The sequence below is a fragment of the Nilaparvata lugens genome, chromosome 4, assembly GCF_014356525.2.
Source record: "Nilaparvata lugens isolate BPH chromosome 4, ASM1435652v1, whole genome shotgun sequence".
In the NCBI taxonomy this organism is placed as follows: domain Eukaryota; kingdom Metazoa; phylum Arthropoda; class Insecta; order Hemiptera; family Delphacidae; genus Nilaparvata; species Nilaparvata lugens.
The window spans coordinates 57,568,436-57,695,340 of NC_052507.1; the positions used below are offsets into that span (position 1 = coordinate 57,568,436).

At 34.7% G+C, this 126,905-nt stretch overlaps 5 protein-coding genes and 2 long non-coding RNA genes across 9 annotated transcripts in view; 3 read left to right on the top strand and 4 right to left on the bottom strand.

Annotated features, from left to right (window-relative positions):
• Positions 1-6,479, top strand: part of LOC111050295 (mediator of RNA polymerase II transcription subunit 28) — a 16,019-nt gene extending 9,540 nt beyond the window's left edge. The window contains exons 4-5 of the mRNA XM_039425956.1: positions 1,026-1,173; positions 5,053-6,479. Coding sequence (XP_039281890.1) covers positions 1,026-1,173; positions 5,053-5,126 — 222 coding nt within the window. The 3' untranslated portion in view covers positions 5,127-6,479. The remainder of the gene's footprint in view (positions 1-1,025; positions 1,174-5,052) is intronic.
• An 11,435-nt stretch (positions 6,480-17,914) lies between these two features.
• LOC120350877 lies at positions 17,915-19,040 on the bottom strand. Its single transcript, XR_005571074.1, has 2 exons — positions 18,706-19,040; positions 17,915-18,219 (listed from the first exon to the last, which is right to left on the bottom strand). It is a non-coding gene; the product is annotated as an uncharacterized LOC120350877 (long non-coding RNA).
• A 24,530-nt stretch (positions 19,041-43,570) lies between these two features.
• On the bottom strand, positions 43,571-47,151 carry LOC120351082. Its single transcript, XM_039427040.1, has 8 exons — positions 47,026-47,151; positions 46,444-46,611; positions 45,936-46,142; positions 45,706-45,825; positions 45,422-45,596; positions 44,442-44,679; positions 43,678-43,864; positions 43,571-43,582 (listed from the first exon to the last, which is right to left on the bottom strand). Exons 1-8 carry the CDS (start codon positions 47,026-47,028, stop codon positions 43,571-43,573), a joined length of 1,110 nt encoding a protein of 369 aa, XP_039282974.1. The 5' UTR covers positions 47,029-47,151.
• An 18,564-nt stretch (positions 47,152-65,715) lies between these two features.
• Positions 65,716-68,901, top strand: LOC120350878. The gene is made up of 2 exons (XR_005571075.1): positions 65,716-65,862; positions 68,558-68,901. It is a non-coding gene; the product is annotated as an uncharacterized LOC120350878 (long non-coding RNA).
• LOC111050304 (stAR-related lipid transfer protein 7, mitochondrial) lies at positions 65,989-85,748 on the bottom strand. The gene is made up of 8 exons (XM_022336601.2): positions 85,034-85,748; positions 84,609-84,721; positions 82,200-82,289; positions 80,531-80,691; positions 77,109-77,291; positions 75,849-75,933; positions 74,606-74,863; positions 65,989-66,785 (listed from the first exon to the last, which is right to left on the bottom strand). Exons 1-7 carry the CDS (start codon positions 85,537-85,539, stop codon positions 74,613-74,615), a joined length of 1,389 nt encoding a protein of 462 aa, XP_022192293.1. The 5' UTR covers positions 85,540-85,748; the 3' UTR covers positions 65,989-66,785; positions 74,606-74,612.
• On the top strand, positions 85,730-100,978 carry LOC111050303 (gastrula zinc finger protein XlCGF67.1). 3 transcript variants are annotated; one of them, XM_022336599.2, is made up of 4 exons: positions 85,730-85,988; positions 92,678-92,758; positions 94,155-94,250; positions 98,695-100,978. In XM_022336599.2, the coding sequence occupies exons 2-4, from the start codon at positions 92,717-92,719 to the stop codon at positions 99,094-99,096; spliced, it is 540 nt and encodes a 179-aa protein (XP_022192291.1). In that variant the 5' UTR covers positions 85,730-85,988; positions 92,678-92,716; the 3' UTR covers positions 99,097-100,978. The 3 variants fall into 3 exon arrangements, with proteins under 3 accessions (XP_022192291.1, XP_039281894.1, XP_039281895.1); XM_039425960.1 differs by having other exon boundaries at positions 85,970-86,146; XM_039425961.1 differs by lacking the exon at positions 85,730-85,988 and adding an exon at positions 86,106-86,128.
• A 286-nt stretch (positions 100,979-101,264) lies between these two features.
• On the bottom strand, positions 101,265-121,046 carry LOC111050302 (two pore potassium channel protein sup-9). The gene is made up of 7 exons (XM_022336598.2): positions 120,709-121,046; positions 118,263-118,474; positions 114,134-114,289; positions 112,562-112,905; positions 111,599-111,717; positions 109,830-109,983; positions 101,265-104,234 (listed from the first exon to the last, which is right to left on the bottom strand). Exons 2-7 carry the CDS (start codon positions 118,387-118,389, stop codon positions 104,127-104,129), a joined length of 1,008 nt encoding a protein of 335 aa, XP_022192290.2. The 5' UTR covers positions 118,390-118,474; positions 120,709-121,046; the 3' UTR covers positions 101,265-104,126.
• Positions 121,047-126,905: the final 5,859 nt, after the last annotated feature.

Below are 126,905 nucleotides of genomic sequence, written 5' to 3' on the forward strand. Positions count from 1 at the left end.
GTAAGGTGTGTCATCTATGTGAATGCTGTTACTATTCTTGTCAATCTCCCTGTTAGCCTACTTGTATATACATACTCTGAAATATTTCTATTCTTGATATTGTGTTATCTATCTTATTATGTACACTGTATTTTATTTTTATTTTGACGAGCTTATACATTGTAAAAAATGTCAGGCAGAATAAAGAATTTGAATTTGAATTCACAAGGTACAAGACTTTCATGATCATCCAGTAACCGATATGATCATGTTACTCTCTCCAAGCAGGCTGGCAACTCAACGCAAACAAGAAACACTTCGAAAAAGTCAGATTCTATTCTATCTTACTAGTTGACTGTAACTTTATTATCCAAATATTATTTTTATGAGTTTTAAAATCTCTTGGTGATTTGGAACCGATCTAAAGCTGTAGGTTCATCATTTGTACGGTTAGCCAAGCAAGAGCGTAGGGCGCATTTTGGCATCTACTTCAGCAAAAACCAAAACTAGCAAAACTTGCTCAACTAATAAATGACTGTAATCATTAATACTATACCATCTAAAGCTGTAGGTACACTATTTTGTCATCATCTGTATAATTAATTACGCAAAAGCCTACAACGCATTTGGGCATCAACATAAGAAGAACTTGTTTAACTAATAAATGACTAGAATCGTTAATAAATGATTTGGATCGTTGACAGTTCACAATACTTAAGTCAATACTACCCATAACGACTAATCGTCTTTCTGCTGATCCAATAAAAAGTTCTAGTTGAATATCAAGCAGAATATCCAGATTATTGGTATAATCGCCCTGAAGTTTAAACAACTGGTTTAATCAGTCTTATGATTATTTATTCATTATTTATCTTATAATTTGTATATCGTATATGGCAGTACATTCAATTTAATTCCTCTACAGGTTATTTTTTAATCTCATTCTATTATACAATTCCTACGTTTCAAGTAGCAATACATAAACTGATCTTATGCTAATTTTATATTGGCGGCAAAAAAGCTAACCTCGCATTGTGTGACTTCAGGTGCCACCAGGCATGGGGGGTGGGCCGATGGGGATGTCGAGTCAGCAGCAGCAGCAACAGCAGCAGATGTTCATGCAGCAGCAGGCGGCTGCGGGGAGGGGAGGGGGAGGTCCGGGTGGGCCAGGGGGACCGGGGGGTATGTTGCAAGGTAAGCACACTCTTATCAATAATCGGAAATTGGATTCATTCCTCATCCACATACACACACAAGATGCAATATAAAGCTGCGTACAGACTTTCGCTCTGCTCCGCAACCGAACATCACTCGAGCAGAGCGATTGATGATCGACCGGGGAGCAAGAGTGGAACGCGAGAACAGCTAACATCTCCCGTAACGTTCATGATCGGTGCGAGTGAAGTGCGGGGGCGGAGCGATTGCGGTGCGTGCGCGGAGCGGGTTGGAGGCGCGTATATCTGTGCGCAGCTTTAGAATACAAATATACAAATGTATGCATGCGAATAAAAAAACATGCAATCATAATTTACTAATCAAGAACTGTTGTGCAAAAATAGGATGACGATTGAAAGGTTTTCCAACTATTTATCTATATAATTTGATTGTATGGTAAGAGATGTTGTGATATTTCTTCATAATTGAAATAAGAAGACGTTGATGTTGTCAATACAATTATATTTGTTCTTATTAAATTCAAATTGCTGTAATGGCACATCTCATGGATGTTTGATTTTTAACAAATATAGTGGTATTGACAACATCAACGTCTTATTTTTCCAACTATTTTTTTATTTATTAATGAAGACGATGGGTTGTTGCCCATTTTGCCTCTAACAATACAATTTTCAATAAAAAGAAGATAATAAATATAACAATAAAAGAAATATGCAGCTAATTATAAAAATAAAATAAGGTGAATTTTAATAGAAGAAATGTACAGTTATATAATGAAAATAAAGTAACTGAATTCAATATGAAAGATGTACAATAATACCGTAGTAAAGTATAATATTAATAGTCAGTAGTATATTAAATAAAGACTATGAACCGTTTTTGAAAACCTTTATTAACAACATGTTTCAACATATTATGAAAAGTAAAGAGAAGGTAGTTATGATAGGATGGGATAAAAGAAGGTACCTAATGATGCAAAAAACTATAGGGCCAGGTGGTAGAAAATAATTTGATATATTTGTAGTTTTACTCTTCTCTACTGGAGAGGTTACAAAACCAAGTCCCGGAGATAAGTACATCTTTTACATATAATCATCGTGGTCGAATCATCCAACGCAACCACTGCTACACGAATTAATTTACCAGTCTAGTATTCGATGTTCTTGAATTACTTCAAGAATGATTCGACCAACAATGCAATAACCTCATTCAATCGCTGTTTAATTCAATGGGAATACGTGCAACCGGGCCTAGAAGCTGTTAGTACTTATGTTCATCAATATCTGAATAATTTCTTTTCAAACCTTGAATAACAGGCTAGAAACATTCACATAGTTACCCACTATTACTAAAAATTACTGCTAAAAATATTGCATCCCCATGGCTGTTTTTTTTTATGTGAAGTCTCATCTTGGCTGAACTATTCTAGCCTCTCGACTGTTATATTCCAGCCGGTAGCGACATTACAACGTGTCCATCCGAAAACACGAATGATGGTGACATGGAAGTTATGCCCAATCAATTCTTCTAATTTTTCCTGGAGCAAGGGGGGGGGAAGAATAGGTTCATTGTTCAATATTGTAAAATATTTTTGGAATGATGTACGATATCAATCATCAGATATTAATGATTATTTTGATAGTTGGAAAGAATCTTTGGGTATTTATGATGTGATACTCTTACAGCTTAGTTTTGTTTTCCTGTATCGTGTGTGGAATTGATGAATTGAATTTGAAAATGGCCGCTATGATAAATTAAATAAGCTACGAAATTATTAAAATTACATTCGCTTACCAAATTGTCATAATACAATAACTCAACTAGTATTGAACATTTTTTTAAACCTCCAAAATATGGTTTGCAGTATTGGATTATGTCAATCTCCTTACAGGTGCGGATCCAGGACCCTGACGGGGGGGGGGGCAATTGGGGTGGTCGTCCAGGGGACCCCCCCGTTCGACTTCCCCCTAAGTTTGTAATTGAAAACAGCATTTGAGAGCTTTATTTGTTGAAATTGATTCGATTTTTGAATTTGTTCATTTAAATGCCAAGGTAACGATACTTATTTCTGCAACTACAGTAGTAGTCCAGTCACTATATACATTGGTGCTAGCATTTTATATTGTAGTTCTGATTTTTTAATATATTGTTTGGATACATTGGAGAAGTCCAGAACCAAGTATTTCATGGAAAATTCAATTTGTTTGTTAAGTAGATAGAGAGTGGCCCAAAACATCGTATTTCCGGTTCATTTTCAAGTTTTTAGTTTCTCGCCAAATCCTGTAAAATGATCCTTGTATTTTGGAAAACACCCAAGTTTCAGCTTCAATCATCATCAGCATCTCTATTGTCATCACATTCAGATTTCGCACCATGAAGTTCATTAGATCATGTCCTATGAGAATCACCCGTTAGATGCTCTTAATTTAGTAGAGAGGCGCGCATAAGGACACCTCAAGAATAAACTTTTTCCGATCTCATTCTTCTCGGCACGTCAAGGCGGTTCAAAATCATGCATCATAAGTGAAATTCGATTAGAAAATAGAAAATTCATCCTTGAGTGTACTTTAACCAGTATTTCAATTAACAAAAAATGTCCAATTTCCATATTCAAAGCTGAGTATCTTGTGAAATACTACGGATCAAATTTCAAAATGTGGATGTGGAAAAGTATATTTTCTGTTCCCACTACAATGAAGAATACTTTCGATTCCAGTATCATTAGAAAGTTACAGCTGATTTTAAAAATGGCGACTTCAGTTTCTCATTTTCTCGCGATTTTTCTGTTAATCAAGAGTCTGATACATCATAGAAACTCGTGATTGATTCCAAATTGTAGACAATTCCATCCTCTACGAGCACAATTGCCTTGAATTCATTTTGAATCACTGTTTCCTATCATAGCACTTCCTAGACCGTTAATATGTGGAAAGTATCATCGATTTCTTGATTTTTTTACAGAAACTTAGAGAAGAAAAAAATTCAATTCCAAAATTCAAGATCATGTATTTTTTTATAATGATGGTTTACCGAGATACATAACTCTGAAATATTGGTCATTTCTTTGTGTATTGAAATACTGGTTAAACTACACTCAGGGATGGATCTTATATGTTTCAATCAAATTCGACTTGAACCGTCTTGACGAGACGAGAAGAATGAGCTGTTGTACAATGGGATCCGATCATTGAGTTATGAGTGTTTGAAAAGTTGATCCTTGAGGTATCCTTATACATGCCTCTCCACTAAATTAAGAGCATCTGACGGGTGATTCTCGTAGAACATGATCTAATGAACCATGGTGTGAAACCTTGATGTGATGACAACGGAGAATTCTTTATTGAGAATCTCATGATCTACAAAAAAGGCGGAAACGAATTTTTCATTCCTATTACAGGACTTGGCGGAAATAACTGAAAACTGGAAAATAAGAGGTTTTTGGGCCATCATGTATCATTATTTAGGAAAAATTGTTTCTGGACTTATTTTACGCATCCAAACAATATATTGGAAAATCAGAACTACAATATAAAAGCACATCCCCTTTTTCATGTCTATATTGACTGGACTTGAGTAACTGTAGATTTTTCAAACTCCACTCGGAAAGTGGGGGGGGGGGCGTCGATCGACCCGATGCCCCCCTTTATCCCCGCCTTTCTCCTTATTATAATGCATCACAAATATCTTATAAACAGACGTCTATGAATTCGTATATTATTAGTTTTTTCAAGGACATAAATTATCGATATTTGATTTTTCAACCACAGGATTGCCTTATCGAATTTACAAGGACATACTTTTTGAAGTTAGTTTTTACAAGGACAAAGTTTTTCCAAGGTTATAATTATCTATTTAATTTTTGATGAACAACATTGTGTTAATTGAGTCTTTTTGCAGGTCCCCTGCAAGGGCCCCTGGCCTACCTGGAGAAGACCACTTCGAACATCGGCATGCCAGATGGGCGTAGGTGACGCGGGAGGGGGAGGGGAAGAGCTCGTGGGCCGCGCGGCGGCGGCGCGAGGGGTGCGCGTGGCGCGGGGCGGGGAGTCCCTCCTCCCTCAATCACTGCCCCCGCAGACTATGCGCCCCAAATGCCCTAGACACTCTTCCGCTGAGAGCACCGTTCTCCCTCCCCACCAACAGGTTAGTCGCAAGCAAGTCTGGGTTTCAAGCTTTTGAAGGGATTTGATGGTTTTTAGGGAGAGTTTGAAGGGATTTGATAACAGATTGAAGGGTTCTAGTGAGAGTTTAAAGGATTCAGTAACAGTTTAAAGTGGCTTGAATGGTTTCAATAAGAGTTTGAAGAGGTTTTAGTAAGAGTTTGAAAGATTCTGATTAGGTTTCTAGTGAGAGATAAAAAAAGTCTTTCCAATTTTGTGCAGTTGACATTCAATAAGTCATGCTTAATTTTTTTTATCGTTTACTTCTTTCACCTACTACATTTGGAATCACATCAATAAGTTAGATATGCTTTACGATTCAAGAATACAACAAATTAGGAGTTTGAATAAAAATATGTTCCTATTTAGATGAAACTAAAAAATAAGTTCTCATTTGGATGAAACATGTACATTGCAAACGTTCCTGCAAAGCTCTAAAGCTATATAAAACCTTCATCATTCATTCTTCAGTAATGTCATTATTCATTAGTACATTCTTCAGTAATGTAGCATTTATCTTCCAAACGGTCTTGTGAAACTTTAGAACTATGAACTATAGAACCTTACTTGAATCTAAATTTTATTCAAGTAAATGAAATGAAGACTCCCTTCAAACAGTCGCAATAATCTATAGTGTTTCAGATGATGAGTTTCAAATTATGTAAATATTATACCTTACTGTATTGTAAATAAATCTATATCTTTATGATAAACAATTCATAATTTAATACTCCAGTTGTTTACCTCAAATTCATTCCTTTTTGTAAATATCTTGGTCTTCTTGAACCCAGACTTGCGTCCTCATCATCATATTGCACACTCCCATTGAGTCTGTAACTTCTGCTATTGTAATGTATACTGCTTGTGCCTAGTATCAAACTACGAACTATAAACCAATGACACTATTAAACTTACCATACTGCGAGTGAACTTATTACGATAGAACTATGATATTATCAAACTACTGTAATTATCAACTTGTTCTATGCACTACAAGAAACATAAGAAGAACTTTATGATACTGGTACTTGAAAGAACAGTTTTGTGCTGAGCCAGTTGTGAACTACCTTTTCCAAAAAGTTTACGATTTGTGTACTATTATCAAATTATTATGTGTAGTATTGGATGAATAAATCAGTACCTAATAAAACAAGTTGTAAATCATCACGTTTCATTTTAGAATAGTTCCAATATGTGCACCCAAGAAGTGTTTCATTTTCACAATCAAAATTGTATTTTCTGTAACAAACAATATAGTTTTAATTCACACAAAAATATCATCCGTTTTTATAAAAGATTCTCAAGAACGTTCTTAGCAAGGCCATGCTCTGGTTATCTAGAAATTAATAACAGGAGTCAATCGGGATAATTTTACTAGCTGGTCTAACTATTCAGAATTTTTGAACCAGTTACCAGAATTTGTTGATGAAAATAATTCCATTTATATTGATTGGTGCCTATCTAAACGTTAAGGGCCCTACACACCTACGGATTTGGCCTGTCTTGGCTCGGCTCAGGATAAATCTGTGAGTGTGTAGGCGATTTTATTGCGAGCCGAGCCAGGCCAAATCCGTCCAGAACTACTGTCGCGGCTCGGCTTGGCTCGGCTCGGGCGAAATCCGTGAGTGTGTAGTCTCACCCGGCCGGGCGCGTGTAGTTAACAAAAATCGAAATCGCCTAAAAATCGAGATAGCAAAGTTTTGATTTCAGATTCGGATTCAGCGCCCTCGAATTAGTAAAATAGTTCGCGGGAACTCTAAAATAGTCGAAAATAAAAACTCTGTGAGCACTTTTAATGTTATTAATGAAGAATTCTATCTCTATGAAGAATTTGGTTGAACCTATAGCAAGAAAGTACTAATAATGTACAATAATAATACCAATAATAACTTCCAATAAAATTCACAATAAATTGAACAAGAATTTCATAGTGATAAAATTTTCATTCATTTATTATCACTATTCCTGGAAAAGGTACTACATTGTAACAATATTCATTGTTCCAATTGTGAATGATGAGGATTTTGCGAATTATCATGAGAAGTCAGCCTGTTATGAAAATTTATTTAGATGCTCTGCTTTCCTGCGTTGTGTTGTGTTGACTTTGTTAGTGTGTGTGTAGAGGTTATGGTACTAAGAAAATCAACGATTTTCCTGGAGCATCAGCTTGGTTCATGACCTTAAAAGGCAAGAAATTTGTGTCCGATTGATTATCAATCATCCCTTATTTGTTTAGGAATTTGGAAAATAGCTGTTGCTTGGTGGGAGAATGTATCTTAAATTATAGTTGTACCGTTCCTCCTATTGGCGGAAATTCTAATGAATATTTTCAATAAAATAGTAACTGTCAATCACAGTTAACGTTGGTTAGGCTCCTATCTAGTGAGGCCGATCACACAGCTCCTCAACAAGACAAGAGTGTACCGTGGGCTTCATTCAGCGTCTGTCCATTGCTGCTAGCAGAACTGAATAATGTAGTCTCAGTATTTTGTGTTAATCATGGCTTTTATGCCAGCTTTAGGCTTGTTAGTATTTGGCTGTGGAACCATCTGCTCCAATAGCATGTTTTAGTTTTTTCCGCCTCAGTAAATGCCTTTATTAAGAAGAGAGGATATCAAATTTGTCACCTTACAATGGAAATTTTCCTCCTATAACCGCTACTAAAGCGGTCAATGTACGGGTCCATGGTCCGTGAGCGTGTGTCTTTAAGCCGCTGAGATGCCTCTAAATCGATGGCAGTCCTAGTTTGGGGTATGCTGTCTCCTGTCCCCTCGGGACGTGTAGAGCTCAATCACCGAGCCTAGATTCAAATTGGAACTCCAATCCCAGGAACTCCGGATGTGACAGAATGGGTTTTAGTGACTATAGACTTTCAAAAAGGGGGTGAAGCGGGAACCATCAATTAAAACGTGCTGGATTAGACTCTTCCTTTTTGTTAAATCGTAACTTTGAGATTTAGGACTTGGGGATTAATAGATTACAAATTTTTATTTCGTTTGAATAGTAGATTTTCGGTTGTATCTTTACATTGAAATATGAGGCCATATTTTCTCTGTAAGGATCCAGCTGGGAATTTCAGTTTTCTTTAAATTTATATTCTATAATCTACTAAACTACTAAGAGTTGAACTAGCATATAAAATGTTTAAAGGTCCATAAATGTTTTGTAAATAATATTTTCTTCTTAAAGTTGTGAAGAATCGAAGTTTCAAGGAACCTATCCTTTCTAAATTTGTTTTGATGTCACATATTTTTGAATAGTTTTCCCAGGTAGAATTCCATGATGTGATACTTTAGGAATATTTTGTCTTTGCAGCTTTCATAATAATTATAAAGATACAGAATAGATATTATTAACATTTGATAATATTTTGATAGTGTTCTAAATGTTCTAAGAGTTTTCTGATTTTTTTTATGCTTATCTTTCTTTTAAAATATTTATTGTTATTTATGATTAACTTCTGAGAAATATCTATGATAACTTTCAATTCTTCTTTCTGAAATTAGATTCCTTTAGGCTTCTCATGATTCAATCTAAGATCTTTTCAATGTAAAGCAGGCAGAGTAGGATACTATCGAATACTAGCTATACCGGAGATAACGTTCTAAATTTATTGATTCTATTTTGGGTTTTCATGATGCAACTTAATTTTGTTTTATTAACTGTTGAATTTAACTTTAAGAGGTGACAATACATTTGATATCTTCTCTCTATCTCGTTGTCTCTTTTGTCATTTCTGGATTCCCGTTCTCTAGCACTAAGTATGTTTATCAAGCATCCTTTTTAAGTTATATTGTGTGTGCTTCTAAATTCTAAATTTACTTTCTAAATTCATAGCACGGCATAACATACAGCTTCTGCCTATGCTATAGGATAGAAACCACTCGAAAAGCTAAATAATTTAACATGCTACAATATTTTAATCATGCATTCATACATTAAGGTGTCCCTATACAGTAGGGTACCTAGTTTCTTATTTATAGCGTACCGGTATGGCAGATAATATAAATAATAATTTTATTTCAATATAATATTAACGTTTGTATAAGTAATAAATAGTATTTCATCATATTCAACTATCAATTTCGAGTAACTGGTCAAGCAGTCAACGGTTCGGTCAATAGAATTTTTCTGTTGAGTAGAGCCAGGATGATGATCATTAATAATATTAGAATTACTAACCTATAAAATAAATAACGTAAATTGACCACCTTCTCTGATCTGAACATATTATATATAAGCCTATAAAATATCCTAGCTTTGTTTCCAATACAGTTAGATACTAGGAGGAGATTTAAGAAAAAATGATATTAACGTTATGTTTTCATAAATTTGATTCCCTGAATATGATGTAATTCTCCAATATAAGAATATTACTAAAACTTGTGATAACTCCTATAATGAACACTTTTAATAGGCCTATTTACTTTTCATCCTTTTTCAAGTTACTACAAACTAAGAGGAATACAGGTTCAGTGCTGCCAAAAAATGATAGATATAAAATAGGAGCCAGTTTATCTTTCACTGTTCCACTTTGGTAGCGTCCGTAAAAACTGACCATTTTTTTGGTGAGTGGCGGCTTTCAGGGCAGGCGGAGCTCCGGCGACCCTAGTGAACGACCAGTTGTGAAAAGACAAGTTGTGGTCAATGACAACGTGAAGAGGAAACCTATTCAAAACCTAGAATGACTTCTCAAACACACCCTCACACACACAAAATCTTTTACAGGTAGAGATAGCTTCTCATACACAGCAGAAATAGATACGAAATGAATACTCTCCCAGTATAGTCAGTTGGTCAGTATCCGTCTTCACCTACACACCACACTTCTCAGTTTCTGATAGTTAAATTTAAATTTTCACTAAGTTTTAAAAGTTGTTTTCGTGGAAAATGTCTCAAGACTCAAAAATATTCTTGAGTCCTGAATTTTTAAGGAAGTTCATAGAAAAATATCGGGAAACGACATGTTTGTGGAAAGTATTACAGTATAATGCTTTACGTAATAATAATTTTAAGTATTATATTAATACTTTTACAGTATTATACGAAGCATGCCATGCCATAAAGTTGTAAATGCCAAAAATATAATTTTTCAGGAGAAAGAAAAAACATTGTTATATGTAAACCAAAGTTAATTTTATTGAAAAACTTTTTCCAACCTTTACAGATGAGGATACACTAGTATGCAAAGTTTAGTACAAATTGATTAAATAGTTTTATTACAATAAATTCCAAAATAATGTATTTGTGCCAAAACGTTGTATATACCATTGATGTGCAAGTGCTAAACTTAGTAAATACCATAAAACTTGCACTGTTCAATTATCAGTATTTGGTGTCTCTTCTAAAATTTCTTCAAAGTAGTCCCTTGCTGGTTGATCAAGAAAGGGTAGCATCTTCCTTATATCAGCTTTCTTCTTCTGAGGCACCCCAATGTGTGAACGACGAAGGGGGAGATCCAGATTTTTGAAGTCTTCTACACTGACTCTATCTCTCAACACATTAATTCCTACACTCCAACCTGCTGCCTCACCAGTACCTTTTGCTATCATAACCCGACCAAAGCTCACTGCAGTAAGTTTCAGTTGGTTAGCTGTTGAAATTTTCAGAGCTTTGGTATTCAAAAAGGCATGAGCAATGGATTTGAAATCATGGATTTTCAAAATTAAAATCAATTTCATTTCTGAAGTTACAAAATAACAAGTTTACAAGTTTTGATTATTAAATCTATGTTAGTAACCCGGTAGGCCTACAACTGAAGCTTCAGTGTAATGTGGGATCGTAGATAAGCGACGATTATCGAAGTTTGAAACTCATAAAATTCGATGGACTTGGTTGAATTAGAAGTCGAATTGTAAAACAAGTGTTCTGCTTACCCCACTTCGAATTGTAAATGGAAATTTAACTTTCATACTGTACTTGAATTCCAAAATTTGGTTGAATTTGCTTGAGTTTATGGAAAATGTTTAGTCTCCTTCATCCTGTATTTATCCTGGTATTATATTTGTCCGGTCATTCAAAATTAATGGTAAAATAAAAAAAACCTGTTTGGAACAAAAGAAATAGAATAAAATCTAATAGATACAAGCATCACGTTGATGTTAACCAGAGTGGTTAACATGCAATGTTGGACAGGTTAATTATCAGGATACATTCTGTAGAAACATGATACCGTAAGAACAGCGGTAATAAAATATTATTATGACAAATCTCAAATAATTTAATAATAATAAATCTCAGAGGAATACGGCAAAATTAGTAAGCAAAATAGTTCAGATGAATAAAATAACGAAAGGAAATTATAAAATATCAGAAGGCTTAAATCAGTTACACATGGAGGGATAAAGTTGATTCAAATTCTAACAGCTTCTTTACGTTATTTGATAAATTTCAAAATAGGATGTAATCAAATTTATATTGAATTTATAGATGATAAAGAATTAATTAATGAAAAAACTAGGCAAATATGAGATTTTCGATAGAATAGCAGAATAACCTACAACATAGAGACAGTTACAAGTATAACTTACCCAACTGGGGTTATTCAAATATAAAATTCAATCAGGCATTGTAGATTTACATTTATGCTACTTTAGCATAATTTAAAAGAAAAATTTTGTAGTAAAATTTAGATATTTCATTATTCAAATTACATGCTACATTTTGAGATGCCACAGCTAGGCCTTTTAGAACAAGAAGAAAAGAAATCCCTGGCTGGCCAACCGACAAAGCTTCGTCCAGTTGTACCAATCCAACAAATCAAAATTATTAACTAGAAATTTAATAAATGGATATTCAAAGTTATGTCCAAATAAGGAGAAAATAAAATAAATAAAATAAAATTAAGTAATTAATAAATTTTTGGTACAAACCTCCACAACTGGGGGTATTTAATTTAGGAACCAAATTGTACCAGAAATTTATTCAAGATAGAAGTTAAATAAATAGAAAAGGAGAGTAATTGGTCGGCCGCCCAAAGAAAATGGAAAGTAGAGGGAAGAGAAAGAGAAAGAAGAGAGATCATTGTCAATTGATCAGGTCGACAAGGCTCAAAGAAGAAAATAAAATCTACAAGCATTGGACAAAACTTCAAAAATCCAAATTACCAAAGAGAAAAGCAAGAGTTAGCATGAGTTACCGAGAGAAAACTGAGCAATGAGTTTAGTGAGCAAATAACACATTATCAAAATAACATATACAACTAAATTGATACACTGTAACTTACTTAGTTACGAAGCAATAATAATTACAATTCTTAAATATACAGTACATTCTTCATCATACCATGTTACAAGAAATCAAGTGACACAATAATTGTGCAGAATCACAAGTTTCCAAAGAACACAACAAAATTTTACACAAATAGAATAGTTACAAGAGTAACTACCACAAACATATGGGTGCGTCCACCACATATGTGTATTACAATAAAAATCTCATTATGAGAAAAGTCTACTTAAGGATTATTTCCCATTTTAAGTTGACTCACATGTGCTCGTCGCACAAATGTTTGTCCATCGGTTGAAAATAATTTCACACTGACTGGACTAATCCATTCTTTTATCAAATAAGGTCCAGAATACCTGGGAAGTAATTTGGCAGTAATCTGATTACATGCTTTACTAACAGGATTTGATTTTAGGAAAACAATATCACCTATCTTATATGGAATTGGATTTCTATACATATCATACCTCTTTTTACTGGAATTATGAGACTTCAATAAGTTATGATAAGCATCTTTCCATATTTTGTTAGTATCTTTAACAAACTTCGTTGGTAGTATATCATCAATTTTCCAAATATTGTTTATAGGATTATTAACCTTATGACGAAACATCAGTTCATGAGGAGAAAACTTGCTACTCTCATGGAAAGCACTATTGAATGCTAAGGGAAGCCACTGTAGAGTTAAATCCCATTTATTCTGTTTGTCATGATTAAAGCTAATAAGACAAGATTTTAAATTACGATGTATTCTTTCTACTTGGTTAGGTTTAGGATTATATTCTGTTTGAGTTATATGCAAAATTCCCTTTTGGAAACAAAAGTTTTTAAAGAAATTTGATTTAAATTGAGGACCGTTATCAGAAACTACATATTTAGGGACACCAAAGTTTACAAATATTTTCTGAAGCTCCTTACATAAAGACTCAGAGGTTGCTTTTCGTAATGGAAGTAGCCATGAATACTTAGTGAAAGCATCCATACAGGAGAATATCATGGTGTTACCACTTGTTGTCCTTGGTAATGGCCCTACAAAGTCCAAGAACATTTTTTCCATTGGTTGTGAAGCAATAGATGAACAAAGATAACCATAATTAGTTTTTTGTGCTGGCTTACTCAATGAACATAACTTGCAGGACTTGATGAAAGCAACTAGATCTTTAGAAATACCCTTCCAAATAAATTTTTGTTTTATTTTGTTTAGTGTTTTTAGAAAACCAGAGTGACCGCCATAAGTAGTTTCATGATAATATTTGAAAATCATGGGCTTCAAAATACTAGGAAGAACAATCTTGGGTTCCTGATTATTTCTGCTATTATAAAGAAGTACCCCTTTAGAAATAGAATATGGAAAAATATCTTCTCCAGATTCCTTCTTATTCATTATCTCTATTATGAACGGATCCTTTTTTTGATAATCAGAAATCTCAGTAAAACATAGTGGAAAGTCAGATAGAGCAACGTTACACAAAGCAGGAGAATCAAGACTTTCAAATTCATTAGGAGAAACATTATCAGTAGATTCCTTATCAGGATTTTCATCAAACATCCTACTTAGATAATCAGCAATCACATTATCAGTACCCTTGATATGTTTGACATCGAACTGGAAAGAACTTATTCTAAGAATCCACCGGCCTATCCTTCCTAATGGCTTGGGATTCTTAAGTACCCATTGCAGAGCACTATTGTCAGTATGTAAAGTAAATTTCGTATGCTCTAAGAAATATCTGAACTTTTCAATACCAAATAACACAGCAAGTGCCTCTTTTTCATACGCCGAATATTTCCTTTCTAAAGTGGATAATGTTCTGGATGCAAATGCTATTGGGGCAAGAGTACCGTCATAATCCTGACTCAAGACACAGCCAATACCTACACTAGATGCATCTGTTTCCAGAACAAATCTACGATTAAAATCGGCAATTTTTAAAACAGGAGGCTGGGTAATTATCATTTTCAATTTGTCAAATGCTTGCTGGCATTCAGTACTCCAAATGAATTTTACATCTTTCTTTCGAAGTGCATTTAATGGGGCTGCAATGGTTGCCAGGTCGGGAATGAATTTATGGTAAAAATTTAACAAACCAATGAATCTCTGAATGTCTTTCACCCTTTTCGGTACAGGACTGTTTACAATGGCCTTAGTTCTATCAGGGTCGATGCTAATAGAGTTGTGAGAGACAATGTGTCCAAGAAAAGATATTTTTGGAACACAAAATGAGACTTTGGTAGGATTAACAGTTAGACCTGCACTACGAAGACGGTTGAATACCTCTCTCAGTACTTCTAAGTGGGATTCAAGAGTTTCAGTGTATACAATTAAATCATCAAGATAGAAATAAACGTTTTTAAATCTAAGGTCACCAAATATTTTCTCCATTAGGCTGGAAAGTACTTGAGCTCCAGAAGAAATTCCATTTGGAATTCTTTTATATTGGTAAAGTGCAAAAGGAGTAATGAAAGCAGTTAACTTTTTAGAACGTTCGGTAAGAGCAATCTGTCCATAAGCATTATTCAAATCAAGAGTAGAGAAGTACTTGGCTTTCGAAAAATGATGAAAGGATGTATTTAGATTTCCAATTGGTGCAGAAATTAATTCAATATTTTGATTTAGACGCCTATAATCTACTACCAGTCTGAAATCTTTCTCTTCAGTGGGATTTTCAGTTTTTGGTACAAGAAAACAAGGGCTGCTATACTGAGAGTCAGAGTTTTCAATAACTCCATCATCCAATAATTTCTGAATTTTACTTCTCATAACCTGAGTTTTGAAAGGAGTAAGAGGGAAAGGTTGACATCTAACAATTTTATTTGAAGTCAGTTTGATATCATACTGTACTAAATCAGTACTCCCTACTCTACTGGTCAATACATCAGGAAAGTCAGCAATGATTTTGTTCACCCTTTTCAATTCAAAATCAGAAAGATGAGAAACATCTCCAGGAATAATTTTTTGAATAACATTACTAACTGAGAAATTTCTTTTATTAGCATTGTTGTTTGCATCACGAATTAAAGGAAATGTAGTACTAGGATTGAAGCAAAAGAAGTATCGATTATTAGGTAAATCAATAATCATATCTGACATTTTTATAAAATTAGCACCAAGTATTATCCTGACTGGCAAATCACTACTCAAAAGGAATTCAAACTTCCAAGTCATATGTTGCAATCTGATTTTCATAATACAAGCCTTTTTTATAGTCATATCAGAAGAATTAGCAGCAGAACAAATCAGGTTTTTATTGAATACATTGAAATCCACCTCATTACTTTTAGTCAACTCATGAAATAAGTTGTATGAAAGAAAGGAGTAAGAGGAACCAGTATCAATCAAAGCAGACTGAGTTATTTTGCTATTTCCAAAGCTAACAGGAATAAAAGGCAGATTATTATTAGAATTGATAACGCCACAAAGTCCTTTTTTAATCTTTCCTAATTGGTTTTTGTGAGTATAATTCTTTTTTATTTTTAGACTTGCATTAGAAATCAGGTGTGGTCTTTTGGAAAACCGCGCCGCTCGTTTTTTGAATAACAATTACGAGAGATGTGACCTTTCTGATTGCATGTGTAGCATACACTATCATTCCTACGGTTGAAATTATTTTTATTGGGATTTTTATTATTAGAATTGCCAAAAGCATGATTTTGAACAGAAGTATTATTGTACAAATGCATTCTTTCATTATCAATGAAGGCAATATTTTGAGAATGAACTGCAAGCATATTTAGGTCATTGAATGATTCAGGTTTTTTCATGAATACTAACCTACTTCTCTCTTGAGGATTAAGACCAGATATGATTGTACTTACAATTTCAGCTTCACTCTCATCCAATAATAATAATTTCGCTGCTTCTTTGATACTTGTCACGTATGATGATAGGGCTTCACAAGGTCCTTGCAATCTATCAAATTTATCTCTCTTAATTGTTGAGAGAAGACGCTGAGGGATAAAATATTTCAACAAGTCAAGGTGAAATTGTTTGAAGCTAGCATTAGAATTCAAAGAGTACAATATTTTATCACCTAGAGGTCCAGTTGTATAAGGAACAAGAATTTGCAATAGGCTTGTGTCAGACATAACTGATAAATCATGAATTTTTATAGCAGCTTCCAAGAATTTCAATAAGCTATCAATATTTAATCCATCACAAGGCTGAAGATTTTTCAAGAAGCTTTCTACAGGATTTCTCAATTTATTGTAGAAACTTGAATCAATTTCCAAAGTTGGTCTAGGGATCAAATTATTAACTTGATAACCATGATTGAGTTTTGATGGACCAATATTTTCAAATTCAGTTGTAGACTCACCACTTGTACCAGGTTCACACCTTGTTAATGTAACAGCACAAGTATCCTTTGAACTAGTTCCTAAATTTTTATTAATTACAACTTTAGATTGACTAGGAAAAGGTTCCAGTAAAGCAGCTGGATTCGGTGATGGTGGTCTAGATGGAGCAATCAAGCTTTGTAGTTCAATAATTCTATTATAACAATCAATAAAATGTTTTGCAAAATTCGAAAGCTCATCCAAATTTTCAGTCAAGACAAGAGTTTCTTCACTCTCAGTTTGTAAGAATACAATAATTTGTTTCATCCTATTTAAATAATGCATAAATATTGACTCAATTTTTACTACATTAGCTCTGATTACAGTTCTGTAATATCCAGTTTGCACACCATTTTGTACAGTGTCAATAAGTTCCATTACTTTTGGAAGTTTTTCTCTAAGACAATTGACTGACTCATTATAACTTGACAAATTATGAATAATTTGATTGGTACTATTACCTGCTAATGAACGATAGCTAGATCTAAGATTACTCGCATTGCATGACTCAAGACTTGACAAGTCTTCTCCCAAGGTCATGAGTTCAAAAACAAGGTTAGGTTTCACAAGATAATCAGGAATAATTCTCTGAGTTAAAAATTTACTCAGATCAATTTCATCAGAAATAGTCTGATTTAGTTTTTCCATGATTACAAAATCGATGGTTATAGCAAGTGAAACAATTCAATACGGTACAAAATACAAATCATGAAAATAATTGCTCAGTACTAAGCTCTCTCTCAGTAACCATACTAAATAAATTATACTTCAATTTCAACCAAGATTTCCATATAAATTAACCACGTTCTGCTACCAATTGTAACCAACCCTATTTGAGTAATCTCAAATAAGACTGCCTAACAAGTAGGAAGCAATGCTGGTCATGAGGGCCAGTGAATATTTTGGCAATCCTGGTTGAAATAAAATTTAAGCCAAGTCCGATTGAATCTTATATTTTCAAAATTAAAATCAATTTCATTTCTGAAGTTACAAAATAACAAGTTTACAAGTTTTGATTATTAAATCTATGTTAGTAACCCGGTAGGCCTACAACTGAAGCTTCAGTGTAATGTGGAATCGTAGATAAGCGACGATTATCGAAGTTTGAAACTCATAAAATTCGATGGACTTGGTTGAATTAGAAGCCGAATTGTAAAACAAGTGTTCTGCTTACCCCACTTCGAATTGTAAATGGAAATTTAACTTTCATACTGTACTTGAATTCCAAAATTTGGTTGAATTTGCTTGAGTTTATGGAAAATGTTTAGTCTCCTTCATCCTGTATTTATCCTGGTATTATATTTGTCCGGTCATTCAAAATTAATGGTAAAATAAAAAAAACCTGTTTGGAACAAAAGAAATAGAATAAAATCTAATAGATACAAGCATCACGTTGATGTTAACCAGAGTGGTTAACATGCAATGTTGGACAGGTTAATTATCAGGATACATTCTGTAGAAACATGATACCGTAAGAACAGCGGTAATAAAATATTATTATGACAAATCTCAAATAATTTAATAATAATAAATCTCAGAGGAATACGGCAAAATTAGTAAGCAAAATAGTTCAGATGAATAAAATAACGAAAGGAAATTATAAAATATCAGAAGGCTTAAATCAGTTACACATGGAGGGATAAAGTTGATTCAAATTCTAACAGCTTCTTTACGTTATTTGATAAATTTCAAAATAGGATGTAATCAAATTTATATTGAATTTATAGATGATAAAGAATTAATTAATAAAAAAACTAGGCAAATATGAGATTTTCGATAGAATAGCAGAATAACCTACAACATAGAGACAGTTACAAGTATAACTTACCCAACTGGGGTTATTCAAATATAAAATTCAATCAGGCATTGTAGATTTACATTTATGCTACTTTAGCATAATTTAAAAGAAAAATTTTGTAGTAAAATTTAGATATTTCATTATTCAAATTACATGCTACATTTTGAGATGCCACAGCTAGGCCTTTTAGAACAAGAAGAAAAGAAATCCCTGGCTGGCCAACCGACAAAGCTTCGTCCAGTTGTACCAATCCAACAAATCAAAATTATTAACTAGAAATTTTAATAAATGGATATTCAAAGTTATGTCCAAATAAGGAGAAAATAAAATAAATAAAATAAAATTAAGTAATTAATAAATTTTTGGTACAATCTCAGTGTGTGTCAGTTGGGGCAAGTACATCTGTTGTTGCAGGTCGAATGATATCATATACACATCAGGAGTTTTAGCCAAATTAGCATCACTGGACATAGATTTGGTTGCTGCCTCGGCTCGCCGGTGATGCAATTCCTGCTCTATTTTGGCTGCAGCATCTCCAGCCTTTACCCTTAAATTGAGAGTGTCACAAGTGGAGCATGTGTCAACTCTAGGCCGTTGAAAACCTAAGTTGAACTTTGTAATGAAAATCTCATTGTACCATTGTCGACTCACAGGTACCTGCCCTTTGTCATAGTCCTGACAATATTTTTCAAGGAAAGCTCGGTACATGCGGCTGACATTGAGGTCAGGAGACAAAAACCGTTTGGTTAGGGATTTAGCTCGAGCATAGTGACTCTCCTCAGAAGGGAAACTGTTTATGTGCTCAATTATTTTTTGAGACCATTGCACTCTGTCATGGGATTTCCGCTGACCTCCCCTTTTATCTGTAGCATCCATTTTCCCCTCCAAAATATTTGCTCCTATCAACTGCACTCTTCTTGCAGTCACTCCAAATGTGTTACAAAAAGTTCTCATGCATACTCTCACCTCACTGCCACCAGGTAGAATCAAGTGATAGCTGAAAGAATGTTGTCTTCTGCTCTCTGATGGGTGTTGGTATTGCCCATATCTTCTTCTCTTGATCAATTGCGGATGAATGAATCTTTGAAGGTAGGCTTGTTGCTTGTTGTAATCACCCAGTTCATAAAAAGTTCCAAATAGTATTCTTGACGATAATCTAGACGAATTCTCCTGCAGGAAAAAACACACTTGTAAGTGACCTGGCAACATACAAAAAATAAGAATGATTAATGCTGAGGAAGTACCAGGATGGTAGTATATTGTATGTATGTATAAAAAATATGTGAATCCGGGTGTCCCGATGATACATAATAGGGAGTAATGTCATAAACTGACAAAAATTGTTTTAATAGAGCATTGTCGAATTCTTTCCCTTGGTCCATTTGGATTTTCTTAGGAAGAAGGTGTCTAGCAAAGTATTGTTTTAGGGCCTTAGTTACGGCTACACTTGATAAATTGTCTAAAATATAAGCATCAAGCATTTTACTGAATGTATCAATATTATAGTCAACACTTTTTGATAAGAGAGAACGTCAATTTGTAATTCTTGAAACGGAGCCAAAGGTGTAGGAGTTTTTTCATAAGCAATTTTAACAGGTTTCCTATCATATTTCACTTGTAAGCAATTACTACATTTGTTGATGAAATTATTCACATCTCTGTACATAGAGGGCCAATAATATTCTTTTCTAATTCTAGTATAGTTTTCATTGATACCCCTATGAAACGTTTTACCTTCGTGATATCTTTGAATTATGTCAAGCTGTTCGTCTTTGTCAGTCACATCAATTAATTTTTTCTAATAAATTTTGAATTTAATTTCGTCCAACGCTTGGGTTAGTTCATCAGTGAAAGTCTGAATTATTTTGTTTTTCCAATTTTCAAGTGTACTTCCATGAACTTCACCATAAATTCCATAAGTCAGTATAGGATTAAGGTAGGTACGTTTTAATTTCGTCAACGTTATTTCTAATGTCTTCAGGATTTGTAAAGAAGAAAGTTATTCTTTGTTTACCAAAAACTTTTTTGAAATTCGGTTTGGATTTACCACGCTTTATAATCAATTGATTATGTTCACTATTCACGGGTCTACTCTCATCTGTAATGTGAACTGTAGCATTAGAACTTTCCTGTGAATGAACTGTCATTAAACTATCATTGTCACTGTCATTATGTATGTCTTGTTCTTGATTGCATTCAGGTAAAGGGGCTGTCAAAAAGTCATTCAAACTATTATTGTCACTGTCTTTACGATCGTCTCGTTCTTGATTGTTATTTTGTTGTATGTTTTTGTCAGTTACACAATCAAGTATTTCGTCCAACATTTCTTGGTCATTTACAGGAGCATTTTCGGTATTATTTAGCATGTCGTCTAACAACTGTTGAGCAAGTTGTGGATTTATTTCTGTCTCTTTATTCTGGACTTCAATAGGATCTCTGCTAAGAGCATCGGCAACTAAATTCGATTTGCCTTGTAAGTATTCAATGTCAAAGTTGAATTCTTCTAATAACAATTTCCATCGAACTAGCTTAGAGTTAGGCTCTTTTAATGAATGAAGCCACACTAGCGGCTTGTGATCAGTTCTCACAGTAAACTTGTTTCCGTACAAATAAGGACGATAATGCTTAATAGACCAAACTACAGCGAGCAACTCTTTTTCAATTGTTGACAAGTTGGTTTCCGCTGGGTTCAAAGCTCTTGATGCAAACGAGATCGGATGTTCACCGTCATCAAACTTCTGAGAAAGAACGGAACCAATGGCTTTGTTCGAAGCATCGGTGTAAAGAATGTATGGTCTATTCAAATCAGGTAATCTGAGTACAGGAGCGTTTATGATGCGATCTTTAAGATCATTGAACGCTTTAACAAAGGATCCATCTTTATTATTGAACATGACATTTTTTCTGAGAGAATGAGATAGAGGCTGTGCTATTTTAGCAAAATTCTTAATTAACTTTCTGTAATAACCACAAAGTCCTAAAAATTGTTTTACATTTTTCTGATCTTGGGGAATAGGAAAATTTTTAATTGCTTGCACTTTCAATGGATTTGGTTTTATACCTTCACGAGAAATCACATGACCTAAAAATAGTAATTCTCTATGGAAGAATTCAGTTTTGTCAAGTTGAACTTTACAATTATTGAATTTCTGCAATCTTTTGAAAACAGTTTCCAAGTGTCTCATATGTTCTTTTAGAGAGTTGGAAAACACAATTATATCATCAATATAAACTAACACATTTGGTAAATCAGCAAAAATCATATTTACAGCACGTTGAAAACAAGGTGGTCCATTTTTGAGACCAAAAGGGAGTCGTAAAAATTCATAATGCCCTGTTTCAGTGGAAAAGGCAGTTTTCGGAATGGATTCCTCTTCTAATTAAATTTGATGGAATCCGGATTTCAGGTCAATCAATAATTGAGAAATAATTAGCAAGTCCTATTTTACCGAATAAGTCTTCAATATTCGGCAGTGGAAAACGATCGTCTTTAGTTTTCAGATTCAATTTACGATAATCAACTACTAATCTCACCTTCCTTTTGCCAGATGCATCAGGCTTTTTGGGGACAACCCACAAAGGCGAATTATATGGAGAGTTTGAATTTCGTATGATCTTATTCTCTAATAGTTTGTCAATTTCTTCTTTTATATCTGTTGGAATGCATAGGATACCTGTAATTTTTTGTGTACACGGGTTCCTCATCAGTTGTATTAATTATGGTAGTTCTGTATGCATAGAGTTCAATTCAACATTTAACCTGGGTTGTTGTTGTTCATGCTTAGCTCTAAAACATTGAGTCGCTCGGTCAATTCAGCAATGATTTGATCTTTTTCGTCCATATGCTCAACATCCGTTTCGGTGGTGTGCATTGGTGTCTTGAATTTGGGGTTGGTCGAAGCAGTTCTCATGGAAACGTCCGTATTTGGCAACTGTTGTCTGAACTGTCCCGAACCTGAAAGTCTTGAATTTTGATACTGATTTTGATTGAAGTTTCGGAATTGATTCTGGTTACTTGCATTGAAATGTTGTTGTTTTTGGAAACCTTGTGGCCTATTAAAGTCTGGGAACATTGTGTTGGTAAACTTGATTTCTGTTCTTATTGTGGAAGGGTTTTTTTTTGCTGAGAATTGTTGTTGGGGGTGGGTTTGTTGACGTTTTTGTTTAAGTTTGTCATATCGTTGTGAAAACCTAGCTGTTTCAATAATAGGTGGCTGTTATTGATCAGTTTACTTCTAGCATCGTTCAAGTCTTTTATTTGGAGTGTTTGGAGATGGACACCAAGAGAAGTAGGAATACCGTTGCACAACACATTCACAGTTTGAGTATCTAACTGTTCAAGTAACATTTTTAGAGCCTGCCCCTCTACATTTTCAAGTTTGTATTTAGTCACAATTGTTGTTCATTTCGCTACTAACCTGTTCAGGAAATGCAAGGGATGTTCATTACTGTAGGATCTCATATTTATTAATTCAGTCATCAGTTGAGGGATTGATCTACTATCTGCAAAATTATTTTTTAAAGCTGTAATAAGTTCTGGAATGGTGGAACACTCGTTGTTACGTGCTACTTGTTTAGCTTCACCATGCAATTTGTTCAAAGATTTGTGTAAAATTGCCCAATGATTTCCCTTAGCTTCTTCAATATTATCTAAGGTAATATTCCCCATGAAGCTGAGAAACCACTTCCACAAAATTTAGTAATTCACTAGGGTCTCCAGAATAGTCCGGTATTAGATTGAGAAGTAACTCAGGTATAAGTTTGTTCACTTTGGTCATGGTTAGATTAATTTGCAAAAGCTTACATTCAAGAAGTTGAGTTGAAGATGATGGTATTGAGTCGGCGTCAGGTTCTTCGTCCTCCACAAATCTCCTTGCTCCTTGACCCACTCCAATTGATAAGGAAGGGAATCGATGATGTGATGATGATCTTGATCCACCAGGACTAGAGATCTGAGGTGAATCCAGATTGGAGTTGAAGATGAAGTTCTTGGCGACCCATGGTTAAGAGTTGACACTCACTTTGACAATATGAGACGTTGACAGTTGACACTTCGAAAATATTTCAAAGTCCCGATTTGGATAAAAGATCGAAAATTTGGCACTTCAAATTCCCGAAAAATCCGCGGGTCCCTGTTCGGGCGCCAGATAGATTTAAATTCGGTTTTTAAAAAATGATTTTTATTAAATAACATGATGTTAACACAACGAGAGCTGAGCACCGACTGACGGTCCAGGTGCTCCAAGCGGCTCATGACAATAAAGACAATGCAAATCTAAAAGTGATTACTAATGACTAATTACACTATTGATCTACATCACTGATGTTCAACAATGACAAATGGCGATGGTTTCACATGGGATGCTCTGACATGATCATTCCACTCAGAAGGCAGTTCAATACGCACGTTTTGTTTTATATTGCCCATATTTTTGTCACATTCCATGTAGCTATGACCACAGATAGGAAATGTGATGTGGACTGAATCCAGTCAATTAAATTTATGCACAAGTGAGTGTAGGTGGCGAATAACTGTGTAGTTCTTATTCTGTCCCACACAAGAATCACAGAATAATTCAAGATGTCTAACAGCCTTAGGTAGGAAATTTTCTAAAAATGAGTGCATCATAGAAACAACCTCATCTGAACCTTTCTTGGCAATTGTCTGATCATAAGTAAAAAAAAAGATTCACCAGTAGATAAAATATGAACATTGAACATGTAAAATGAGGACGGTAGTAAACATCATTTGTAGGGGGAACCTGGGATACTTGGCCCAATTTTCATTGGGTTCCATTTATTCATTTAAATTTACAATTTTAAAGGTTATAAAAACTGACTAAAGGCTTTAATGTAGTCTCATACATTTGGTACACCCTACTATTATCTTTTTATACTATAATTTCAGGTTTTAGAATAGTAGAATAGTTATTTGTGCAACTAGTGCGCAAAGTGACAGTTTGCTGCACCGAAAGAAACGTTTACGCCCGAGCCGTAGGCGAGGGCAGAATGGTTTCTTGAGTGCAGCAGAGGAACTTTGCGCACGTATTTCACATTAAGTTTTTCCTACAGTTACCATTGAATATGAAAAGTGGGTAATTATGGGTAAAATTGCCTGAAATGCATCAAATGTTTTTCTGTGTAATTTTATTATTGATAAAAACCTTAATCCTAAAATCCTAAAGTCCTCGTTGTCCTTGGTTATAATATAATGAATAATAATTAGCTCGTTGTGCTTCGTTGCACCTCTGCTCACTATAGCAGCCACAGCAGTCACTGTTACCAACTTCATTTTGATTTTGCTGCACTGTTGCTCCATATAACCTACTAAGTATTTTGCGTTGCCATGTTGCAAATCTGGAGTGCAGAAAAATTTTTCCCGCACTAGAGCGGAAAAGTGATTCTTTGCGTTCTGTAAACAGTGCAGCAATGGCCACTTTTCAACGTAACTGTAGGAAAAAAGATTTTCTAAACTGTTGCAAAAGAGTCAATAATCCCAGAACTTAGGATTCAATCTGCTCAGAGCCAATTGTGGAAATGTCTTCAATTTCAGGCCACTTGAAACGACTCCCCTCAATCCTTTCTGCAAACTTCACTGTTGCGTCCTCAGACTTTACCTCAAGCACTAACCCAACAAAATACTTAATGCTTCATTTTCCAAAAAAAATTACAACAATCCAATCATTAACTTTTGGTAAAAAAGAATTAAGACTATTATCTTCATTTAAATCCATATCTGATTCACTTTTCTCCATTTCAGACTCTAACTCAGCCAGTAGCTCTTGACTTGTGTCACTTTCACTCTCAGGTTTCTTGCTTTTTTATTAGGCCTGTTGAGTTTGATCTTTTCTTTGAATAACGCCTTCTTTGCTCTTTCTTCCTTCTTCTGTTTTTTCTCCTCACGTTCTCTATGCTTCATTTCAATTTCACATTTGTTTGGCGTGTCCGTTGCTATCATCGTTTTCCCCTTCTTTCTGCCTTTTTTAACGTCTTTCCTTGGCCCTGCCTTTGGATAAGGCAATAAAGTTTCAGGACTAACACAAAAACTCTGAGAAGTTGAGGGAATTGACCCAATGTCACAAAAACTTCCAGAAGTTGTAGGCATCAACCCAACATCAGCTGCAGGATGCAATGTGGATGACTGTTCATGCAATACTGGTAATGTAGTAGGTTGTACAATTTCAGAGGCGTCAGGTACTGTTTCGCAATTTGGGTTTGGATGGTTGGTTATAGCTGAACATAAAAAGTCAACATCAGTAAATCTATTCTCATTGAAAGGCCTAATCCCCGCAGCTTCAAAACCACTCATTATGTTTCTAGGTGTAAAAGACTGAGGGAATGCTCTCCCAACAAGACCAGCAATGTCATAAATCGATAGTGGTGTGCCCGGTTTCTCTATTGTTAGTCTGTTTGTCAAGTAAGTGTTGTAGCATCCTTTAACCCTTTCACTACTGCATTTCTGCTGCTAGTAAAAAAAAATTTTTTACCACTTATATTGGCAGTTTATGGTTTATTCAGTATGTTGAGCCATAATTTACTGAAAAATATATCAAGAATAAAAAAATATAGCATGTCCACTGTGATGGACAAAGGGAGTCAACGGGTGCTTCTATTGAACTAATGAAAAAGGATTAAAAGGCTCTACAATACAATACTTACATGAATATAATGATGCAAATATAGTTTCAATCTATGCAATAATTCATAAATATTAATTTTTATGACATTTTTCCCATAATATATACTAAAATAGTACAAAATAGGAATAATAATAAGAAAAACGTGGATGAAATAGTATTCAATCATTTATTCTACAATTATATAGAAGTATGTTCAAATAATAATAAAAAATATACTCATTCTAAAAATAAAAAGATGAATTTACATGATGTAAATAAAACAATCAAGTCAAAATATATAAGTAAACATGTAAGTAAAACATATACGGTAAGTCAAATCTATGAAAATTACCTATCTCTACCTGTGAAATTGTTTGAGACAATTCCTCCCTGGCACAAAACATAGATGAACCTTGCATTTTTCACAAAATACATGGGTTCTTTTTGAACAACCAGGATTCTTACATCTTGTTGCTTCTTTTTTTTCGTCATACTCAGGTTGATGATCAACCAGATCTTTTTGGACTTCATTGATAGGCCTAAGTTCCATGATTCTCTTAGGCCTACTTGCAATAGGCATTACATCATCATCCTCCTCCTCCTCCTCAATATTTTTAGGGCGTCCTCTCTTCCTCCCTGATCCTACGGGGTTATCCATTTTTATGAGAGCCTCTCCCAACCTCAATTTAAAATCTAGAAGATCTAGAAATTTCTCTTTCCTCTCTTCCTTCTTCAACTTATATTCTAGCCATGAGTTCACACAAGCCATATCAATAGCATGAAAAAATAATCGCAGAGTCCACTTACGGCTCTTGATAAAAATTCTATAGAGTGCAATCAGCTGATCTACCTTGTCAACACCTCCCATACCATAATTATATTTTTTATAGAAAAGAAGAATAAACTGAAATATCCAGAGGCTGTAATTTATGAGAGCAATGAGGAGGGAAAGTCAACATGACAATCCCATTTTCTCTGGCAAAGTCAATTGCAGGAAGCGAAATATGAGTCTCGTGATTGTCAATGAGCAGTAGAACTTTTTTTTCTTTTGAACATCTAGTAAATTTGACAAAATGTCTCAAATTGTTTGGACGTTATATCAATGTTCCCCTTTGTTGTCTGGCGTTGTGTGGTGGAGGGGGCAATTGAAGGGTGACACCCAGCATAATTGCGCCAGTTGCCGACTACCAGCCAATCCAACAGCTCACCTTCTCGTAATGTCGATTTTTGCAAAGTGATTTATTGTGATTTATTCCAAGTGTTGTCTCGTATCATGATCTGGACCCGGGATCCTGGAAGCAAGGAGGATTTGGACATGAAGGTAGGCCTATGTTATTGTGCACTTAGGCACTTTAAATTGTTCAACTTGCTACCCGACGCCAGACAACCCCAAAATGTTCTCGATGTAATTGATGCAGTCCACAAATCAGAGTGCTGTTTGAGCCAGCCTCTGTCGAATAAACACAAATAAAATGCAAAATTTTCTTCTGTCATCCATCCGGAAATATAGGCTGCACCATTTGAGCCAGGAGGTGCACCAAATAAAAATGCAGGATTCATTTTGTGTCTAGGAAAGATGGTGGGATACTATTACCCAAGGCATTGATAGCATTCAACACAGTGACTGTTTGCCCTCTTTCTGCAGATGTTACTAAGCCTACAACTTGTTTCAATTTTTTGGGGGCAATAATTTTTGGGCATCTTTGTACTGTAGTAACCCCAGTTTCGTCTGCATTCCATATTGACTCTGGGCCAAATTTTTCCCTATTCAAAACTTCCCTCAGGTTCTGGTAGAAAGCGGAGACATTGTGCTTATTGAAGCTCATTGACCGGCCTAAGCTTGTAGCTTCTGGTTTTTTCAATGACAACTCAGGGTGTCTTTCCATGAATCCCTGCCTCCAAAAATAGCCTGCTTGCTTCTCTTTATTCCAGCTTACAGGATATTTTTTATTATTCTTTACAGCTAAGTCATAGGCAAGTTTCGAAATCATTTCAGTTGTCAATCCATGGTTCATCCGAGCCATTGTCTCTAAATACTTGGCTAATTCAATTTCCTCCTCTTCTGAAAATATTTGATTGTGCCTATATGAGGGTTGAAAATCGGTGGTTTCATTGTTTTGAATTTTTCGCACATATCTACGCAGTGTGTTACGAGATAGGCCAAACTCTTTAGCTACAGAGTGTAGAGCTGAACCATTTAATACCCTTTCTACTGCTCTTTTCATTAAGCCAGCGGGGATTTGGTCTCTAGCTTTTGCTCCTTCCTTTCTCTGGTATTTTTGAGGCATCTGCAAAAAAAAATACTTAGAACCCAGGCAATAGAATATGTACTGGTTGGGTCAAGTATCCCTAACTTTCCTGGGTCAAATATCTCCAACTGTTCCATCCTCACTTAACCTCAAATTTTACTCATTTGATACTGATCTAGAAACTGTTAAATAACATAATTTTGTAGCTCAAGAAATACTAAGTCAATATAAATCACAGAAAATAACTTACCTTGAAGTGTCTTCTGTTGATACAAATTAATAGTTGTATGAACTCAAACTTTTACGTCTCCGTCACTGAAACTAATTCACGTTTATACTGCATAAGCAACAGCACATATCAGAATTGTTGTTCCCTCCAATTTGTCACATAACCTAAAACCAAGCAGTGATGCCATTGCCAACCCTCTAAAATTTCCCTCATATGGGAAAATTCGCTTTGGTCAAGTATCCTTATGGGTCAAGTATCCCAGGTCCCCCCTAGGCACGAACGTTAATATCCATGGACTATGTTTGTTTTTTGCCTTTCTAGCACTTGTAAAAGTTACTTCTGATAGTCAAGAACAGAATGGCAGGAATATCTCATATTTGAAAAAAATGTGACTTTGTCTGTTTTTTCCCTGTACCCTTCAAATATTAAAAATCCTTTTTGATTTTCAAGCATTACTGAACATTCAGACTTCATAGAGGTTCTGTTATGAACTTATGATCATGATTGCGCCAAGGAAGGAACGTTTAATTAGAACATTAGAGTGACAGCTACATCGTTGCTGCTGCTGTTGCAGCAGTATTGCTGCTAGCTACAGAGCTGTGGGTGGGCATTTTGTCAACCACTACTCCATTCTATTATTTTACTCTTTGTTCCAGCTTTCTTCAATGTGATATTTGGTTGAAGAAAATATATAATAAAAAATACAAGAACTTCGAATTTTGCAAGAGCAAAATTGACTCTTAAATGCTAAAACGGGACAAATAAGCGTCCCGAGAGGTTTGGTGGGGCAAAGGGACAAGTCTCCAGAAAATGGGACTGTCCCGTTTAAAACGGGACGTCTGGTCACCCTAGTCGTAGCTTGAACATGAGCAGGTCCAACGCAGACAACAATATGATCAACGCTGAAGGTCTTTCCAGGGTTCAGACTCATCCATGAATCAACTGAAGCATTATAAGAAGTCTATAGAGTACTACATTCAAAGGTTGCAGTTTATATATTTGTTGTATGAGGTGGAAAGGTGAATATGGACACCTTTACTCTTTGCAAGATCAATCACATTAGCATAAAAATGACTTTCAAGTCAGTAACGTTATCAAATCAGTTATCTACAGTAACGAAAGGTTGTTTAGGGTGCTCCCACTCTTGTCAATAAAATTTCTCATGACTTCTAAAAATAAATCAGAGGTCATCCATCCTATCTTTGTTGCCGGGCCATTGGTTCCTGGTGGAGCTCCATGGATAATATGAGTTTCAAAGTTCACACGAGGGAGCACCATTACTGGAGGTAAAGCCATCCCTGAAGCACCCTGAAACAATGCAACATACTGTAACTAGAGTTCCTTTTAGTTCCCGCCTCTGCGGCTTTTGCTGCTGCCGCCCCTGCTGCCAAAATCCTCCACTGCCGCACTGGAGGATCAGGCATAATGTCGAGTATTGGGCTCAACTGCCAAATCCGTTCCATCGATTTCTCAAGGCTTTTATAGTCTGGTATATCTGATTAGTCACGCTTGCACACTGCCTACAGCCTTTTTCAGCAATAATCATTCGTGGATTTTGTACAGTAGTGCCTGGGAATGCATGAAGCACATTTTAATCCACCGGGAAGTGGTTTTTAAACTCATGAATAATATGCAGAGGAGTTGTTTCAAATGGTCATTATTCCAACGGGAGTTGGAATACTAGCACCTAGTACTGTAGTGCTTCTACCGACAACACGATGTGTACTGTGCAGGCCTGCAGTTCAAACAATGCTGTATGTGTTTATATGATCTTCAATAAATTTAATTTTACTAAAATGTTTTGCATTCCCTGATCTTTGCTTCCCTCTTGCATCTTTAGGTGACTTCCCAAAAGCTAGGAGATTACAAATCCTTCTTACATGTTCTGTAGTAATGCCATGGACTTTAACAAAAGCGGTTTTACATACCTTTCTGCGCCCTGATTGTAATGATAGTGTATAAATACAGCCAACACCTTTTGTCTTTTTTAGACTTTCTCAAGTCTATTTCATCAACAGTCACATCCGGGTTTAATCATGTTCTTCTTCTTGCTATTGGTCGAATGGAAATCAATCTTTGCAGATTTGCATCTTGCTCATTTTTTGTGTCGTAGCTTATGAAGTTGGTGTACAAATCCATTGTTTCATTCTGAAACATTGTTTCATGGTCAGTGAATTTTTGACTACATCTGAAACAATAAAGAAAAATGGAAACGAAATATCAGAACATAACTTGTTTAAAATATTTCAAATTTGGTCACCAAGTCTATTACTTGGGTTTTTTTGCATTGTGCAGGATGAGCAAGAATGATACCGTCATGTTGATAGATACTTTAATCCAAGATTAAGTTAGTTATTACGTTAAGCGACTCATCCCTCAGCACAAGCATTATGCTTGACAGACATTACTTCTTGTAAATTATTTTCAAGCAAAAAAAATCATGTTCTCCAGGTGTGTAGGACAGGGCTAAGATGTGTGCTATGGTAGGACCAAGAGTGTTGATCACACAAGACGTTGATGATCCATTCTCATTTGTGGGTTGATCCAAGATAACCTGTAGATATGAACGAATATGAATTTATATATTTCACCTCCTCATTATCATCTAGTTCAAAGGAATATATAGTTATTTCCACTTTCAAAAAAAAAAATACAAGCTAAGTGATAGTTTAAAGTAAACTATAACCACACCTTCAATAGCCAAAACTGTCTGGATTGGCAATGAGAAATAGCCTATTAAATTTTTTATAAACTGGTTGGCTCGGATCTGATAGCTGGTTAATGAGTTCTCAGGTCACTCCTAAACAAGTTCAGAGGTAGATAGATCGATAGAAGAGGTAGATAGAGGTGAAGAGAGATAGATAATTGTCTTAATTTTTCAAGCATTATGCTTGACAGACATTACTTCTTGTAAATTATTTTCAAGCAAAAAAATTCATGTTCTCCAGGTGTGTAGGACAGGGCTAAGATGTGTGCTATGGTAGGACCAACAGTGTTGATCACACAAGACGTTGATGATCCATTCTCATTTGTGGGTTGATCCAAGATAACCTGTAGATATGAACGAATATGAATTATATATTTCACCTCCTCATTATCATCTAGTTCAAAGGAATATATAGTTATTTCCACTTTCAAAAAAAAAATACAAGCTAAGTGATCGTTTAAAGTAAACTATAACCACACCTTCAATAGCCAAAACTGTCTGGATTGGCAATGAGAAATAGCCTATTAAATTTTTTATAAACTGGTTGGCTCGGATCTGATAGCTGGTTAATGAGTTCTCAGGTCATTAGCTCCTAAACAAGTTCAGAGGTAGATAGATCGATAGAAGAGGTAGATAGAGGTGAAGAGAGATAGATAATTGTCTTAATTTTTCAAGCATTATGCTTGACAGACATTACTTCTTGTAAATTATTTTCAAGCAAAAAAATTCATGTTCTCCAGGTGTGTAGGACAGGGCTAAGATGTGTGCTATGGTAGGACCAACAGTGTTGATCACACAAGACGTTGATGATCCATTCTCATTTGTGGGTTGATCCAAGATAACCTGTAGATATGAACGAATATGAATTTATATATTTCACCTCCTCATTATCATCTAGTTCAAAGGAATATATAGTTATTTCCACTTTCAAAAAAAAAAATACAAGCTAAGTGATAGTTTAAAGTAAACTATAACCACACCTTCAATAGCCAAAACTGTCTGGATTGGCAATGAGAAATAGCCTATTAAATTTTTTATAAACTGGTTGGCTCGGATCTGATAGCTGGTTAATGAGTTCTCAGGTCATTAGCTCCTAAACAAGTTCAGAGGTAGATAGATCGATAGAAGAGGTAGATAGAGGTGAAGAGAGATAGATAATTGTCTTAATTTTTCAAGCATTATGCTTGACAGACATTACTTCTTGTAAATTATTTTCAAGCAAAAAAAATCATGTTCTCCAGGTGTGTAGGACAGGGCTAAGATGTGTGCTATGGTAGGACCAACAGTGTTGATCACACAAGACGTTGATGATCCATTCTCATTTGTGGGTTGATCCAAGATAACCTGTAGATATGAACGAATATGAATTTATATATTTCACCTCCTCATTATCATCTAGTTCAAAGGAATATATAGTTATTTCCACTTTCAAAAAAAAAATACAAGCTAAGTGATAGTTTAAAGTAAACTATAACCACACCTCCAATAGCCAAAACTGTCTGGATTGGCAATGAGAAATAGCCTATTAAATTTTTTATAAACTGGTTGGCTCGGATCTGATAGCTGGTTAATGAGTTCTCAGGTCACTCCTAAACAAGTTCAGAGGTAGATAGATCGATAGAAGAGGTAGATAGAGGTGAAGAGAGATAGATAATTGTCTTAATTTTTCACTCTACATACAACATAAGTGATGTGGGCGAAGTTGAGGCATAAGAGCACCCTCTTCCACTTGACCCACAGTATTAAAAAATAACAATTTGTTTACAATGCAAAAAAATATGAAATTAGTTGACCGAAGGTAGTGAGGTCTATGTTTTAACTCGGATTTTCCTTTGTCTGTCTGTACCAATGTAACGCGATTATGGCTAAACGTGTTGATAGAATTCTATGAGATTTGGCAGGAATATTCATTTTTCAACTGCGCATCGATGTATACACAAGGTTTTTTGAAATTTTGCATTTTAAGGATAATATGAAAAGAAAAGGAATTCCTTCATACTCTGAATATATCATCTACTTTGAAGATAGGATTAATCATAACAGCCTTAATCAGCAAAAGCATTAACACGTAGACTGTCAAGCACTATCTTGAGACACTTTCATCCAGGCAATCATATGTATTTTACTGTTTTGAACTCATATTTGCTTACATTCAGCTTCCAATAAATGTTAATTTTAATAAAAATTAAAAAAATGTGTGACTCACCTTTGGTACACATGGCCTGATGGAATGATTCTTACAGTTTTGGGCCGCGTGTACCAAAAATGAGTCAACACTTCAAATGTCATATGTTTGAACTCTAACTGTTACTATGACTAAATATTTCCAAAATACATAGAAAATCATATACATGAGATCCAGGAAGATAATAAGGGGAATTTCTTTTTCCAAACTTATTCCAAAAATTCATAAGGTAAAAAATACAAAAACACCATCTTTTTATAGCATCTCTTGCAGCGCCCTCGATTGGTCTTGATAAGGTTGTGATGGGTTTCAGGAATTGGTTGAGGTGGAGTGAATGTGGCATTTCCAGGAACCGTATTTTTTTCATTACAGCTACTACATTGTCAACATGCTTTGTACTGAGCATCAATACATCTCTGCGATCTTTCCACTTCAGCACAACTATTTTTGTATCGTTTTTTTGAGCAATGATTTTCCCCCTTTCTTAGTTCTTTATCTACAACATATTTGGGATTGAACTTCCTATTCTTCCTCAGTGCTCCCACCAAATGTGTCTTATTTTGGAGCAGTGTGTCGGCTAATTTTACACTAGTGTACCAGTTGTCTACATAAATCGTTCTGCCATTAATCAAGTAAGGATTACACAATTCCAGTACTACTTTGGAGGAGACATTTGTTCCTGGAGTTGCTTCTTTACCGGCATATATTTTATATGCAACAGTGAAGCAATCCTTTATGCACAGCTTGAAAACTTTTATTCCATATGGATGAGCTTTCTGCTTATTGTACTGACGAAATACAATACGTCCTCTAAAAGGAACCATACTCTCATCGATGCTAATAGACTCCTCAGGGATCATTACATTACGAAAATTTTCTTTCATTGCATCAATGAGCCCGAGAATTTTATGGAGTCTTATCACCTACAGGGGTCTCATTATTATTATTACAATGAAAATTGGAAAGTAAAAGCTCAAATCTATTTCTAGACATGAACTGTGGGAGAACAGATGAAAATTTGCTATTTTTTCTCCAATAGTGAGGTATTGTTGGCATAACATTCAAACTCATGAACATAACTACACCTAAAAACATTTCATCTCATACCTGTCAGTCTTTACCCATTTCTTGATCCTACATGAACACTTTTTTCCAGCATGAGCAAGATCATGAGCAGCTCTACATTCATTACCATCTGATTTGTTTCCACTACCAATAAATCAATAATTCCCTCATTGACAATAAGTTCAACAAAATCGACTGGATCACAGTTCATCATAGTATCAGTGATGTCGCTATTTATTCCTACTTCTTCATTGTTGAAATTGTAGTCGAAATTAGTTAGCTGGTTTGACTCACCAACAACATCCCATGTATACCTCTCTTGTCCTCTGGCATTCGGTTCAACTGCATCTACTTCAACTTCTTGTTCAGGATATTGTTCACCAATGTCGATAAATTGTTCACCTTGCACTTGCACATTATCTTCTTCAACAACCATGTCAGCATTATCTGAATCACCATCTGCACTATCAGGTTCATAAGCCGGATCATTGTCACTGTTATAGTCAAACTCTAAATCAAAATCTTCAATATCACTATCGTTCAATGCTCTATATAAATCATCATTGGATATGAAATAGTTATCCATTTTTTGTTATTTATCACTGTAAACTAATAGCAGATCATACAAGCAAAACAGTACTGAGCAGAAAATGTAAACAACTAACATAGCATGTTTCTGTTCATCAGTGTGCTTCTAGGCCAGCGCCTTTCAAATACTGTATTTGTGATGAATCTACAATTGTTTATAAGAAACTATTTTCAATGACTAAATAATCATTCCACTACTATATAATCATGTGAAATATATTAGACAATTAAAGCAAATATTTTGGAGAATCAATAATTTGTAGCTCAGCAAAAATTTGCATTTTTCATTGTTTTGCTCACACGCTCATATCTTGAGAAAAATGCATTCAACTGACATGACTAACTATTCAGAAATGAAGCTTGATAAATTCTCTAGAATATTTGTTTTGTGGTGATTTGTAATATCTCCAACAGTTTTCGAGATATACGCTCTTAAAAGTGTAAAATTGTTAAAATAACAGCTTTTAATCCTATTTTTTGATGTATCGTAAAGCATTGTTGGGGAGTTGTAGGCCTCCCCAATTTTTTTGAAAAAAGTACTGTGTGTGATCCCATTTGCCCCATGGAACCGGGGCAATTGGAATCTCAGCCGTTACTTTTCCTATTATTCAATGCAAAGCTATACAGAGGCAATTGGAGTATAGCTTTTTAAATTCCCTTTCCTTTCATTTTTTCTCTATCTTGAATACTTTTTGAGTTATGAACTTTTTCAAATGTCGTGACATGACCTTCAGAAATCTTGCTAATAGAGAAAATAGCTAAAATATAAATTTAAATGAATAAAAGTGTTGTATTCACATACCTGTGTTGAAATTGAGTTGATTCTTCCTCTTGATAGTATAATATTGTCTCTATATTGATAGTATTGAAAAAAATATTGTCCGTAGGGCCTATTTACTTTAGGAAATAACACTAACGCTATACACTATATACACTAACGCTGCTTTCTCTCTTCTTTATTCAGCCTATTGTATGTTGTAAGATGCAAAGGAAATCTTGAATCTTATCTCCTCTCTGCGACCCAGAATGGGAACAGAAAGGCGTAGCCTACTATTACATCTTGAATTTGAAATTTTGAAATATCCTCCTGCTCAGGCCAAACAAAAACACTCCCCTCACCACTTCTTTCTCGCGCATTTCACAATCGGCTCTTCGTCACCATCAACAGTTTCAAATTCTAATATTTTCCCTACAAAATGTTTTTTTTTTTGTATTGGTTGTGCATGCAACCAAGACCCAGTCACCTACTCTGTATTTATCATCATCAAAAACCTCTTCTGTCTCCTCATTTTCCTCTTCAATCATATCTAGGCTTAGATTTTCCAAATCATCATTGTCACTGTCTGATATTTCATCAATTTCTAAACTTTCATTACTATCTTTGTCATCATCATCATCTTCATAAACTTTTTTTACTTTCTTCTTGTTAAGACTTTTCAATGAATTCATTTTCTTTCCAGACTTCTTCTCAGGCTGAACTTTCATCTTTTTTTCTGGTTTTCATTTTCTTCTAGAATGCGATTAGACTCAGTTGCCGTTACAACTTCTGCACCTGGCACAACTTTTCTCTTTGATACTTTTTTGGAATCGGAGTTTGTTTTATTGTAGCTAAGAGCACTTCCTCAAATGAGTTAGGCCTACGTTTTTCGTCATTTTCTCTCTCTGCTGTTGAATCTGTTCTCTCTTCACCTGTAGGCCTACTGCTACATGAAGCAGGTTGTGGTTCACTGATAGGTAGCTCTGTAGGTAGATCAGTAGCTGAAGAAGGTCCTGGTTCATTTCTGTTCTCGTACCGCTGGAGTGCCTCTGGGTCGAATTTAGTTTTCTCCACGGCATACTTGTTCAACGGGTGAATACCTCCCTTTTTGAAACCCTGTTTTATTAGGGTTGCATCAGTCTCACTCCACACTGAACCTACCAGTTTCGAAAAATCTTTTTTTGGAATTTTCACACCAACGTGTTTTCGTTGATAAGCTGTCAACTTCTGATCCCACCTCACCTTCAAACTCTTGTATACCGAGATGTCCAGCGGTTGTAGAAGGTGGCTGGAGTGAGCTGGAAGTTTCAGAATAGTCACATCATTTTCTAATGCAGCTTTTATCATTTCGGGACTTAGATGGGTGGAATGACCGTCGAAAATTAGGAGGACTGGCCTTTCAGGAACACAATGTCTCAAAAACGTTTTTTTGAAGTAGTTCAAGAAAATGTCCGACTGCATCCACCCATTAGGGGATTGAAACACAATGAGTGGGGGCAACTTCCCCCCATCTGCATTCGCCCCAAAGAGAACAGTTGTGTTTTCACGTCCGGGCCCACTCACTACTCTGGAGGACGGACTGTTTTTTTGTCCAACGACTTTGGTTTTTGAAGGATCGAGACAAAAACTTGTCTCGTCAATGTTGTAAATTTGGGATGGTTTCATTGACAGATCTAATTCATTGATTGTTCTTTCGAGAAGTTCAAAGTAACTGTAAATTATGAAAGGGTCGGTTGCTTTTTTTCTTGCGTATTCAAGAGACTGCGGTTTTTTCAAAGACAAATTATTTCTTTTTTGAATTGTATGAACTAATCTTCTCCCGGGTACCCATCTTTGAAAGGTGTCTTAATCTCATTTTCCTTCACATACTCAGCAATAACTTCTATCACTTCTTTCCGAGATAGCCCCCAGCCCCACTTCTCCATTGCCTTTAAACCATTCGATAATTCTCTTTCTTCATCAGGGGAGAAAACAGTAGGCCTTCCAGCTCCTTGTCCTACTCTCCTGGTCCCCTTCTTAGCATGCATTAGCGTGCTGTATGGTATATTGTACTTTTTAGATTCCAATTACCCCAACAGCCGTGATCCCAATTGCCCCATGATGCAATTTTCACGGGGTAATTGTGATCACGGCTATAACTTTTTTCTGAACGTTTCTAGAGAAATTTCGACTCCATTTTTGAATTCTACGCCCGAAAAAACCTTGAAAAGCATTCCACTTTCACATCTTGCACAGCTGGTATTCAACCTGTAAATATATAAAAAATTATGAGTCCACTCGCTCCCAGAGTGGAAATGTAGAGAAAACAAAAACTAAAAAAATCAATGCGATTGACAATTTTTAAATCAGTTTTTAATGTGTCAATCGATAGAAAACAAAGTAGTATAATAATCAATATAATTTAAATTTTTTCAACCCAAAATAAAAATAAAAAAACCTGAGATCCCAATAGCCCCAAGATCCCAATTGTTTTTTTGAACCACCCCCACACCCTTATCACAGTGGGTAGGGGTGGGGACTTTTGATATGTTTACCTCCTCACTACCCTAAACAGAACTGCGGGGTCAAAAATTGTCTTCCAAACTTTTCCCTCTATAACACTTCGTTGACTGGGCTATTATTAATCTGCTATAAAACTAATTTTTGTCAAAAAATGGACATGTGGGTTTTCTGAAATTCACAGTTCATACTGAGGTTTGGACTTCCCAACCAACTTAATACTGTTCAGTGTAAAAAGACTAAGATAATCTGTAATAATATTATTTTATTGACTTTTATTTCTAATAATACACAAAGTGGAACAAAAAATAAGCATTGAAACTGATTCATTTTGATGATTTTTTACCAACATACCCCAATTGAGAGTTTCATTTTGATTTTTGAAAGAGCTCTTTGCAGTTTCTCTCCAATCGTGAGTAGTCCCATCAACTCCTAACATTTTCACCAAGCCGTCATGGGAAAAAACTTTATGATATTCTGCTGGCTCAACAATTTATTTTTCTTAAATCTTTTCCAATATGACCAAGAACTTGATCTGCTGGAAGAAACTAGTGTCCAGTGACAGGAAATACTATTTCCTTTGAGGTTACATTACTTGGTGCATTCTAGATCAACCAAGTTCCACACATTGCCACAACATTGATATTCTTGTTTTGACCAGCACAACCAGAAAAGTACAAACCAGAACCTAGACTGGGCTCCTTCCCCTCCAAATGACTGTCATAACCTCTTTTATACAACTTTTCCCTCCAAATATTAGAATAAGACTTTTTTGTCATGTATTGTTCAAATTTAATAAATATGCTATTTATTTTATTTAAATTTCCATTTGGCTTTTTGTTTATTGTTGTATTGAAATCCTGTAAATGATATCATTATGTAAAATTTGTGTTAATGTAATTGGTACAATTCTTAATTGTTTTAATTGAATTCTTAAATTGGATTCATTTAATAAAATCACCAATTATTTTATCTTTTAAAATGTTTTATTGTAAAATGTTAGTATTTGAAACTTTATATTGAATAACTTTCTTGGGTTAGCAGCTTAACTACAAACATTTTGAACTATCAATAATATCGACAAATGAACTTTTGACTATCGTTATTTCTCTATTTGATTACCTTTTCAAAAAGTAAAATTATAGTTTTAAAATTAAGTTGTCTTTGTACACTATCTTTTTCCATATAAAATCGTGAATGGAATCTTCTTATGTCCTGGGTTGGCAACAACTCGCTCACAAAAGTCTCTCCAGAGTGATTGCAGGTGGGAAATGATGGGAAGCCACCCTTTGCAGCATACCTGAAATAAAATAAAAAAATAGTTATCTGATCTTATCAAGGTTTACACATCTATTTTCTTGTTTGACAGATTCCAGTCTTGCTTGAGAACTACAACTCTATTGGATAAGTTACCTTGTAAGTTCTTGATATTAGCTACATATTCAAAGTTTATGGAAACACTAGGCCTACCTACATTACAAATTAGAGAAATCTGTATGATTGAATACGTTTGGTTGTATGATTGTCCTGCACCCACCATCTCCTGTTGGGCTGCATTAGGTTTGTTGAAAATGCTTACTGTGGTTGTTAGGTGTGTTGTGTTGTGTGGTCCTGTGGTGTGTTGCTCAGGTATGAATGGATTTTGAGTGAGGGGAAGGGTCACTTGGCCGTTTCCCTTCCACATGCATTGGGGCTCGAATGGGTTTCAAGAGGCTCCTTGGGTTCTTCTCGTCCTTCCCCACATCACTCCACTAAACCACTAAACAACCTTTCTCAAGAATGGACATTCATATTATGTTCAAACTTTACTTTTTCATTTTAATAAACATTTATATATAGTATTGAAAACGGGAAAGCGACTAGGTGCGACCCCGACTACTTGTCCCCTTTTCAAACAAACCAAGTTGATGTGAGCCATCCCCGTCTACTTGTCTCCTTTCTAAGGAGGTGACAACTAGTTAGGGGGGAACACCCTGACGCGAGGGTGTGAGGTGTCAAGTTGTCGTTCACTGTCATGACTAGTTGGCACCTCCGGTCCAGTAGGTGAAGTAGTCGGGGTGACAACTTGATGGCAATGGTATATTTCTATGGGGGTACAAGTAGTCGTCTACGGTTACGACAACCTATCACCTCGAATCCACTCCACCACATCTCTCTTGTTGGCATCTCTTCTGCATCAAAACTAACTAAGAGCTCAACAAATGCCAGTAGCTCTCTTATTGTTGTGACTCTAATTATCATTTCCGGATAATGTTTGGATAGCATCCCTATAAACTCTTCTTCTGAAATGTTATCCCCAAGACTCTGAGCCATTGCCTGCATTTTCAACATGTACTGGACTCTACTTTCACCTCCGACTCCAGTATACTTGCCCTCAAATAATTTCTTTTTAATTGAGTTTCTCACACTAGCATTCCAAAATATGGCTTTGAAACTGGCTTCCAGTTCATCCCAACCGCAAATGCCTTCTGCACAGCCACTCCACCAATTTTCTGCCTGACCGGCAAAACAGCCTGACAACTCCTCTTTTACATTATCCCAATCATCTACATCTAATCTTTGGTCTTTGATAAATTTTCTCAACTTCTTTAGTGATTCTAATGGATTTTTTCGCAACCACTGTTTTTCGGTCTATTTATTTGGCCGTTATTGATCATAAATATCTGCTCAGTTCCCTTTTTCTTTCTGCACTTTCAAATTTCTTCGTACACTCTCCTTCTAATTCTTCCATCATCTTTCTTACTACCGACACTTCACCCTCTATTCTATTTGTATCTGATTTCATTTCATTTCTTATATCCATATCACGTTGACTGACTCTCTCTTCTATTAACTCTTCCATTTGTTCATTCATCTTCTTATTAGAATCTCGCAATTCTTCCACTGCCTTGTCTAACAGTTCACCCATTCTCTTCTCACCCTCTTTTGATTTCTTCCCTAACTCTCTCACTTGAATACTTAATCTCTCGTCTACTTCAGCTATTTTCTTGTCCACTCTCTCATCTACTCTATTTTCTAGGCGTGTCAACCATCCTTCCATCCTCTTATCCAATTGACTCGCTATTCTCAAATCAATGTTGCCTATTTTCTCCTCTATATCCTCAAATCTCTTGTCCATTTGCTTTTTTATACCCCCTATTTCCTTTTTCATATCCCCTATTTCCTCTTTCACACCCCCTATTTTCTCTTCCATTTTCTCTTGCATTTTCTGCAGTTCGGCTAATACTACTGCAAGGTCTGTGTCCCCCTTCATTACTGTTCCTTTTTCCTTTCCTTGTTGAATATTTCTTGTGGGATCCTCATTCATATCTTCGGTTCCCTCTATATTACTGTCATTAGCATTACCTCCACTCGTCTCAGTAGTCATAGTGAAACCAGATAATGGCTCACTATCACTATCTTCCTCTCCTCTTTCCCGCCTTTCTCCATTCTCTATTTCTGTAGTTTTACATTTTGTTTGACTACGTGTTTTACCTAGCATACTACCATCCATTTTAATACGCTTTTCCAACTGTTTAATCTTCAATTAATTTATTTTTTATTTTTCTGATGACTACAGCCCTACAACCCTCTAAGCTTGAAATGCAGTTCCCTTATCCGGCTATCCTTCGTAACGACCTGAATTTTCATCAACACCATTTTAACCACCAAAATCATTGTTTTTGTTTCCATGAATTATGAAATGCCTTACTCTTATATATACAAACTAACATGCGTCTACGTTGAGGCAAAAGTCATTAACTCCAAAAACATGATTTTAGGCAATAGCCGTTTCCAGTTCACTGTCGCTGTGAGTCCCAGTTCATAATGAGATATTCAATTATGCGAGCACTATTCAATAGACTTATCATAAATATCACATTGTACTAATCTCAAACTTAATGTAGAAATCTATAAGAGTCAAATACTTACTCACTTTCAATATTAAAAGTGAAGTTGAAATCAGCACTTGGAGTTAGTGTGTTTTGCCCAACTACTTCTCATCAACAAAATGCACTAAATGATAATAATTTTTAGGGTAGTTGTACCTCTTCATTTTCGGATTCACTAAGAACACCAGGTTCAGGATTGATATTCCTGACTCGTTTCGAACAGGGTAGACACTCATACCACTTGTGAAATTCGCTTGGGATGACACCTGTTCGACAAAGTTTATTAAGGTCGTTGTATTTTTCAACTGAGATTGGCAAGTAATTGGTAGATATACGCATTCTTCAACTCTGGTAATACTAGCTTTTTGTCGCTTCGCCCAGTCACCCTCAATTTAGAATATGGCCCAGAAAACCCATATCTGAAAAAGACTATCTCTGGATTTGCCTTCTCAAACCGGAAGCACTTTATCTTGAGCCAGTTTACTACATTGCCATTTGTGTCTTTTCTTCTATTTTTCATAATTGATTTTGTCAAGGCAGTAAGATCAACGAAATCTTTGTAGGTCATAATGTTTACATCATAGGGTTTAGCATACTTTCTGTTCCTTTGTGACCTAGCACGGCGAAAAATATTGACCCAGTCATGCATAGTATACACGGCTGAATGCCCAGATTCTAAGAATTTTTGTTCAATGACATCAATTTGTGTCGACTGAACAGTGAACAAAAGGATAGCAACCATATTTTGGTTGCGGTTCTGTCCTCCACATGTATCACTAAAAAGAGATACTTGTTTCACAGTTTTTTGGCAGCCCTATCAAAAATTTGTGAATACAAGTCCCAATCTCTAGACTTCCATGTTTTCCATTAACCTCATTCCACACAAAACAATGGGCATCATTGGGCTCAGCACTTTCATAGATTGTCAAATTGAAGCAATTGAGCTTACGGCTGTAAAACATTGGTGATGCCTCAGTGGATGGGATTTGAAGAACCTTCTGTAGGTCAAAAGTTACTGATACAAAAGTGGTATCATTTGATGCCCTCACCTTATCTAATTCCTTTTCTTGGTTAGCCTCTTTTTCCCTTTCTTTGTGTGCAATATATTCATCTTCCATAGCTGTTTTAGATTCTCCACTAGCTAATGTATACTTGGTACAAAAAGAACACTGGTTGAATAGGAAGCGGGTGATTGACAGGATGTCAGTTTGATTCGTTGGAACTACTCTGACTTTCTCACTACGTGTGAAATTCGATGCCTTTCCAGATGTATAGTGATCGAAGTCGAACATAAAATGTTCATAGCTGATACCAAGTACATTGTATATGTGGCCTTCAAAAGCTTTAAGTTCTTCGTCTTTGATGTTTAAAAGACGTTTATAGACGGCAGCCAAATCCATTGGATAGTAGGTAAGATTCCTGCAAAGTAATAATAAAATATATTAGTACAGTGTGGGAATTCGAGAGAAAATCAATCTCGAAAAATCCTTTTTTTGGTTTAAAAAAGGAGAAATTGTAGTTTGTACAGAAGATTTTCTTGTAAGTGCTAAGACTGAATGCATTCTCATCATTCTTACTGCACAATTCTTTGAATAAGGAATACATTTTATGAATGGACAGGCCACTATCAAGGTATTTCCTTGAAGTACCCTTACGACAGTAATGTGATTCAGTCACTGGAAAACTTTCAATGTGATTTTTTATTCTTGCTACATCTTCCTGGGATAGCTTGTTTGAAGGAGTATGCTTCCCCCTTTTATCTACCCTAGCAAACATGTGCACACTGCTAAGTTCTTTGAATGCAGTATTCACAGGACCATTACTGATAGAAATCGTATTAAGAAAGAATTTCTGACACACCCTTGTTTTCACATCATCTTTGAGGAAAAAGTATTTTTTTGAGTCTTTACGGAGCTTATTTTCATCTTTGTATCTTCGTCGTTCTGGTGTGATAGATTCTACATTTTTCAAAATGAAGTCTTTCTTCCTTACGTACGTTTCAAGAGCCCAGTATTCTGCACAATTTTTTCTTCTTTCCTCTTCATTAAAATTATTGGAACACTTATACCGACACTTGATGTTGCATGACTCTTTTGGGGACTTAGCTGAAAAATGTTTCTCTTTCACTTGATAGTCTTGTCCAGTGTTTCTACGTTTCTTTTGAATAGAACGATCACGAATATTGGGGTCTGCTCTTGACCATCTTTTTCTGTCTCCTTTAGACTTTCGATCACCTAGAACAGAACAAATTACACAAAATATAAATAATAATGTTTGTTAAACGGAAATATTTTTATACTGAAAACATTGGTCCATATTGACTGTTGTTTCAAGTGCAAAATTATTCCATTCAGAGTTATTCTTGTACAGTTAAAAGTGAACATGGAGAAGTGATCAAGTAGTAATGAACGTAAAAAAATACTTGTATACTTCAATAAAAAAACTTATTGAAAAGTAAGCTACAATATAAAATTTGCTAAATTCACAAATCAGTTTTTCAAAATGATTTATTATTGTTAGAAATATCTCTTGTCTGTACTATTTACCTTATTTTCTTCTGGTTCACTTGGATTAATACTTTCATAGGAATTCAACGAATTCTAGATTTTGGTTCACTTGTTCACTATTCTCTACTGTTTTTGAATCAATTTCTTGGTCGTGTCATTCATCTAGAAGATTTGGTTGCCTAGTGTAATCAAAATTTCACATTTCCCCTATTAATTTATTGAACTTGTTTGTTCATCTACTTTTTCAGGAATAACTGACTTATCATTTTCCCGAAGTACTTAAAATAGTCTCCATTACATGAATAATCCATCATCAAGATTAATGCTATTATGAAATTATCAAAGATATTTATATTTGAGAAACTTCCTTTGCTCATGCCTCAAATTATATTAACTTTCACTTGTGGTTCTTGTGGTTTGAAGGTAATTAATTTATACCTAATTAAACTGTTACAGGAATCATTTTTACCTGAGTTTGTTGTGTTGATTGTTTCATCCACTCCAAATTCTCTCTTGTTAGTCAAGTCCCCCAAACAAGAGCTTGATGAAATTATTTCGTCATTATTATCTCCATCATCATCTGAAATATTGTCATCTCCATCTGGTGTCCAATCAGGGTCGGCTAAGGGTTTATCTATGCACTCCTGTAACATAAATTGGGAACACATTCAATTTAACATATCACTGACTTCATAGGAAATCGAGTTATGTGATTTTAAAAGACAAAGAAAATGACATAAGATTGTCACTTACATTATTTGGAGATGGCAGCCCTTCCTCATCATTCAATTGGAGGCATTCATTCTCAATAGAAATATTGTCATCTCCATCTGGTGTCCAATCAGGGTCAGCTAAGGGATTATCTATGCACTCCTGTAACATAAATTGGGAACACATTTAATTTAACATATAACTGACTTCATGGGAAATCGAGTTATGTGATTTTTAAAAGACAAAGAAAATGACATGAGATTGACACTTACATTATTTGGAGATGGCAGCCCTTCCTCATCATTCAATTGGAGGCATTCATTCTCAATAGAAATTTCATTAGAGAGAAAACACTCAGTTCCAATAACAATGAATTGTTGTTGGACAAAGTTCTCATCTATACCATTTCCATCTGGAATATCATCATTGTTATCAGCTGGTGTCCAATCAGGGTTGGTGATGCAATTAGCAATGCTCTCCTGTAAAAAGGATTGGGAACACATTTAATTAATCCTATAACTGAACAGAAAACTTATCCACTCATAACAATTTCTATTGAATAAACAGAAAACAAGAATTAGATCTTGAATCATCAATCATTAGATCTTATCATCAATACAAATGCCGATATCCTGGAACTGAAAACAAGCAATAAGTTGTATCGGTAGGACTACATGGGCCTCCTCCTGTGCTAAAAATGGCACTCATTAGTTATGATTTAAAAATAAAAATAATAATGAAAGATGCATGAGTGATAATGAAAATAATGATGATACATACCCAGGCTGTATTGTTCGCTTCTTCTCCTTGGTCTATTAGGTTAGAACAAACTCCTATACAAGAACTCAATGGTATTTCGTCATGATTATCTCCATTTCCATTTGAAATATCATCATTGTTGTCTGCTGGTGTACAAACAGGGTTGGTGATGCAATTATCAATGCAATCCTGTAAAAAATATTGGGAACACATTTAATTCATCCTTATCTAAACAGAAAACTTATAGGCTACGTACACTGATAACATTTTTCTATTGAATGAAACAAAACAAGAATTAGATCGTTTACAAAAAGCCTACATGTAGTTATTTCCAGTTCTTGATACAATGTACAGTACAACAATATTCAGAAAATAGCAAATGAAATATAATTTAAGGATTAGAATTGTACGGTAACTAATTGTAGATAGTATTATGAACACTTGAGATTAATGGTTGTAGGCTGTGTGATCTAACCTAAAATTGATATTGGATAAACAAAAACCTACTAGTTAAAATTGTAGTCATGAAATTTGGATCCATCTGATCTCCAATATTGCAATAAATAATTGTAATAAGGATTGAGAATTGAATATAGCACTCACCATGAAAGTATTTTCTTTGGAACCATCCTCCTCTATCGAATCAAATTGAGCTGGCTTCTCATATTTATGTTTACATGAGGTCAAATGTAAAAGAAGTTCGCCTCTTGAAAAAAATCCTTTTTTGCATGACTTACAAATAATAATATTATTCGTATCCATAATTTATCTGAATTATGGTTATTATAATTAATCGAAAACGAATAGCTGTACATCCACAAAACCATACGCAAGATACAAAAGCTACACAACATAACCTCACTAAATGAGCCGAGTCGAGCTGGCAGAAGTAACCAAGTGCACTTACGTAGTTTTGCCTTTCGTTTCTTCGTCATCACCAATGAGCCAATAACTAAGTGCACTTAGTGAATTCTGCTCTTTGATGGAACTCAATAAATGTACTTAGTGAGAAATATGTTTTTATTTTTAGAAAAATAATAAGAAGAAATTGGAGTTAGTGAGTTTTGCCATATTATAGAACACGATAACATGGATATATAGATATAAAAACCTCAAAAATTTAATTTTTGGAGTTAATGACTTCTGCCTCAACGTAGACGATGAACCCTACATCTACAATACTCCTACCTCTTATTTCACTAATGCTTAACTAACAACCTATATTCCCACTGAATGAAAAATAATCTACTCCTAACCCATATTATAATTATGATATCAATAACATTACATCACCCAAGAAATTCCCACACGTTTTCTAACTCCCAGAACATCTGTTTATTGTTTGGTACAACTATAAGCGAGCAGTCATTGTTTGTTTTCTATACCTGCTAGCTCAACACTCCTCCATCGGCCGGGCAATCCTCCCTTTCACTTTCGCACCCCTTCTTCACTATCACAACAATTGACTTGTCAGTCACTTTCGCTAACTCTTGACAGCTGTCTCCTATTCTAAACCTTTACTATTAAAGTTATTCTTAGTTGCAGTGGAAAGTATCCTATATTTAAAACTTGAGAGAAAACCCCTATCAACTGCTACACTTGTATATTCCTAACTACGTATTTCTAAAATTAGCAAACAACATGCAGTCAATTCAAAAACAATTGAAGCGTTAAGTGGAAGAAGGTGTTAAGTAACAAAATCAAACTTCTGAGATATAAGCGTTCAAAGTTTTTTGTGTGAACTTTTTATTCAATCATCAGATTCTTTTGGTTTTTGGATTAGTAATAGATATTATTCATAAAATTCCTCCAGTAATTTTTTTCCAGATTATTTCGATATTTTATAAGATATTTCAAATAAATTGTACTTAACACCTTCTTCCATGAGAAAAGTTGCTGGATTTTTCTTACTAGTGAATGGAAGAATGTCAGGATGTGGAAAGGAGAACAAAATGCCGTAAAATATATTAATTTCAGTTATTATTATTATTATATACATTCAGAACATCAGATTTCTATACAAAACGAAAATGAAATGAGAATGAATTATTATTCGGTCATTAATCTGTTATAAAAGTACTTGAAATTTTCTGGAACGTATTTTAATATTTTTTTAAAATCTTCCAGTTTCTCTCTTGATACGTTGCCCTGAGATATCTTTCTTGGGATATTTATTGCTGAGTTGTCCAATTCTCTCATTTTATTGTAGAATAGGTTCACCTTTTTAAAAGGTGTATGGCTATCATAGCTCTCTTTGTACAGATAAGAGCCAATCTCTTCCACTCGAATCCATTTTACACCATCACGAAAACGAATCTTTTCATTCAATAGATCTTTTTTTGCGTCCCTGATGTTGAGCTGTTTGCACAAATTCTCGAACGAACGGAAATGCTCTTTCATATTAATTACTGTATTTTTCCTGCAGCTATCTTTGATTATCTCCCTGTATTGATCAGGGAGATAGACATTTTCATGCTTCCTCAAGTTCTTTTCGATTCTCCCAAAATCTCTGTCCGAGTCCAAGTATGTATGTCCCACTTCTGGAAATTTATGGTCGATTGTTTTGAAGTATCCTTTCAAAATCAAATATTGGTACAGATATATTGTTTGAGAATTTTTATTTTGACCCAGACAAGAGTCAGTCCATATTACCAAATGACTTTTGCTCCTTAATGTATCATCTAGCTCTATAGCTGTTAGTAGTGAACTGCATATTTCTACATTTCCTCTTCCTGCATTATCTTCACTCCAAGTACAAAATATTGCCTTATCAAAACCTTTTGCAGTGACATGAATGCCTAAGTTATAAAACCACAACTGTCTCAAGTAGAAAGCTTGTGAAGAAGTTATCTTTGGAAGAGGCATAGTTTGCTGTAAATCAAAAGTCACAAAAGCCATGTTATTGGATGCTTGAGCAAGAGATTTATCAAGTTTTTGAGCTTCAAAACCAGCCTCAGCATTTTCAATGTGCTCAGAATTGCCTTCACCACTGTCACATTTGCCGCAAGTGTCACTTTTCGGGGATGAAAATGATAAATTGAACTTTGTTACAAAAAAAACCACAGTGTATCTCAATTTTTCCTGGAACATCGGGTGGCAGTTGATCATCAAGTATATTGTCATCAATATCCTCTTGATCAGAAACTTCGTCGACCTTATCCGGAGGTAATTGAACTACATTAATGTTTCCATTCCATACATTAATTGTTTCCACATGGATGGTATTATTTCCATCTTCAAAATCTATATTATCAAGAAAATCAGGATCATTCATGAGCTCCTCCAGTTCGTTCAGGTGTAAGAACTGCTGTTCAGCCATTCCTGTAATAGGAATAACTAATAGAGTGTAAACCTAACAAAAGAGTTGGGATGTGCCATGATCCCCAAATGGGTATTGGTGTATTTGCAACCACTGATTTAAAACAACACACAAACTATGACAAACAAACACTTCCACATGTTTGGAACATTCCAATGTATACATTTAAACAATATTTAGTTGTTAAAACTAACATCTCTACTATATGCACATAAATGAAAATGTGAATATTCAATTTCAGTCTACTCACCTGTGATACTGAGCTTCAAAATGGTGTAATCTGAGGAATCTGGTGTAATCTTGCTCCCCTTAAATGTGATTATTTTATATGATCTTAATTCACCCATGTCAAATAAGTGAGATTTTCACATGCAATTATTTCCCCAAAAGTACAGAATGTCCCAAAAAATAGTTGTGTCAGTATCACCAGGGTATTCTCCAAGCTGAAACCAACCAAAAATGTTCTTGGAGGAAATGTGGATTTCCTCTTACTTTTCATGTACTCCGCCATTATCTGGTGATTTAACTCTCCACAAGGATTTCTCACTTCGATACACACTAACAAATTCCTCTAAGCATTGGTCCTCTTTTTCACGTGACATTTTCACAATCACAAAACAACAATTTACAAATAATAACTGCAACAATTCACAACTACTTGCAACAACTCAATATTACTAGCAACAACTCGATACTACCAGCAACAACTCGAAAATACAAATATACCATAATTGACCATAATTCACAAAAAATAATCAATTTCACACATCAAATTAGTTTAATACAGTACAAAAAGTACAAAAGAGTGAATATTAAATTTGAGGCTGTCACAATAGTTTATTCATAGTTCATTAAGGATGAAAGTTCATGAAGGGTTTTATCACTTTTAATGACTGCAAAAACTCAATTTTGTAAAGAAAATAATTATAAAAATATTATTTTTCCCACCAAAGCATGCTTTGAGTGTAAAATGGATTCAAGAAATCGAAAAATATGCTTCAGTAGGTGAGTGATTATTCTATATTTTCTGCACAAAATTAAGTTCTGCAGTCATTAAAATTGATAAAAACACTGATCAGTATATTCTCACATTATTGATTAATATTCTCACATTATTATTAATCAGGCTCGTCACTTCCGGAGCCAGCAGCCGGTTCTGGAGCAGTGTCCTTCACACATTTGCTCACAGGCAGAGACTTGTACCATGCATGGTATTCTACAGGTATGGCTTTCTTGGCACATAGTTTCAAAAGATCCTGTTTTTTGCAACAGAAATTGGAAGTTGATTCTTATACAGTTTCTTCAACTCTGGCATTTCTGTAGGAGTCATGTCTTTGAAAGTCTTTATTGAACGATACTCTTCTTCATCACAAATGTTATATTTGAATTTTATTATGCCTGGATTGCTTTTCTCATATCTGAAGAGTTTAACCTTCAACCAGTTTACTCTTTCGTTTCTGTCGTCTTTCGTTCTGTTGTTTATAATGGTGTCACTCAAGCTCTTCAGATCAAAAAATCTGAGAAATGAAACTCTTTAACTATGTACTTGGCAGAAGTTTTGTTTACACCTCGGTTTGAGCGTGCCATAAGCATTATATTCTTCCAATCATTGACTGTATAAACTGACAAATTTCTTTTAGCACATTCAATTGCACTATGCATTGAGTCAACTTGCAAATATGAGTGTCCAGATTCCATGTACTTGTGTTCAACTATTTCAATGTGAGTTTTTTGGACAACATACAAAAAGAGAGCAGATATGAATTGATTGTGGTTCTGACCGCCGCAGGTGTCAGAAAACAGTGAAATTTCTGTTACTTCATTAGGAATTTGAAGTATCCATTGTAGAAGTGCACTTCCTATCTCGCAGCTACCTCTTTTTCCATTTAATTCAGACCATAAAAAACAATAGGCAGAATTTGGTGGCGCTGACTCATAAATGCATAAATTATAAGCACAAAGTTTTCTGCTGTAATACATAAGTAAAGCTTGTGAAGAAGGGACCTGCAAAACACATTGCAAATCAAAAGTCGCACTGACAAAATTCTTGTTCTTTTCTGCACGTTGCTTATCAGCTTCTTTGGCTCTATAAGCTTCTTCTTTTCTTTTTACATGTTCATTGTACTCTTCAACAGTTTTCTCATCCAACTCTTCTCCTGAATTGTATTTCAAACAAGTCATGCACTGGTCTTTTTTTGGTTTAAAAAATGAAAGATTGAAATTTTTACAAAAAAATCGTCTGTAAGTTATTTCGGAAATATGAGGTCCCTGAACATTATTTTTTTTCTCTTCCAAAAACAAGTTGTACATTTACGAATTGAAAGATTTGGATCAAGATAAAGTCTTTTGCTACTTTTTCGGCAGTAGTGCGATTCAATTGTGGGGAAACTCTCAATGTGTTTCCTTATTCTATACAAAACCTCTGGATCTGTCTTGTTAGCAGGCTCCTTCTTACCTCTCTTATCTTCTTTTTCAAATACTTCTACTCCATTTACCCCAGCCAAAGCTTTCTCAACAGGACCATGACTTTATTGACAGAGTGTTCAAGAAGAATGTCTTGCAAACTTGTTTTCTCTCATGCTCAGTTTCCAAACAATAAACCCTGCTTTTGGTTCTGATACTACCTGTACCTGAACGTACTCTTCTAGTTTTAACTGGCTCATCTGAAACATACCTGAGAATAAAATCTTTTTGACGGCAATAATCCAAATTCCAATACTCTGAACAAATTTGCTTCCTAATTTTTTCATCGAATTTTGTATTACACTTCAATCTACATGAGCTACAGTCAGTGTCCTTAGGAACTTTTGCTCGCTTGAATCCTTTCTTAGTAGTGTATGGAATACCCTTTTTTTTCTTCTTTCTTGTTGAATTTCTCTTCCACTTTTCTTCTTCCTGGGAACTCCATCTTGCTAACTTTCTTCTTTTTCTCACTGGTATTGCTCCATCTTCTGCAGCACTGGAACTGGATGCTTCAACATCCGGAGGCTCATAATCACTAGCACCATCATCAGAGTCAATCAAATCTTGGTATACTGTATCCAATGTTGATGTACGAGGGCTATTTTTTTTCAACTTCCGATCGTGCCGCTAGAAGGCAATGCGAGCGGCATTGACCAACAATGCGCGGCAGCTGACTATGCACATCTCACACTATAACCTCACTCGTTTTCGGCCATCTGTCGTCATTACCAGTTCATCTAGCGACACATAAACATGGCTAATATGATAGAATCTCCCGCCAAGTGTGAGTTGCGAAGTGTAATTTGTTTTTTGCAAGCTGAAGGGTTATCCGCAGCAGAAATTCACCGTAGAATGAAACGAGTATATGGTGAAAGCTTTATGAGTGACAGTGCAGTGCGTGATTGGTGTAGGAAATTTAAAGATGGACTAGTTGACATTCATGATGAAGGGGGCCAAGGGTGACAACGCCCGTCCTCACAGTACTGCTGTGACGAAGCGTCATCTTGACTGGTTCAAATGGGACGTTTTTGACCATCCGGCGTGTAGCCCAGACTTAGCACCAAGCGACTATCACCTTTTCACGGAACTGAAGAAAATGCTAGGAGGGCAGAGCTTCCGAACAGACGATGCGCTGCAAGATGCTGTGAAAAACCATCTCAAATCACTGGAGGCTAACTTCTATGAACAAGGTATTAAGAAGGTTGTACCCAGGTATGAAAAATTCCTCAATCTGAATGGTGACTATGTTGAAAAGTAACTAATAATGTAAATAACTTTTGATAATAAATTCATTCAATTACTCTCTCTAGTTTCTTTTTTATACCACATCGGAAGTTGAAAAAAAATAGCCCTCGTAGGTTTGCTACTGCTAGGCATTGCAATTTCAGCTTGCTCACCATCTGAGAAAAAACAAACCAAGCTTGCTAAGGCTTATTATTGAATAACATTTCTTCTGACAACAAACAGTAAACAATATTTGACTGTAACAGTGAGCAATGAATAACAGTGGAAACATTTTCCCTACCTTTATCAGTAACATCTGCTCTATTTTCGGCCTGTACCACACCCAGTTCTATTAATTCTGGTTCCAAAGTTGAGATTGGGTTGCTACTGTTTGACTCTGCAATTTCTGTTGGCTCACCATCTGAGAAAAAACAAACCAAGCATGCTTGGGGTAATTGGTGGGAAACAATCTTCTGACAACAAACAGTAAACAATATTTGACTGTAACAGTGAGCAATAAAAAAAAGTGAAAAACTTTTTCCTACCTTTATCAGTAACATCTGCTCCATTTTCGGCCTGTATCACCACCAGTTCTATCAATTCTAGTTCCAAAGTTGAAATGGGATTGGTATTGCTAGTCCTTACAATTTCTGCTTGCTCACCATCTGAGAAAAAACAAACCAAGCTTGCTTAGGCTTATTATTGAATAACATTTCTTCTGACAACAAATAGTAAACAATATTTGACTGTAACAGTGAGCAATGAATAACAGTGAAAACATTTTTCCTACCTTTATCAGTAACATCTGCTCTATTTTCGGCCTGTACCACACCCAGTTCTATTAAATCTGGTTCCAAAGTTGAGATTGGGTTGCTACTGTTCGACTCTGCAATTTCTGTTGGCTCACCATCTGAGAAAAAACAAACCAAGAATGCTTAGGCCAATTGGTGGAAAACAATCTTCTGACAAAAACAGTAAACAATATTAATTTGTCTGTAACAGAGAGCAATAAATAACAGTGAAAACATTATTCTTACCCTTATGACTAAAATCTTCTTCATTTTTGGCCTTTATCACACCCAGTTCTATCAATTCATGTTCCAAAGTTGAGATTGGGTTGTTACTGCTAGGCCCTTCAATTTCTGCTGCCTCACAATCTGAGAAAAAACAAACCAAGCTTCCTTAGGCTTATTATATAATATCTTTTCTGACAACGAACAGTGTTATAGACAACGATGACTGTATTATTAGTAGAGAATTCTATTTAGAAACACAAAATAATAATAATATACGAAACTAACCTCAAAATTTGATTTCCATGCAGCATTATAATAAAAACAGTTTTCTTACCTCTATCAGCTGCTTCATTTTCTATCTGATTTGCTGCAAGATCTACTAATTTAGATCCTCGTTGACTATAAAATGGTTTACAACTGCTCATCCTTTTTAAACTACATAAAAATCAAACTGAAGCAACAAGAAACATGAACTTACACTTCTGCAGCCTTTGTACAATTCTACAAAATATCAACCAACAGAAATTGACCAAGTCAAGTTGGTCACAAGAAAAACGCAGAGATCATTGCATGAGAAAGTTATCAAGTTGACTTGGGCAGAACTACTTGTAGTATTGTTCTATTAAAGGTTATATCAGTAGAAAATGATCAAATCCAGAAGGTCATTTACAGCTGCATAATTATCTTGAAACAGAGACTTGGTCAAAACAATTTTATGCTTTTTAGGCCCTTAGATGTTGAGATATCGACTTGAGCATTTTTCCATGGAAAGTTTACCATAATATTGTACTGTTGGTCACAAAACCCCAATTTTGGCAAAAAGTGACTTGGTCACTTTTTGCAGTACACCGATGATATGTGGTATGACAGTGTGTAGTATTCCACTGGGTCTCAGCCAGTCACTTACTTGTCATCTCAGCCATACATATGAAAGCGTACATGGCAATGTCATGCTCATAGACCCCAGAACCCCAGTAGTCCATGATGGTCGGTATTGATATTCATATCTGGTTAGACAGTGTGTCCAAAGAAGAGATATTCCATGGGGTCTCAGCTATCTTGTCATCTCAGCTATACCCATCATAGCATTCGTGGTAATGTCATGCTCATAGACCACAATGCTCTGGGAGTTTCATGATGGTCGGCATTGATATTCATATGTGGTATTCATATACAGTGTTTCCAAAGAAGAGCTGTTCCATACACAATGATTCTGTCGTGCATTGGACATAGTGCTAGGAGAAACCACTGACAGTCAAGAACTCTTCCCACACTACCCAGCACTTGTTTCAGGATCATGGCCAATCATTGTTGCAGGGCTGGCAATCCATTTCCTGGGGCTGTTGGGAGTATACTGCCTCTAAGAGAGGTGCTGCTTTCTGGTGTGTTGTGGCACTGCCATGATGCCTTTCCTGGAGGCGCATGCTCTGGCTCCAGGACCAGTACCATCACAGCTGAGCTGTCCAACACAATGGGACTCCTCACCAGGAACAACAGTGAAAAAGAAAGCTATCACCAATGGTCACTACTCAAAGAGTGTGCTGAATGAAGGGTATAGCAAGCAGTATGGCAAACTAAGCTGGAACTAGCCTGGACATGACCCTTATTCAGGGGTGTCAGCTATACTTATCATCTCAGCTATACCCATCATAGCATTCTTAGCAATGTTATGCTCCTAGACCCCAACATGTCATGAGTTCCATGTTGCTTGGCATTGATATTCATATGTGGTATAACAGTGTTTCCAAAGAAGAGCTATTCCATGGGGTCTCAGCTATACCCAACATAGCATTCATGGCAATGTCATACAAATAAATCACAATGCCCTCAGAGATCCATGATGGTTGGCATTGATGTTCGTCTCTGGTAAAACAGGGATTCCAATGAAGAGCTATTCCAATGTGTTTCAGCTACACTTTTCATTTCAGCCATACACATCAAAGTGTACATGGCAATGTCATGCTCATAGACCCCAATACGCCAGGAGTTCCATGTTGGTTGCCATTGATATTCATATGTGGTATGACAGTGTTTCCAAAGAAGAGCTATTCCATGGAGTCTCATCTATACTCTTGTCATCTCAGTTATACCCATCATAGCATTCCTGGCTATATTATGTTCGTAGACCACAATGCCATCAGAGTTACACAATGGTCGGCATTGATATTATTATGCGGTAAGGCAGTGATTCCGAAGATAGCTATTCCACAGGGACTCAGCTATACCCATCATAGCTTTCATGGCAATGTCATACAAATAGATCACAATGCCCTCGGATAGTGATAAAAAATTCCCGGAAATTTTAGATCGAGGAAATATTCCCAAAAATCAAATTCCAGGGAATTCATGGGAACTTGAGGAAATTTATGATTACTGTGATCTAAAATGACCGAATAATATGTTTTTTCACACAAGGTCTCAATCACCTGTTTTACAAAATATTTATGTAAGATGTGTAAGGATGGATAACTTATAAATTGTGATAAGTTCAAAGAAAATAATAATATGAATTCCATAGACTAATCATTTTCATGAAAGGTAAAATGAGTATTGAACAATCAAAAAAATTTTCCAAATTAATTGCACTACTATTATAATGCAACTTTCATGTCTTACAAGTAGAATCAGATTTTTTGCTTACTAATAAATGCCTGTAAATCAGGTAAACAAAGTCAACAAAGTATTGAGTTTAATTCAACTTTCATTGCATGATTTTTTTCAATTTATCAGCACAAAGATAATTGAACCCCTAAATAAAGATTAGAGTAGATTTTAAATAAAAAAATTAGAAATTATAAAATACAGCGAAATAGGCTGAACTAAAACAAGAGCATGCTCGTGTCTAATTCAATATTAAAAAGAAAATAATCCCACAGCTCACAACCTTTCATAAGTCATTAACGCTCACTTAACTTGTAATAAGTTACTAGTACAGGCAACGAATGCTGAAGTAAAGATATAGAGGGAATAGTTTGGAACCCAATTTTTGACCTCGCAGTTCTTAATAAGGGGTAACATATCAAAAGTCCACACTCCTACCATACTCAACACTAAAGCTGCTATAAAAATTAAAAAGCATAAAATTATGAAATAATACAGATTTGAAGAGAATTGTATGCTCAACAATTCAACGTTCAGTAGCCTACTTATTATTTCGATGCATTTTTGTTGAGTAATAAGCCCTGAAAGTGCAAAAATTCGGAAGAAGAACTGTCTTTTCAAAAATGTTGTACTTTTAAAAGTGAATATCTGGAAAACTAAAGAAGATATCACAAAACGTAGGTTTTTTACTTTTTGTGCTTTAAAGTTTTATAATTATCTACCTTTCCATGTGTCCTCTAGTTTAAATTTAAGAATTTTTCTCAAGGAATTGAAATCTTGGTTGTTTTCACTAGAAGATGTTGAGTTTCTGTTTAGATAGTATAGTTACTTTTATATTGTATTTTTGATATTATCATATTGCAGTGAATGATACATTTATGAAGGGACAGTTTATCTCTTAGTACTCTTCAACATATTTTTTTTTCTCTTTATTATAAACATTTATCAAGTTTTATATAATTTTAGCTAGGCTCTAAGCTACTCTTTCTTTATTTCAGTGTGATGGTGCCTCAACACGTTTTTTCAAATGAGGTTACCTAACCACTTTATATTATTGTTTTGTAATGTTTTGTGTATTATTTATTATTGTAAATTGTAAAGTGTGTCAATAAATGAACTTGAACTTGAACTTGAACTCTACTGTACATAACTTGTAGAAAATTTATCTTTTGGGTCTGAGGGTTTTCCCTGGTCTTATATTATCGTAGACCAACAAATTCTTAGCAAAATCAAAACTCAGTTATTAGACCATGTATGGCTCTACATGTACATCTTGCCTCTCTGGTAGTCCTTAGAAAATCACTTGGTAAATGAATTGATTTATTTTTCAATTTTCTTTCAATGAGGCAGTGAATGCTATCTACTTCCATCTGGGTATGTTCCTCAACCAGGAATTTTTGTTCAATTTATACCTTCTTCTCATCACTGTATGACAAAAGTGCATTTGAAGAAGTTTTATTACGATTTTTGGAGGTGCATCCATCACACCATAAAATGATAGGTTTCGACCCATCACAGTTTTCTGAGAGGTAATCAATGATACAGCTGGCAAATGTGCTGGCTGAGAGATCTGTTTGGGTTTCATTTAACCAGTAAGTAGTTGCTGCTACTGAGGCCTAATCATAAATTGTGAAATTATGACAGCATAACTTAGTCTTGTAGAGAGCACTTGCATTTAAACTTGGGCAAACCTTCACTACTTGAACATCCATTGTTAGAACTGTAGCACTTCCTTCAATTGCTTTCTTCTTATCATCATCCTTCTCTTCACGAGCTCTGTTTTAGCGTCTATGTGCTTTTTATATTGCTCTTCTGTTAAGCTACCAACTTCAAACATGAATAACATGATGCACTTACCACATCTATCCTTTTTTGATTGTTGAAAAGATAAATTCAATTCTGAAATTAACTTTCCGAAAGAACATCTTGAAACAGGATGAACTGGACCAACTTCATTCTCCTTACATAATCTTTTATATTCATTGAATACTCCCAACATGTTGTCTCCATATACATGTTCAAGGTATACTTTGCTTGTATTTTCTCTGCAATAGTTTGAGGGTAATTTGGGTAATGGTTCAATGAAACTTTTAAGAACTTCTTTCAAATCTCAACTCATGTACTCAGTGCTTGAAATATAGTTGGAAAATGAAAAAATGTATAGAAATACAATCTAAAAAGTTGAATAGATTGTACGTGGGATAATTGAAGCAACCAGCCTATTCAAAATTAAAATTCAAGAAATTCATAGAATACAAATAATCCATCATGTTTATCCTCTGGAAGGTGAATTTTTCTACTGTTACATGTTACTATGATTGTCTTTGTCATGGGGAGAATACCATCGAGAAGTTCTTCCCAGTCTTACAAATTCCTTTATTTTGTATCGATTGGTATCATTTTTTCCCAATTATCTGTCCAGGAATTCTATTTTCAGGAGTACCTTAATATCTAACAATAATTACATAATCATTAACATTGAAGTCATTATCATCCTCTCTTGTCACAGTACTGGAAGAATTTGGTAGAATTCTTCTTGGCAGATTAGAAGATGGTGTTGAAGGTGGCAGGGTCTCCTTGAGTCTCTAGTTTCTTCGTTTTTCTTTTCTGTGATTGATCCAGCTTCCTTTCATTTCCTTTGTTCTGTTTCTCAGATTGCTCAGCTGCTTTTGCTTCTTCTCGTTTTTCTTTTCTCTATTTCTGCTTCAGTCTCTTTGATTTCTTTCTCCATTGCTTTATTTTCGTGGAGTGCCTTCCATGAAGTAACAGCAAATGTTACTCTCTCTTGAATTCTTCTTCTCTTCTTTGATGTCATCTCAGTCACTGGCCAAAGCAAATGCTTGCTCCATGGATTTGTGTCAGTTACTTCATTGTGTTGTTCTGAATCATCATTGAGTTTGGAATTGATTGTAGCTTCAGAAAGCGTTGACAAGCTTCTGTGACAGCCAATGAGAAGTGAGATGGCAAGCATATGATTCATAGTTAGTTGTGAGCTCTTCATTCATTGGCTAATGTGTATGGAATCTTTATTATGATTTTTCAAACAAAAAATGGTCATTCACTGGTGGGTGGTAATTTACTAGTACACTTACCCTATTACTTCATCAATTGGAAAACAGCCTGGATTGTCATTAGTCTGGATGTTCAAAACTCCATTCCTATCTTCAGTGTTGTCTGGTGTCTTTTGTATTTTTTCATCTATTGGAAAACAGCCTGGATTGTCATTAGTCAAGATGTTCAAATCTTCATTCCTATCTCCGGTATTGTCTGGTGTCTGTTATACTTCTTCATCAATTAGAGAACAGTTTGGATCAAGATCAGTCTGGAAGTTCAAATCTTCATTCCTCTCATCTTCATTGTTATCAGAAATTTCAATCACAGAATTGGGATTTTGTTTCTTGAACTCATTCCATAAATCTTCATCTAGTACCTCAACCTCCATCAATGCTAGTTGATCATCGTCGTGAAATTCCATCAGAAGTGATTCTGAAAAAATTCCATAAATCTCAGTTTGGAAATTAGTGAATTCCACTAACTGTGATACCTCGTATGTGGGATATCTCTTGTTCACTAACAAACTTCAAAATCTTGTATGTCATAACCACACTTCTTCAAGATTGTTTTGCGTGGTCCAACAAATTAAAAGTCATTTGAATGTATTATATACTTTAGTGAAATATATAATTAAGGTAAATTATTCACCATTAACTTATTCTGTCGATTATTAACTGTCAATATCAACAAGAAACCAAGTGGTAAACAAGGATCAACACGGCTTGTACACGGCCTGTATGGCAGGTGACATACTAGGTTACACTAGAATATGACAGTGTTGCCAAGCTATTGTAGTTACTGTAATTAAGCTCACTTAGCAACAAAATATCCCTTTTCATATTGATATGTGATTTATGAGGTTTCACTAGCTCGATAGAGTTAATTTTTCTCTAAATTTTGGTGTGCATAACTCAAAATGGGAAAAAATTGACTTACGAGGTAACATTTTTAGACTGTGGACCCTAGAAGACAAGGGGTCTAAGTGACTTTTTTCTAGTTTTGAGTAAATGAGCTTCAAAGTTTGAAAGAGTTTTAAAATTTGGAATTGAAAAATAGCCCATTTTTGTGCATTAGAAAGTATTATTCAGGTATTTAACTATGAATTCCTGTTCGAACCTTGAACATTTTCAAACATGTTACACGTTTCAATTTATTTTTAAAAAGTCGTGTTTGTACTTGGACCCTATGAGTTTTTTCTCAATGCTCTCTTGGACGTCAAAAGGTCCAAGTGATTTTACTTAGATCTCTTGAGTTATGAGTAGAATGGAAAATAAAATGATTGCAATAGTTCTGTAATTTGAACACTTGTTTTATTCTTAGAAAAATCAGAATAAATTCAAAGAATTCTTACATATTTACAAAATGTGAGTCTTTTTTTAAATATCTTTTCAAATGATAAGTTAAAAATGTTGAATGATCTGTTAAAATGATAAAATTAACTGATTTCTTGCATACAGATTCTTACACATTATGAGTTGCAGACACGTTTCGAGCTACAACGTTGTAGCTCAAAGCACTGAGGATGAGCAACATAGCTCGAAACGCGTCTGAAACTCATAATGTGTTAGTAACTGTAAGCGAGAGATCATTGGATTTTATTATTTTCAAGTATTTTGATACAGTTTCAAGAAGTATGGATAAACAACAATCAACCATCAGATTTGGTGTCATACACGTTTTCTCCCCAAGATTCATCTCCATCATCTTCTTCACTTGGCTGTGGTGCCGTTGTTGCATCATGATGAAGGTCGATGTAGAGTCGGTGGTGGATTGGAGGTACAAATTGCACAAGTTCAATCAGGTTGTCATATTTTTTCTTTTTTAGTTTCGGCTGTTTGCCAATTGGCTTGAGAAGAGGGAATTTTGATGGGAGTCGTCCTGATCTTTTGGCAAGCATTGATAACTCTTGAAATGGCTCAATATCTCCTGATGTTCTTTTGAAAAAGATAGTGCTTGGAGATGATTTCTTGAAATGGAGTACTTGCATAGTGCGGACTCCTTTAACCGTTTTTGGAAAGTGACTGTTAAGTTGTTGGATGTCAATAGAATCAATTTCTTGCATCTTTGTAATGATGAATTTCCGGCTTGCTGATGCGACCAGGTCCATCCAATCATCTGGAACGAACATGTCTCTTTTATTCTTTCATCTTTTTATTTCTATAAGTCCAAAGTCTTGATCACACTCGTTGTATGAATGTCCCGACATCAGAAAATAATGGGTGATGCTTTCAAATTCTGTGTTCTTTACTAGGTACAACCAAAATTCCGATATTTGGTGGCTTTTATTTTGGCCTCCACAATTGTCGCTAAAGGCTACCAAGTTTTTGACATTCGGAGGAGGTGCCGCGCAAAAGGTAACATGTCCATCAAAACAACAACGGCAGAAATGTTGAAAAATTGTTTTCAGGTTAACTGACCAACAAAATGCATAACAATAATTAAATGTAATCAATTTACTATCAATTACATGAGATATGAATCAGCTATTCATTGGTTGGAACACTAGAAATATTTTTTATTCACATAAAAAATTGAACATGTTACCTTTTGCTCCAATTCTAATGTACATAAATTACCTTTTGATAGAATCCCAGCTTGGACAAGTCACCATCTGCACCAAATCAACCTGACCGTTTATTTTTAAATTTAAATCAATAACATAATATTCCATTACAAGAAAATAGATGATGAAATAAACGGGTTTTTTGTTGGTAGGCTAAACTCTTTCTTCTGTGCACAATAAAAAAACTTTATTATTCTATATTTTTTTAAAACCGAAACTTACAAAGTTACAACCGTAACTTTGAAAATTTTTGAAAATTGAAAAAGAATGTTCAATTAATTGATTTATTCAATCTTCCAAGGAGTTTTTTCTCATGATTGATTTAAGATAGTCTTCGATAACTTCAAAATAACTCTCATTAAACATGCAGTTCTTGATCTTCTTCCAAACAATCACATTCTCCACCATCATTGACGACTGTTATTGCCTCTTCAGTAGAATAAAATATGCTTTTATACCATGAAAAAATAGGATTTTCTTTCCAATCACCATGGCTCAAGGTGCCAAGTAGCGATTCCACATCATTCTTCTTCTCTGCGGAGACAGCTCGACCCAAATTGACATGAGGAACGGGATTGAAACAGCGTCTTGCACCCCATCCTCTTTTTTGAAGCTGCTGGAAGGTTTCATCTGGAGACTCGAAATGAAAATGTTCAGTAGCTTTCACCAGAACAGATAGTTCTGTTAACGTTTGCTTGGTAACCAAATACTTGCCAAGAACATTCTTGAGAATCGTTAATAAATTCAAAATATGAAAAATATAAATTGAGTTACTTGTAGTAAAGGTTGAAAAGTATTCGTGACCAAAGTTATCAGTGTAATAACTTTGTGTTTTAATATAGGATGATCGATCGAAAATCATGCAACCCAATAACACGATTGAGGATGGTCTGTGTGACTTTAGTTCTCTATAATAAAATAATTATTTGAGTAAAACATTTTTCCTATAATATATTGTTATAATAAAGTTGGTTATATGTTGCAATTTAAACAATTCTAGAAATAATAAGTTATTAAAATCAATTTCCTCCATTAATCATTGTTAGTAAACATGACTGAATTTTTCAATGTGATTTCTAATCATTGTTGAAATTATTTTGTTCAATTCCAAAGCCTATCGTTTCAATTACGTGTCCACTATCTTTATGTTTTTCCTTGTTAGTTCTAAGATAAAATATGATCGCATAACTGTTATTCTCTGTTATTTTTAACACACACTTTCACCTTCAAACTAGTAAAAATTGGTTTATTTTCAACACTGTATCATTTAAGGAAGTTCTTGGTTGTTTTCACTACTCTATTGCTAAGTACAAACTATGAATTAAGGTTGTTCGGTAAACTTTTTTATTATTTAAATTGGATAATCTTTTTCAATATGATTGTTAAGATAAAGTAAAAAGATAAAGTAAGATTGAAAAAGTGGCAACTGAAATTTTTCAAGTGGTCTAATAAGCGAGTTAAGGGTTGTTAAAGTGCTAACTTTCCAGATTCCGTTTTCTTTCCAGATCATAAACGTTTTCGATTATATTATTAGAACTTGTCTTAAGTAGATTATAAGATCTTAAGTAGATCAAACAAAATTGTGTATTGTTGTTTTCATACACTCAATACTCTTTACTTAAATTAATTGAAGTGTTCATTTAACAATCGGCAACTCATTAGATGGTTTGAAAATAAATGCGTTCATTGGTGTCCAGTCCATTGTTCAATTCTTGAGTCAGAAACAATTAAAAATAAATAGTATAAAATTCAATTGCTGCTGTCAGACAGGGACATGTAACATTATCACATAGCTTGTTTACATCAGAGTCTAGTGCTAAGTTGATTTTTCCTGGGACTTGAATATTTTTATAAAGCAGGCTTCTTACCATCGTTTCTTAATATATGTCATCAATCAGGAAGTGAAGTGGTGCAGATTTGAACATTCTAATGGTCGTGACCACAGAGACGCGGTAGAGATGTTGTGTAGACCATAGAGCACAGAAAACGGAGGCGCACTGATTGAAGGAGCATTATGGGATTAGATGGTGGGCCATGATGGGTTATTTCAAGCGGGAGATTTCAAATTTGAGTGGGTTATGGATAATGAAAGGTGTAGATTATGAATTGATAGAAAAGAGGAGATTTAAAATTAGAAATCTGAAATGAAGTAGAATAAAATTAGAAAATGGAATTATAGAATTGAATTGGAATTAAATTTATTTTTATTGAAAATTTATTATATATTTGATAGCTGTGAAATTTCTTATATATGATGACATTTATTTCAATTTAATTGGACAGTTGGTGTAGAGTTAATAGTTATTATGGTACTATTGCTGTCTGTTAAGACCAGGACTGGAAGCAGCTCCAAGCACCCAAATAAAGGCAAATTCTTTCGTCTTGACATCTATGGAGGGGGCTGTGGGAGGGAGAGCGGCAAGGACTTTGACTTTGAAGAATTGGTCAAAGTTCTTGCTGTGTTCAGAGCCATGGGCGGGGATGGGTAGGGAAGTATTTTTTTTAAAGGAAGCCCTGTGATTGTTGATCCCAATCCCTCCACCAAACACCTTTTCCAGCAACCACCCACCCTCATTTACAAGCAGCCTCCCAACCTCAAAAGAATTAAAAAAAAAAAACAATCACTCACCTCTGATGAAATCCCAACTCCACCTGGTACCGTACCCTGCAAACGCCCCCACTGTAAAACCTGCCCTTTCACTGATCCTTCCATTTCCTTTACCAGTCCTATCACCAACTACACTCATCAAATCCATCAATCCAGTGATTGCATCTCCAAAAATTGCATCTACCTCCTTTCCTGCAACTTCTGCCCTGCCTTCTACATTGAAACCACCACTGCCCTAAACCTCCGGATCAACAATCACAGGGCTTCCTTTAAAAAAAAATACTTCCCTACCCATCCCCGCCCATGGCTCTGAACACAACAAGAACTTTGACCAATTCTTCAAAGTCAAAGTCCTTGCCGCTCTCCCTCCCACAGCCCCCTCCATAGATGTCAAGACGAAAGAATTGGCTTTCAGCTTTCAGACTAGTTTTATTCAATTTTTCAGATATTTCTCCATATGAATCCAGCATAAGTTTTTCAAAAACCAGTCCCCAAACAATTCAGGATCGGTGTATTTCACCAGAGGAACTGAATTCCAGGCGAAATCTTTCACCCTGTATAGCTCGCTAATGAAGCGTTTATGCCACTAACTGTAAGTATACTTGAACTTCACATTCTCAAAAAAGTTACATGTCAAGTAATACCAGTGAAAGCTTGAAATCAACAAAGCAAATAAAATCAAAAGCGGGAAAAAGGTGTAAACAAATAACACTACCTCTAAGTACAATAATTCGTTCTATTTAATGGATTCTTACCAGTGAAATTCTTGGCAGTAAAACATATTTCATTAATAAAAATTTCGACTACAGTACTTCAACTCGCTGACTAGTTCATAACAGATGATCTTTCACAAATTTATACAATAATATACTACATCATTGACGCCAGGTACGGTACGGTAGGTACATATACTTATGGTATTGGTATTATTATATTAATATGTATTTATAATGCACAGTTGTAAAAATCTTTTGATAATAATTAACAATAACAACATTGATACTGAAGCCTGGTGGAATGCATAAGACTGTCAGTTTTGTGAAACATATAAATAGATGGGACACCCCATACAAGAGCGAGGCTAGGTTTATAATGCAATATGCAAACATCATTAATCCACTAAATAACAAAAACTATGTTGTTCTCCATGAAAAAAATATTAATCACCTTCCTACTGATTTGTAGTTTGTTACATCGATAGTAGTAACTGGCGAATCCCGTTTCTGTATGTAACTTACAATGCGGTAATTATTGACATGTTTCACAAGAACTGAAACAAGCTATGATTCCATGTTCGCCTTTACTATTAATTCATAAATCATCTGCGCTGATAGTTCATAAAACGTGTAAACAATTCATGTCTTTATTCATGTTTGTAGATCCATTCTAATTGACTACTGGAACATCATCACGAACATAATTTCTCAACCTACTAAACATCTATTCCAATTTGATAACACGTTGGTAAGCTGTCAAGTAAATCCTCCAGGGAATGGCATTTTGTACTTGGAACACCTGCAAAAGAATTATTTGCTCATATATTTTGTCAAAATACAATGAATTGAACAGGAACAATAATTGGAATTGGATGTAGCATTTTAGAAAAGTTTATGCATAATTTGAAAAAATTAAATAAACTATGAAAAGGTCCACGTAATAATGGTAGTGAAGAAAGATAGGAGAACAGCGTTGCCGAATCTCTGCGTTGACACTGCCTTCTATAAAGGATAGTTGATACCGGTATATCTGATGTAATATTTACTGTTCATTCTTGTTTAAAATGATAAATTATATTTTATTCGACCAGAAAATATATTATTCAATTATTTAACAATAAATTTTCACAATCGAGCTAAAATATTTTGTTAATCTGGCAACGTTTTGGCGCTAGAAAAGGATAGTGCTATTGGCTTTGTCGAAGACAAGGATAAAATGTTAATGTTGGAATAATGTTCTGTCATTATAACTTGGACCTTACTTTAGAGGAAGCTCTACGGGCATAATATATAATATTACCGTGTGTCTGCACTGGCAGGTTATCACAAACGCTAAGTAAACCGGATAAGTGAAAGAATTGCCGTTTTCAAACTTAACAATTATTGTTCTCCGATTGACTGTCATCAACAGCGGATTCTCAGCCAATCGGAGAACAATTCTGATTGTCGGCACACAATCACTAAAGTAGAGTTCACATAAAACTTAGAAAAGTTGACCACGCCCTTGAGGGTGAAAATGGCTTTTATTGAAGTTGGGAAAATGGTAGCTGTCAAGGACTGCCTCTTAGATGACTGATTGCTTTGTTAGTAATTAAAAACAGCAAGATAAAAACGTTGGAACAGCCTTTCAGATTTATTTTATTTTCTATACAAATCTTTCAAGATGCTTTGAATTTAAGTATTCATAATCTCGAAAGTATATCATTATGAAGTGATAATTAGTCAAATACTAGTGACCCCCCTGGGTTGAAGAACGCGCTCTTGAACCGTTGTATCTCTGAAATCCGCAACTTGTAATTATACAGAGAATTTTTATTGAAACAGCTAAATATTTATTTTACAAGTATATTATGACTGCAAGTTCCATGGGATCCTATTCCAATTGATAAAAAATACTTTCTGTCGCTTCAAAACTTTTATCCGCCATCTTAAAACCGCCATAATATGGATCCAACTTCATTTCTAATCCAGCTTCATTCATAATACAACTTCATTTATAATACAACTTCATTTTTCTAAATGAGAACATGGCCATGTAATAATGTGATACATGATTTCTATACAGAATTTCAAAAGAGAGTTGATCAATTCTTACTTGAAGGATCCTACACACCTACGGATTTGGCTCGCGGATTTGGCCTGTCATGGCTCGGCTCGGGCGAAATCCGTGAGTGTGTAGGCTCTCCCGGCCGGGCGCGTGTAGTTACCAAAAATATAAATCGCCTAAAAATCGAGATAGCAAAATTTTGATTTCAGATTCGGATTCAGCGCCTTCGAATTAGTAAAACGGTTCGCGGGGACTCTAAAATAGTCGAGAAGAAAAACTCTGTGAGCACTTCAATGTTATTAATGAAGAATTCTATTTCTATGAAGAATTTGGTTGAACCTATAGCAAGAAAGTACTACTGTAAAATAATAATACCAGTGTTTCCCAAAAATTGTTATTAGCTGTAGAATAAACATAATTCAATTGTTTACTCAATAAATATCAACTTATTTTTGTCTACTTGTGTGAAATTTTATTGAGGAAGCTGAAATTGAATCACAATATTTTTTTCTCTATTTTCACAGGATAATATCGAGTATGACAACCTTTTCCAATCAATGAATTGCCATAGTACGAGGGCGAATCATATATAGACGGTAATTTTGCTGTTGACTGTACCAAACTCGTTTGGAAGTGATGTGGCTGTGGGCGATTGTTGTTTTGCTTAACAGGAGTGGGGTGAACTGCTCGCGTCACAGTAGTGTTGTGTTCTGCCTTCATTACAGCCATGACCGAGCAAGAGGTACATCCATCTGTTGCGCATGCATCGTCATAACATTTTTAACAAATGAGGGTGTTAAGCCGTATTATAATTCCATATTTTGAGTTCATCTTTTCAAAGTTTAAATAAAAAAGTTTTAAAAATGTTCATGTTTAGACCTAAAATTTTAAGTGTTCAAACCTTTCCCTTTGTGAGCAAAAAAATTATTATCTTATTAACCTAGTACGTTTTTACTATGATAATAGAAAGCTATATTAAAAACAGCCATAACTCCCTTTTCGGGTATTTTCGAAAATGGGACTTAAACTTGAAAGAATTAGGGGTCGCTGAATTCAAATCTGAAATCAAAATTCCTCTATCTCCATTATTGCACGATTTAGATTTTGGTGGAGAGGATAGCGTTGAAAAGTAGGGCAGGCCGGGCTTGCATTGCTTACTACTATAGTGAGGTCCACGTTATAATGACAGTATTTGCTAAACTTTGGAATTGCTATCCTTGTCTATCATTTGACAAAGCCGGTGGTACTATCCTTTTCTAGGTCCACAACGATGCCAATTATGTTTTTGACAGTGTAGAAATATAATTAATTAATGCAGAGAATCGGCATCGCTATTCTCCTATCTTTATCCACTGTCATTATAACGTGGACCTCACTATAGTGTGTAGTGATTTTGCTCCGAGTCGTTCAAGGACACGAGCCAAGACAGGCCGAATCCGCGAGTCAAATCTGTAGGTGTGTAGGGCCCTTAAGCCATTGTAGAACATACAGACGGACAACGACTTTAGTAAGTGAAAAGTGGGAACTCGCTAACGCTTAATCAATTATAGCTACAATTTTTCACAAGTTCTTACATTATTTATTTATTTATACATTGATACATATACAGAGTGGGTGAAAAGTCCGAGAACGGCTTAATATCTCATAATATATAGGTAATTTGACGGTGGGTGTGATTGGGGATCCTACTCAAATTGAAAAAACTACTTTACAATGACTTTAAAAATCTGGTCCGCCATATTGAATAAAACTTCATTTTTTTAAATAGGAAGGTGGTCATGCTATACATGATTTCGATAGAGAATTTCAAGAAAAAATGAATGGTGGAAACCGCATATCGATATCTCAAACCGTTTCGGAAATATTCACATTATTAATCAATACTATTCAAAGCAGAGAAGAGAGAAAAAAGTCCGAGAACAGCTTATTATCTCATAAAAAGAAGTGATTCCAAGGTGGAAGTGAATGGGGATGTTACTCGAATTGAAAATACTACTTTACTATGATTTAAAAAATCTGGTCCGCCATCTTGGATCCTACTCAAATTGAAAAAAACTACTTTACAATGACTTTAAAAATCTGGTCCACCATCTTGGATCCGGCATTTTGAATGCAACTTTATTTTTTTAAATAGGAAGGTGGTCATGTGATACATGATTTCGATACGGAATGTCAAGAAAAAATGAATGGCGAAAACCGCACATCGATATCTCAAACCGTTTAGAAGATATTCACATTATTAATCAATACCACTCATGTATTTCATTTTTGATTTGCATGGTACTGATTGATAATGTGAATATCTTCTGAACGGTTTGCGATATCGATGTGCGGTTTTTGCCATTCATTTTTCCTTATAATTCCGTATCGAAATCATGTATCGCATGTCCACCTTCCTATTTAAAAAAATAAAGTTGCATTCAAAATGGTGGATCCAAGATGGCGGACAAGATATAGTAAAGTAGTCATAGTAAAGTAGTATTTTCAATTCGAGTAACATCACTAATCTCACCCACCTTGGAATCACTTCTTTTTATGAGATACTAAGCCGTTCTCAGACTTTTTCTCTCTTTTCTGCTTAGAATAGTATTGATTAATAATGTGAATATTTCCGAAACGGTTTGAGATATCGATATGCGGTTTCCACCATTCATCACTATTCACCATCATTCCACCATTTTCTTTAAATACCGTATCGAAATCATGTATATCACGACCACCTTCTTATTTAAAAAAAATGAAGTTGCATTCAATATGGCGGATCCAAGATGGCGGACCAAATTTTTGAAGTCATTATAAAATTGTTTTTTTATTTGAGTAGGATCCCCAATCACACCCACCGTCAAATTATCTTTATGCATGAGATATTAAGCCGTTCTCGGACTTTTCACCCATCCTGTGTACAATTTCATCCTCAATTATGAATGATTGGGAAAGGAACAACAGGCTTAAAGCACAAAACTGTTCCTTTCTCAAATTTAGATCGAAATTGTCCAAAAATAGGTTATGTTAACACTTTATGATTTTTGTCCAATTTTGAGTCCAAAATATATATAAACTAGGAATGTTATGACTCATTATGTTTGCTAATGACTCAAACACCCACATGATCAGACTGTCTGCGCCGGTAGAGCAATTTACGGGTGTGTGCGCACAGAGAACGGTCTAGGAGGATATAGATATAAATAGATATCCATCTAAATCCTCTCAAGACCGCTGGGACACGGAACGCCTGACCACCTTCTATGTGCACACACCCTGAATTTCAATTCTTCTCCGGTCCTTCCATATAAGAACAACTCATGCACAGTTGAAACGGAAGCTACTAGACACATACATTCTAGGCCTGGGTTTCCAGAGCCCATGTAGCCTGTAGTTTCAATAAACCCTAATATGAATGAGCTTACGGTGAGTGAATATACTGGTTACTGGTTGACTGAGCGAAGTGAGGTCTAAGATTCAAGTCGACGGTTTGGCATTTCTCTTTATGTTTAGATGTTTATATGTTTGAATGTTTAAATGTTCATATGTTGCGCATTTACGGCGAAACGCGGTATAGATTTTCATGAAATTTGACAGGTATGTTCCTTTTTAAATTGCGCGTCGACGTATATACAAGGTTTTTTGAAATTTTGCATTTCAAGGATAATATAAATGGAAAAAGGAGCCTCCTTCATACGCCAATATTAGAGTAAAAATCAGACTATAGAATTATTCATCATAAATCAGCTGTCGAGTGGATTATAAATTGCATTCCATTATGCATGCAATTATTCAATATCTCAATGTAACTTGGTAAAAAATCAGCAGCTGTGTAGACTATAAATTGCATGCCTCATTGAATGCAATTTTTATGCACTATCAAATGAACTATTGATTGCGTGCAATAACGCATGCAATTAATAACTAAAATAACATAGTATTGTCTCTCGAACTTTCTCTGCTTTGAACTTGGGCTGTACTGTTGCCAGTATGTCTTGAAGGAGATTAGCTTTTGATGTTAGCATTTTTGATACATCCCAACAGCCATTAGCCGTTTTCACACCGATATCTCGCCGACACGACATACAGACAGGATTTACTCTGGACAGTATAAGAGGAGACTGCGGTTTATAACTGCGCGAGGTCTACTGTTCACGAAACTATTAGTATTTTGATTTTAGAACACAAATCGTAACTTTCATAGATTATTATTGATGTGATAATCTCCAACTATTGAATAACATTTGTAATATTACATTTTTTCTCGATTAAAATCGAATCTTCAATTCAAGATCTATAAAACTTGATAGTAAATATCAGAGTAATCGATATGCGGACAACTTTTTGACTGAGAATTTATCGTAAATAATTGTGTTGCATATTCCATGGTATCACCGAAACAGAGTAAACAGAGTTAACAGAATTAACAGATCATATAGATGATATATAAATTTAAAATAACAGTTTCGAAATAAAGTTTTATTGAGAACAAATATAAAATGTAAATTCTAAACTTGTAATTTATAATTTTTTGGTGACGTGTTCATGAAGTCATCACTGATTTTGAGGTGTGGTTCTTTGCTCTGTACTTTGTGCTTCTTCTTCTCTCTAAAAAATGGTGGCTGGCTATGAAGGTGTTTTGTGCTCTCTGAATATTTTTCTGTTTAATTGGAATTTTTTATGTTTTAAATTGAGTTTTGAACAGTTGTATGGTGTTCTAAGTTTGTGTATTTTGATTTGTGTGTCTACAAGCCTATAGCCATTGTTTTCAACTATACAAACTGGATAAGTATTTAGCTCGTAATGATTTTAGATGCTTAAGTGTGTAAGGTATTATTATTTTTTTAGATTTGTGTTGTATATTGCCAATATTCTTCTGAAGATTATAAGTTGGTTTGCTCTGTAAACTGGATTTCTCATTCATAGGCGATAGATCCATTCATAGTTTGTCAAGAATCTACCAGTTTGGAGCCGATAACTTTCCTTAGGTTAATAGGTGAAAAATGCTATCCAACCTATTTAGGAGAATTTGGTAGCACGGCACATTTAAACGAAACAGATTCAATGTATTGACGTGGATAATTGAAATTAAAATATATTTGCCACAAATCGATGCATAACAAAAAATTTACTAGTATTACATACACAATTATTAATGTGATAATATTCAAGATACTAATGGATATGAGCATTTGTTTTATAGAACATTTAATATATACTTGATAAATACAGTTTTTGCTGAGTATGATGACCACATGAGCTCCAGGCTTGTGCGTGGGTAATGAGATGGATGATAATGTATTTGTTGGAATAGGGAGCCCCCAGAGCTGAAGAACTCACTACATTGAAAACAGTGGAAAGTCAAGAGAAATAATTTAGTTCAAATTACATTGAGTATTGCATGCAATTAATAATTTAGCTGACAGCTGATTTATTGTACCAAAATTTAATTCCAGTTATAATTTCATTATTGGATTTTATCTATAAAGTTTAATAATGTTTTTTATTTAATCAATTAGATTATTCATTGAATATTATTCTCTCTCTTGTATTTTGTAATTTTACGTTGGCAGCCCTGCCGAGCACTGCTAACAGCTGTACAATAGAATTTTCTCTCACTGTAACGTCATAGTTTGGTAGAACAAGATGGCTAAAAAGCTAAGAGGCGAAACTCTTCTAAATTAATTTAATTATGTAACTATTTTATTTTTAAATTTTATAAATGGGCCTTCATTATGTAATAATTATTTGAAACTCATATTTTATTCTCCCTAGATGGGACTCCGAAGATGGACAATATTCTATTTTCAACTTGAAATCCAACAATAGACCAAAGATCATACAACATAAAACGGAATTCAGTATTGTAACCAGGAACTGATTTGAGATGAAAATACTACATAAGATGGATAAGTAATAAATTGGATCTTCCGGTTAGTTCTCCAGAATTCATTATACTCTCGACGACGATTTACAGATCTTTACTCTTCCTCCATAAGTGCAGTGAAAAATATTCAAAGTGATCACGAACTTTTAAGAACATTTTAGTAAATATTAATTACCTCCGATTCTGTTCAACTATTCTTTCATGGTTTATTTCATTATCTGGTTGTGTTTTAATTTTATTATACATTTTGATGGCCCTAAAAATTCTTTTAATTCATTTTCTTAACCTGATTTTCAGCATAGTTTCATGTCATTATTGGTGGGATTCACTCAGATTTAACTATTCACAAGACTCTAGGTCTAATACTTCCAACTATTGTTCATCTATTCTTGTTCAACATTGAGAATGGGATGTAACATTATAATTGATAAATTACTAAAGATTCCTCCCTCTGTACTTCTAATGATATCCTGTTATATCCTTAAAAAGGACGAAGGAGTAAACAAACTTCATTTGCCAACGAACCCTATGTGTATAATGTTTCAAAGAATATGAGTGTTGAGAATTTAAAGTTTGATATTGATGGAGGCATTTGAAATTCATCGTCGAACATACAAATCCACAAACGGACAAAGACTTGAGTCTGAAGTCAAAAGTAGGAATTCACTACGCTCATCCAACAAAACAGATTTAAGTTACTCACGTAGAACTCATGCTATAAAATCGACAATTTTCTTCAAATAGGACTTGGGCAGCTTGGGACAGGACGCCTTGTCCCCTTTGTCCTCGTTTTGCGGCGCTGAAAATGGGGACACAGAGGGTGTGGAGGAGGGGGAGGAACTGCCGGGCGGTGGTCTTCTTCCGTCTCCCCCCACCTCTTTATTTTCATTAGCTGCTTTTGATCGTCTTTCGCTCATATTCTTAGCCGCATCGTGCAGGTGTTGCAGGAATGTTGGCATGCCTAAAACGAGAAAATAAAAAAGTCATCAATCAATTTATTTTGAATTAAAATAACAAACCTCGTATGCTGAGATAAATGAACAGATGTTGTCTGTGTCACGAGTGATTTATTGTGAAAAACTATAGTTACAATGTTGAAGGCACTCAACCATCTTCAGTGGTTGAGTCCAGAAATTGTAAAAATTGGGTGTTTGCATCGTATCATACAATGACATGAAGTACTAAGACGATTGCTTCAATATATTTCACAATCTATAAGAGTAGGTTATCCAAAAATTAATTTGCTCTAAACACATTGTTTGGAGCAAGAAAGCCTGTGTGGTAATTGTGAGAGAAAGGGCGAAAAAGAGAGTGTGAGGGTCAAAAATATGCTTTAATAAGTAAAGGCAAGCGATTTTACTTATAATCCCCTATTTATAAGCTCCATTGTTAAATTCTAAAGGTGTGTACAGATATACGCGCCGCCAACATGAGCAATTCACTTTCAATCAGCTGATTATATCTGTATTTTTACAGAAACGGTAAGATACAGATATAAAAAGCTTGACATCAGCTGATAAAAAGTGAATTGCTCATGTACGCGGCGCGTAAATCTGTACGCACCTTAATATTTGGAATCTTCATGGCGGCGGCGGGAAAAAATCCAATGGCAATACTGTGGGTAATAAAACTCCTGTAGTCTGTACCAAGCAAGAGAAATCTCAATATTGAAACAGCACAATGAAAAGTATATTAGATTAGAGTGAGATTCACTTTAAACTGTCAGCATTGGTTGAATGGGAAGCATTGATGTCATTCTTAAGGAATGCTGACAGTGAATCAAAATGAATGCAACTTTTTATTATTTGTAATTATATATTTAAATCATATAAGTTTCTTATTCATTTGATAATATATTATGACAATATCAATACTCGTATATATGAACCATAGCTGGGTAGGGGTTGGTGCAACCCAGCATTAGTAAAAAAGAGAGTTGAACTTACCTTGGACAGTAACCCAGAGCGATAGGGTAGAAGGTACACTGATTCCTGGGTTATCAAAGTAAGTGAGACTAAACTCCATACCAGGCTGAAAATTAATAATGGATTACAATCTCGCCACTTGATAGTTACTGACAATAGTTAATTATTGACAGACAATAATTTGGAAAAATGTGATGCTACCTTAAATTCTCTTCCTTGAACAAAGGTAAGGTTATATAATAGCTTACAAATCTCACATCTGATCAGCTTTCCAGATTTTTATTGTGGGTTTTAGAATAAGATAAATATATTAATGAACTAAGTCGCAACTGTAAAAATCTGGTGTGGCGCACTCACACAACATTCCTTGCCGTTATGAAAATTGATCACCTGACGCTAGTGTTCCCGCGCATCTCAAGTCTACTATTCAAAGATCTCAGCCAGCTGGTGACAGGACAATAACGCTGTAGACACACGAGGTCTGCTATCTCTTCATAGTGAATGATTTAATAGAATCAACAGTTGCAAACAGTTTGCAATTGGATATAATCACATTTTCTCGAATTTTTATCTTATTTCCAATTTAGGTGAAAATGTTACTGAACATTAATTGTACAGATTTTTATGCTCAATCTTTTCCACTCAAAATTCTTTGTTTAAATTGTATCTGAAGCCTGATAATTGGGAATCTAAAATCAAACTTTGCATGGAGCTCCTGAAATTTTTACAGATATGAGACTTGTGGCAGTTGATAGAGCTTATCAATGACTATTTTAGGTATAAATTTGATCAAAATCGTTGGAGCCGTTTTCGAGAAAATCGCGAAAACCCCTGTTTTTGACAGCATTTTCGCCATTTTAGCCGCCATCTTGAATTGCATTTGATTGAAATTGTTCGTGTCGGATCCTCATAGTGTAAGGACCTTAAGTTCCAAATTTCAATTCATTCCGTTAATTGGGAGATGAGATATCGTGTACACAGACGCACATACACTCATACACACACACACACACACACACACACACACACACACACACACACACACACACACACACACACAGACCAATACCCAAAAACTACTTTTTTGGACTCAGGGGACCTTGAAACGTATAGACATTTGGAAATTGGGGTACCTTAATTTTTTTCGGAAAGCAATACTTTCCTTACCTATGGCAAGGAAAGGAAAAATACATGGAATTCCCACAATTCCCAATTATTCCATACAGAAAATTATAACTAATTATCACAACAAAATTGATTTTTCCATATTATCCGACTCACCTTATCAAGTCGAGTGAACGGTTTGATGACCATATAAGACCAATACTCGGTTACTCGTTGCTTGTTATTGTATGGCGGGACCGTGTGGTGTTTTGTACATTTGTTGACTAGGATAATCAAGTTTTTCCTATGATCTATATGGTAACGCCGTTTGAACACATAGTCTCGATTGCTGAACATTTTCTGAAAAAGCAGAAGTATGAGTCACCTTTATTCCAAACTTGAATGAATCATCCAGACTGACCGGAATATATTATTTTACAACATCAAATAAAAAAAATTCAATCCGTAATAGATCTATAAAAAATCCGAAATAATAGAATCATGACAAAGTAATGAATTATTATGAGTAATCCATCAATATTCAAATCAACAAAGCCATGAACAAGATATTCTTATCAACATGTACTGATATGTTAAAAATATTACGACGAGGGTAAGGCAATTACTAGTAGTTCTGTGAACAGTAGACCTCGCGCAGTTAAAAACCACAGCCTTCTCTAATACTGTCCTTCAAAGTGAATTATGTCCTGTCCTGACGTGTTGGCGAGATATCGGTGTGTAAACAAATAATGGCTGTATCGACAATAATTTGTTGTAAACAATTATGCTACTATCATCAAAAGTTTAGCGAGTTGAAAGCAGAGAAAAGTCGAGAGAAAAAAATATGCTACTTTGAGTTATCAATATTTTCATGCCTCATTGCTTGCAATAATTAATAGTCCACATGACAGCTGATTTTTTACCAAGTAACATTGAGATAGTCATTGCATGCAATTAATAATCCACTCAACAGCTGATAATTATGATGAATATTTCCATAGTCTGATTTTTACGGTAATATTGGCGTTCGAAGGAGACTCCTTTTCCTTTTGTATTATCCTTAAAATACAAAATTTCAAAAAACCTTTTACAGAGTGTTCTGAAAAAAGGTGCTCATAAGTCAGGGGGTGATTCCTCACATCAAAAGAAGAAAAAATCTCTAATTAGCATAGGTCCGAAAATGCTTAGTTATCAAGTTTTACAGGGTGAATGATTTCGTCTGAATTTCAGTTCCCCTGCCCTACGGGTATTTGTTGGCTGTTAATTAAGATGTTAAATTCAGCGTACTTTATGTAAAATGAACTGAGAAATTGAATAAAACCGTTTCCAGACCGTTAGCTAGAGTATTTTTCAAGATATGTGACGAAATACGCGAAACTTGGTCCCGAAAAACAAGTTTTACTTTATATTATGGTTTGAAGCAGATTTACTATGTTAAATGTACAATAAACACAAAATATTTACTTACAGAACTTGTAGAAAATTCAATTTCGAAGAGAAAGATGTAGAATCCTATTATATTGAGCGAGCAATTTCTGTATTTTTATAACTGGTTATTCATGGTTATTTATGTACAACGGATCTCGAAAACGGCTCTAACGATTTTCACGAAATTTGGAACATAATAGGTTTATGATAAAAAATTCGATTGCACTAGGTCTCATCTCTAGGAAAACTCGCTGAAGGACATGAAAAAGATAATTCATCCTTGGTAAAACAGATGATAATTTCGTCGTCTGTCGATAACAGAAGATCCGTGTGCCTTTGTGGGAGATCAGCTGTGTAATCAATCAGCTTACCGTATCTCGCGAGAAATCTAGAAATTTTAATAGACTCGATCAAAATAATCTGATTTCTTGACATGACATGCAGACATGGTATATCATAATATTCAAAGTTAATCATTATTTAGAGTTTTAAGTGATTAGTGAGTGTTATTTTGTTATTCAATTGTAAACAATCTAAATTAGAACTTTTATGTTTTCAAATATTTTGGCTGAAAATTTGACCTGGATTCAAGTGTATGGAACATAACCTACTTTTTGGAATATTTATAGTGTATAATCGAAATACGGGGAAGAAACAGTTTTGGGCTGTGCCTATTAGTCCTTCCCCAATTATTTTAAAGAATTGAGTTTTGTTTATCAATAAATAAATAACGAGCGAAGCTCGGTGCTCCGATATTAAGTGTTTAATAGATAAACGCAACCTTGAAAAATGCATGAAAAATATAGAGCTTAACAGATTTTGTCTATTTTTCATTTTGTCTATTGTCTATTTTTTATATGGAAAGTAACAAAATCTGTTAAGCTCTATATTTTTCATGCATTTTGTATGTAATTAAGGATTATTTTTTCAAGGTTGCGTCCATCTATTGAACACTTATTCAACATCTTTCTCTTCGAAATTGAATTTTCTACAAGTTCTGTAAGTAAATATTTTGTGTTTATTGTACATTTAACATAGTAAATCTGCTTCAAACCATAATATAAAGTAAAACTTGTTTTTCGGGACCAAGTTTCGCGTATTTCGTCACATATCTTGAAAAATACTCTAGCTAACGGTCTGGAAACGGTTTTATTCAATTTCTCAGTTCATTTTACATAAAGTACGCTGAATTTAACATCTTAATTAACAGCCAACAAATACCCGTAGGGCAGGGGAACTGAAATTCAGACGAAATCATTCACCCTGTAAAACTTGATAACTAAGCATTTTCGGACCTATGTTAATTGGAACTTTTTTTCTTCTTCTGATGTGAGGAATCACCCCTGGTTCATGGGCACCTTTTTCAGAACACCCTGTATATACAGTACGACGACGCGAAATTCCAAAAGAAAAATACCTGTCAAATTTGAAGAAAATCTATTGCTGCGTTTTGCCTTAAATGCGGAACATAAATATAAACATATAAACATAAGAGAAATGCAAAACCGTCGAATCTTAGACCTCACTTCGCTCGGTCTACTAACAGGAACATATGTATATTAATGATTTGATTGTATGGTAAGATAATGTTGTGGTGTTTCACCATAATGTAAAGAATAAGAGGTTGATGTTGTCAAAACCACTATAGTTTTGTTAACGTTGGCAATACCATCAATACTGATGATTTGTGTTAGTGATGCATACTTTTTCTATTTGTAATGTAAAATGAGTGGACAAGTTTAAAGTTGTTAGTTTAGTTTCATCATCACTGTCATGATGTTACTCATGGCCGCTCCATATTTCATTTGCACCAAGAAGAGCGAAGTTCGGTGTTCCGTTTTCTGTGATCGGAAGGTGTATCAGGAGCCGAAATTCACCGTAACTCATTCGCAGACACTCAGTTGTAGCAAACCACTATTACACTGTTACCTTATTGCACCGAATGACGTCAAGTTTTGGATGAATTTCACCCTGGTACATCTTACTCCGATCACAAGAAGGTATCAATAAAAGTCGCTCCTCTTTGGTGTGAATCAATATTAAAATACTCGCTGGAAGCTAAAGATAGATCACAATATTTCACAAAGATAGTTCTGCGATGAAAATTCATAGAGATAGTTCACAATGGACAAAACATTAGTAGAAAATGAAGACTTCAAATATAAACTCACAGGCCACTTGGTTTCCCAATAGATGACATCACTGTTTGATGTAGGCTCTGACTCGATCGTATGAAGTTTGACAGCATTTTCATCCCACTCAAGGCGGTACTCAAGGTCAACTTGAGCTTCTAGGAAGTCCAGGGCGGTCACATCTTCGTATTTACCATACACTAACAAAATATGGAAATTTTATAATGATGTTCAGGATGCACAATGAAAATATCATGAATGATACAGTTGAATCTCGATATAACTTAATCCATCCCCTATGGGACAGAATTTTCCTAAAAACAGAGATATCAATTGACAAGCTTATAAAAGCAATAAGAACAAGTAGAATTCAAAAACGAACTGGACATGATCAGGAGAGAGAAAAGATAGCAGAAGGAAGAACATAACAGAGGACAAACAAAGAAGAAGAAAATGAAGTAGCGGAAGCCTATCATTCCGACTATACAGAGTGTTTACAAACTCCTACCAATACTCTAGGGCATTGTTCCCGGATAAGAAACATATTTAATTATCATATTTAAATTGTCCAGAAGTCTTCAGTTACTCACACAGTGGCCATTTCGCTTTTTTCACTTATTACTTTTTTTCTAAATAATGGTTAAACATAAAAAATTGAACCTTTGCACAATCATTTTGAACAACTAGACAAAGCTACCAAAACGTCATTATGATAATTTTTCAAATTCTTAAAACAAAATGGCGGCCATTTAAAGTTTTGTTACTGAAATAACTCAGAGAGCGTTAATTAAAAAAAATATATATTCAAGAATAAATTATTTTAGTAAATTTAATTACCTATCGATTGGTAGGTACCTGATTTGTTAAGATTGGATCAATATTAACTGAGATATGGCAGCTCTAGCGATAGGTGACCGCTGGGGGTTAGTTGCAGTGCATTCCAAGGCATGCGGCTAAAGTCTGCCACAACAATGCAACAGTCTCCGTCTGCTTTGCATGTCATTTGTAAGCTATTTTAGATTATTTCAAAGAATAATTAACATGCCTTGGCATGCACTGCAACAAACCCCCCAGCCGTGTCCTATCACTAAAGCTGCCATATCTCAGTTAATAAAAGTTCAATCTAAAAAATCAGGTACCAATCGATAGGTAAATGAATTTACTAAAAAACGTTATTCTTGTAATTTTTTTTTTTGTAAAACCAACGGTTTGTGAGTTATTTAAGAGAACACATTCCATTTCACATTTAAAATGGCCGCCATTTTGTTTTATGAATTTGAAAAATTATCTAATTTCTTTGTAGCTATGTCTAGTTATTATAAATTATTGTGCTAAGTTTCAATTTCGTATGTTTAACCATTATTTGGAAAAAAATAAGTGAAAAAGCAAAATGGCCGCTGTGTGAGTTACTCACTGAAGACTTCCGGGTAATTCAAATAATATGGTAGGAAGTTCGTAAACACTCTGTATAGTCGGATTAACCAATAAGCCAGTTACAGAAACATCGATTTTTGGACGTACTATTTTCCGTCCTCAGATTAAATATAATTTTGCAAACAGATGATGTGTTCATAAATTTGTCGAGTTCCGTTTAATCTGGTAGATTCCATGAGAACGGCGAAAAATCGAACGACCAAAATTCGATGTGTGTATGTAACTGGCTTAGGCAGGATTAGCGAATATTCAATGAGAATTTTTCAGAACTTACCTTTGTAGCAATAGAGTCCTTCGCCTTTATGATTACTGTCTTCTTTTTTCCAGACTACAAGGTCTGTTTCTTTCACAAATGCACTCCACTCTGAAAAATTGTCCATTTTTACAAAATTATCTGAATTTCACATTCAGTTTGTGTTCACTGTTGAGGAGTTCACTGAAATTACTGTACTCTATTGTTAGTTTTAATAAGGAATAAGTTTTATATCATTATACAAGAGATTTTTAATTAAGCCTAACTGTATTTTGATAATCAGACCACACAAAAAATGGAGTTTATTAAAAATGTAATTTTTGACAAAAGCGCTCAAAAACTCTGTGAATAAAACCACAGAATACAAATATAGCAGATTATTATAGAAGATTTCTCTGATAAAACTAATTGAATAAAAATAGATCTGTAGTAGTAATCTGCTAGAACGTTAGACTATTATTCAAACAGAGCAAAATTTAATGATTTCAATATAGAATTAAGTTTTTATATATAGAAACTTATATTTTCAAGTAAATATAACAATAATAGGATTAAGTTTTTCATCTTTCCTCAGTATAATTACAGTTTTGGTAACTTGGTTGACTTGAATATTCCACATTTTGCACGGCTAGAAAACATAAAAAAGCGAGAGCCGCTACGAAAAAAGTTAGATGTCTACATAGAAGAGTTATCGACTTGTTATAAGAGATATCTACATTGCCCATTGTCGATCCATCTTCAGACGCCTGAAAGTACACACCATCTTCGGGCTGTTCATACTAGCCTCACTTAGGGCTAACATAATGAGTAGGTGTCAGAGGTACATTCATACGGTACCGCGGAAGGCTACAATTTGAGATTCCTCGCTGTATGTTGTCAAAGGTGAAGGACTCTTTCCCAGTTTTGACACTAAAAATGTTCAACCTGCTGCCAGGCCCGGTGAGGAATCTTCCTATTGGTGTTCAAGAAGAGGCTGTCAAGGTGGCTGATTGAAAGAAGCTATTACATTGTCAGTGGACATTTACTTGGGGATAGCTTTGAGAAACTGAGATGCAAACTCTATCTTGTTTCTCCAGTTTGAAGTTTTTCATTTATTTTCGACGCGATCTATTCGGTAACACCTGGCTAACGATCAAGTCTTTGGGTATTAACATAGCCACCTGTGATATAAGGCCCCGGCCTACGATATTGCAACGTCGCAGTGTAGGCCTAGAATCTAAAGGTGCGTACAGATATACGCGCCGCGAACATGAACAATTCACCTTTAATCAGCTGACTATATCTGTATTTTCACAGAAACGGAAAGATACAGATATAAAAAGCTTGGCATCAGCTGATTAAAAGTGAATTGCTCATGTTCGCGGCGCGTATATCTGTACGCACCTTAATACATGATTGGTGAAAAAGATTTAAAAAAATACCAGCTGATCAGCTGAAGAGAGTATCTAAAGGTTTATTTTTATTGAACCGTTTGAAATTCTTTGTTAACCCAGTTGTACTAATTACTGTCTATTATGCATATGTTCATAGCCATTTGTCTTATGGTATTGTTGCCTGGGGGAATGACACTAACGTTAAGAGACTGTTTGTTTTGCAGAAGCGTGCAATAAGAATGATTGCTCATATCCATGGTCGAACACATTGTAAACCTCTATTCCAACAAATGAAAATATTAACTGTCTCTGCTATCTATGCTTTTGAGAGTTTGATGTATGTGAGGAAGAATCTGGCATTTATTCCTTTGAATAATACTGTTCATAATCATTTTACTAGGAATGCGTCTGCTCTCAGAGTGAATCAATGTAATTATTCATACACACTAAATGGTTTTATTGAGTATGGCATCAGACTGTTTAATAATTTACCTGATAACATTAAATGTCTAGAGACTAAATGTTTTAAGAATAGAATAAAAACTTTCCTTGTTGAAAAATGTCCATACAATAAAAATGAACTGTTAGATAATATGTGCTTCATAATCTGTGATCTTATGACTGTTTTAACCCATCTGTTTTATATATGTTTTGACTTTGTTATGCATTTTGAAAAAATGTTACAGCAATAAAAAGAATTTGATTTGATTTTTTCACCAATCATGTATTAGATTGTAGCCTACACTGCGACGTTGCAATATCGTAGGCCGGGGCCTTGTATTAGAGGTGGCTATGGTATTAAGATAATTATTTGTACCGAATATTTTGAATGAAACTACAGCTTTCAAACCAACTGAAAGTGGATTTGATTCTTATAAAACTATTATACAGTGAAGCCAGAGTGCACCCTTCCAGCTACTAACCTAGAGCCATATTCTTATCTTATCTTCAATAAGATAATATTACGAATTTTTGGATAACTATTTCCCAATAATGTGAACGTCGTTCACCTAAAATAATAATGATAAATCAGTATTTTTTAAACCTATTAGCCTACCTTGTTCTTGTGGCTCTAAACAGTTGAAGCAGTCGCACTGGTCTCCCAACTCCTTTTTTCTACAAAACTTCTTCCTCAACAACTCTCGTATAACTTCCAATTCATTTGAGTACCTTTTGGAGGAATGGTACAAGATATTAATATGGAAGTACTACATAAAATTATAAAATCAGGGATGTATTATTTTGAAAATCTGAGAAATGATATTGCTTTTGTAGGCTATTGATAAATTCCATTGTCTTAAAAAATTGACAAATACTATTTAAATTTGAAATAACCACTTGTAGGCCAAGTGATTTTCAAGAATTAAGAGTAATACCTCTCTAATTAGTGATCAATTTACAATAATGAAGAATTAATTTTATAGGTTCTCTATAACTAGATAATGTAGTCTATACCTAAAGCCTATTTATCAATTTACTCACTTTATAATGTCTTCGTCTTTTATGCGCTCCTCATTCCAATTAAATACAACAAGTCCCAATAAAACATGTTTGCCTCGCTTTAAAAAATTCCTTTTCATGCACTCCAAGAATTGTTTTAATGCCACTTCATCCCATATTTTCATATACAAACAAAACATCTGTTGGCTGCGCCGAATTCTCTGAGCTAGTATGAATTCACATTGTTCCGCACACGACCTTAGTATATTCACTGATTGGTTTCTCAAAACTAGAGGCATATTTCGCATGGCTGTATTACATAAATAAATAACAATGTTGGAATAAATATTGTTCAATTTTCTACGGTTGGGAATTGTACTAGCGTAGCGTACTTTGTTTTGACAGAGTGCTCGTTTAAAGTTTGTGGAAAACATGTTGAAATGATTTTTCATAACATTTTGATGAATGTCTTTGCAAGAACGTTGAATACTGCTACTGCCAAAACATGTGTAGGTGAATAACAAACGTGGAATGCTAAATAATTGCATGTCAATGAATCACTGGGATAATTTTTCCTAATTTCGAGTGCATTACACTAAATTTAATTACAGAAAACAGTCCCAAAGAGGCATCTTAGTACATAGATGCCATCGATTGTTAAAATTGAACTTGCAGACGAAAGTTAGTACATAACCTCAATTTTGGATTCACGGCTGCAAACTTGCTTCTTCCTCTTCATGTTTGCTGTCATGTGATTATTCAAAAAAATTTCTTTCAAATGCTTGAACTCGATAAAATGAATTTTAAAATTGTAATAATGAGATAAGATTATCTAGGTTGCTAAATAACGTTTCACTGATGTTTTCATTTTTTCATTTAAGATCATATTAAATTTAGGTTGGTGAAATTGTAAAGAATATTGATGCATTCTGCTTTCAGCTGTTTACAACAGCTTTGTTTCTGCTGTGTTTTGATTTTGGGGTTATAAAATTATACGGTAATTATTGTTTTATTATAATATTTATATTTGTTTTTGATTTTATTTATCGTAAACTCTATTTTGCAAGTTATGCTTCCAAAATTTGATTAGTGTTAATTAGAACTACTAAATTTTTCAATTCCAAATTTTTTGATTTAGTAAGTTAAAAAATCTAGGTAATAGAAAGTTTAAAACTACTTACTTATCACAAAAAATCTGAACTAGCTTTTTTAATGTTGTACAAAAAAAGCTGTTTTTTGGATGTAGACTGGTTTGACGAATGCTTAGCCTAATTATTTTATGTCAAATCTAGGCATTGCGTACCACATGATCATTGTGCCTGTTGAGAAAACAAGATTATATTATAGAGCATACTGAGCGATGCCAGGCATAGAGCATGTTAGAGATTTAACTTAATTAGAGAACATGATAATAAGCATAATGGGTAGATCAGAGGAGTTTTATACTTGATTTTCCATTGTCCAGTGCTTCTCATAATGGTAAATGACCGCCCTCTTGATACTTGATATCTTTGACGTTGAATGAATTGAATTGAAAATGCCATTATTTACATAATAAAACCATACACTACAAGAGAATGTATATAAGAAATGTAACACAAGACAAAAGTTTTGACATAACCCGAAAGGTTGTCTGCCAGGAGTCTGTATCATGCTATCATTTCATATACTGTATACATTTCATTTTCATGTACTAAAAATTTCAAAATAATACAAAATTTTACACACATGCAATTAAATGATTAAACAGAATAAAAATAATCTTTAACATTGTCAGAAAAATCATAACTAACTTGAAACCGAAAAATAAATACAAGTGAATAAATAATACTACTTGCTCCACGACTACATATTTTAATAATTATTGAACTCCCTTATTATCTCATTTCTAACAGAATCTGCCCTATCCACATACCGCGTTAGCATACTTACTTACTTTATTTACTTTATCAGTCTTCCCAGCAGTCCTGTGGCTGCAGGAGTCGTCATGATTTTAAGGATTATCTTCTGTGTTTATATAGGTGTGTTTATCATATTCATTTATGTAGTAGTATGGCCGGTGAGTCAAATATCCTCTGAGCTGTTTTACGAAAACTCTATTTCCTGTGATTGATTTCAGGTTTTCAGGTAGCAAGTTGTAGAAAAAAGACCCTGCATATGTTGGGGATATGTTGGGGATCTGCTATATTTTCTAAGTCGGTGTTGAGGTAAATTTAGGTTGTGTTGGTTTTGCAGGTTGTAGCTGTGAAGATCCGACCCTAGTGTGGAATTTGTGTTCATTGCTTGCACTATTGATTCCAAAATATAGAGCGATATGACTGTCAGAATTTTGCTGCTCTGGAATAGGTCTCTGCACTGCTCAATCTTATTCACTCCTAGTACCGTTCTTATTGCTCTTTTCTGGATTCTCAGTATTCTTTCAAGGTTGGTTTGTGCTGTTGAACCCCAAGCCGCAATGCCATAACGAAGGTGCGATGCGAATAGTGAGTGATAGGCAATAAATGCAGTGCCTTCATCTGAGATGTGTCGTATTCTTCGGATCACATTGGCTGCTGAGGATAATTTCTTGCTAAGGTGGTCTATATGGTGCTGCCATGTCAGGTGGCTGTCTATTAGTATGCCAAGGAATTTTGTGGAGCTTTTTGTCATTATGTTGTCATCTATATGTTCCGTTGCTGCGCCATTTCCTGTAGGTGAGAATTTGAGGTGGACTGTTTTGTTTTTGTTCATAGTTAGTTGTAGTCTATTGCATATTGAGGTTACTTCCTCTATTGCCGGTCCGATTATATTTGTTATTGGTGTGGTCTTCTCAGATGGAATAAGTATTGTGGTGTCATCTGCAAACAAGATGCATTTTTTCTCACTCTGTAGCTCCTTTGGAAAGTCATTTATGTACACCAGGAAGAGCAGAGGGCCAAGTTATGGATCCCCAGGGGTACACCTCTGGTCACTGGGCGAAGTGAAGATTTGTAGGTAGTGGTGAAGTTGTTGTTATGGTGGACAATCTCCACATACTGTAGTCTTTCTGATAGGTAGTTATCGATCCATTTAAGTGCCTTACCCTCAATTCTCAACTTTTTCAATTTTAATTTCAAGATGTTCCAGTCTATAGAGTCGAATGCTTTTTGCAGGTCTATGAAGAGTCCAGTGGCTGTTTTGTGCGTTTCCCATATTTTTTTTTTTTTTAGATTACGTCCTAAAGACTCCAGTCATGGAGTATAAGACAAGTCATGTTATTACATAATAATTCTAACACTAAGTAGTTCAACCTAGTTTAGGTTTGAAAGGAATTCTTGTACACTATAAAAAGCTCTATCAACTAAATATTTTTTCATTTGTTTTTTGAAAATCTTCAAATCATCATTACTTTTCAAGATTTGAGGTAGCTTGTTATAAAATTTCCTACCAATATAATTGTTTTTGTTCAAATAACCTACTATTGTGACCCATTATATGATAATCTGCTCTGTTTCGCGTATTATACTCATGAACATCTGAATTCTGGATCACACCACTCGTTTTCACATGCATTACAACTTCATATACATACAAAGATGGCACAGATAATAGACCAAGCTTTTTAAATAAAGGCCTACAAGAGTCTAACCTATTCACTTTCTCTATACATCTGAGTGCCTTCTTTTGAATCTTAAACACTGTCCATATTTTGTTGAGATGAATTACCCCATACTAAAATAGCATACCTAATATGAGATAGTATAAGTCCATGGTAAGCAGTTAACAGTAGTTTTTTATCATTCAGCCTAGCAAGCTGCCGCAGGACAAATACCCCAGATGATATCTTATTACATATCCTCTCAATGTAAGGATGCCATGTTAATTTCCTGTCCAATAAAATTCCCAAGAATGCTACTTTCTCTTCTTGGTCCAATTCATTTTCCTCTACAAACACATTTATTTCTCTATCCTCTACTGAATTATATTTGTTATTACATATGCTATTTATGTCGTTGCATAGTTCTGATATAGCTGTAGTAGTGCTAAGACCCCTCCTGAATCCATGTTGTCTCACAGTCAGTAATAAGTTGCTTTCCAGGTGAGTCATCAGTTGATTGTATATTGCTCGCTCTATGATCTTAGATGTCACTGGAGGATTAGCAATTGGTCTAAAATTCTTTGCATCATTTTTATTTCCACCTTTAAATTTTGGGTAGATCTTGGCGATTTTGAGGTTTTTTTGGGAATGCAGCCTGTTCCATAGACGAATTTACTATGTCCAGTAGTGGTGTAGATAGTTCTTCCCCACAGTACTTTAGAATTTTTTCCCGTGATGTCATCGTGGCCAGCAGAGTTGTTGAATTTGAGTCTTGCAAGTAGATGGTCCAGTTCCTCTTTAGTAATTTTCCTGAATTCGCAGAGTGCTGGTATATCGTTGGCTGTAGTAATGTTTTTCTGGGTGAAGTGTGTGTTTAAAAAGTTGCTGAGTGTTCCACTTTACTTTTCAAATGTGTCCTTTTTTTATTCATTACATCCAAATCATATAGCTTTTTCAGATTGTTGTAGTGTTCCTTGTCTGTTACAGATCCGGGAAGCATGTATTTATTTTGAGCATTGGCTAGTCTTCTTTTTAAAAATGGTATTGTTATCCCAGAATATTGTCTTTTGAATGTTACTGATTTTCTTGAGCTCTTTAGGCATTATGTGATCCATATGGAGTCGCAGTATTTTAGTGAAATTTTTATACTTTGAGTCAACCTGTGCAGAATCAGTTATTGTACTCCAGCTTATTTGCGCTAATTCCGATTTCAATAATTTTAGGTTTTGTAGTGAGTAATTCCTGGCATATCTATACATTGTAGATTTGGTATTGGATGTTGAGTGGATTTCACAGAACAGTGCATGATGATCTGATATTTGGTTGGGGTAAGCTGTGCATTTGATAAGATCAGTTGACAGGTTGTGGTAGCAACCATCAATGCTTTTCATTGATGATGTTGTTATTCTTGTAGCCGGTATGTCGTATATAGAGCATCCATGCTGTGTGAGCATGTTTCTCAGATCTTTGTAGTTTTGTTTGTCAGTGTTTAGTATGTTAATCACCAAGTATCACAAGTCTATAATGTTTAGCTGTGTATTTTTGAAGTAAATATCCAAGTTTAGTCAGGTATTCATTTTCTGTTTTGGGGTTAGGTGATCGGTAAGTGCCTATAATAATCAGGTTGAAGGGTTTTAGTTTAACTTTCATAGCAATTGTTTCAAAAAATTGTTATGTAGGCCAGCATGGTGCTTCCATAGGTACAACATCAGTAGTGGATTTTATGTAGTCTTTCTTGTAAATTGCTATGCCACCCCATAGACATGCTGTTCTACAAAAATTTGTTATGAGTGTGTAGCCGGGAAGTTTTGTAAGTTGTAATTCTTCCTGTTTGAGGCCGTGCTCAGACAGGATTACTATATCTGGGGAAAATTGATTTAGCTCTATTGTAAGTCTGTCTATTTTCCCTTGTAGGCCTCTTTGGATGTTAAGGTGGTAGATTGTAAATAGTTTTTTCTATAACTGCTTTGTTGGAGATATTGTTTTGTTTGGATTTCTTTTGTTTTATTAGTTTTGATTTCTGATTGCTGTGTTGTAGTTGTTTTAGTGAAGTGATTTTCTATGTTTCGTGGAGAGGTGAGGCCAACTCCTCGTTTGGGGATTTCTTGTTACTGCTCTCCCTGTCCCCGGTCAGTGCCTCCATTAGCCTCTCAGCCAAAATCCTAGATCCCTCTCAAGTCAGATGTAGTCCATCCCATCCTAAATGGTGTTTGTTAAGGCAGTTTGAATTGTCTACAAGTGTTATCTTTAGCTGCTCGCACATAAAGTTCAATACATTATTTGTCTCAATGATAAACCCATCATTTACATCCTTCCGAATCGGTTAGATGCCACGTACACTTGGTGTGTGGGGAGCGCTTGATATTTGCTTCAATTGTGAGCCAAACAGGGCACATTACGTGGTCTGGTGTTTTTGACCTAGGTAGATTGTTTGAGCCAATGTTGATTAGTACTTTTGGAGGTAGTGTGGTTCTGTTTTTTAAGAATCTACTAATATCTTGAATTTTCCCACCTGGGATGATTTTCACATTGATGGCCTGTTTGCTCTTATCCTGTATTATACTTGTGGCATGCTTTAGTAAGGAATCATCCACTATCAGTGCCCTGCTGTTCTGTACTTCACCCCCACTCACCTCCTCCCCTCGGTCCCCTGGCAGCAGCTCCTCATCTATTTCCCTGCTTGGCTGTTTTGCAGCTGGCGGTACAGTCTTTGTTTGAACAGGTGGGCTGCTGGCATCTGTGTGTCCCCGGCTGCTCTCTCCTGCATCTCCCCCACTGCTCTCGATGTCGTTCACCAAATTTATCGTATCCTGTTCTGCCTTTCTCCTGATGGGGCATGTAGGCTCGGGGTAGATGCCCCGCGTGAAATCGAAAATTACATTTTCTAGCCTATAAATAACATCAGTCTTTCTCGCCAATGCATCTGAGAGTCTATTTCTATCAGTTTTTAACAATTGGATTTCGTCTTTAAGCTCCTTTATATCCTCAAGTAGAAGTTTAATTATTTCATCATAATGGACAGTATGACTTGTCCTAGTTATATTTCTTGGTGTGGGGTTATGGCGCCTATAGGTATTAGTTTCAGATATAGAGTTAGTTTGAGCTGAAGAATTATTCAGCATTGATGAAATTAGGATGGCTTCGTCAGTAATTAGTGTTGTACAGTTTTCACACATCCATGTTTGTTCATTACATTCTCCTTTCATCATCAAGTTGTACTGTTCGTCAGTAATGTTTACACATTTTATGTGGTACCATTTGTTACTATCACATTCACAGGCCACTGCCCTATCCTCATCATGCACTATGAGATTGCAGACACTACACAGGGAGTGGTGTCGAGTGTCTATTTCATCAGTATTCTTGTCGTTGCTAGTTGTAGGCTTTGTTTTTTTAGTTTCCTGTGATGTTGTAGGTTGTTTATTCTTCATCTTGTAAGAGTCAATGCAAGTAGTGGAATATTCTAAAGCTTGTCTTTTTGTTGAGAGAGTTTATAGGTGAGCAAATAGAATCGGTCAATCTACAGTCTATGAGAGCCTACAAAGAAATTAAGTGCCTTGGAGATTTCCGATTAATTACTGGTATTTTGAGACGTGCAATTGTCTATATTTAAAAATTGTTATGGTCGTTTATTTTGATTGACACAAGATATGGTCAATGATGTGCATGTAAGTTAACAATTGTCAAATATGTAAAATATAAAGAACATCAGTTAGGCTATGTCAATTAAATTGTAAATTAACAGCACATTAGTCAACCTTCTTCGGATGTACATAAAGCCCCAATTTTATCAAAATAAGTGGTTAGTTTGATTATTCTCAATTAGAATAGATTTTTCATTCAATTCTGTTGTGCACAACACATAAGTCAACCTTTGTCGGATGTACATAAAGCCCCAATTTTATCAAAATAAGAGAGATTTAAATTGATGTAATAATTTATTTTCCATTTTCTCAAGGGCTGTCACTTACATGATACTTGTCAGTCTGGAGATGAGAGGTCAATTCAACCTCTCATCTCCAGACTGACAAGTATCATGTAAGTACTGCTCGGCTCAGCAGTTTCAGGAACGTAGAATATGCATTTTTAATTCTGCAAATTGAAATTTGTAATCTTTATTTTGCTTTCAGTTACTATTTGGATAGAATTTCTACTATTTTTTGGAAAAAATGAGTTCCCCGCTACGGGAAGATTCAGAAGACACTGAAAGTGTGAGTAACTGGTATAAATATTCTATTTGAACTCAATCATTCTACTTATATTTTTGTAGATACATTTTCTGGCTATAATGTAATTGTAAAAATATCACTTAATAATAGCATTATAGCCGGATAGTGTATTTAAAGAAATAAATACTTGAAAATGTACTAGTTAATTACTTATTAAAGAATAAAAATAATTTCGTTTGAAAATTGGAGTTTACAGATGGAATACAAAATAAATGATACTGCGTCTTGAATAATCATCCATCAATTAATGTACTGATAAATCAAAAGTTAACCCTTAGGCTCAACTCACACTTACGCGACTCAGGTCGAGAAGAGACTTGACTCCAGTCGAGAGCATGTGATTTCAAATGGTGACAGTCGCGGAGACTAGAATCGACTGGTCTGAGTGTCTCCATTTGGAAACACATGCTCTCGACTAGAGTCGAGTCTCTTCTCGACCTGAGTCGCGTAAGTGTGAATTGAGCTTTGAAGATACTTTAGTAAGCCCCTCGGGCTGGAGAACTCACTCATGAACTATTGTACTGATTTTGAAATTAGCAACTTTTAATTATTTTTTAATCAATTCAACTTCTTAGTTTACTATTTAATTATGGGCAAATAAGTCAGAAACAGAAATCATTTATAGCTGAAATCACTTGTTGGCGCAAAAAGGATAGACACTTTCTTGATAACTCTCAATTATTTTGTGAAATCTCTTGAGCAGTCAGCTGAATGATTAGTCACTACAAATTATTTTCTCATGTACTTTCAATGTGATCCTGTTATATCCTCAAGAAGTATGAAGGAGTGAGTCAATCGAACTCGATCTGTACAATGATTTAAAGAATAAGTTTGAATCATTTTGTTACTCTATTGAATCATTATACAGTATCAGTTATGATTCATTCAAATAACAACTTGAGTCTTAAGAATTTGAAGTTGATTTATGAAGAGTGGCCTAATCGTCGATCACATCCACAAACCGACACCGATACAAGGCTCTAGTTATTATAAGTAAGAATTTGCTACGATCGTTTAATTAAATAAAAATCATTATCAATTCATCTCTTTCATTTAAATTCTATCCTTTGTATTATTTTATTTATGATATTTTGCAATATTTGAAACAAATTGGTACGATGAATTCAAGTGTTGCTTACAAAAGAATTAAGAGATTGAGTTTTTGAACCTTATCAAGGGTAAAATTGATTACTCATCCTTTTCAAAATCTATTTTATAGTTGCCCTATGTGACTGAGCCAGGCATTTATTGACAAGGACAATTATTTGATCACTGTAATGTTAGAGTGTTTAAAAATAATAATATTACTTGTTCATGTGGTACCTGTATTAGTTAATCAACTCAACTTACACTTGATTTAACTTGAATATTTTTACAGGAAAGTGCATCCAGTGTTTCTCACATAGATTATCGGAAGTTGAAAAAAGATGTGAAATATATTGTTTGGCCACCAGTGGAAGTAGAAGTTGATACGGTATGTAGAATATTAAAAAAATGACCACATATTTATTAAATAACTAGCAGGTATCCAGTGCTCCGCAAGTGTCCAATTAAAAACTTGACGTAATTAAATCTTGAAGAATTAAAAATAGGCCTATAACCATCCATGGTAAATAAAGAATCTATGTGTAAAATTTTAATTTATCAGACCAGTAGTTCAGACTTGATGATGCGTCATTCTTGAATTTCCCATCTGGTACGTGTATAAGCCGGTTTATTACTTTATTATAATGTAGACTATTTGTTTTACTCATTCTCATTTTATTTTTTATATCAAGTAGGTTGAGAATAAATGCCATACCGAGAGTAAGAAAATAAGCAAATTTATTTTTACCTTAGATTAGTTGAATATTTTTCAGATTTCAATAGTTTTTCATCAGTACGGTAGTCACAATTTTCAAATTAATGCAGCGTTCATTCAATATTTTCATTCATTTCTATCTCAATTTTTCACATTTTTTCTTCATCCATAATTCAATTGAAACTTATATTAGGTTTGTGTTAATTTCATCTCAAGTCCTACATTTAAATTAATTTGTTTATTTTTCTCATTATCAACTAAGTATACCATTTATTGAGTGTCAAGCTCATTGAATTCAATATTTTTCAAGGATTCTCCAATTATTAGCCTGTAACTCTGATTATAATCAATTTTTTCCTTCTTTTCTTCTATAATAAGTAATTGGTAAACTATGCAGGTTATTCAGCTACCCTATAATATTAATTTTTTAGCATTTCAGTAACCACGTCAATTTATTGCATCTCATTTGTCTTATCTTTCTCTTCTGGCTCAGTTATCTTGAACCACATTGAACCGGAATACTGAATAATTCAATACAATTTCCTGATCATTGACCGATTTCGCCATCACCTTTCAATTATCTCCAGAAGTTTCTCCCGTTTTCACGTACGACTATTAAATTCAACTGTGATTACATGACATCGTCCAACAAGAACAATCAGAGAGGCGGAACACGTAATTTATTAGCAGTTAATGACGGTTGAATTTGATAGACGTACGTGCAACCGAGCCTATAGGTTGAAAGTTCCAGAACTCAAATTGGTGATTGTTAACTGAAAACTAATAATTTGTAGAATGCGAAAATAATGATAATAATAATATTTTCTTGTCAGAAGGCCACGAAGGCAAGAGACACAACGTCAAAAAATTTTCATTCAAACAGTACCTGACTATTACGTACTACATAGGCTAATATTAATAACACTCTACTCTCCGACAGGAAGATGAATTAAGAAACACTCATTTTTGTCTCATAGAATCCGTTCAGCTTTGTGATGTATCGAATGATTGCACAACCCCTAATTTATACATTAATGAATTTTATAGACTATTAAGTGAAGGAAACAAATTGCAATACCGAGTAAGAATCACAATCTTATCAAAGGCAGATAAACAACAGTTTGTTATCTGACCTATAAAGGCTGCACCTAGTGAATCAAATATAGTACATTTTTTTAGAAATTGAGTAATAAAACCACATATTATTCATAATGTTTTATTATTTTGAACGGTAGTCCAAATATTTTGAGGATGGAATTGAACCGGTTACATAATCTCAAATAAATCAAGGCTTGCTTGTGCCAACAACTAGCCAATTGAGAAGGCAGCTTGCTTAATAATTATTTGCAATAGCTATATGAAATTAATTTTTATCTTTAAATATTACAATTCATATGCCGAATATGCCCAAATATTTATTCATTATCTGTCATAAAGCTATATTTATTTTAGAATTTTTATATGATTTGGTTATGTGTAGTAATTTGGGATTGACATTCAATCACACCAAAAACAATATAAACAAAAGAAATATTTATTATTATTATTACAAGCATGTGTGTTATTATATGTATTTATACTTTTACTTTATTTTATAAAATTACGTCTATGTTTCACAAATTCACGTATCAGCTATTTTGAAGCTCACAAAATTAGCGCCAGAAAAGTTCTTTTGAATTGCTCAGCCTATTTATTTATTTAACAAATGTATATCTTAATAGATGTGTTTATATTGTTTATTTTTTGTTTTAAAGGAACCTAATAATAATTTAGAACAACTTATAATATGGAATTTTTTCTCATTAAAAGCTTTAAAGTTGGATCTATTTACACTACTCAATTGGTGCATTTGTTACGTCATGGGATCTGACCAATTCCGAATTAGTATGCAAATTTGGAGAGTATTAATTTCTGAGAAGAAACTCAGGTGGAAATTGGAAGAGGAGAACTCGAGGCCATTTTCGACAAATCACCAGTGGGATACAGACCTGGTCTGCATATTTAATTTTTTAAAAGCTTTAATTCCTGTTTTAATGTAATTTAATCTTTGTTCTTTCTGTTTTTTAAAAGTTCTTCTAAAGTTCCTATAATCATCTGTGATATTAATTTTTGCGAATTCATTTAAAGAGTCCCTAAAATTTTAATAGTGAGGTATGATCGACGATTTTCGCCATGGGTGAAGGATCCAGCTGGCACGAAATATTCTATGGCCGAATATATTCCAAATACCAAAACGGAAACAATAGTCTACATAAGTTATTCGAATATATAAAAGGGGATCCCCGCTCTTTTACAAAAATTATACAGCGTATAAATTCGTCATTTGGGAAAAAGTCATGACCATAGATTTAAGGGTACCAAAATTATTATAAATGATTTTTATTCAATAAGTAAAATTTAATATTCACGCTGTACTCAGCCAAAAGGTCTATTTCTTTAGGCGAACCTTCACCCTGAAATATTTTTATTTGTGCATTTAGTATATTTTAAAACTATAATTTTGTACAAGCCTACTTGGCCTACTTATTTTTTGAATGTCTTTTGACCCTTTCCAAGGGCTATCACCTATCTCGTTTAATCAATTTAAAATCATTACATTCTGATGCAGTAATTACTATTTGAAGATTTAATTTTATTATCATTTAATATTTATTCATTATCAGTTCGTACCTACATTTTATATAATTTGTTCATCTATCAATTCAATTTTTGCTATTTGGATATTTCTTATAACAATACATTTATATTATCTATCCACTTCTCTTAATTTATTTCATTACACTTCCAAATCCGTTCTTTCTCAACTGACACATATCAATCATGCAAGACACGAGCTGCTTATTAGTAGTCAGATATTGATGAGTATTATAAATATTATTAGAATGCTATTTCTTCTGGCGGTAGATGGTAGTCGATATTCATATCAAGTAATAAAACATTTTATTGGAGATATCCCCCCAAGTCAAATAAGATCGACTGCCATCGACCTACCACACCGAGCTGTATTGGATCCAGCATTGACAACCAGCTAATGCTACAAGGGGAGTTAATTGATCGCATAGACAGCATCAATATTAAACTCAGTGCTTGAAGCATCCACTATTTTGGTTTAGCCCTTTTCAACATTACAACCTATAGTATTTGTCAGAGACCCGGTTCGCGTGGATTTGCCATTTTGTTTGTTGTCTTGTGCGGTATAATATCTCTCCCAACTGTAAAACAGGTATTAGAATTTAAGTATTCTGGTTATTATTCAGAGAGTGGATTTATTCCGAAGTATAGATCTCTGCTTGGTCCTGGCGACAGCATTGACTATAACAGACAGATTCAAATTGAACTGCATCTTATTATTGAATTGAATTTTATTTTATCATATTTCCAACTACAGAATTAGTTCAGAAATGTACAGTTCCAACTTTGGCTACCTTGTAGACCGTCAACCTACCGATTCAGCAAACTATTTTTTCAAATCAATCTTTTACTATACACCATTCATTCTGCCTAGATCACACAACCACGTCACCGTCTATGCATTTGCAAGGCCGTGCGAATATCAACATAACCTATAATTATGAGGTACAGTTTCATAATCTCAAAGTTTTCAATTATTTATTTAGTGTTGTCCATGCCCTCCCAGGAGCAGGACGTGACAGCTTTTATAGTGAGTTTTGTGTCAGCCAATCATGAAAGGCATTAATCTATAGTGAGATCCACTTCTTACTGTCAGCATTCCTTATATTATAACATCGTTGCTTCCCATTCAAGCTATGTTATAATATAATTCAGTTACAAGAAACAATTCAATCAACCTCCACAAATGGCCGCTACAATATCAATATTTTACTTGTGGCTGAACTATCTATAAGTCTATAACAGTCTCAATTCTCGAGTAACAGTCTTTGATTAGTGAAATTTCATTCTTTGTTCACTTTTTCATATCATTTGTAAAATTAATACTAATCATTGAAATTATTAGAATAAGGATTAAAAGACAAGCCTTGAGCTATTTTTCTTCCAAATTTGAATGAATTGTCCAGAATAAGGTTATGTTTTACAGTATCAAGTGAAACTCGCTAAACCTATCTGTTAGTAAAGCAAACTTTCATTCTGTTTACAGATTGATAGCGACAACGAGGCAGACTCCAGCGACGACACCGACCCGCACCCGACAAAAAAGCGCAAAGTTCTGAGAATGAAACGGAAAAAAGTTGCCAGCATTCCATCTCACTTTTGCCCAAAATGCTATGATAAATTCCCTTCACAGGTAGCGCTAGCGTTGCATCTACAAGTGCACTACAGCAACGAAATCTTCTGTCTCACTTGTCAGAAACAATTTTCCGACAAATCCGAACTGGACTTACATTCGAGGCAAGTGCACACTCAGCCGATGAAGATCAGTTGCAAAACATGTTGTAAGACTTTCACGTATCGTTCGTACGCTTCGAAAGATGTGTATCGGAAGGACTTCGTATGTTTCTTTTGTAATAAGAAGAGTGTCGACCGAACGAAGGGTAAATAATGTTGAATGACTCAATAGATTGAAGGAAAGCAGAAGATGATCAGTTGAAAAAAGTGTTGTAAAACCTTCACTTACCGATCGTATTATTATATACGTCGAAAAATGTGTATCATAATTTCGTATTATTTTGTATGTTTATTTTGTGATAAAAAGATCGTCGACCATACAAAGAGTCAATAAGCCAAAATTATACGTTACCAAATAATGATTTGGTGTGGAGCAATTCAATGGGAATAGGTGGAATTCCAGTTTTATCTATAAAGTGATACTGAAGACGTTTGTAAGTTCAACTCGAAGAACAAAAGTCTAAAAATTTGGATAAGTTTCACCAAAAAGAGTTGAAAATTTAGAGCTGGAAGTTTGATAGAAAGATAACTTCAAGACACTCACTAAACCAGGGATTCCAACCTTTTTTGTACGAGGCCCCTCTCTGGTTATTTGGAGACCTCCAATGCCCCCCTAAACATATAAGCTTTCCATTTTGCAATACCCTATTTCCACGGTGCCGTACATACCAACTCCTACTTGTACAATTATGTGCCTACTTGATACGATGAGAAGTGTATTTTTTTGTTCACTGTTGAATGCAGTAAAGCAGATTGGAAAGATTCGATAATTGCACGTATGATGAAAATCATTCACAACTCAGAAGAACTGGAAGTGACCAACAGAAAAAGATCGGCAAATAAAAGCTTTCACACATGCAATAAACTGCTTAGCTCAAGACTCCTCTCACATACATCAAAACTAAGACTATACAAAACCATCATAAGACCAGTACTACTATAGGCTTCAGAAACATGGATACTGAATAGAAAAGAAGAAAAAGAGACCATTGTTTTTGAAATCAAGATTCTTCGAAAAATTTTTGGCCCAACACTAGAGAACGGAGTTTGGAGAATCAAGCACAACTACTATGTAATACGCCAAATATTCAATGAACCAGACATAGTGGGTGAGACTAAAAGCAGAAGGTTACGGTGGACGGGACACATTCTGAGGAAAGAAGAAAGCGCTCTGACAAACAGTGTACTGAGGAATAATCCTATAGGAAGGAGACCAGCTGGAAGGCCAAAAACTAGATGGTGGGACCAGGTCCGAGAAGATATGAGGAGGATGGGCCTAAAAGAGGAGGACGCGGGTGACCGAAACTTTTGGAGAGGCTTAGTTGATGAGGCTAAGTACCGACTGGGGTACGAGTGGCCACCGCAGTAAGTAGTAAGTATGATGAAAATCAAAACAAGTATTCCATGAAAAACAACTATAATTGCTGATACAGAATTTAACTTGTTTTTTGTAGTTTTAAAAACTGTAGTCTTCTTTGATAAAGTTTACAACTTTATTGAAACTTTACAAAAACAATTATGAAAACTTAGAAAGACTTTATTTCAAAGTACTGGGGAAATTATGTTTGTGATTTCTTTATTTATTCCATTTGGGTGTCACGTCCCGCCTGGACTTTCTCAACGCCTCCCCCCCCCCCAAGTTGGGAACCCTTTTAGTGACTAAACGGACCAGTGTAGAATCTCAACAAATTGAATCTATAAAGAATGTTTAAAAATTAGTAGCCCAATTTCCAAAAATTTATTAAGAGAATAAAAATTTATTGTTATTACGTTGAATATGTTCCCTACGAAATTCTGATCATTTATTATGTTTGTTTTTTTTATAAAATTTTGTATTTTATGAGTAATTTAGTATGTGATAAGGCAATTAAGACCTCTTACATTAGAAATAATAATCTTTTTGAGGTCGGACCATTCATTTAAAAACACTGTATGGTTTCATCAAATAATAATTATATTCTCAAATAATAATAATTAATAAGTAAGATTCCTGATAGTTTGTTGTATTCTTGAATAAAGTTTATTTTGCTACCATACAGTATTGTGATGTTTAATTAAATACACAGGATGCCTCAGAACTGTAGTATTTTAAGTATAAAGGTGATGCCGCTTCAAAAAAGAAAAATGTAAAATTCTCTTCTTTTGAGCCTAGTACAAAGAACAATATTTTTTATAATTTATTGTATACTGATTCAAAAAAGACAAGATCAGTGAAACTGAAATTTTTTCAATAATACATTATTTTTTTACTTGATACTTGAGCTATCATGATGATAATATTGTAACTTGAGATACCATGGCTCTGTGGCTCCATTACCCATGTTTAGATTAGGACAACATTATTTTTATTCCAAGTTTTACATAATATTGAAAGACATAGTTACATTGAGTTAGAAATATAGTTGCAACAATATTGGTTTGAATATCTTAAGTTTATTTAGAAAATATTGGAGTTTAAATCCTTGTTGCATAATAAAGTGAGTAATAGCATGCTGTATTACAAAATTTATATTTATATGTGATGAATTTGATAATATTCTGTTGTGTAACTACAAAATTTAATCTTGGGTAGAACAGAAGTTCAATGTTATAACTCATGTTCAAGGGATTACCTTTGTATCTTAGATAAAATACAGTAGATGATTATTTCATCTTCAATGCTAAAACTTTTCTTATTTGCTTCATAAATCAATAATATTGAAAAAATGAAATGTTTTACTCAAATTTATTAATAATCTGACATTTTGAAATCAGTTGAGTTGGTTTATTAATATAAAAGCTATTATTATAAAGTTTTACAAGTCTGTTCATTATCCGATGCTAAGTACACATTGTGCAAGTAGGCTATACACTAAAATATACATGCTCACAGTAGGCTTCTACATTATTTGACATCAAATCTCCACATTTTTTTATCTACAATGATAGTCAATAATACCGTGATAATTTAAAAATATAACAATAGTGGGTCTGAATCACAGATTTTCTATGATGCTACGAATAACTGAACTATAATTTAAAATATATCATATATTAATTAGGCAGTAGGCGATTCTCAGCCTGTAATTCGTCCAAGAACTTTATGATAACGTTTTTGATCGAGAAAGCTTTTAAATGATATCTATTGAGAAGGCGAAAATTCATTGGAACGAATGAGGCAGCATAATATGAAATATATGGTACTAAACATCTATAATCTGAAGTAATGAGATAATATGAAGACAGAAGAAAGAGTTTATTTCAAAAGTGATTGAAATATGAAGTATTAAGCATTAAAAGGAAAGAAGTAATGTGAAGTACGGTATTGAAAGGTGATAGTTCCAGTTTCCAGATTATTTTTGTTACTTATGTCAATCAGACATTAACTCGGGCCACCAAGGTATCTAGAATTCTAGGTACATTGTTGGGTCACCAATCACATTGCTTGTAAATGAGGCTATTTTGAAACATCGAATTTTCCTGTTTTAATAACAATTATGATAATAATCAATCATTATTATAAATTTGACACTCGTCATATCCAAAGCCCATCAACTTGATACATTCAAAAAATCACATTCAATTGAAACTTTTCCATTCTATATACTTTGATCCTACAAAATATGAATTCCATGAATTTATTAACAGCTCCGGTCCCAACTTCTAATCCAATATACAAAAATCTTTCACCTTCCCTTCTGATATCCTTCAATCCACATCTTACTTCAAATTAATTAATGGCTCATAATTTTCAATTGAAAAATAATGAAACCCAATAATAGGCTGTGGTGTGCCTTTTGAGACCGTTATATTTCTTCAGTCTTAACGGTTCAATTAGGATTTGAATAAAAGTAAATCCTCATTCAAAAAATAGTACCGTAGTACACATAGAAGATTATTTTACTTAGTACCTCTTACAACCAATTCACAATATAGGCCAGTGAATATCCAGTCATTTCATAATACATTTATAAATACACAACAATTAATATTCACAAACACATCTATCCATATATTTATTCATATTAATATTTACAATTTTCAAATGAATCAACTATTACACATTTACTGGTTGAAAGAGTACTAGCAGAGAGAAATAATATTAATTATAATTTATAATACTAATATATTATAATAATAATTATTATTAGTCATACTACTGGGAACTTTCACTACTTGACATAACCCTTACCATTCAAGTCTTTACTATAAAGCCTTGAACATATCATGATATTCTCACTAACAAATCCCAAAAAATATATTCAATCTTTACTGGGAATTTTCACTTGTCATTACACCTTCCCACTCGATCAAGGATCAAGTACTAGTCATCTCGAACGTATTTTCTCTCTTTCATACCCCAAAAAATGTTTTGAATCTCTTTATTCCAATCATTTACTGGGATTTTCAACTTCACACCTTACCACTGAAGTCTTCACTTAACTATTAGAATAACTTACACTTTTTCACTATCCAATCCTCGAAAACGTCTCTGATGTCTCAAAGTCATTAGTGTTTCAATAAAGTATTTTGTTGCAGCTACTCGAATATTCTACAACTTGAACATAGTTCAATACCAAATCCCCCATGAAGCTTCCAATGTCTTTTATTCAAACTCTACTGGGAATTTTCACCTTATTACACATCACATTTTACATATATGAATGATTTCACTCCACCAACTCAAGTCTTCCCTAACAACTTGAACATAAATAGTATCAGCTCAATACAAAGTCCCTCATGAAGTTTCAAATGTCCTCAATCCAAAATCTTTACTGGGAATTTTCACATAATATTACACATCATACCACTTAAGTCTTCCCTAACAACTTGAACATGGTTTTCATGACAAATTTTCAAAGTAATTTTTTGATAACAACTTGAACATAGTAGGATCAGCTCAATACCAAATCCCTCATGAAGTTTCCAATGTCTTCAATTCAAGTCTTCACTGAAATTTTTTACTTGCCATTACACCACTCAAGTCTTTCCTAACAACTTGAACAAAGTTTCCAAATACCCAAAAAAATGTCTTCAAAGCCTCTTCCGAAAATGGCTTTGTGTTGCCACCACCTGTAATGCGCATGCGCTCTATATGAGCGTGTCGGCGTCGCGGTCAGACATCTGGTCGTCGGTCTGGCATCGCGACGCGGCGTCGAGCGGTGATGGCGACGGCAGGACTCAGTCCAGCCGTCGCAGTGGCTGCTAGGCGCCGCCCTTAGCGCCTTGGGCGGACATGTACATCGGCTCCAAGTTCGGGAACTGGCTATGGCCCTTGGACGGCCCTAGGCAGTTGCACGAGCATACTGATACCTGTCCAAACGAGATTTGATTAACATCCAAGTTCATAATACTTATTCATTACGAAGAATTTAGTTGAAATCATTCATATTATCCAGTATATAGAATGGAGTGACCTATAGTACTAATAAAGTAAATATAATACAATGGATATTACACAGAGGGGTCCAAAAATATGAATACACTTTTTGGTAACGCACTAGCAGGCTGTTCCAGACCATAGTACCAAAACCAAGATCATTTAGACCAAGTACGTAGCTTGAGCTACGTCCTTTCAAATAAGATTTCTCTCAATGTAAATCAGTCTGTCCATTTCAAAACGGTGTAAGATCGCGTCGTGTTGTCAAGGCTACGTTTTCTAACTTAGTCGTCGCTTCGTATTTCTGGCTGCGCGTGCGCTCTGAGCTGAACAATGACACTTGGGCACAGTTCAAACTGTAATCAAATACAAAAATCTGGTGTGGCGCACTCATACAGCTTTCCTTGCCGTTATGAGAATTGATCACCTGACGCTAGTGTTCACGCGCATCTCAAGTCTACTAACTTATAAACAAAGATCTGAGCCAGCTGGTGACAGGACAATAACGCTGGAGACATACGAGGTCTGCTATCTCTTCATAGTGAATCATTTAATAGATTCAACAGTTTGCAATTGGATTGTCACATTTTCTCGAATTTCGAGATTATTTTCAATTTTAGGTGAAAATGTTACTGAACATTAATTGTAGAGATTTTCATGCTCAATCTTTTCCACTCGATTTTTTTGTTTAAATTATGTACCTATCTGAAGCCTGATAATTGGGAATCTAAAATCAAACTTTACATAGATGGGGCGGAGCTCCTGAATGTTTAACAGTTATGGGACTTGTGGCAGGTGATAGAGCTTATCAATGACTATTTTAGATATACATTTAATCAAAATCGTTGAAGCCGTTTTCGAGAAAACCGCGAAAACCCCTGTTTTTGACAACATTTTCTCCATTTTAGCCGCCATCTAGAATTGCATTCGATCGAAATTGTTCGTGGCGGATCCTCATATTGTAAGGACCTTAAGTTCCGAATTTCAAGTCATTCCGTTAATTGGGAAATGAGATATCGTGTTCACAGACGCACATACACACACACACACACAAACACATACAGACCAATACCCGAAAACCACTTTTTTGGACTCAGGGGACCTTGAAACGTATAGAAATTGGGGTACCTTAGTTTTTTTCGGAAAGCAATACTTTCCTTACCTAGGGTAATAGGGCAAGGAAAGTAAAAATCTGGTGTGGCGCACTCACACAACTTTCCTTTCCGTTATGAAAATTGATCACCTGAGTGATCACGCACATCTCAAGTCTACTATTCAAGAATCTGAGCCAGCTGGTGACTGGACGATAACGCTGGAAGCACACGAGGTCTGCTTTCGCTTCATAGTTAATGATTCAATAGAATCAACAGTTGCCAACAGTTTGCAATTGAATAATCACATTAATTTTCTTGAATTTCGAGCTTATTTTCAATTTTAGGTGAAAATGTTATTGAACATTACTTGTAGAGATTTTCATGCTCAATCTTTTCCACTTGATTTTGTTCCAATTTTTTTTGTTCAAATTGTACATGAAGCTTGATAATTGGGAATCTAGAATCAAACTTTGCATAGATAGGGCGGAGCTTCTGAAATTTTTACAGATATGAGACTTGTGGCAGTTGATAGAGCTTATCAATGTCTATTTAAGGTTTGAATTTGATCAAAATCGTTGGAGCCGTTTTTGAGAAAATCGCGAAAAACCCTGTTTTTGACAACATTTTAGCCGCCATCTTGAATTGTATTGGATTGAAATTGTTCGTGTTGGATCCTTATAGTGTAATGATCTTTAGTTTCAAATTTCAAGTCATTCCGTTAATTGGAAGATGAGATATCGTGTACACAGACACACATACATACACACACACACATACATACATACACACACTTACAGACCAAAAACCACTTTTTTGGACTCAGGGGACCTCGAAACGTATAGAAATTTAGAAATTGGGGGACCTTAATTTTTTTCTGAAAGCAATACTTTCCTTACCAATGGTTATAGGGCAAGGAAAGTGAAAAGAATGAGAAATATACACTGTGACCCACGAAGAGTTTCACACGTCTGATTTTATATGATGTGCCCATTCACACACCGAACTTATATAAATTTTACTCTGTTTATAAAATAGGTTTTAAAAATTTTAAAAATATTCTGGGAAAATTTCAACTCCCTAAACCTCTTAGAAAAAAAATTGTGGCATATTGAAAAACGATACTTTAAGAACATCAAAAAGGTGTTTTCGGTTTTATAAAATACTAGCCGTCAGGCTCGCTTCGCTCGCCATATCCATCTAGCCAGGGGGCTCCGCCCCCTGGACCCCCGACTGGATCGTCCAAGAATAAGATCAGCAGGCTCGCTTCGCTCGCCTGCATTTTTCATTTGAGCATTTTTATCATGTTAGGACAATCCAGTCGGGGGTCCAGACTAAACGGATATGGCGAGCGAAGCGAGCCTGACGGCTAGAAATATAATATTCCCAGGATTGAAGTAGCAGTGTCCAATCAATTTTTCCGCGATAAATGCATTTAAATCTTCAACTTGGTGCCAACCTAACAAAGTCAACTCAACTTAATGCCAACCTGACAAAATTATTAATTTAGTTGCCAGTTAACACTTGTTTCGAAGAGGTACTCTATCTAGATTATTTATAGTTCTATAGTAACATATGATATGGAAATTCCAATTATAATCAAGAGATTGGGAGAAGAAGAATATACATGCTAAAAGACGAACTTTAAACCCTTAAAAACAACCCTTAGAGTTAAAATATTGCCAAAAGATTTCTTAGTGCGCCTCTAAAGGGCCAACTGAACATACCTACCAAATTTGAACGTTTTTGGTCCGGTAGATTTTTAGTTATGCGAGTGAGTGAGTGAGTCAGTCAGTCAGTGAGTGAGTGCCATTTCGCTTTTATATATATATAGATTTTCATGTTTGCAATATGACTATATTGGGCAATTAAATATGACTTTTGAATAAACACTAGAACATAGCCTCATGAAAAACATCAAAGTAAATAATTGAGGAGGCAGCTTTCAAAAAAGATCTTGTCACAAAAAATATCGAGCTATTGCTGGTATCATATTTTTAAAGCTTATGTTGAGCGCTACAAGCCTGCATGCTCAGAACTGGTCAGAAAAAATCTAGTCCAATGTTATTTTTGAATGTAAAACTTGACTTATCAAACAAAAAGAGTTTTGTCCACGAGTAGTTTCTGATCAGAAAAGGTTTAGTCACAACCAGCCAATCACAAAGCAGTAACCATGGAAACCGCAACCCATGATGCTTTGCAAATCTAGACACCCGGCCTGTCTTTTACCTACAGAAGGTTTGAGGTTATGTTAGTGAGTTTCGACTTTCGACAGTGATGAATTACAGCGGTGAATTTGAATCTAATTTTGAATATGGAACAACAAACATCATATTATTAACATCCCACTTAAAATCAGATGATTTTGAAATTAAGTATTGGAAAAACTGATGAAAAACGCAAGTATTTGTTTTTAGTGAATTTGGGCCTTGGAATGAATAATAATTCATCCTGGCTGTTTTCAAATGACTGATTTTTGAAGAAAACCCACATTCAGGAGACAATCCAGTCATATACTGAAAGTGTAAAGAAGGTTGTTCAAAAGAATTTTTGTCCACATGTGTCAATCAAAGAAGGTTTAGTCCAACATTTAAAGCTTTATTATCCAAAAACTATTAATATTCTAGGAAAAAATTGTTGATCAATAATGTTTCTGATGCCTGATTAATCATGTAAAAAAATTCAACTCTCTGCACTGGTTAATATTGTCACAACAGTTTTTTGTCATTTGTGAGAAATTAGCTTTTGGTGACAAGATCTTTTTTGAACGCCGCCTCCTCAATGAATTATTCAAATTCAAACCCATCCACAGCAACACACTCATAACAGCGCTTAAGAAATGGTTAGTAAGCTTTCACAAAGAAACTCCACGATATCCGGAGAAGTTCCTCTTCTATTGATCGTTTTAGTTCCTCATCATTATTGAAGCTATTGGGTAATGAAGCTATGGGTATAAACTTTTTCTTTCAAGAACCCCATAAGAAGAAGTCACAAACAGTTGAATCTGGTGATCGGGGTGGCCAATCTGAAAAATCATTTCCACGACCAATCCAACGGCCATGAAGTTTGTCATTTAGTAATTGCTTGACATGATGTCGCTCGGCAAACGTACGGCGGTCTAAAACGGCCTTACAGTTTGCATGCTAGCTATTCATTTCACATTACTGTACCTTTTGACAAAGCATCGAACTACACTACCAAGATAGATTCAATCATGAATATAATACTATTTGCAATCGAAATCATGGATGGAAATTGTTATTCCAATTGCAAGAAGATCTTTGATTAAATGACAATTGAACAAGTAAGTTCAAGTTGCTTTGATGCATCAATATTATAGTGTAGATAATTACGATTGGCTAATGATGCATTACGATTAGGCTAATCGTGACTTCAAATTGTAGGGTACCTACATTCTATAATATAGTTCGGATACTGAAGGAAAACAGCAATAAAGGTAGATTGAAAATTAAAACAAAATAGTCTTTAGGCGGAATTTGGACTTTATAATAGATTCTAATATAGAATCTTTTTTTATAAAACAAAGACAGCCCTGTTTTTTACTTTCCTTGTCCTATTACCATAGGTAAGGGAAGAACGAAAAATTTCAAGTAGAAGAGATTGAGCATGAAAATCTCTAAAAGAAATGTCCACCTCACCTAACATTGAAAATGAACTCGAAATTCGAGAAAATGTGATTATTCAAATGCAGAGAGGCAACTTAATGCTAGGCAACTGTCGATTCTAACCGCGTCGTGTGTCTCCAGCGTTATTGTCCTGTCAATTGCGCTATTGTCACAAGATAAAGCTCAGATCTTTGAATAGTAGACTTGAGATGCGTGTGAACACTAGCGTTAGGTGATCAATTAAGAAATTAATACGGTACATCATGTGATAGATTACAACGAGTATCATTCGTTTACCTACGAGTATGATGAACATTTTCATAATGGCAAGGAAAGTTGTGTGAGTGCGCCACACCAGATTTTTCTCATTTGCAATGATGGGGAGTGGGAACATAGATGTTGGGTAGTCGGATGGAGTTAAGTCTTCAGCTCATGTGCTGAATTTTGGTAGGAAGCAGGAGTTTATACTTAATATAGGCTCTAATATAATATAAAACGAACTCAGCCCTGTGTTTTCTCATTTGCAATGATGGGGACATAAATGCTGGAGAGTCTGATGGAGTTTCAGTCTTCAGGTCATGTGCTGGAATTTGGAGAGAAAGCAGAAATGCAAATCGAAACCTCTCGCTTCACAGCGTTCCACTGCAGTATTTTCTATAGTGAGATCCTATTCAAACTATCTTTCAAATAATAACAGTGCTTCCCATTGAAATAATTATAGCAAATTGAAGAGAATGCCATATATTACAGAGTGTACATTACTTACTATACTCCTCCATACAAATAACATCGCATACTCTGTGAAGAATACCTGATCAGAGTCATAGTTTCCTCCCCCTCCACCGCTATCCGTGCGTTCTGCGATCATCTTTCCATTGAGAGCGAGCTCTTCCCCCTCCAATGTCAACACATGCTGTGAGGCGGGAACCATCTCACTGTCGTCACGGCGGACATCTTCTGCGTTCCTGGCGGTCAACAATCAATTCCAATTTTATTTAATATGGTTTCATATTGTCCCAGAACGTGGGAAGGGATAGACTATACAAACTTTGGACACACATTTTAATACTGAGGCCCGGTTGCACAAAAGCCGGTTAAATTTCAACCGTGAACCAATCAGAGAAGGCTTTTATGAAGAGACGGCTTCTCCGATTGGTTCTCGTGGAATTGATCACGATTAAAATTTAACTGGCTATTGTGCAACCGGTACAAATACTATCATTGTGCACAAGGAAAACTACAACTTTTTTCAAATTCACAAGTTTATCCAACTTGTTTTTTTTTGCTGATTCTTATTGAACAAAATTAATACAATTTGTAATAAGTTTCGTTTGAAGATTTGATGGAGTTCATCAGTAACATCAAAATCTTATTTCGAACCCAAATAATTAGAGATGAGCCAATTATTACCCAAAATGAGGACTACTCTAAATTGTCAGTATTCTTATCAACCAATGCTATTTGAAATTCAACCAATGCTGTGAGACGAATCTTACTATATTCCACAGTCAACATTATCAACCTCATCAACAAGCAATTATCTTAATTCGCAAATGTCACTACATTTTCCACTCCCAAACATCTATTGAATCACTTCAAAATCGCAGTAGGCATTCTTGAAATTGAGGATGGAAATAGATTAGAATTATTTTATTATTTTTTTCCATCTAGCTGTTAACCCTGTTGTCAATATTTGCAGTAGCAGAAGTCTTCGGAGTGATTTACATCATTTAAAATTAGGATCTTCGTTATTTTTATTTATTTATATTTTTTACAAAGAAGCACTGACTGGGAGAGAAAAACTAAGGATACTCCTTGTACTATTTCTCTCCCAAATTTAGATAACATTTTAAAAGTCCAAAATAGGGTTATGATTTCACTTTGTTAAAATTTAAATGAACAAAATTAAATAAATGATAATCATTCTTGAAATTGTTATGAATGCGAATAGCCTTTCAATAATCAACAATGATTTCTTAATTCAGCACTATCACTACACTGAAGCTGGATTCCCACTCAACATTGACTGACAGTAGTGAAAATATATACTTTCCATATAACTTCCAATGAGATGATTCATACTCGCTCGGCTGAATGGGAATAGTACAATAAAGAACTCATGAACTTCAACTGTTCACTATCACTTCTGTGTGGGAATCCAGTTTTTGGTGATCCTTACAAAATTTTATTTTCTCCTAGTTCTTACAATCACCCACTCCAACCATCACCACTCAACAATCACCCACCCGGTCATGTGTTGTTGGGTAGGATATTATTTTATATCATTCTTCGAGAATCGACAAGTTGAAACACCGCCGATTTTTATGAAGTTACATCACAATATCATTATCGTTATTCTAATTGCATTCAATAAATTAGTGTATAAGCCAGTAAATATTGTAACATACATACATAAAGAACTCTAATCTAATATCCAACCGCCTAATTCTTAATGATCACCTCAAAATCGCAATCGGCATTTTTTAATAAATCATTGCCAATCAACATATCAATTTATCTAGTTATGAATAAGTATGGTATTTGGAAGCTTTAAAATGATGTACGGTAACGGTAACTTACATGGTCATGAAACGTAGCACGAGCAAATTGATGCTAGCAGCCACCACTGCCAGCCCGAATAGGATGAACACCAGACTCAGAGCCACGTAGCCTGGCTTCTTGATTAGGGCTTGGTCGTTCTGTCAACATTCATTCAAGTTTACTAATTTTTTACATAACAATGAATAGCTGGTATGACAATGATGATAGCAATAATGATATATAAGATATAAGAGGACAATTGAATGCTAATGCAGAATTGTCTTTGATTTGAGCGAAGCTTGAACTATCTGAAATCAGAACAAGTAATAAAATGCTCAACTTCTCGGCAATGGAGAGGAATTTCAATGTGTTGGTTTCATAAGAATAACAAATATTAAAAAAGCGAGTTCTTCGGAAATTGGAGAAAATATGTACAGTTATCATAGCTTTGGCATCTGTATATTAATTCATATTTGTATATATGTTGAGTTCCTGAGGATTGAAAACTCCTGATATGCCTGATTCAATCCAAGGAAGGGGTTTGACTCAGTGGTGTAGCTGACAAGCTATCGCTTAGATATGTAAGGAATCATGCAACTGGTCTCCTCTAAATATAAATCATTCGCCTTTTCTGAATATGAATCATTAGTTGTAAAATCGCTTCCTGGTGGTTCGGAACCCACCCAAAATTGTTGGCTCATTCATCTCTCATCATTATCCGCCTCATTACCCACACACAAGCCTAGAGCTCTTACGGCATCACCATTTGCAAAAAAAGTTTTGAAACACTTTGGGTTCCACCTTCCACCATTGTAAAGTTTCAAAGGTTCCAACTTTACTGTAAAACGTTCATGAATACTGTAGTATGATAGTGATGAAAAATAATGCTATCAATATTGAAATGATCAATATACTGTATATTGTTAATAATTGAATTAAATTCGACATTAGTGATTGTTTTCGATAGTCGATCAAATAAAACATCGAAAACTCGAACCTCACCTGCAGAGCAACATAGTCGCCGAACCCAATAGTGGTCAGCGTCACAAAACAGTAATAGAAACTGTCGAAGTAGCTCCATCCTTCATAGCGGGAGAAGACGGCCGCTCCCGTTGTGGTGATGAAAAAGGACAGAGTTCCGATGGCCATCATTAGATTAATTTCGGTCGCTTCAGTTTGAGCGCAACGCAGAAACTCTTTGGCTCTCTTGATGACAACCGATGCGAATTTGTTGAGACGCTCTCCTATGCTCTGGAACATGACGAGGCCTAATGGGATGCCCACCATGGCATAGGCCATGCAAAACGCCTTGCCGCCTATTGTTACGGGGGTGGAGTGGCCGTATCCTGTTGGAGAGAAAAACATGAGAATTACTTTCGCAATATGATATAGATAATGAATTAATAGAATTAACTGTTCAGTATATATTATATATTCATATTTCCTGCTAAATTCTAATATAGAGAAAATATAGCATAAGAGGATTTCACTGTTAACTCTGCTGATAGTCCTTAGATAGTTATTTTTCGTGAAGCTATTTGACGCTGGTAGTCTCTCATACTGTGCCGTTCATACCCACGCACAGGCCCAGAGCTGATTTAGGGAATCATACTCAGCAAAATACTCATTCTCGTTAAATTCAACTCAGCTGAGCTTCAGTCTCTTTAACCTCAGACTTCAGTTTCCATAATCTAAAGGTGCGTACAGATATACGCGCTGCGAACATGAGCAATGCACTTTTAATCAGCTGATTATATCTGTATTCTTACAGAAACGGTAAGATACAAATATGAAAAGCTTGGCATCAGCTGATTAAAAGTGAATTGCTCATGTTCGCGGCGCGTAAATCTGTACGCACCTTAATATGCTGTTGAAATCGACTCATTCGAAGAGATACTGGCTGACTCAATTCGCCTTACGACATGGTTTCTAATTCTATTTAGATGATAATTTTAGTTTTTGAACTGAGTTGCACTTTGAGTTGAGTTTTGTGATGCGAGTTGTTTTGCCATTAATTCATCAACTAAATTGTTGGTTGTAAAAATGAGCTGAGCTTGAACGAATTTAATAAGGAGAATTCAAAAATAGTATTGTGTTACTATGAGATAATCAAAATACTATGTGTGAGATAATCAAGTTCAGTCAAGTGTCCTGAAGTCATTTCAAGAAGGAAACTCATTTCTAGTTGAGTTGATCTTATTTAAATCATGACATCTCTATTCAAATCAGGCAACTCGATTCAAGAGTCAAATTAATCTTAGTTGCACCATTCAGCCAAGCTCAGTTGTCAGTTTGGTTCAGTTGAACCAAAATAGTGTTACGAGTCTTGGACCCATCCTGATTGTTGAACAATTATTTTGAAAAACCATATCAAAGTGTATTCAAAAGGTATTGGCTGATAAAATTATAGGTTCATGTTCAGTAACGAAGTTCATAGCTTAGTTTATTAGACATTTTGAAAGATTTGATGAAATGCGATGGAAGCAGAAGATAATAATGAAAGTTTATGATTGTTGTGGTAAATCAGTTGAATATGAAGATATACTTTTATCAGATATGGTATTGGTAACTTACCAATGGCAGCTAAGACGACTGTAGCAAAGTAGAATGCTCCAGCAAACTTCCATTGTGGTCCAGCTTTATGAGGCTTATTTTCAGTTATCACAATCTCTATCATCCGGTAATCCTCTTTTGTTATGTTGTATTTGTTGATCAAACCATTCCTCATATCTGTTCAAAGGATGAACAAATATCAGTTTGAAGAAGTCATTACTTCAAATACATTTTCAAGTTCAAGGTTATTACTTTCTGAATTAATTTCACGAAATAATAAGAGAAAATTTAGCAGTAGAATCATTAGGAACATAGTGGATAAACTGGATATAAACTCACGATAACAAACTGAAATGTCAGACATAATAAATGAATCAAGAGAGTATAAAGTTACATAAATCATTACTATTACGATTATGTTAGCTTTTTGGTTTTCTTATAAAGTTCTTTTACAATTAGTCCAGTCAAGGAAATGTTATATAGGGAAAAGTTGGGAAGACAATTTTTGACCCCCCAGTTCTGTTTAGGGTAGTAAGTAGGTGAACATACCAAAAGTCCCCACCCCTACTACCTGTGCTGAGGAGGTGGGGGTGGTTCAAAGGTACCAGTTTTTTGTTTCTCGCATATAACTCGAAAAATATGTATCTTACGGACATAACTGTTGTATAAAAAATTAAAGCTTACAAAATTTCCTACAATATCCATTCCACAACTTTTTTAATTTTTTTATATCTCCTCTAGTTTTTGAGATATCTGCTCTTGAAGGTGTGACATTTTTGAAAAAAACACGTTTGCCACAATTTTTTTTTCTATTTTTGCTCTTATAACTTTTTGAAAGTCGACGGGAAAAATCAATACTGATTATGAGCTTATAGAGCATTAAATTTTCTTCAATTTGATGTATAATTTCACACTTTTATGGATTTTCCTACTTCTTTTGCAGCAGCTTTAGTATTGAGTGTGGAATCTCCATATTTGCAACAATAGACCAATTGACAAAGGAATTTGGAGGGAATGTTTTAAACAAAATTTTTGACCTTGCAGCTTTGTTGAGACTAGTTGGAAGGAGAACATATCAAAAGTCCCCATTCCCTAATCATGTGCTAAGGGAATGAGGGTGGTTTAAAAGTTGCATTAACAGCGTTTTGCTCCCACGCTCATATCTTGAGAAAGATGCATTTAACCGACATAACTCACTATTAAAAAATGAAGCATGATAAATTCTCTAAACTTTTTGTCTAGTGGAACTTTGTTATATTCCCAACAGTTCCCGAGATATTAGCTCTTGAAGGTGTTTAATTGTTGAAATAACAGGTTTTTATACAATTTTTTGCTCTCAGGACTTATAACTCTCCAACAATGCATCGTAAAAACTGATGTTTATCGTAGGTTTGTAGAGCATTGAATTCTCTTTGAAATTTTGTATTATTTCACTATTCCAAGTTTTCCTTTCATTGTTGCAGCAGCTTCAATGTGGGGGGTGAAATTTTCATTGCTGCAACAAGTGTCAACTCAGCGGTTCCACACCTTCCACAGAGGGGATAAAGATGCGCACTTTTGCTATGTTCACTTACTAACTAGTCCAAATTAAGCTGCAAAGTAAAAAATTGTGTCACAGACACCCCCTTCAAATGTCATTGTCAAACGATCGATTGTTGCAGCAATGAAAATTTCACCCCTACATTGAATATTGAAATAATATATGATTTCAAAGAGAATTCAATGCTCTACAAACCTATGATAAGCATAAGTTATTACGATGGATTGTTGGAGAGTTGTAAGCCCTGAAAGAGCAAAACATTGGATAAAACCCTGTTATTTCAACAATTCCAAACTTTTAAGAGCTAATATCTCGGTAACTGTTGTGAATATCACAAAGTTCCATTGGACAAAAAGTGTAGAGAATTTATCAAGCTTCATTTTTGAATTGTTGGTTATGCCGGTTAAATGCATTGTTCTCAAGATATGAGCGTGGGTGCAAAACGCTGAAAATGCAACTTTTAAACCACCCTCATCCCCTTAGCACATGAGTAAGGGATGGGGACTTTTGATAATTATGTTCTCCTCCCAACTAGTCTCAACAAAGCTACAAAGTCAAAAATTGTATTCAAAACATTCCCTCTAAATTCCATTGTCAATTGGTCTATTGTTGCAAAACTGGAGATTTCACACTCAACACTAAAGCTGCTGCATCAGGTGCAGAGAAATTCATAAAAGTGTGAATTATAATTTAAATTGAAGAGAATTTAATTCTCTATAAACTCATAATCAGCATTGATTTTTCCCGTTGATTTTAAAAAAGTTATAAGAGCAAAAATAGAAAAAAATTGGTGGCTAACGTGTTTTTCAAAAATGTCACACATTCAAGAGCAGATATATCGAAAACTAGAGAAGATATAGAGAAAGTTGTGGGACTAATATTGTGGGAAATTATGTAAGTTTCAATTTTGTATATAACAGTTATGTATGTAAGATACATATTTTTCGAGTTATATGCGAGAAACCAAAAAATGGTGCCTTTAAACCACCCCCACCCCTTTATCACAGTGGGTAGAGGCTGGGACTTTCGATATGTTTACCTCCCTACTACCCTAAACAGAACTGCGGGGTCCAAGATTGTCTTCCAAACATTTCCCTCTATACCCTTTTTTGAGCATCCATTGCCTGGACTAAATTCATTTTAGTATAAAGAAATAATATTCAAATGAGAATCCTCTTCATCCATAGAAAGAGTATTGAACTATATGGTTCGGAGATTGATAAGCACTATCATTTTTATTTTTCACCATACAAGAAAAATTATTCGAGTAGTTTTCACGCTTGTGGTTGGCTGTAGCCAGAGAGCCAATAGGAACTCAGTAGGCGAATCTTGTCTTTGACGTACTTTCTAGTTGTTGTTGATAGTTGATAAAACGCTTCCTATCAATTGAATCTGAACATTTTTTAAATTTAAATAATGATAATACAAATCTTCTTCTATAAAAATTCTTATCTCACTGACTCACTCACTGATCACGATTTCTAGAAAACTACTAGACGGATTGCAACAAAACTTGAAATATAGCTTCCTTATAAGTCCTAGGTGCTCACTAAGAAATCTTTTGGCGATAAAAAGTAAATTCGTATGGCTTTTGTTGGTGGGGAGTCCCTTGCGGGAAGGTCCCACCGCCTGAATATATAATTTAAGCCGTCAATGGGCCTTACGACTGTCATACTTCAGCCGGGACCGACAGTTTAACGTGCCCATCCGATAACATGGGAGTGATCTGGTTAAAAAACTTTTGATATTGAGAGGGTTTGAACCCGGGATCTCTATGCTGCTAAGCAGGCACTCTATCCACTAGACCACGGATATTTGGCGATATTTTCACTCTAAGGGTGGTTTTTAAGGGTTTAAAGTTCGTCTTTTAGCACGTATATTCTTCTTCTTCAAATCTCTTAATAAATTATAATTGAAATGTCCATAACTTACCATATGTTAATATAGAACTATAATCTCGAGAGAGCACCTCTTTGAAACAGTTGTTAACTGGCTATTAAATTAATAATTTTGTCAGGCTGACTTTAAGTTAAGTTGACTTTGTTAGGTTGGCACCAACTAACTAATTTTAAGTTTGAGAATGAATTAAAATGCATTTTTCGCGAAAAAATTGATTGGAACTGCTACTTCAATCAGAGCTATTCCTGGGAATATTATATTATTATTTATTCTCCAATCACTTGATAATTATTATACGGTCGAGACATGTCGTGATTAAAAAATTTTAAAAATGGTACTAAGATTTAAATTTTTATTTCTATTCCTGAGAAATAAACAAACAAACTTTCATGGCGGGAGCTGCTTCTATCAATTGATCCTATTTTCATCTAGGGAGAGCACCTTTCCGGATACAAAATTCTATGACAGTGACGAGATCATATTTATTTATTATTTCAGTTATTCAGCAAGCAATTTTTGTTTGTATGATGGATCTCAAGAACGATTATAACGACTTTGGTAGAATTTAGGTTATAAATATTTTACAAAAATAATCTTATCTTTCAATTCCCGTAGCGTAGCACGGGTGCCCTGCTAGTTTAATATAAAATTATAGCTCGAAATTATTTTCAATTACATTACTTTGAATGAATGTATTCCTATCTCACTCACCTTGCAAGAACTCCCATCTCTTCCTCTCCGTTTCTGATTCTAATGAATCAAAAACAGCGGCACCCACCAGAAGATAGGTGAAAGTGCAAACGACCAGAGAAAGAGTTCTCACGTTTTGTCTTTTCATAATTAATAATTGAAGAGAGCTACTCGAATAGAATCATCTCTCTTGGATTGTATCAGTTTAAATGATAAACTGGCTGGGATTTCATCTAGAATCAATGATTGATAAATTAAATAAGGTAGAATGTCACTAATAAAAATGTAGAAAATGAAGAGTTGAACACAGATACTTGGAAAATGATCTGAACAAATGTATGGATAGAACAATATTAGTCTATTATAAGTGATTGAACTCAAATGAGTGAACATAGCAATGTTAGATATCAATCAATAGTACTAGTGATAATGTTGTCACTATTGTATATTGTATCTACTTTAATATAATGAAAAGATAAATAAATATATTGGCTCAATTGTATTGTATTGAGATCCTCTCCATATATTACCATATTCATGATCGACCCCAAGGGTATGGGTGTATCATTAAATCATTGTACAAAGAAGAGACATGTACGACAAGAAAATATTCATTTAGAGCAAATTAATCATTTTTTATTCTCACAGTGGGGGAAATTCTCTCACAAATAGACTACAATTTGGACTAAAGTAAACATAATAAATTGTAGAAAAAAAACATTCTCATTCGAAGTAAGTTCAAAGTTTATATTATTGAGTTCATTTCTAGTGAAAAATTGTGTTGAAAAATTAATATTTATCTTCCAATCTTTAAACAATAGGCCTATTCAAGTTTCGTTATCTAATCAACTGATCAGTACGGTTATGATTATCATTTCAATAGACTGAGTTTTCCCCTGAGATCAACAGGCGTATCTCGTATGAGCTGCTTATTGAAGGTTTTGGCTTTCATCCAAATTTTATCAGTTCAGGATGGTGATCAGAGCTGTTATCTCAATACAGATTGTGAATGGATAATGCATGGGGAGTTCTGATTGATGGTAATTGAAAGAAGTGTGAGAAGTTATAGTATTGCTTGTGTATAGAAATTATAGTTGCTTGTGATGAATTTTTCTATTATATAATATCGTGCATGTGAAATTTATTGTTATTCTGAAGAGAATGAGACACCATTTCTATCAGATAATTGTCATTTATTATTGAAAGAATAGGCCTGTCCAATTACTTCTAGAATTTTGAAATGTTTCTACTGCCGTGCGCTGTGCGCTATCGGTACTGATTGGCTATGATAGGATAAGATAAGATAAGATATATTTTATTGCTAATAAACATATACAATGCAGTAATAGGAAAAAGTCACAATACAAACAATACAATAGAAGTAAAAAAATCATAGCACTGGCAGAAGTAACAATACAATAACAGTTACAATACAACCAACAACTGAACCAACCGAATACAGTCATAGGAAAAGAAAGAAACAAAACTGACTAGAACAATCAACACTGTACCACAAGTGTAATATTATCTCGATATAGCTTATTTTATGGACAAGACACATACAAACTTTACTCTGGTAGACATTAATAACAATACTAACATTCAAGAAACTCTTGCACTGTATAGAAAGACTTGAATGTAACCCTCTTGACCTAACTACCATCTTGAAACGCCCAACTGGAATAGCTCTAATTTCTAGCCGCAGCCTGTTGAATAATTTTGTTTGCTGGAAATAATGGCTTTAGTAAGTTTTCCTCAGTCAAACGTGAGGCACTGTTAAATTCTCCCTATTCCTATTATTGAAATGGTGGGTATATGACTGGATATCAAAACTGGAATTTTTTTGTCTCACCTGTTACAGATTTTGATAAATTAAAAGTGCCGGATACAATTTAATACAATAATTGAATATTCAAAAATAACATGAATATTTGTTATAGGGCCTATAACTAATATTGAAAACCTACTACTAATAATTGATAAACATCTTATATGAAAAAGATGTCTTCATGAACAGTTTTATATTGTGTGTTTGATTTTTTGGTCCCAAGTTTCATAGTTTCTTCGAGGTTTAGACTGTTTTTATTGTTTCCAATTGTTTAGTTTTGTTACTTGTTCATTTTGGAGTGTAACACAAATGTGGAAGTGCGACATAGTTAGGCCTATACCCTAGCTATAGAACCGCTATTATGGCTTCAGCCTGAGATATTTTTCTAGAAGTTGTATAATTCTGAGTAATTGGATGGATGAATAGGCTATAGGCTGTATTTAATAGCTCCAAGTTCAAAGATATCACTGCATTTCTAGTCATGGAAGATTTATTCGTATTTTATATGTCAGAGTAGAACATTTCTCATCGAACGTCCAACGCGTCGATTATGGAATCGTATCAATTTTACCCAGAATGAAAAGAGCAAGAAACATTGTTAGAAATTAATAAAATAGTCAAATTGAATAGTAAACTTACCATGGCCAAATGTGAAATCTTCTTCTCAAATCATCTTCTAAGTAAGATGATAAGGATCCATAACCCAGCTACTAACCGGTTATTCCAAAATCTAGTAAAACCCTCAAAAACCCAGCCTAAGCCTACATAACACTCAGTCCTCACATATTTCAGACTAGATTCTCACTTCCCTGCTACTTAGTTACGTTTTCTCTAAATTCTCAAAACTTGTAATATTTTCAAATAAGCCTTTGAATATAGCCTACTCTTCTCGATCTAGGAAAGCGTTTGTTATTATGAGGGACGTAGTAGTGTAAGCAGCTGTATGCTGGGATTCTGAGATGATAAATGATGACGTCACATTATTGAGAGGGTGGATGTCTGAGTCTGAGATGGCCCTATTGATTTTAGTCCTTGTTTGGTATCATCCGTAGAGTAGCGCCGGAAGCGGCGAAAAAGTGAACCAGCTGGGAACCAAACAAAACACGGCTCAAGAGGCTAAATACAGTACGAAACTTCAGTTATTCTCAGTTCACCATGTAGAGCCATTTGAAAATCGTTGCCCACAATCAAAACCAGGGCTCCTCTGGCAGTGGACTCCAGGACTCCTATTGGCTTACTTGAATAGTACGATATCAGGTAATACGATCAGCTGCTCGTATTACCTGCTCCCTCATTGCTTAGCTTGGGATTGATTGAATTTTCGGTATATGGACTCCTTGTTGTTGATATAACAACTAGAGAGGTACGAATTCGCAAAATGAAGGTGAATTAATTTTTCATCTTCGTTATTCACAAGCAAGCCTGATTTTTTTATGGAGAGCTTATCACTTATCTATTGCTATCACCAAACAAATGGATTAATGGGATGGAATAATACTCAAAAACTTTGTATCTATGTTGAAATCTCTATTCCTGTATTCTATTGTCTTCTTTAATATCCAAGATTTGATTACCTGATGCAGTAGGTATTGCATTTTCACATTCACAACATTATATGAATTTCTAATAAGAAAATGGATCTCATTAATTTATAATAAGTTTTTCGAAGGTTTCTCTCCTTTTAAAATTTTGAAATTCACAATAGAATTGATAAAATACACTGCAATCTTCTTTATATCTTCTACAATTACAAGAGTAACAAGTATAACATTTTCACCTTCATACCAGTATTCCTATAATGTTGTAAATGTGAGAATCTCATAGAAAAATACACTCAAAAATACATGAGAATAACCGACTAGACTACTTTCGTCAACAGATTTACCGATAACATCCTTCTAGTCATTGCACCTATTGCTTGCAAAAGGGATCATCCGTACCAGTTGGATTATTGAATAATTTGACAGCATTGACAAAAAACTTTATGTTCTCAAAGAATCACAAAGCATCATCAAAGCATCCAATCTTGGATTCATCAAAGCATCTACCGTACGTGAAAGGGTAATGTTTTCGGCATTGTCAAACCGTATCTGTTAGATGAATTGGGAAAAGCTCGAAATAAATGAAAAAATTCAAACGATACATTAATTATTCGACAATTACGAAAGATGCATGCCAGCAAACGTGATCCTACATTTAAATTTAAAAGGGAAAAAATGTCCGAGATGAAATAATTGGACTAAGCGAAATGTTCCATAATAATGATAATAATCAGGTTATTGAATTGTGTGACGGGCATTATGATGTTAGGGGAACATTTTTCAGGATTTAAAATTGTAATAAGGGCCAGGGTCAATTCACTTCCAACAAGACGAATTTAATATTACTTGTGTTCACCAAAAAATTACTTAGATTCGCAGAATAATAGAAACATGATATTAGTTCTCAGCACTTGAATATTCTGAACTGTTCAAATAGTTTGAAAATAATTCATCAAAATATTTGATGGGTTATTAGTAAGTTGAACCGTTTAGACAATCTGTTGAAGAAAGAACCCAGACATTCTTGTATTGAGTGAACATGGTCTGAAGGATATGAAATAGCTTCTCTAATAATCAGTGATATGCTTCTAGTCTGTAGTTTTTGTAGGGATGATCTGAGAAAAGGAGGCGTAGCTATATTTGTAAGTCGTAGGTTTTCAGACATTACTTCCTCTAAGTTCAGCAAACTGTATAGGTGATTTATTAGCAATAGAAAATTGAAGTGTGTGGTTTCAAGTTTTATATAGGTAAGGATTGTTATGTTGTTGTGGCCGTATAGATCTCCAAGTGGAGACACAAATGTATTTTTTGAGCGGCTTGAAATACTGTTTGATAGAATTTTAAAAAATGTTTCTGATAGGATTTGTTGTGCCGGTAATTATAAACATAGATATTTTGAATAATTCTCCCAATCGTAGAAGGTTAATTAATGTTCTACATCAGTTTGATTTACACTGCAGTGTTAAAGATCCAACAAGAATAACAAGATATCGACAGCCGATCTACCGATATATGACAGCCATCGACAACATAATAACAAATATTAATTGTGAATCCTATGTTGCACAGGTAGTACACACTTTGTTGTCGGACCATACTGCACAGTTTTCCTATCTACAATTAGTTCATGTTTCTGGTAGATTTAAAGCAAGTCGGATACCGTTTAACACTCCTGTGTACAGCTGCTCTCAGGAGATTTAGTAATATGATAAGTTCATTGAGTATGGAGTCTTGGTTGTCTGTTTATGAAAAATCAGATGTGAACACACAATTCAAGCATTTTCATGAAAATTTTCTTAATCACATGAATGTGAACTGTACTTTAAAACAATCGTATAGAAGGAAGCAAAAAAAAGGAAAATGAAAGGATATTGGATTACGGAAGAAATTATTCAGATTAGAAACATATTAAAATTAGTTAAGATCAAAATAGATAATGGAGAAATAGTTGATAGGGAGCTGATAAAACGAATTCAACAAATTATGACAGTGAGGTTATACAAGCCAAAAAACAATTTATTAGTAATTCAATTTTAAGTGCAACCAAATAAATCTCAGAAAAGCTGGGAAATAATAAATGAACTCAGAGGCAAAAGAAAAAAAATGCAACCGAATATAGAGCTAGAACAAAATGGAGAAATCTCTACAGATCCTAAAGAAATTGCTAACGCTTTAATAATTTTTTTTATTTCAATGGCACCAACATTGAATATATTAAACTCAAGTAAGAATATGACAATGCTTCCTTTCTAGGAAACTCTACCGTGAAAACTGTCTCTACCTTTTTCCAACAGATATAATGAAGTACTTAATATAAAAGAAAGTATCAGAACAAAAAGTAGTGTAGGGTTCGATATGTTCCAAGCAGCATAGTTAAAGCATGTTGCAATCAAATAGTCGAACCTCTAGTTTTCATAATAATAACACTCTTAAACAGGCATCTTTCCGGATTTACTCAAAATAGCCAAAGTTAAACCACTATTCAAAAATGGTGTCAGAAATGATATTATAATTACAGACCTATTTCATTTTGTCAGCTTTTTCTAAGATTTTTGAGAATTGATATATAACAGATTATGAACTATCTGGAAAATTTGATTTAATATCTTCCTGCCAGAATGGCTTTGTGAGGGGGAAATCTTACTATATCTGCCGCTGTATCGTTCATTGAAGGTATCATAGATAAGGCTGATAAAGGAGATTACGTAATCGGGGTGCTATTAGACTTATCTAAAGCATTTGATAGTGTTGATTCAAATCTCTTATCAGTAGGATTTCAAACGTCGGAATAAGAGGTGTTGGGGGTAATTTGATCAAGTCTTACTTGTCCAACCGCTTCAATATGTAACAATAAATTCTGATACCCAGGTACTGATTCAATGCCTCTCAGGGTCACAAGGTGTACCACAGTCTATTCTTGGGACCTTTGCTTTTTGTGTTGTACACCATGATCTGCATCATCTGTCCCGTAGGTGTTAATGTTACTCTGTATGCCAACGATACAACCCTGATGTTTAATGATAAGAGCTCATGAACTTGAAATAAATGCCAACACTCTTACAAACCTCATGTTCAATATTATAACGAGTCGTTTTGGTCAGTCAAGTCAAATAAGAGTAAATATATGCATTTGGATTTAAAAATTTATTTCTTTGAACCGGTCATTAATATGGAGACTCACAGTAGAAAATGTGTCATAGAAGCAAATCTTCTAGGTCTGGTGATTGACAGAACCTTTCTTGGGATGCTCAATATGAAAAACTTGCCAGCCATATAAGTACTATTTATTTGTCCTGCGAAACATCATACGCTATGTACCCCTAGACACGGGAAGAGTCCTAATTTTGTTAATTTATTCACACATTTCTTATGGCATTGAACTTTGGGGAGCTACAACTTTGCAGAACATGAATAAAATATTTATTCTGCAGAAAAGGGCAATAAGATACTTAGCCTATTTAGGCTTTAACCACACTTGCCGAGATGCATTCAGAAATCTTCAGTTCTCACAGTCCCTTGTATTTTCATTTATAAAGTGATTATGTAGTGGTAAAAAATATAAATAGCTTCACAACAAATTCAGATGTACACCTCATAATACCAGGCATAGAATTAATATCAGTGTTCAATATCATAGACTTTCTCTTTATAAGAAGAAGGCCAGTTATATTGGTGTGAAATTATTGAATAGGCTGCCAACTCATTTAATCCCTAAGACGCATTCCTTTAAAACAGACTTATATAGGTTCTTAGTTGATAAGAGTTACTATAGTATTGACGATTTTGTGAATGGATGTAGGTGGTTCAATGTTATTTATGTATGCCAAAGTATTTTAATGTATGATTTACATAATAACTTGCCGTGTGATCATCTTTTATAAAGTTTTTGACTGTAAATCTTCCTGACGTTATTCAACTGTATGGAAATTTTCTGTATTATTGTTGAATAAATGAATATCCTATTCAAAACAAGGGTCCTCTGGTAGTGGACTCCAGGACTCCTTTGGCTTACTTGAATAGTATGTATCAGGTAATATCAGCTGCTCGTATTACCTGCTCTCTCATTGCTTAGCTTGGCAGGGGTGCCCAGCCCCCCCCCAAGGGCAATGGCGCATGCCCCCCCATCCAATGTAATGCCCCCCCCCCAAGTACCCCAATTCCCAACCCTTTAGTTTTTACATTAGTCAGTGTATGACAATAATTCACATCTTACTTTTAATTATTTACAAAGGACATTAATTCACCTTTGGTCTTGTGATGAATTCTTTCTGTTTTCATAATATTGTGAAAATATATATACCATCGTTTCTTATCTCGTTTAAAATAGAAATAAAGTATCTTTTTGATATTATTTTTGAGACTAGCAGTGCACCCGTTCTTGTTCGGGAGGACTGGAAAGTACTACATTACATCAGGAAAACTACATGAAAAATATTTTAATAGGATATTAAAAAATAAGTAAGGGAGGCTTTGCTTTTTAAATGTTGAGGTTTCTTATAAAAAGTTGAATAATAATATCATTGATAATTCTTTATTGCAAAAGAATATTGCATAGCAATTTTGATACCTAAAAATTCATACAAATTTGGAACGATTTTATTCATACAATATATAATGTCGGCAAGTTTAGGTATTCTAAATCCTATACTATTAAACAAGCAATTTCTGTTTAGATGTTTATATGTTTGTATTCCACCGGATCTCGAAAACGGCTCCAACGATTCTTACGAAATTTAGAACATAGTAGATTTATAATATAAAAATTCGATTGCACTAGGTCTCATCCCTGGGGAAAATCGCTGAAGGACATTAAAAGAATTTATCCATCCTTGGAAAAAAAGCTGATAATTCCGTCGTCTGTTGATAATGGAAGTGAGTGAACGAGTGCATGTGTGTGGGACTGAGACAAAATTAAGACTCAGCTGTTGAACTTTTGTAGGTACCTAATTCAATCAGGTACTTACTGGCCGTTGTACAAGAGCCGGTTAAATTTTAATCCTGATTAATTCTAGTAGAACCAATCAGATAAGCTATCTTTTTGAGATGGTCTTCTGTGATTTGGTTCACGTGAAATTAATCAGGGTTAAAATTTAACATGCTTTTGTGAGAGAAATTTTCGCATTCCTCTGCGAATTAATCTCAATCCACTGTGATTAGATAGAACCTTTCTGTATGAAACTATGAACTATGAATATTTATTATAATTTCTTCTTTCGTAATAATTTTTATATGCTTTTGTAGGTACTCCAGTGCGGAGGTCGGTGCCCCGATATTTATCATAAATTGGAACAGGTT

What these genes read in the sequence shown, in the direction of transcription:
- LOC120351082 (XM_039427040.1), bottom strand. An exon ending in GGCTGCCATCTCCAAATAAT is followed by an intron (nt 45,597 to 45,705) that starts GTAAGTGACAAT and finishes TTTATGTTACAG; the next exon opens with GAGTGCATAGATAAACCCTT. An exon ending in GAATACTGGGCTCTTGAAAC is followed by an intron (nt 43,865 to 44,441) that starts GTACGTAAGGAA and finishes ATTACTTTGCAG; the next exon opens with GAATCTTACCTACTATCCAA.
- LOC111050304 (XM_022336601.2), bottom strand. Translation starts at nt 85,539, where the DNA reads ATGCAATTATTTAGCATTCCACGTTTGTTATTCACCTACACATGTTTT. An exon ending in ATTGGGAAACCAAGTGGCCT is followed by an intron (nt 77,292 to 80,530) that starts GTGAGTTTATAT and finishes CTGCTTTTTCAG; the next exon opens with AAAATGTTCAGCAATCGAGA. An exon ending in CGTTCACTCGACTTGATAAG is followed by an intron (nt 75,934 to 77,108) that starts GTGAGTCGGATA and finishes ATTAATTTTCAG; the next exon opens with CCTGGTATGGAGTTTAGTCT.
- LOC111050303 (XM_022336599.2), top strand. Translation starts at nt 92,717, where the DNA reads ATGAGTTCCCCGCTACGGGAAGATTCAGAAGACACTGAAAGT. An exon ending in ATTCAGAAGACACTGAAAGT is followed by an intron (nt 92,759 to 94,154) that starts GTGAGTAACTGG and finishes ATATTTTTACAG; the next exon opens with GAAAGTGCATCCAGTGTTTC. An exon ending in TGGAAGTAGAAGTTGATACG is followed by an intron (nt 94,251 to 98,694) that starts GTATGTAGAATA and finishes TTCTGTTTACAG; the next exon opens with ATTGATAGCGACAACGAGGC.
- LOC111050302 (XM_022336598.2), bottom strand. Translation starts at nt 118,389, where the DNA reads ATGAAAAGACAAAACGTGAGAACTCTTTCTCTGGTCGTTTGCACTTTC. An exon ending in AGTCGTCTTAGCTGCCATTG is followed by an intron (nt 112,906 to 114,133) that starts GTAAGTTACCAA and finishes TCTCTCCAACAG; the next exon opens with GATACGGCCACTCCACCCCC. An exon ending in GTGCTACGTTTCATGACCAT is followed by an intron (nt 109,984 to 111,598) that starts GTAAGTTACCGT and finishes GTTGACCGCCAG; the next exon opens with GAACGCAGAAGATGTCCGCC.